Genomic DNA, 144,179 nt, shown 5'->3' with positions numbered 1-144,179 from the left:
GGGCAGGCAGAAGGTGACCACAACAGCGCTTCCACCCAAGAACAACATTGTGACTGGCTAACAGATATGTCCATCTCTCTGGACCCTCCAATGAAGTCAAAGTTCAGGAAGCAGAGGAAAATAGGAAATGTATCTCAGAGCCGACTCACTACCTGCTGAAAAACAAGGTGAATGCAAGATTTGACTTCCTAGAGTTGTTTACAAATGAAGTTCTAGCACAATTCAAGCAAGAGCAGGAAAGAGAGACGGGGGTGAGACCCATTACTCTTGTTGCATGCCCAGTGAACAAGCCATGTTGGGATCTCATTTAACCAAGGTCACAGCGTGCCATGTGCCTATGGCCTCCCATATGGGCTAGGCAGGTGGAGATCTGTTGCTGTTCTCTGGTCTGGGTGGATCTACATTATTCCAAAATTATTTAAAGCAAAATTGAATTGCTGTAGACACAGACAGAGGTCTTACAAAAGAGTATGAAAGGACAAAGTGGCAACACATTTAGTTTAAAGACCTTCATTGGCTTTTATTTATCTAGAACCAGGCAATACCTCATTCTATAACATAGAATCAGTTCTGATGAAATAAGCAGAGGAGCTAGGTGCATTATCTGGGACCTGGGTCAGATGGAGAAGCTGCAATGCATGCATCACAGGTGGTGACTTAAGAAGCTGTGCCACAATGCCGGCCCCTGTGATTTGTTCTTAACATGACAATGCTGAAATTATGATGGAAGCTTAAAGCTCAGTGAGAAAAGTCAAATTTTGTAAGAGTTTAACTTCAGAGTTGTGCCAAGGCTGCATTCATTCTATGTCTGAGACTTAACTGTTGCTGTTCTCTGGTTGGGATGGATCTACATTATTCCGAAATTATTTAAAGCAAAAATTGCATTGCTTTATGTGACACAGTTTCATAGGCTCTAGGATTCCCCCAATCCCTCCCCGTGCCCTCCCCCCATGGGGGAATCCTCCACCTTGTTGCAGTATTATAGTTCAAATTCACTCAAGATTCCTTCATTGCAAGCATATGCCAAGCATAGAGTCCAGCATCTTATTATCCAGATAAATTCTCCCCAAATTCTTGGGGAGACCATCTCTAGTCTGAAGGCAGAGGTGGCAGAATATCCTCTCAACCAATTGAAAGCCCAAGCACAACATCAACAACAATTTACAACATTATGGAATTAATTGACATGGTATAGAGTAACCAATATGTTTTTAAAAATGCAAGTTCTTAACCACATCCTGTGACTACTTCACTGACATTTCAATCTTAGTTTATATACATAACTGGCTGCTATACACCTTAAAATGGCTATGGGGTACTATTCAGCTGTCTCATGTCTATTTTCATTTTGGTATTTAGCAGTTTATAGTGTTTAAGCATAATTTTGCTGAACTTGGCAGATTTTAGGATAGTCTAAACTGGTTTATAACTCTAACAAGGCATATGTCAACAGTTGAGGTGCAGAACAGTTTTAGGAGGGGTGTACAGAGAAATCTTCAATACCCTAATGAGGAATAACTAGTCTTTGTGTCCTACCTAGTAAGGTGTATGTGAATCCATGTTGCCCATTTCCTGTCTGGTTCTAAGCTTTCCTTGTTGTTCTCTGTCTATCCTAATTTTTTTCGTTCGCTTTTTTTTTTTTTTTTGGCGGGGGGCGGGAGGGGGGGAGGTAGGCCCTCTGGAGCGACCCTAATGGTCATTGCAGAGAGGGTGGGTACCGAAAGTTGGAACTAAGTAAGGACCAGAGAAAGCTCCCCTCCCAAGTCCTGAAGGAAGTTTACTATTCTGTTTCTGAGGACCGCTCAGGGCTCCTGGCTGTTGTTCCTTTGACCTTATATCCTGCGAGAAAGGATTTCCACTTCTTCCATCCCACGTGGTAGATCCAAACGGGGGTGGATGTGGCCTCCTTGGCAGTTAGGCTGTAGTCCTTTGTGCCTGTCCTGATAGTCCTTGGTGAGGATCCGGGAGTCTTCAGGATACAAGCCTCCTCCTGAACAGACAGTGGTCTTATAAAGGAGTATGAAAAGATGAAATGACAACACATTTAGTTTAAAGACCTTCATTGGCTTTTATTTATGATTCCAGAACCAGGCAATACTTCATTCTATAAAATAGAATCAGTTCTAATGAAATAAGCAGAGAAGCTTGGTTTTTATAGGCTAAAAAAAAAGTTGAAGGAAGCAGAAAAGAGAACAGGAAGCAGAATAGACATTTCGAAGCGACTTTACTGGCAAAACTTCAAGCAGGTGGAATTTCCTTATCATGCAGACACAATGAACCTATTTGGAGATCAGGCTATTATTTTTCCCTTATGGAGTTCTCATACAGTCAGATAAACAGCCTAGTTTGGGCTTGGTGATATGGAACTGTGCCTGGGTGCCTTCCCCTTCATTTGGTCTTAGTACAAGGACTCAGTTCAAACCAATGTGTTCTTCCACGTGTTATTGAACAGCGACACATAGGAACCATTTGGCAAGGAATAAAAGTCATTTCTCCTTATGCAAGGATTGGAAATTCCTAACTGGCCACCACATCACAGTTTAAATCATCATTGTTAAAAGCTTGTGTATACCCAGGAAATCCCACTCTCCTCAAGCAGCCCTTGCTCAGAAAGGAAACTTTCATGACAAGGAAGGTAAGATCATTTTCAGTTCAGTAAGTGAGGTGGAACACAAAACTTGCTTCTTAAGGTAGGCTGATAACGTCTGGGAAGCTGTTGGTAATGTTTTAAAAACAAATTTGGAAAAGTTAGGGCTGGCAGGCTGCCACAACAAGTTAAGCAATAACCTCTAGTGCTGGCATAATATATGAGAGCCAAATTGAGTTCTAGCTAGTCAACTTCTGATCTAGCTGCTTGCTAAAAAAACATCTGAGAAAATAATAGATGATCCCTGCCACTCACTTGGGAGACCCAGATGTAATTTTTGGCTTCAGCTTGGCTCAAACCCACCCTTTGTAGCCATCTGGGGAGTGAACCAGTTGATGAAAGAACTCTCCATCTCTCCTTCTCTCTCTCTAATTCTACATCTCAAAAAACAAACAAACAAACAAACAAACAAAACAAAACAAAAAAAACCTTCTTTTAAAATTTTGGAAAAATTGGGTCCAGCATTGTCTCATAGCAATTAGGTTCTGCCTGTGATGCTAACAGCCCGTATAGGCACAGGTTTGATTCCCCAGTGTTCTACTTCTGATCCAACTCCCTGCTAATGACCAGAAAAAGAAGCGGACAATGCACCCAAGGCCTTGGGCTCCTATACGTACATGGGAGGCCAAGAAGAAGCTCCTGGCTCCCAGATTTGGATCAGCTCAGCTCTGATGGTACAGCTGCTGTTCAAGGAGTGAACCAATTGATAGAAGACTTCTTGGTCTCTCCCCTTCTTTCTATAAAAATCTGCCCCTTCTCTCAGTGAATGCGCCTTTTGAATAAATCTTTCTTAAACCATCTAGCACTAAGTTTTGTTGTGTTTCCTCTCCAGCATTGCCTATGGCAATTTTACTATGTCATGTAAATTGTATCCTACTTAAAAACTCTGAATCCAAGTACTTTCAATATGGAAAAGTGAAAGGCAGGTGTGACCCAACAGAGGCTAACTGAACCTTGACCCATATGCTGGATCAGGAATTCATATTGAAACTGAGAAATATTGATGAAAATTTTCAGGATTTTTAAAAGGTTTTTAAATATTCTGGCTTTCCCCTTGAGGATCATAGCTCTAAGCTAAAGCCTACCAGATATACATAATCAAATCTGACTGTGTGCAACAGTAAAGGCTTGGGGTGGGCAGGTCCCATCTACAAGAAGCTGCCCTGCCTACCCCAGAAGCACACGGCGCTGTAGTGTCCTATGAAGGACACCGTAGACAAGAACTCAGGTCTCTGTACCTTCCTCTTCCTCCCCTCTCACACACCTTCCTGTTTGCTGTTCCTTCCTCTGCAACTTTGTCTACAAGAAGCCTCTGGTTGAGATCTTTCATTTGCCTTTGTCAAAGGACGAGAGGGTAACCTTGAAGACACTTGTCCCTATCCTTGTTCAACTCCCAGGACCTTTCCAAGACGCCTAGTCCTTCCCCTGAGTGCTCACCCTGGCACCAGGGCTCAGCACATTTTGCTTGTGTCTCCTCAACAGGGAAAGCCTCCCCCCCCCCACCAGAGTGCGCCATTCTCTTTGGGGGGATATTGGGACAGAGAATTGGCACTTTCCCTAGTTTTAGCCTGTTAGTTTTACCGTTTTAGTGACTATAGATTTCAGTCTATAATCTTTGCCTTCCAAATTTAATTCGAATCTTTGCCTTCCAAATTTAATTCGTTGCTCTGACACCTGGCAGCTCAGCTATCTCTCGTATCTCAAAATCAAAGTATTCATTGACAAATTATTATCCTCCGTGAGTCTTCCCTATTTTAGAAAGTGGCTATTTCAGTCTTTTCGTGGCTCACCAAAAAAAAAAAAAAAAAGTTACTCCTGCTTTCACTCACCATATATAACCATTACCTCACCAAATTTGCCAATTTGAACTTAAAAAGTACATCCAGATTCACACAGAAAGTGGAGTGCTGAGAGCCATGTAGCAAGTAGTGCCCCGTGTGTACACAGCCAAAAGAACAGGTCTCCCCATCTACACACCATGAGGAATGCTTTCCTCACTTCTCCCTGCCTCTGCTTCCAAAAAGGCTCCAACAGTCTCTCGTCCCCGCAGCCATGTCTCTAGAGATTTCCCTCTCCCAAAGATTGAACGGCTGAATAATTTTCTGTTTTTGAAAAGATTATTATATTTCAGGTATGCAATCAGCTTCATCGCTACAAGCTTCCTTCAACAGAGGACCCACTCTTGACCCAGAGAAACTCTGGAACAACTTTGAGCAGCTAAATTTTAAGACAATTAATTACACAGTCAGAGATAAGGAAAATCTAAGTATATTTTTTGAACTTCATGGAAACTGGAGCTAAGAAAGGTTTATTTTGATGCAAAAATGTGACAAACATGAATTTTTTTTTCAAAATAAGCCTTTCCCATGGACTTTTTGAGGACCTATAGTAGAAGTCTAATCTTAAACAGAAGCCAAAATGACTGCTGTAAAAAACAGATCATGCCATTTCTCCATCTAAAACCATCAGTGGGTGGCCAGTCTCAGAGTAAAAACACCAAGATCCTATAATCGCTGATACAACCACAGCTGACACAGATTCTGCAGTGTCCCGTGTCCTTGTTCCACAAAGCCTCTGCCATTGACACATGCCAGAGGAGCTGTCTCTTTGGTCTGTTCATTTGTGCTTTGAACTGCTTACAAGACTTGTCTCCAGATGTCTGCTTGAGCGTTCCCTCCTTCCTTTTAACATCCTTCCCTGAGAAGCCTTCCTCAACCACTTTGTAGCATATCGAGAGTCTCCTGCCTCAGCACTAGCTTCCTTCACCATCCATCTGTCTCCCTATTTATCACTTTGGATGTATGCCTCTTTGGACACTTGTGGGTTGCCCTCTCTATCAAATCAATGCTCCAGGAAGGAAAGGACTGATGTCTTTATTGCTGCATCTGCATCCCAAGAACCAAACTTAAAATATAGTAGCCACTCAATAAACACATGTCTGATGAATGAATGGATTGCTCATTCTTTAGCAAGGAAATTGGTATATGTGACAGTTATAATCACTTAATGGGAGAAAAATGAGTACTGGACAGAACTCTGCTTAGGAACTATGTAGCAAACAGCACATAAATAGCCATGGGAATCGGAATCGCTATTAACAACCTTCCATTGGTGAGGCTGTGGAGCAAAATGATAATTTAATGCTATTATAAACTAGTAATTTTTCACATAAAGAAAAAGAATCTCTTCCATAATCACAGACTGTACCCCTAACCTTGGCTAATCATCTTGCAAATGCCCGCGATTAGTCAAAATGTGTAATGCGAAGGGGAGTGCCAGCGGCTCAGGCAGCACCATCCATCACCCACACAGGGGAAATAACTCACATTTCGGATCCTACTAATGGCGGGTCAGCGGCATCAATTTTGTATTTGAAGGGCAATCCAAACCAAATTCCCTAAAAATGCACCCAACGTTGGATAATCACGAGGTGCTAAAAACTAGCATTATCTAGCAAAACAACAGATTTCATATTAAAACAATTTGTAGCCATCGGGAAAGCAACAAAATTAAAAGCATTAAAACAAATCATCCAAGGCAATCTTGCTGGTTATTTTGATAGAACTTCTAAAAGTATAATAATTGAAGGGGCCAGCATTTTATCCAATTATCAGATAAAAATTAATTCTTTGTCTGGAACTTAACTATTTGTTTAAAAAAAAACCCTTCAAAAAAGCCCTCCACTGTGTTAACAGATATTGAAAACAGGGCAAATGCTAAGATGTATGGCCCTGTGTGGGATTACTGTAGCATCAATGATGTGAGGTATCATGTTAACACTAGAAGATGAACAACAAAGACCCCTAAATGTAGTCAGAAAGGCAGAAAATCTAAGTGGCTGAATGTGTCTAAAAATACTGAAGGTGGCAGAAATTCTTTAATTGTTTGGAGCAAGCAAAAATGGATGGACCTACTGTTTAAGGAATAGAATGTGAAAAGGTGAGAGAACACTAAAATATTTCTATTTGACCTCCTTGAAGCTGGAAAGGTTCAATTTGAAAAAGGGAATTAAAGTCCAAGATAGTTGTGGAGATAGTAAAAACGGCACATAGCCACCGTAAGTGAATTTAAGTCTCTAAGACCAAGCAAATGACATCTTCGGAAGCTAAAAGAATTTGCAGATGGAATCTTCGCACTGTGTGGAGGAGAAATAGTGTAGAACTCAGAAAATTGAAGTTAGTGCTATGTAGCTGTTTTTTCTTTAACAGAAAATATATGATTTCTTAAGTACCACAGGAAGACAGCCAGCAGTGGCTTCACTGTGAAAATGGGCTTTCAACCTCGAGAAAAGAATGTAGTGATGCCTATGCACCATGGGTTTCTCAAACATAAGCTCTAAAGTGAGCCTATCTGCGTTGCTATTGGTCTATGTTTGGTTTGTTCTATTTTTAAAAGGAGTCGATTTGACATATACAGTTGCCTGAACTTTGGAGACAGGGGACTGAACGTGGATGTGAGTCTTGGCTGCACCACTTTTCTTCCTAAGCACTTTGGGGCAAGATACATGTCCTCTCCTCACTCCCATCCCCAACCTTGGTCCACTGAGGTTTGCTCCTAAGACTCCTTGCGAGAGTCATTCTGAATCTCCAACGCGCTGACTGGAGCACAGTCTTGCACAATCCCAGACACAAAGTCAATTCGATGTTATGATTTAGTGCAAATCCTCCGTTTCTCTACTATATTCGTAAGGTCTTCCGTGATCACGGGAGAAGGAAAGTGGGCCTTAACACTTGGTCACTAGTTGAAAACTGGGGACCTAGGAGCTATATTCACTGTATTTCAGACTAAGCCAACTTAGTCTTTTTTTCTTCTCTTTTAGAGTCAGCTCATTAGAGGTACAAATGTACTCTGTTTAACTTTTCTGTCAACTAAAAAATTCATTAGAGGGAATTTGTGCCTTGATGTAGTAAGTTAAGCCTCCACCTGCATTGTCAGCATCCCATCTGAACTTCAGTTTGTGCCCCAGTTGCTCCACTTCTAATTTTGCTGTCTGTTAATTCATGTGGAAAAGTGGCAGAGAATGGCACAAGTCCATGAGTCCTTCAACAGCTACCAGCTCACACATACCCTGCCATGGAGGGGGCAAACTATGCCAGATAAGGGTCTTGCATCTGCTGGCAAAACCTGAGCCATGTGAGCCATGTGAGATCTGGGTCTGGAGGTAGGTCTGGTGGGGAACTTGGGAAACTCCCTTGGTGAGCTGTAGCTCCCACTGGTGAGCATGTGACTCAAGCCTGAGTATTGGTCAGGCTCTCCAGGTAGCTCCACCTATTGGCAAGCATGTAGGTTGGTTCTGAAGGGAGCCAGACTGGGCAGGGCCAGCCCAGCCTTAGCTCACTGGAAAGTGCAGAAGCCAGGCTGAAGTGCAAGTCATACTGGGCTAGGCTATCACACCTGCCAGTTTGCAATAGTCAGGGATGGGAGCAGAGAGTTGGGACTTGGGGTGGGTTGGGCCAAGCCAGGCTAAGGCACTTGGTGGCAAAGGCCAAGACAGAAGATGGGCTATGCCAAGCTGGGTCAGAGCAGCCACTGGCACTTGCAAGAGCTATGACTGGGAAAAGGTCTGGTTGGGGACCTAAATGGACACCCCGGCTGGGTTGTAGTTTCCACTTGGAAGCATGAGGGTCAGTATGAGGGCAGTGATTTGGGCTGGACATGGCTGCAATGCTCCTCAGCATGGATGGGGACTGAGTCTGGGAAGCACCAGACTGAGCTCAACTCCAGCATCTACTTGTGCCTATGAGAGTCAGGGTGGGTGTGACATAGCCTGGACTAGGTATAAGAGCTGTGTCAGCGACTTGACCAGGTATGGTTGGGATGTAGCACCCAACAGTAAGAACCAAAATGTCGGCTGGCTGGGCAAGGCCACTGTGGACTAAGTCAGCCTGGTCCAAGGATCAAATGGTGTGAACTAGATCTGCCACTAGGGGAAGATCTGATAGAGGAGCTTGGGTATCTCCTTTGTCAGGACAAAGTCCCTGAAGGTGAGCACAAGAACCAAGATAAGGAGCGCCACAGATCAGGATATTATGTAGACCATGGTAAGGTGCACCACAGATCAGGACCTGCCAGCATACGTGTGGGTCAGGTCTGGAGGAGGGCCAGGCTGGGCCAATTCATGTTATCCGCTGGCAGATTTAAGAACCAGGACAAAGAGCAGGACAAACCAAGTTGGGTGCAGCATTAGCTAGTTAATATCAGGGCCAGGACTAGGATCTGACTGGGCCAGGTTGGGTGGCAGCACTTGCCAGTGCGAGCTAGAACTGGAGGCAGAATGGGCCAGGCAGGCTATAGCAATGGCCAGCATGTGCCAAGGTGAGATGGGTTATGCCAGACTGGATCATAGCAAATGTGAGATCCGAGGTGTCGGGGGCTGGGGGGGAGGAACAAGTCCAGTAGGGGAGTAATGGGGACTCCCGTGCTGGGTCACTGCTCTTGCTGGTGACCATGAGAGCTGGGACTGGAGACAGACCAGGCTGAGCAGGGCTACAACACCTGTTGACATGCATGTGAATGGAGGTTAGGGGGAGAGCCAGGCTGGCCTGACTGTCTGCATCATACCACTGGTGCATGCATGAGCCAGAGTAGGGGCAGGGTGGTTTGACTTTGCCCAACATCATATGGCAAGTGCTGGGACTGGCAGCAAATCCTGTCAAGCTAGATTCCAGAACCACCTGGAGAGTGCGGGATCCTGGGTGGGGAGTGGAAAACTGGGCACATTTATGATGGGCTGTAGCTCCCAATGGTGAGTATGAGAACCAGGACTGGGGCAGGCCTGGCTAAACAAGCGGTGGCACCCGCTGGCATGAGTGAGGGCTGGAGGGTGGGGTCAGTTGAGTTGAGATAGGCTCAAACACCCAATGATGTGTAAAAGCGCTGAATGGGATATTGGACAGAATGTCCCAGTCTACTGCACGTGCTGGCAGACAAAGAACGCAAGGCTGGGGGCCAACCCAGGGCTGGGGCCAACCCATTGGAGGTTCTTGGGGGTCACTCTGACTGAGCTGCAGCTCCCAATGGTTTACATGAGGGCCAAGTATGCGGTGGGCAGGGTTGGGCTAAGTCACAGCATCCATTGGTTTGCATAAGAAATGAGGTTAGAGATAAAGCTGACCTAGGAATTGCAACTATCTCTGTGTGTGTAGGTTTATTTGGGTGACAAAGTGAGCTGGACCCCATACTGGCAGGCCCACATAGAGTCAGGTCTGGGATCACCTCAGATGAGATGTCTTTCAGGGTTTCCCAACTGAACTACTGGACTCAGAACTCGTAAGTACTGGACTGGGAAGAGAGGCGGGACCTGTGATCTGACAGTGAAATTCATGTGTCAAAACTGGGCCTCTTCAGTTGCTGAGGATATTGCAGTGGACAGCAGACCCAGGTGCACACGGAGGATCTGGCAGTCCACTGGAGCCTGCAGAGGACATCTGGTATTACAGCAGAGGAAGGAGAGCAGAACAAATTGGATAACTATCCTAGCGAAGCTTTACAGCAAATTTCTGAATGAATGGAGAGAGACGCTAAGGTGGACTATGTCAGCCAATGGATCTTAGAAATATTTCCTCATCCTTGGATCTGTGAGATCGACAGCATGTCAGGACTACCAAAACCACTTGAACAGAACTCTCAAAACATGTTCCACATTGGGTACCCTGAGATGTCGGGTGGCCGTTCCTCATCTCTGGGCACTAAGGTGTTTGGGAGACTGGGTATGACTTCTCCCATTATCTCCCCACTTCCCTCAGATACAGGAAGAAGAAAATGATCATTCTTTGACCCCTCCCACCCTAACCAACTATGTAAACATTATCAAAAATAAAATTTTAAAAAATACATATATAGGTAAACATGCACATACATGCAGTCATTCAGAGGAACAGAGACTATCATATTGAGACGTGACGATACAATGCTGGATGCATCTGTACTTGCAAATCAGAGATGGAATCTCAAAGAAACCGCTAAATATATTTTGACAATAGGATACTGGATTCTGCCATTCTCCATATCTACAGTTTCAGAATATACTTAAATAGCAGAATGATGGACTTACGGCTGCTTTTTGAAAGACTATGTTATTGTACTAAAATAGGGCAAACCAGGGTAGGCAGGGGGAGAGGTGAGGTGGCAGAGAATCCCAGAACCTTTGGAACTGCATCATAAAATTAATTATAATTAATTCAAAAAGCAATAAGAGTCCATGTAATAAATCAGTATGAGAGTAATAAAGAAGACAACCATGGTTAAGATATGGCAACAAAGAAGCATCTGACCTTATATCTATTCTTGAAATATCCCATGCCAATATTGCTGAGATCATCAAGTACTTCTAAGACCATGGTGATAATACAGTTGCCACCATTGAAAACTGTTTTGCAAGTGTGCAAGAATTTAGCATTTATAGGTTACAGAGGCGTGCATATATAGCAGTTAAGATGCTATGTGGAACACCCACATTCCATGTCAGAGCAATGGGTTCAAAACCTTGCTCCACTTCTGATTCAGCATTCCTTCTGATGCACACCGGTGAAGGCATCAGCTGAGGACTCAGGTACCTGGGTCTCTGCCATCCATGTGAGAGAGCTGGAAAGAGTTCCCGGTGCCTGACTTCAGACTCTCCCGTCTGTGGGAGAATTTGTGAAGTGAACCATTGGGTGGAAGATCTCTCTGTCTCTAGCTCTCTCCTCTTTCTAACTAATTAAGTAAATCAAAAATTGTAAAGTTAAAGGTATCAAAACAAATTAGCCATTTATAAAATTGAAAATCTGAAGCATAACTTGCCTTAATGAACAACAGCTAAAGATGTTGTAGAATCTGGCCCCTGTCATTTCACTAAACATAGTGTGTTGATTAAACAATGCTAAGTATGGTGCTTCCACAAAGTTTTGGTACTGTTTCAGCAGCTGAGCAAAGTCAGAGCTTATTTAGAATCAGAAGTTTAGTTCAAGGTGAATCTTAAAGCATTAGAGGGGTTGATTAGAGTTGTACAAGGATTGATACACTACCCCAGGATTCATGAAAACAGCAAGGCAAGACAAAGTGTCATAGAATGCAAACCATCTGTCCGTGTTTTCACAGAAGAATTCTTGGCTATCTGGGGATGTCACACCAATGAAAAGTAAAATAGTAAAATTATATTAAAATAAAGGGATATAATGGGAGAGTGAAGGGAGTAGGCATTTTTATTCCTTATTATGCAAACTCCGAGCAACAGTTGCTGACTGTAGTTTTCAACCTTCATATTCAAATAGGAAGTTGCCTTTGAATAAACCATAGGAAGCTTACCTATGTAACATGAACAAGATATATATATATATATATATATATATTTACAGTTAATCTGTAAATACATGTTTTCATATAACTTATCTATACTATATGGTGTTTATCAGGGTTGAGGTTAACATGCTAGTAAGGAATTTCTGAACATGCTTCTTTAGTTATCTATGTTCTGCATTCTGGAATTTTTCCATTCTTACTTTTTGTACCTTTTGAGGTGTGGCCCTCCTTGATTCTCAACATCCTTAGTCAAAAGCTTCAAGGAAATTCCAGATTTGGTGGACAACAGCCAGGCTCTGCATCTGCAGTTGCTTAAAGCTCAAATCTTTTGAGTACAGGTGTCTGGTAACACGGAAAGACCTTACCATATCATGGTCATTCCTAGTTATTTTGCAGCAAAAATGGTTGCTCATTTTCCTACATAGCACATCATTTCTGAACTGTGCTCTGGACATTAACACAATTAAGCTTCCTCTTCAAGAGTAGCAAGTAAATTTAGAATTTAGTGCTAGTACTTCTTAGCTATAAGTTCATATTTGTATGTTATATCTCAGGTCAACAGAGGAGGCATTAGGAAGTCCTAAGCTATTCAATATTTTGGTTATTTGAGTATATAAAGGGACAAATAAACAGATTCCAGTACCGCCCCTTTAAAGCATCATATTAACATAGCTTATATTCACACCTACTCAAGGTAAATTTCATGCAATATCTGTTCCAACTACTTGTGAAGCAGAGAACATTCTAACCCTTTCTTAGCCTGTAGTCTTCTCTTCAACTTAGAGAGAGCAGGTCAACTTAGAAGAATGGGTGAAATAGACATATGTCTAATATTTAGAAAGTTCTCATTACTTTCCTCAGCCACTTGTAAGTACCTCCCTGACATCTTTTTTTCCTAGATATAACACAGCACTTTTAGCTTAGTTATTTTGTTGTGCCGGTTTTTTGAAACCCCCAGATAATCATCAAGTCTGAAGTCGGTGCTGAGGCAAAAAGGTGGTTTATTCAGGTTAGCCTAGGTAACCCAGCCATCTCCCCCAGCCCAGCATGGCTGGGCGGGGGAGGGGCAGCCGCAGCCGAGGATGCAAGGATCCACAAGGAGGACAAAAGACGCGCGAGCCAGAAGAGCCAAGGGAAGGCCAAGCCCCCCAGTTCTTATACATTTCAGGCTATTAATTATACAGTCATGACTTAGCAGGCTTCTATTGGTGGGTTTTGAAACAAGCAACTTTCAAAAAGTACAAATTGATAAGCTATTGGGCTGTGAATCTTATCAAACACCAGGTAGGTACCTCCTTCCTGAGGAGTGATCTGCCTACGTGACCTGCCAGGTGTCCTGCCAGGTGTCACGTAGACTATCAGGCCTGAGGTTCACACAGCCCCCAGCCAAGCCATTAAGGCAGAATCACAAAAGGCAGAAAATGCCTAGGTTCTTCAATTTATAGCACAATTTCAACCAGAGCGAAAGGTTTAAAATACTTGTAATTTAATTTGTTAAAGTTTTGCATGATACAGCTCCTTAGGCTTAGAGATTTAGTCTTTCACCTTCTCCTTCCCCCCTGCACCCCACTATCTTTCCCTATACAACAGCTAAAATACTTGTAATTTACTGAGTACTGAAGCCAAGGAGATACTGAAAGTGTTAGGAATCAGAAAAAAGTGATTTGATAAAACTAAATAAACAAGCTTACATTATTCTCTTAGTCTATTTGGTTTACAAACCACCTGACACTGGGTAACCTACAAAGAGTATCAATGTGCTGTTCATACCTAGGGAGACTGTGAAGTTCAAGATCAAGGGAGTAATGGGTTAAGCGTCTGGGAAGGCCACCACCACTTCCACATTGGCATATCGAATGCTGTTTCCTCAAATAACACACACCAAAAGGACAAAGGGGGCTGTGTTTGTTTCCCTTGCCCTTGAAAAGGCACTAATCCATTCATGGGGATCACACTACTCGTGATTTCATGACTTCCAAATTGTTTCACTTGATCACAATACCACAAGGAGGATTAAGTTGCAACACAACTTTTAGATGGAACACATTCAAATGATAGTGCCTAATTAACTTCTACTGAGGACACCTTGCAGAAATGCTGCCCAACGAGTTCCCTTTTAGTCTCACAAATGCCTCAATGAAGACAATGTAGTTTTCTTTTACTTGAAAATATGACCCCACATATGACTGCATTTTTGTGGAGAACAGACAAAGCTTCACAAAGGTACATGAAAATGCCTCTTTCCACCAGACTGAGAGCTGTAGAAGCCCAAAACTGGACAAGTAAGGACTTTGTATTTCTTTGGATCAGTGCTGTGTGCAACATTCCCTAGACCAGACTCTGTCTCCCTCCCCCTCTCTCCTTCTCTCTCTGTAACTCTGTCTTTCCAATAAATGAATCCTTTAAAATAAAAATGTAAGACACTAAAAAGCTTGACTTCTCATTGTCCTCTGTCTCTCTTCTCTATTCCCTTTCCCTCTTCTCGCTTTTCCCCTGCTTGCACGTGAAGACATAGCAAGCAGCAACCATCTGCTGCTCGGAAGAGAATCCCCTCCAGGAGCTCGATTGTCTGGCACCTTGATCTCAAGCCTTCAGAACTGGGAAGAAGGAAAAAAATCAAATGCTGGTGTTTAGTCTACCTAATATATGATGTATTGTTAAAGCAACGTGGGTTGTCCAAAACAGTACCATATTCCCAAAGTCACAGCAAAGTTCTCAAAATGTTTTTCTTTTAGCTGATCATGGGAAGGAATGATTTGTTGACTGCATAAAATAGGAATATGAAGTAACAACTTGATCCCAAATCATCTGAATGAGTTAGATTGATAGGATTGATGTTACTTGTGAGAAATATTGCTAGTTTTCTGGAAGGGAATCATCAGATCATCCTGAGCGAGTAGCAGTGCATGACTTCATTGTGTATATGTTTACCAGATAATCTGCGACAAACACAGTGAGCAAATCACAGAGTTGTGTGCCACGCTGCAACAGACGTTACTCATCCAAGGTAATTTCAGCCAAGGGCACCTGAACATTCAAAATGCATTTCAAAAATTCATATTGATTTTGCTCACTGATACCAAAAGCACTTGTCAGCTTCGACACCCTCTCTAAATGGCTCTAAGTGTGATAATTGCATTTCAAACATCTGCTGCAACCATCACAGCTCTCTGCTAGCTTCTGCAATACGTAGATTGTCAGACATCATCTTTCCAGACAGAAGTCCTGATTCAACCTCAACTTGAGTTGGGAGAATTTGTACTTGGGACCCTTATCTGAGTTGTTACCATTAAGTCTTATCGACCCCAAGCAAATGTCCATGCCTGGATGGTCCTGACTACTAAAATTGCCTTAAGTAAAGAAGTTGGAAGAACTAAACTCCAATATTTGCCAAGGTTTTTTTTTTTTTTAATCTGTAAGGTTTTCTAATTTCAGTTTCAACTACTGGAACTGAATTTGCAGAACATCATATTGAGGGTAGGGAGCTGGTGGGGACAACTCAAGTTAAAAATCTTAACCTGATGGTTCTCCTCTAGAGCAGGGTCAGCCCATCACCCTCCGTTTTTATGAAGCCCACAAGTTTTCATGGCTTTGGCATTTTCAAAAGGGCAGAGAAGAAATTAGAAGGATAACATGAACATTTTATGAAATCATAACTTAAAGCAAAAATTACACATCAATTTTAATGTCCATGAATAAGCCTGATTGAGGCATCATTTCATCCATTCTTCTCCATGTTATCTATCAGCGCCTTCACCATAGTCACTGCAACCAAACCAGGAGAGCTGGCAAAGGCTATCTATTCCTACACACAGAGAGAAAAAATGCTGAGCTCTGCTCTAGCATTCTGGAGACAAAGTAAAACTTCTGTGAAAGTCATCTCCAATACTTGTACTTATTTTTTTCCCAACGAGTAAAAATTTGCTAGAGACTTTGTAAAGGACAAGAGCAGCTATTTATCTTTAAGAGACACAAATGGGCAGAAGTTGGCCCTGATCCAACGATTGATGGATAAGGTGTCATCCATTATGAGTTGATGACAATGGAATCCTAAGCAGCACCTCCTCAGGTGCCATCTGGCAAGGAATTTTTAGCTCTGTCTCTAAGAACCAAGCAGAGACACAAAGAAAATAATCATTCTCCCTTGACTCCTGCTGCAACTGAGGAGGGCTCAGCTAGAATTCCCATCCTTGCTTAGAACTCAGAGGCAATCTTGCTCAGTGCCTGCCACCAAAGACAAAAGATTTTCAGGAGTGGAGGTGAGGGTAGGGGGGATGGTGTAGGTAAATGTAATATGGAGGACACACACTTCTGCATGTTTGTGTCTGTTGTTCCTCTGGGGTTTAAATTGATGCCAACCTTTTTTGGTGTTCCCAAAGGCATTTTAGGAAAGATTAAATTAAATAAGCCTTGATCTTGATAAAAGTTTCTTTAAATCATGCTTGAACTAAAAGACCCCACTAACTCAGTCAACTAAGAAAGTATGTGATCATAGAGGTTATCTTAATTCATTTCTGTAAAGGATATTATTTTTAATAATTCTGGAAGCTGGAAAGCTCAAAATGAATGTATAGACATTTTGCCTGGTCCTTCTTTTTGCATCGTCCCACGGTAGGAGTGAAAGGAGAGGAGAATGTGAGAGCAATAGCAGCTTGCTCTGTAGCAAGCCCACTCCCAAGATGACTAACCCACACCAATAATGACTGTCATTGCCCCAACAGAGCTCTTGCAACCACACCACCTCCAACTAGGCTCCATAGCTACCTGATATGCATACCTCCATCCATCAACATCTATAGTCATGTGTCACAGAATGATATTTTTGATCAACAATGACTGCTCAGTGGTATTCCTAGCAATGGTATAGCCATCACAACATCACAATGCAATGTATCATGTATGTGTTTGGAGTGATGATGATGTAAACAAAACTACTTTTTTACTAACCACATAAACACATAGCACATGGAATGTTATATATTTCCTAATACTGCATAATAACTGTAAGTGATTGCTACTGGTTTCTGTATTTATTATTTTGTATCTATATTATTCTAGAGTATATGCTTTCAACTTGCTAACAGAAAAACATGCTAACTATAAAAAAATATAGGGACTGGTCCTGGTTCAACAAATTAATACTTTACCTGCAAGTACCAACATCCCATAAGGATACCCGTTTGTGTCCTGGCTTCTATACTTCCCTTTCAGCGTCCTGCTTGTAGCCCGGGAAAGCAGTGGAGGATGGTCCAGGGTCTTGGGCCCGTACACCTACATGAAAGACCCAGAGGAGACTTCTAGCTCCCAGCATCAGATCAGCTCAGCTCTGGCTGTTGCAGTCATTTGGTGAGTGAACCAGCAGCTGCAAGATTTTTAATAAAGAAAAAAATCAGTGATAATGATATTTGTTTCTATGGGTGTGTTTATTTTTTTTTTAATGTTTAAACAAGAAATAAAATAAAATCTTTTTTAAATAGCCTATCCCATATAGCCTTGGTGTTCAGTAATCTAAACCATCTGGGTTTGGGTAAATACATTCTATGTTCACACAACAGTAAAATTGCTGAATAAGCAATTTTAAAAAATATATCCCTGTTAAGTGACATGTAACTATATATTATGATATCTATACACGTATATACAGTTCTAAAGATACATTTTGTGATTAAAGTTTGATATTTAAATAATTTAATTATGAAAGATTGGGACTTGACAGGAAATAGCAATAGCTCATAACTTTTAAAAAGCCATTGTCCTCAGCTGAAGGGACTTAAGAAACCTCATCACTGCAATTACATCAGCATGTGCTTCCCCTCGCCATCTAACAACAAATGTATAGAAGACACTGGCCAAGCCTATTTGTTCATTTATTTATCCTTAGCATCAAAAGAGTGCTTTGCACGCATTTGGCTATAAATTATAAAATTCATACATTTATTCAATCAAAGAAAGAAATTCCTAAAATAACACTTAAATTTTAAGACTATGTTAGCATTTCAGGAATTTTGTAAAATGGCAAACAACAGATAGAATGACAATGACTTCAAGTCTGCAATCCAGAAATAGCTTATTTATTATTTTCATTCAAGTCATTTTTGCAGACATAATTCTACCTTTCAGTTTTGCTATAATGAACTATTTTGGAGAAGATCCTTGCTTTAGAGAAAGAGTCTATTTACATTACATATTGCGAAGTTCAAGTCCAAGATTATGTAGCCTCATTGGCTTAGCAACTGGTGAAAGTAATTAGAGGGTGTGCATAGGAAATATTGCATGGCAAGCCAGAAAGCAAAGCCAGCGCAGCCGGATATGACTAAGACTTTTCAAACCAAGCTTCTCATGCAGACCACACTCAGAGTGCCTGCCCCTAAGGATCTACAAACCACCCACTGGGACCCAGCTCTAATCACCATGATTGAATACATTTTCTTCCTTTTTAGTACCATTAACATCCAGAAGGGTTCAGGAGTGAGAGCTTGTTTTAACCATTGCAGTAATACGTTAGGAATCAAACTAGCATAGACGTGCGTCTGTCAACAAGTACCTATTCTCTGTTCCAGGTGGTCTACTTTCAATCCAGGCTAGGCCAATCAGAGCAATTCATTTCCCCAACCTGCCCTCTTTGGGATGTAGGACCCAAGACAGACCAATGTCACCTTTCACTCAGAATACTGCCACATTTATTTTGTTTTGATGTATTTTTTCTGGGATTTTTAGAGTGTGTGGATACTGTAAGGGGAGAGCTGCCAGTGGCTGTCTGATTTGGAGGGGAGTAACAATTATCCGATAGAAAAGCCATCAGAAAGCTGGGGGACAGAGAGAGAGACCTGGAGACAGGGCTTCAGCCTCTGGATCTGGCTTTGCTTGAAGCCAATTCATGTTTAGAGGAACTAGCAAATTCTTTTTGGTGTATCAACTAGTCAGGACCACATGTACCTGTAAGAGTTCCAATTAAGATCGGAGTTTTGACACTATTGCTTCTGTTAAGGTGAACACCTAACTCTGGCCATTTCCATCCGGAGTTCTATTGTAGCGAAGAGTGGTGGGATTTGAATATGCAAAGAAAAAAGTCAGGAATTATTTTCAGGCGACTAAGTGATAACCACGGAGAGACTTACCTTTTTGTAAAGGTGAGTCAGGCTTTGGACAGGGTCCTTGGCAGAATCTCTAGTTCTCCTTAGGATTCTTTATATAGCTCCACTTTAGTTGCTAGAGAGCTTGCACTTAAGGCCTTGCGCTTTATTTAGCAAAGATTAGAGGAGCTAATTAAGTGGATTTAGAATTTAATAGACATGGCTTTTGCAGCCAAACAGGCTTCGAACAGATGAGTAATTTTTCTGGTTGGGACTGGTTATGGAATCAGACTCCTGGGGATTTACCATCTATAATCTTGCAGTGATAACATCACACAGTCAAAATCTTTAAAAGGGTAAGTGCAAGTATGAGAAATTTCAATGCAACTGAACTAGGAGTTAACCTCATGAAGCCTCAACTCATCATATAGGGATTAAGTTATGATTCTTTGCAGATAAGCACAGACAAATTAATGAATGGAGAAATCTCACCCATTTCTTTGTTGATTCCTTCACCTATTCATTCATTCTGGGATAAACTTACGGAGTCTACTGCCTGCTAGGCACCAGGCAGAGCCCTGGGGCTACAAGAAACAGGCTGAGAGCTCTCCTTCGTGCACTGATTACTCAGAAGCAGCTCCGTGTTACCGAACTGAACTTCAACTGTACCATTACTTTACTCTGGAGAATGACGTGTTCTTGCTCGGAAAGGGCTGAGGACGGCTCAAGTAACTAACTGGACGTATATCTGCACGAGTCAGGCGACATGAAGATGAGCATGCTCGTTCCTGAATGTCCAGTGTGATTCCGTCGGTCTGCCGTCCTGCACTGCTAGTAGAATTATTGTCTAAGAATGCTCAAGGGCCTTGTCTTAGAAAGGTTTAGAGATGCAGAGATGAAAGAGGCTGATATGTCTAATTGAAATGTAGTGCTATTATAGATGAAATGTTTATGTACTGTACAGCGATGCACTTTAATTACACAGGATGTCTTCCCTACTGATTTCTTCCATGCAGTATTTCACTTACCTTTCTAATAGCACCAGAATGTAGGCACTGATTTCATTCCTCAATTTGCATTTAGAGAAACAGAGATATTTAATGAGTGGTGTACCTAAATCAGAATGGTATATTGCCAGGTGGATAAGAAAATCTGATTTTAAGTTTATAGAGGGAAAAGGTTACACTGAAAATCCTCCTCAGTGCCGTGTTCAGGATTTTATTTGAACCAAGGATATGATCCTATATGCACTGGTTAACGTGCTTCAGAATTCAATAAATAAGGCTTTTAAAGCCACCTAGACTTTAAGTCGATAAGGAAATCTCAGTTTCTGCATCTGAAATATGAGACGAGATTTCAGATTCAACTAATCTTTAGTAGGCGCCTATATTTGCAACTCATGTTCCAGATACTTCCAATGACATATTAGATTACAAATTAAACTTCACAACAAATGAAAACTAGACACCAGAAACTAGCATGACTTTCCCAAATTAAGCCAACTAAAGATAGAACTGGTCTTTTCCCCCTCTTTTTTCTCTATTTTAGCAGTTTTTGGAGTTAGACCAAAATACATAAGTATATTGGTTTACTTGAACTAAAACAATCCTATCATCCATAACTACTAAAAATATTTGCATAATGAAAGTGGTAATTAACCTATCTAAATTAAATTTTTGGAGGTTGACTAGTTTCTTTAAGTTGTTTTTGAGGAAATTATGCTTGATCGCATTAATAAGTTACCCAGTAATGCCTCTCAGTGACATGAGGACATAAAAATAACCATATTATAGAAGTCCATGTAACACAATGTTCTGTGTACCAACGTGCTGCTTCAGAGCTTAACTTAAAAAATAATAAATTGTAGAGAAAGGCATACCTTCAGACATACCTCCTCATTTTACTTGCCTCAATAAATGGATTTTGGCATATTAGCTGATACTAAGAAGGACATTCTTGCTAGAAATAATAATCTGGGGGACCAGTGTAGTGGCTCTATGGACTAAACCTCTACCTGCAGCACCAGTGTCCTATATGGTCACTGGTTCAAGTACTGGCTGTTCTACTTCCCATTCCAGCTCCCTGCCCATGAACTGGGAAAGCAGTAAAGGATGGCTCAAATCTTCAGACTTCTCTAGCTCCATAAGTGACTCAGAAGGAACTCTTGGCTCCTGGCTTCAGATCAGGTCAGCTCTGGCCATTTTAGCTATTTGGGGAGTGAAGCACCAGATGGAAGATCTTTCTCCCTGTCTCTCTTTCTCTCTGTGTTTCCATAAAAATTAAAAAAAAAAAAGATAGATATTGAGAAAAGATTTGGATAGAAACTTCATGATAGGCAAATTTACTGCCAACTCCATCATAAATACTTTTTAGTTGGCTGATAGTTTTTACTCATTAGAGTTGTTACGTAGGTCTAAAACTAATAACCTTGACAGATAATAAACAAGACAGGTTATGATATATAGAGACTTCAGAAAGTCCATTGATAGCATTTATTATGAAAAAGCTGTACAGGTTTCAAAATTTTTTTGCACCTGAAATACTTTTTTAAGCTGAGATCACCTTGTATTTCAATGCCATGTTTCCACAAACTCAATATGGGTCTTAAATCTATTTTCATTTTATTTGAAAGGCAGAGAGAGGGAGAGCTCAACCCTCTCCAATGCCAGCAGAAGTCAGGGCCAGGCCTGGCCGGGTCAAGGAGCCAGGGACTCCGTCTGGTCTCCCAAATGGGCGGTGAGGACTCACGTGCCATCAGCTGCCTCTCAGGATGCGCACTAGCAGAGAGTTAATTAAAGCTGGTTATCCTGAACTTGAAACTCAGAGCGGATGCAGCTCTCTCAAGTGTTGACTTCATGGCTCCACCACAGCACGCCACCTCCACTTCTGAAGTTCTAGTAATTAGGACATAGATATTTGGGAAATACTGCTGTTTGGGGGAAAGAGCTACATCTGTGATGCAGACTGTTATTCCCAAAAGTTTATTGTTTCATCTTTTGCATAATTTTTTCAGTATTACTGAAGAATGCTTAGTTCAGCTATAGCAAGTAAATGCGGAGAAAGCAAGGATAGATGTTGCTAGGTACAAGGAAAAAAGCACCCATGAAGACAAGGCAGGCATCATGGAGGCACTGCAAGTGTGCTGAACAGATAAAAATGGTTTAACAAATGACAAAACTATCTACCCAATAGAAAAGAACGGAAGCACCAAACAGTCACCATTCTCTAAGTATACATGTGACAAATGGGACTCTTAACATTTATGAGGAATAGAGTTCAACTCGCCAGTTTGGTCCCACATGTGCCTTGTCAAAGAAGCAAAATGGAACTGCTTATCAAGCTGTTGTGCCAATCATAACTGTGATCAGGCACCATCCCCTTCCTCTCTCTAACAGAGCGAGTCTTATCAGATATTACTCCCAGACTTCAAGTCTGAACCTTTGAACTGTAACGTCAGTGAGGAAGTCTGACGTGGCTAAGCAAGAAGAAATACAGAAAAGAGATGGAATGAATAAACTTTTTTTTTTTTTAAATTGGCACTGTGTTAGCACTGTGTGTTCAGATTCTGTGGTCCTTCATAACTGTACCTTATTGCTGTAAGTTAATCCACCACATCTCTCTCTCTTCTCATTGTGTATTTTAACTGACTTATTTTAGTTTTTGAAATAACATCTTTAATCTATATTACACTCAAAGACTTAATGCTCCCCAAATAAAAAGTTTATCAAATAAAAAACTAAAGCCCTCGTTTAGTGGGAATACAGGCAAACAGTATAAATGATAATAAAATGGAAAGATAATCATTTCATGCATGTACAGTAAGTTTTCAAGTAATTGATGATCCTTAAAACTATAGTTGTATGTTGATTCACTTCTCAAGCAACCACAATGATTAGAGCTGTGCCAATCTGAAATCAGGAGCCAGGAGCCTCTTCCAGATCTCCCATGTGGGTGCAGGGTCTCAAGGATTTGGGCTGTCCTTGATTGCTTTCCCAGGCCACAAGTAGGGAGCTGGATGGGCAGCAGGGCCACTGGGATCAGAACTGGCACCTATATGGACTCCTGGCACGGGTAAGACAAAGACTTTAGGCGCTAGGCTACTGTGCCTGGCTCTTTAATCATTGTTTTGACAGTGGCATAAAGCAAAGACTGACAAAACGATAATCGTAGCAATACTAATACAGGAAGTCACTTCTTTTTTTTTTTTAATTACAGCTCCCCATGTAAGGAAGAATATGTAGTCATATGTCTGTGTCTGGTTTACTCAATGTCCTCCAGTTGCATCCCTTTCTGCAATTGGTAAACTGCATTTTTAATAGCTGAATAGTATTCCCTTGCATAGATCCCATTTTCATTATTCATCTCATGGTAGATACCTCAACTGGCTCTTTATTTTGGCTTATTGTGACGAGTGCTTCTGTAAATGTGATGGTACAGATGTCTCTTTGATGCAACATACCCAGAAGTGGGACTGCTGAATTATACATTGTCCATTTCTAGATTTCTAAGAAGTCACTGAAGTTTTTTTCACTGTGGCATCACTAATTTACATTGTCACCAAGTAGACAAACGTTCCTCCTTGTCTACATCCTTGGCAGCATTTGTTACTCTCCGGGTTTGGGGCTTAGGCCATTTTGACAGGGACGAGGTGGTGTACGAGGTGGTGTCCCTTCATGGTTTGGACTTGCATTTCCCTGATGGCTAGTGACGTTGAGCATTGCTTCATGTTATTTGGTGGCCATCTGTTTTTATTACTTTCACAACTGACTACTGAGATCCTTTGCCCACTTCTTCATTGACTGGTAATCTTTTGCTGTTGAGTCTTTCTTAGTTATTGGTATATTCTGGATATTAAAGCTTGGTTGAGTAGGTAGCTAATACATATTTTTTTTCCGATCACCATTGGATATCTCTTCACACTACAGTTGGCTTCCTTTGTTGTGCAGGAGCTTCTGAGTTCCACATAATCCCACTTGCTTTGTTTTCTTCTCATCTGTGCTTTGGGGTCTTGTCCAAAAGGCATCCTCTACACCAAAGCCTTCCAGTGTTTTCTTTGCGTTTTTCTCCAACTTTACAACTCAAGTCTCAAATGTAGGTCTTTGCTCCGTCTTCAACTGATTGCTTTTTAATTTAGTGAGAGGTACACATTAATTTTCATTCTTTTATTTATTTAGATTCATTTTCATTTATTTCAGGAAAGTTTTTTATTTCTGTTTTAATTTCTTCAATGGCCCACTGATCATTCATTAACATGTTGGTTAATTTCTAATAATTTGGGTATATTCTATCGTTCTATTATTCTTTTCATTCATTTCTAGTTTTATTCATTATGATCAGAGAAGATACATGGTATTGTTTTAATATTTTAAAATTTGCTGGGATTTTATTTGTGGCCCAATATATTGTCTATCACAGGAATGTTCCATATGCTGATGAGAAGTGTGTGTGAAATATTCTGTCCATATCTGCTAGGTGCAGGCCCCATAGTACGTTCAGGAGAAATGATCCTTCCTGTGTGTATCCTAGCCCTGTGTGCTAATCTACCATGCATTTTCTCCTTCTTCTCCTAGTGTGTTTTAACTGACATTTTTTTTAAAAGCTATGTGATTTGGCATCTTAATTTGGATCATGAGTTTTCCCTCTCCATAACACCTAGGCTAACCTGCCTGGTTGTATACTTGGAGTCTATATTGCAACAAGGTAACCGCCAACAACATTGCTTATCTGATTTGTTTCATGTTTCTCCCTTATATTTACAACTTATGGCAAGAATACTGCACTGGGGAAAGAATATAGCACTTCAGAAAGGTACCTGGTCAGCTAAACAAAACATTTAACTGCCACACAGGTAAAGTTTCAGGAACAGTCTCCTTGCAGCAAAAAGAAGAGGAATTGACAGTGCGACAGGATCAAATGATACACTTTAAACCCAGTTCCAGTTGAAAATCTCATTCCTGAGATAGTGCAACTTGCCAAAAGTTACACTTTCTCATAAATAGAAGAGCCAGAGGAGGGGCCAGCGCTCTTTAAAGAAGTTATTCCTTTTTGTCCTGCATGCTGACCACATGCATACTGCAACACACAGTGTAGTGACGAAAAATATAACTTTTCACCTGTCACAGCTAACGGATGAACTTTACATATGCAAAAGTAAACAGCAAATGTATGTTCACTAACAGCATTGGTAGAGGTATTCCTGAGCCATTTCAAGGGCCAACTGCTCTTATTTCTTGTTATTAACTTGACCATGATCTTATACCTTTCCATGATTGAGGAATGAACTTAAATCAATAGTTTTTAAATATTCATTCATTTTTATTTGAGAGGTAGATTTACAGAAGGGAGAAGAACAGGAGAGAGTGATCTTCCATCAGCTGGTTTACTCCTCAAATGGATGCAATGTCCAAAGCTGAGCCAATCTGAAGCCAGGAGCCAAGAACTTCTATTAGGTCTCCCACATGGGTTTAGGGGCCTAAGCACTAGGCTATTCTGTGCTGCTTTCCCAGGCCATAGACAAAGTGCTGGATCAAAAGTGGAGCAGTGGGGACTTGAACTGGTGCCTATTCAGATGCCAGTGCTGCAGACAAAGGATTAGCTCGTTAAGCCCCAGCACTGGCTCTGTAGTCAGTCCTTTTAAATTTACTGATTTTAGCTGGGAGTTTGACCCATTGTTGAAAATATTTCATTAGATAAAACTTGTATTAATACAGTTATGGGATTGTGTTAAGAGATATGGAACACAAAAATAAATGCAATTTAAGTTATATGAACGAACAAATGCTTTCAGTTCTTTTTGTGGGCCAGTCATTAGAAAACCATGCAATAATGGTTAAGGCGAGAGCATTCTGTACAGGTACAAAGAAATCCAGAGTGGCAGTATAACACGTAAAGCTGCCACCTGCGATGTTAGCAGTCCATCTGGGCTGCTGTGTTTCTGATGATGGGCTGGGAGAGCAGCACATGACAGCCCAAGTGCTTGGGAGCACCGCCCACGTGGCAGACCTGGAAGGTGTTCCTGGCTTGAGGCTGGCCCACTTGCAGTGCTACTGTGGGAGGAGTTAGACTGGGCAGTAGGCAGTTAGGGCATTCTGGGTCCCCAAGTCATTTTTTTCTCAGTTATAAAGGGGGTATTTTCCCCACCACGTCTTGGATTCACCAGAGCACGTTTCTCCAGAGACAAGTGCATATCTTATCAGGAATGCTTCCCCAACAGACAAGGGCGACGTTAACATATCTATCCCCTCCTGAAGGATCAGCCCCATTCTTTCTCCTGGCCATTGCCAAGGGGGAGGGCTTCCTACCGGCCTCTTTATCATTAGAAAGGGACCAAGGAAGTTGGCCAGTGACACCTTTCTGGCCTTTTTTCTCAAGGCCAGGTACCATGGAAACCAGAAATTTTCTTTGTTTATGGAGAAACATCTTTGAGGGAAACCTTTAAAAGATGCTTTCCCCACCATTGATAGGTGTCTTTTCCACTTTTCCTTCTGCCTCTTTGGCAGGGGGTAAGGGTCCTTTCTATCTCAAAGCCCCCTCCTGTCACTAGGACAGGAGACTCCTTTCTCAACTTTTCTAATAAATCTTGCTTTAAAACTAAACTGTGTCCGCACGAAAATTCTTCTTTCCTGTGAGACAAGAATCGAGGTTGCTGCTGTCCTCAGGGTCAAAAACCCTACAACACCACCTACCATCTGAGGAGTCAACCAGCAGCAAAAGATATATCTTTTTATCAAAAGATATATCGTTTTATATCTCTCCACTCTCTCCAATTTCTAATTATTCATTAATTAAAAAAAGAACCTTTTTTTAAAGGCAGTCCAGAGATCATATATTTGCTGACAACTTTCACCTCAGTGATCTAAGTGGTTTTTATCCTTTCATTTCTTCCACTTATTTTGGCATTTTCATTTTGGTTTTGGGTATATGGTCGCAAAATGCCTGTTTGAGCTTCAGTTATGCCCTTACAGGGCCATGTCTCTCTCCTCTCTCTCTCTCTCTCTCTCTTGCTCCCTTTTTCCTACTTCATGCTTCCTCTTCCCCACGCCCTGCCACTCCATGTACAAGTCTTCTACAATGTTGGAACTGTTCCAGTCTTTGGCATCCAGATTGGCACCCACTCACGCCACATATCTAAGGAAAGCCTGAGTCATGGCTAGAGTGACAAGCAGATGACGTTTTCAGTTTTGTTTAATTCATGTGTGTTTATATATCACATGTGTCTAGTGGTTATCATATTGCGGAGCTTTTGATTCTTATTGGCTAGAACTCGGCCAAACAGCCTCCGGTACTTACAAGGGAGCCTAGGAAAAAGATTGTGGAGCTCTACCGGGAGAACATTCAGGAATGCCTTTTCAGCAGCCGCAAGATAACTCTGTGTCATCAAAAGTGAATAGGACAGAGCATCACAGAGCCGATACTATAGTGGGGTGGCTAACACCAAAACATAAATGAAGGGATAAGAAAAGATGGTGTACTTGATGGCTGCCCAGGGCACTGGAGACTAGGGGCGGGTCTGCCCCGCCCACAGGAGGAGGGGCCACAGGAGCCAGTTACGTCACCTACCTGGCGGGATTCCAGTTGACCAATGGCACACCTGAATGGACATTCCTTGCATAGTTGGGACACAGACAGCCCCTTTGCCCTCCCACGTGTCTAGATGGGTATAAAACTCCCAGACACGTATCTGAGAGGCCCTTTTCGCTTCCCTCTTCCTTCCCCTCTGTGCGAAGGGGGCCCAGGAGCGGATTTTCCAATAAAGCTTCCATCTCAACTCTAAACAACTTGCCGATGTTATTCCACCAGCGGGCGGGCGGTCGGTGGCCATCATCTAACAGTACTCAAGTTGCAACATATTGGGAAGAAGGTCTAAATTCTAGAGTGATATAATAGAGTGCTGGAAAGTGGGAGGGGATTATTAATGAACGGAGCCAGGAAAAATTTCCAAAAGCTGTTAGTCTGGTAGGCTCTAAAGGCAAGTATGTACAAGAAATTATCAATAATATGCATACACATTTATTATATCAGTAAGTGTATTTGCACATATACATACATGTTACCTAAGTATATGAATACACAACGCACACACAGCTGTTGTCGTTTCTCCACTAAGAAGTGAAACAAAGCATGCCGAAGTGTGCCTCCGGTATCTCCTGCAAGGCTGGTATCTCTTGCAAGGCTTACGTAGCACAGCAGGCTTTGCATAGACGCAGTGGAATGTGGTCCATCTACCATTCCATTCTTAAAGCCACAGTTCTGCTGGGCTGTGAGCACAGGCATAAGGTTAACAAGACAAGTCTCAGTTTCTGTAGGCTGTCTTGTTCCAAAGTGGTACAAACTGAGAATTTTGCAAGGACCTATTACTCAAGTGTCCAAGAAGACAGCAACAGAGTAAACAGACCTGTCTCACAAAAAGCAGTCAAATCCACGGCAGCTTAATCTGAGCTCACCTGCAGGCATGATTGAGAAGGGACACACATGCAGTTAGTGTCATCCCCTGGACTTGGCAAGTCCTTGGGAACCCATACTGACACAGAATGATAATCAAAATTTAATGCATTCACAGGACTATGGTGTTGAAAGATACACTTCCTACAGCCTTTTTCAGTTTTAGCCCAGTAGCCTTTATTTTCAAGGATGGCATGGCTGATTTCTGCCATGAATAGCTGAAAATACCCCTCGAGTAAAGGCATTTTCTCTGCATTCCTCTTTGAATTCATGTTACCAGTTGTGGTATCTCCTTTTCTGATGATTTGGTACCTTATACAACTTTTTCAACCAGAGCAAAATAAATTGGTTATAGGCCAATTTTGCATTAGTACTTATGATGACCAAATAAGCACATATGTACTTTGTCTATAAATTTAACTTTAGAAAAATCAACATCAACAAACATAGTAGGTCTTTATGAGGAATGGGGGCTAAACTATCACATATCTATGCAGTTGAGCTTTCCATCGTTGGGGAATACACAGGGGCTGGCATATCTGGAGTCTTACTCTGGGAAAACCACCCTGTAATTACACTATTTCACCCCCCAGGTAAGTATTAATGTTGGGCTTTAAAATATACACATTCCTAAGTTTACCGGTCTAGTCCTGGCTGTATCGATAATAATAAAGGAGTTTGAGTTTGTTATAGTAGGAAGATTTTATCTTGGCAAACAGGTGGTAATAATTGTGGTTATTTGTTAGAAAGGAAAGTTCTTCAAATTCAAGGAAAACGTGGCCAATTTCAGGCATCTTAATATGGACGCATCGGTTTACCTTCTAAGGCTATTTATGAATGTAAGGCAGTTAGTGACAACCGTCCTCTTTTCCTACTCATCATAGTGACCAGACATGCGGTTTAACCCCAATTTGGTAGCCACTTGGCTTTTACATTAAATTCAATTAAAATGAAAACACCATCTTATCCCCTCCCAGCTAAATAGCAACAGCCATCCAGCTACACGTGGCCTCCACACTGGACACCACAGATTCCACAATTTTTCAATGACGAATTATTTTAAATTTTTTTTTTTTTGCAAGGCAGAAAGAGACAACTGTAAACTAGCTCACTCCCCAATATCTGTTTCAGGCTGAAACCAGGAGCTTGGGCCTCCATCTAGCCTGCAAGGTGGGTGGCACAGACCCAAGTACCTGAGCCATCAACTGCCTTCCTTTAGGGTGTATTTCAGCAGGGAGCTGGAGTCTGAAACGAACTGAGACTCAAACTAGGCTGCTGGGTTAGAACAACTCAGCCATCACAGAACGTATAATTTAGGTAGTACTGTCCCATGTTGTGTCCGAAACAGTTGAATCTCAGGAAATCTTGGTCCAATGAAACACTGTTTAAATTGAACCCAACAGCGTCCTGTATATGGAGGAATTTCCGGTGGCATGGATTCCCTGAGACGTGGTATGCATGGGTGTCCTTAAACCCAGGTAAGAAAATTTGCATCTTCCAGGGACTGTTTAGGGTCCTCCTAAAGGGAGGAAAAACTTCCAGATCCAATCCTCATGATGTGTGTCTAGGCTCCAGAATATCGTGACCCCCAAATTCTCAAGCCACTTTAGGCCAGTGCAAATGTCTTAGCGGATGTCTTCTCAGCAGGGGACCTACGTACTAGTACATGCATTCCAGGCCTAAAGCGTGGCTGGACACAACGCCTCTCTCATTCTCAAATGGACTGGGCATAGCAAGCAAAGCGATGGGACTGCCAGTGTGCAAGATCTGACATGGATGTGGATGGAACTCCAGGCTATCCGGGTAATTTGCAGTCAGACCTGGCCTTTAAAGGAGTTAGGAAGACGGATTTCTCAAGAGAGATGAAGACCCATTGTATGAGCTGTGCTTATTCCTTATGCAATTTTAAACATAAAGTAGTTGCACCTGGCTTTGCAAACACAAGGCCATAGTTACCGCTGGCGGAGGCAAGAAGCAGCTCTAGAGAATTCACTTTATTGGAGAGTAGTAACATTTCCCATAGATACCGTGGAAGGCAATTGCCTCGAAGATAGTAGTATTTGAGCTCGGGTTGTTGGCTCCAAGAAGCTCAGTCCTCCTTCTTTCCCTCACCTCACTCCAAACCGCGCCTCATCCCAAACCGGTAGCCCCGACGGGCGCGTCGGGTGGCTTTGTCTGGAGGAGGGCGGCGGCCGCCAAGGGAGACTTGCAGCACGGGAGCGCTCTTGCTGGAGTTTAGAACTTTGTTCCGCTCTCTCCAAGAGTTAGCGTCCTCCCCTGGGTTCCCGAACCACAACCCGTACCCCTACTCCGGGAAGCGCACGGGCTAGAGGGCTGGCCCCTCGCATCCCAGGAGCGCGCCTCCTTCCCGGACCACAGCAGCCGAGGTGGAGGTGGAAGACGAGGAGAGGAGGAGAGGGGGAGGAGGAGGAGGAGGAGGAGGAAGAGGAGCTGGAGAAGGGGCGGGGGAGGCCGGCGGCGGCCGCGGAGGGCGGGGAGGAGCCGCGGCCCGGGCTCGGGGGGAGGTGGCGGCGGCGGAGGAGGCGGTGCTCCTGCCGGGCGGTCGAGCGGCGCTGGGACCCGAGCGGCCGTGACCCCGCGGCTCCCCCGAGGCCGAGCGCGGCCGCAGCGGACAAAGAAGCATGCGGGCGCCGAGGAGGGCCCGTCCTCCGCCCACCAACAGGCTCCGCGCGCCGCCGGGCCCGCGCCGCGTTCCCGCCCGCCCGGGCGCAGGGGCCGCCCGCTAGGCCACCGCGCCTCGGCTCGGCCCTCAGGCCCGGCTCGCAGCATGGAGCTGCCCGGGCGCCGGCGGGGCCGCTCGTCTGCACCGCCGCCGCTGCTGCTGCGCCTGGCGCTGCTCGTCCTGCTGGGAGGAGGCGGCCCCGGCGGCGGCGGCGGTGGCGGCGGCGGTGGCGGGGCCGCGGCGCTGCCCCCGGGCTGCAAGCACGACGGGCGGCCTCGAGGGGCCGGCAGGGCGGCGGGTGCCGCCGAGGGCAAGGTGGTGTGCAGCAGCCTGGAGCTCGCGCAGGTCCTGCCCCCGGACACGCTGCCCAACCGCACGGTCACCTTGTGAGTAGCGCGCGGGGCGCCCGCCCTGCTCCGTCGTCTTCCCCCCCTTTGCCCCACGGAACTTTGCAGAGGGCGGGGAGGGAGGGAGGGAGGGATGGTCCTGCGGGCACCCCGAGCGGCTTTGTGTGAGTGGGAGGTGTAGGCCGGGGTCGGTGCTGGGCGAGTTAGTGAGCTTCGGCTCCCAGCGCCGCTAGTTCGCAAAGTTTTCGGATTCCCGGGCGCGCCCGGCACTGCTCTGCTTGGAGGCGCGGAGCCACGTGGGGATGCAAGTAAACACGGAGTGGCCCGCGTTCGAACGCATTCACGCGGGCCTGGGCTTCCGAGAAAAGCTGGTCCTCGGCTCCGAGTGCCAGCGCCCCTAATCCAGGAGCCCTTGGGTGGGAAAAACGGCGGCCGCTCGACAACTATCCTTCGCCCTTTGTTACCCTGGTTTTACTGCCGCGGAGGAGCGGCTTTTCAGAGTTGCTTTTACTGGCTGAGCAGACGTTGTGTCCGCCTGGGTAGCCCCCTCTGAAGTGGCTCAACAGCCAGAAACTCAAAATTACGGGTTCCTCGAGCCTGCCAATTCTTGACTTTCCGACGGAGGAGGCGATTTCAGTAACTGGCTTCATGCGGGCGTTAGTTGTACAATCTTTTGCTGGCCTCATTCTAGCAGAACGCCTGGCCTCCAAGACCCCGGGTTTTGTTTTCTGAACGATGCTTTGGGTTGGGAGAGTTTAATTCTGAAGTGTTTCCAAGGGATGATTTGTGAAGCTGAAGTTTGAGTCCCCAGGCTCCGTGCCCTGCTCTGTTGTGGTGGCGTGCCGCTTCATAACACTGTGAAAACATGGTGGGATGTCCCGACGACAGGCACCATCTCGGAGAAATTTAGCTCAAATCCAATCGGAGAAGGTGTGAATGAGCAGGGAAGCCTCCCAGATTGTTCACTTTTTCCTTTCCCTGTTTGGAGTTAGGAAAAGTTTCAGTGGGGTACAGTGTGTAGCAAGAGGTCTGAGGATGGATATTGGACTTCTTCAAACATCTTGGTGGTGGCCACAGTGGCATTTATTTATTTTGTGGCCAGATTTTCTGAAGGGAATGCTTTGAGTGAAGTGGACGTCAGTCCCTCCCCTGGAGAAAAGGTCCTTTGTCACTCCAGAAAGCCCAAGTGAGTCATCACTCAGTGACGGTGTCAGCGTGTAGGTTCTGGGTCACGGAGGGGCGCCCGAGTCTGTCACATCGTGTTTTGGTCCAGTTTTGTGAAAATGTCGCCATTTCCAGTTGGCTTTGGCCAACTGCTTGTAAATGGGTTTTGCTCTGCAGACGAAAATAGCAGGTAATATTTCACTGCATTTTTCCTGAGCTGATTACAGTGTAAGTTTGAAATGCCATTGGAATTCAGCTGCTGCTTGCATCTGGAAGCTCTTCAGAGGAAAGCAAGGTATTTGGTGAATGAGAAGTTGTCACTGACTTCAGTATCCCTTCGTGGTGATGCTCTGCATGGCCCAGGTTGAACTGGCAGTGCTTGGGGCCTGGCAGAGCTTGGGCCTGGCCATCGGACACTGTGGAGGCCTGGCCTGTACGAGTCCCACTGTCGGCCGAAGTTTGTGTCCTGGACTCCTGCCCCACAGTTCGGATACATTCTCACCTCTTCCCTTTGCTTTCTCTCCTTAGTTCTTCCTTTAATAGTTTTGGGGAGTGCCTTCCATGAAGTAGTTAGCCTGTAGACTTTGGGGGCTGTGAGGGGTGCTACAAATTGGCACAAATTTGATGTCCTGAAACAGTGAACTTGCTTTTTTACTACAGCACTGAAGACCCAAGTCTTGCAGCAGGTGCCAGCAAGGCCTCGCTGTCTGTGGAACACTGCCGGGCAGTCAGTCCGTTCTTTTTGCTTCTGATGCTCCTTGGCTCACGGTAGCATCACTGCTCTCAGCCTGCTGCCTTCACGTGGCCTTCTTGTGTGTTTTTGTGTCTCAGATCCTCGCCTTTTTCTTCATAAGAACATGCGTTATGAATTTAGGGTTTACCCTAAGTCCAGAATAAGCTAATGTCAAGATCTTTTTTTGTTTTACGATGGATTTATTTATTTGAAAGATAGGGTTACAGAGACAGGGAAAGACAGAGAAATCTTCCATCCACTAGTTCACTCCCCAAATGACTGCCAAGGCTGGACCTGAGCTTATCTGGAGCCAGAGACCAAGAGCCAGGAGTTTCTTCTGGGTCCCCAATCCATGGGCCATCTTCCATTGCTTTCCTAGGCACACAAATAGGAAGCTGGGTCCAAAATGAAGTAGCTGGGACTTGAACCGGTGCTCCTGTTGAATGCAGGCACCAGGTAGGAGGCCAGATTTTTCTCATACTGTTTTTTTTTTTTTTAAGATTTATTTTTATTATTTTTTTATTGGAAAGGCGGATATACAGAGAGGAGAGACAGAGAGGAAGATCTTCCATCTGATGATTCACTCCCCAAGTGAGCGCAACGGCGTTGCTATGCCTATCCGAAGCCAGGAGCCTCTTCTGGGTCTCCCACGCGGGTGCAGGAACCCAAGGCTTTGGGCCATCCTCTGCTGCTTTCCCGGGCCACAGGCAGGGAGCTGGAAGGGAAGCGGGGCTGCTGGGATTAGAACCGGCGCCCATATGGGATCCCGGGCGTTCAAGGTGAGGACCTTAACCACTTGCGCCACCGCGCTGGGCCCTTTTCTCATACTGTTAACCAGACTAAAAACGGTCCAAGAGTTTTGATATGTTTCCCTATATAAATGTCATATTTATTTGCAATCAAAGAGCAGATCATTTGCATATCAACAGTGTCTCAGTTGCAAATCCAGTAAAAGGGATACTTGTATTGTTCAAAAACTTCAGCCCAGTGGGGGTGGGGGAACGGATTTGTAGGAGGAAGCAGACATTTGGAAAGTTAAGAAACTAGTAAATCCTGTAATGGCAGAATTCTTCAATGACTTAGGAAGCCTGACAAGACCAGGCATTGGTGTGGCACAAGGGTTTTTCTTTTCCTGGAGAGGTTAGAGCGTGGTGTGAAGGAGGGGAAAGCCAGGAGGCTACAGGGAGCACACTTGTTGGAATAACGGTGGGATGGTGGCTGGGCCAGCTGAGGTGGCAGACTGTGACGGAGCCATGATGGAGGGCAGCTTGGGGAGCACTGGCCTGTCCATGGCGTTTCACACTCGGTCCAGTTGGCAGAGGCCCACAAGGAGCCGCCCTGGGGCATGGAGGAGCCTGGAACAGATATGAGGCATGATACAACAGCTGCGCAGCCTGGGCAGCAAGGCTGGTAGAAAATGTGGTCTTAGAAGAAGTTGATGATTCAGGGCAGGAGGAGTGTCCCAGGTGAGAGGTGCTGAGAGGTCCAGTACAGGACCAAGGATCTGAGCACTTGGGTGTCCTGTGGGAACAGTGGATGTGCAGAGAAGGGAGGCAGGTCTTCAGGAAGGGTGAGATGGGCAGGGGAAGGGGGTGTGGGAACAGCAGCCATGTAAGGGTGCAGTTCTGAGGGAAGGTACCTCCTGTGGGCGTGTATGTTGGATCTCATCTGAATAGGACTGAAAATCATTCCACGGACATGGAGGAATGGGTGGTCAAGGGAGAGAGTGGATGGGGTGGGACATAGGTGGAAGTTTGGCTTTTCAAAAAATTAGTCATTTTTGTTTACTTGAAAAAAGACAAAAAGAACCTGTGAGAGAGGCAAAATAATTTTCATGGGTGGACCAGCAAGCAGCTGTGGCTTCAATTGCTACCAGGGGAGCTATTGGGTCAGGGCTACTGTTGTTTTGAATCTGGGTCCTCTGTAGCTCTGCTGTGGCTGATTGCCCAGCACCCAGCACAAGTTTGTTTTCCCCTTTCCTTGGATGTTGGATGAATAGTTACGCTGCAGGCCCAGTGTGAGTGTAGTGGGTTCAGAGATGAAATCCTGGCTCAGCATCAGGCACAGCCTCTTGCCTCCCCCATGTTGTGCCTTTCCCCTAGCGATGTGCCTCCCGTGTGGGCTGGCTGGGACTGTGGTCCTTGCCATGAGATCTGAGTGCTGAGTGTTCGGAGTCCCTCTCCATCAGCTTCATGTTGTAGATTCCTCACTCGTGCCTACTGTGTTGATTCCTCGCTTCTGTGCCCTCTCCCAGGGAGCTCTTCCTCTGTGTCCTGTGATGCCACGTGTTGCTCTTGTTGGGCACAGTCCCTTGAAGGGGTAGGGGTGGTGAAACCTCTGTGTGGGGCCTGCAGGGTGGGAGGGTTGGTCATTGTTCTTGACCGACAGGAGTGACATAAAGGTTGTAGTGCATGGTGGCATACGGATCTGTTCAGTCTGTCTGTCATAGTGCATCATTTGTCTATTTAGTTGATGTAGTTTTGCTTGGCATCTCATAGCTGTATTGCTTTCTTTCTTTCTCTCTTTCTTTTAAGATTCATTTAAATCTTAAAAGGGAACGCGGGGAAGAGATACAGAGATTTTCCATTTGCTGGTTCACTTCCCAAGTGGACCATCTTCCTCTGCTTGCCGCGTGCATTAGTAGGGAGCTGGATTGAGACAGGAGCGGCTGGGACTTGAAGTGGCATGTGAATGTCATGGGCAGTGGGGCTTAACCTGTTGTATCTCCACACTCACCTCTTATTTTATTTAAAAAAAATGTTTATTTGAAAGCCAGAGAGACAACAAGAGAGATATCTTCCATCTACAGCTTCACAAATGTCTGCAATTGTCAGGCCTGGGCCAGGTTGAAACCAAGAGCATAGGATGCCATTCTGGTCTCCCACATGGGTGGGTTGGGCCATCCTCTGTTACTGTCTCAGGCCGTCAGCAGGGAGCTGGATCCTAAGGTGAGCAGCTGACTTGATCTGGTGCCCACACGGAGTGTTGGTGTCTCAGGCAGTGGCTTAGCCCGCCGGCCCACAGCTGGCTCATAATCTGTTAGAAGCACGGATACGTATGCATTGAATGATGCAGTTAGCTTTGACTTCCTGGGTCCTGTGTGTGGCAGACCCACCTGTACATAGGGAGGCTGAATTCTGCGGAGTGATGCTCAGGATCACTGCAGGATCTGGGCCCCCTGGGCCCCTGGTCCATGAGAGCATGTCTCTGGGCCTTGCATGATGACACGTATGGCTTGACCCAACCCCTGTGTCCTGTCATTTCTTGTGTACTGGAGCCCTGCAGCAGCAGTGGGAGTCTCTGGGAGAGCTATGGGTGGGCTTGCCCATGGACCAAGTGCAAAAACAAGCGAGCGTAGCCACAGTCCCATCTTCTCGGGAGCCTGTTAACGTGGGTGGAAAGAACAGATGAGAGACAGAAGTAAATCTCTGGCAGGAAGTCAGACACGGACACCAGGTGACACAGGTGAGGCCTCTTAGGTATCATTCTGTGATTCTGTTTTGCATTCAGCCATTTATCCAAGAGCTGGTGATTTTTTTTTTTAAATATAAAGATTTATTTATTTATTTATTTTGGAAAGCAGATATGCAGAGTGAAGGAAAGACAAAGATCTTCCATTCACTGGTTCACTCCCACATGACAATAATGACTGGAACTGAGCTGATCTGAAGCTGGAAGCCAGGAGCTTCTGGGTCTCCCACATGAGTGCAGGGTCCCAGGCCGTCAATGACTGCTGTCTCAGGCCACAACCAAGGATCTGGAAGGAAGTGGGGCATCTGGGACACAAACCAGTGTCCACATGGGATCCTGGTGCATTGAAGGCAAGGATTTCAGCCACTAGGCTGCCTCACTGGGCCCCAAAATGCACATTAAGACAATAAGATAAACTGCATAAAACAATGACATTTATTGTGCATGTTTTCAGAAGTGAGCACCAGTGTGCAAAATGTGAGTTTCCCGCTAGTCCTATTAGCAAGAGCAACTTCATAAAACCCGGAAGAGCAAGAATATTCTTCCTGTCTCGGTAGGGACATAGAAGACGTGGGCTGGTCTGACAGACTCAGTCCAACAGCTCAGGAGCTGTGAGCAGGCCCACGTCTGCCCACAGAGACTGCCAAGCGGCTGGCACTCCACACAGCACCCCTGGGGTGCGCTGCAAAGGGTACAGGAAATAGAACAGAAGCTCTTCGTCGTGGCCTCGGCTCTTCCCACTGACGGGGCCTGCAGACCTTCGGCCCTTCTCGGTGGGCTCCGCCACAGGCTGCACCTGCACCGCCCCTTTCTGCTTAGACGGTTGGCTTCAGACCTTTTTCTTCTTTTTTGATTTCCTCGAGGTGGCCGTGTCCTCACTGCCCGAGGGCTGCGTTGCGCCTGGCACACGCGGCATCCCCGCAGGCATGTGGCCCTGGACAGACGTAGAGTGCGAGGGGCGTGCGGGCGCCCCCTGAGCAGGGTGTGCGTGCAGGGGCTGCTCACCACCATGTATGCAGTCACTGCCCACTTGCTGATTTCTGAGCTGGTATGGCCCTGTGGAGTAATCTGATGTCCAGAGAGCATAGCTGTTTTTTACTGTGTCAGCATTTTTTTTATAAGACAGAAATTGAGATACAGAGTTCTTTGAGTTTTGATAGCTGCCTAGCAAAGGTTCGGCAGAGCTTGCGAGGCGCTGCAGGCAGGTGTACCCCGTAGGTTTTGAAGCCCTGGCTGCATGTATGTTTAGGTTGCACAGTTTCAGTTGCGAGCAAGCGCTTCAGAAGACTCAGCAGTTCTCACCATGCTGCAGTTTTTTTCCCCCTGGACAAAAGTTTGCGAAATTTCCCTGGGCCGTTGAGCTTCAGCGCCACGTGTTGGGGGTGGGGCGCAGTGGGCTCCTTCCGGGAGCTGCTTGGCTGGCTCAGGCCCTGAGCCCAGCACCAAGGTAGAGGCGACTGCTTTCTAACCAGATAAGGCTCTCAGGTCTTTCCCCTCTTTTCAGGGCTTGAAGGGAGGAAATGCAATGTTGAGACGCCCATACAGAGTTCATCCAGAACCCTGCTCCCCTCCTGGCTCCGCCCTCTGACTTGCTGGTCATCCTTTTCCCATTTGTCTGCTGGCTGCAAGCTCAGGTTTCCGTCTGCTTTCCCACATACAGCACGAGGACTGTTCAGAGACCAGCATTTGCTTTTGATATATGCTCTTCTCAGGGCTGTTCTTGATCGCTCCTAGCTTGTTTTTAAAGGACTTGCATTCATTCAGTGGATAAGTGTGCAGGGCCTGCCCTGCTTCTGGTAGTTTCAGATGGATTCAGGCGAATTTTCCTCTCTGGACCAGACATTTGTTTTGGGTTATTCTGCCGTTTCCTTTTGGTCTTCTGGGCTCAGGGGCAATACTTCCTCGTGCCTTCTCTCTGTCATGCTATCCTGCCTCTTTCTGGCTACATGTGACCGTTCAGCTCTTTTTTGATGTGACTTTAACCTGCATCTTTCTTGACTGCTAAGATTACAGAAGATTACAGAGGAATAACTTGTGGCTTTTTAGAAATTTTAATAGGCATTAGGAACCTCTCCAGGAGGATCTGTTTAGAAGAAGATTGGTTTAGGGATGATCTTGCTGAAGGAACTGATGGGACTCTGTATTTATTTGTTTATTTTCATTTTACTGAAGCAGGGGATGAGATGGGGAGAAGGGGAGACCGATCTTCCACCTGCTGTTTCCACAGATGCCTGAAAACAGCCAGATTGTGGCCAGATTAATGCGAGGAGACGGGAGCGCCCTGCTGGTCTCCCGCGTGGTGGACAGGGACCCAAGCACTTGGACCATCGTCTCTGTAGCTTCCCAGAAATCTGGGTCGGAAGTAGGGGCGCAGCTGCCTGCTGGCACATCAGTGTGGAATGAGGGTAGCGCAAGCACAGCTGCCCTCCACCTTTCATACCTCCTTCCCCAAGCCCCCTTTTGGTTCTTTGGCCCTTGTTTCTCTCATACCCATCTCCTGGGCACAAAGCCTTTCTCCAGGCTGTGGTATCTCAGGGCTCCAGTGTGGCGGTTCTTCCCAGGTTCCCATGACATGCCCATGTAGGTGTGGATGTGTCTGTGCCACATACTGCAGGGACAGGAGGGAGGGTGCTCCTCCAGGGGCCTCTGCTTCCAACCTGCTTGAGGAGTTTGCTGTGGAGACTTTCCCGTGGTTGCCAGAAAGCCTGCCCCACAGACCTCACATTCGGATTTCGTTATTCTGGCCCAGGACCTGCGTATTGGTGTGTTTTGGAGCCTACGAGTCAGTCTACTGTCATCTGTAGAATTGCCTGTAGTCCCCAGCTGTCATCTGCTGCAACAAAAAGGAGCATGGTAGCAGGTGGCTGTTGCAAGTGCAGGCAAGTCTCGAATAGATAACAGCTTCGGCACAGGCCCTGGTCCTAGAGCCGCAGGTGACTGCTGGTGGAAGCGAGGGGAGCGATGTGCTGCAGTTGGCTTTCATATTACCTGTGGGGTTAAGGTCAGTACTGTGTTGGAGATGCATTGAGAATTAAATGGAAACACTTGAAAGGGCAGGTTTCTGACAACCATGGCCTTTGTGCTGCTGGCATTTGGGGGCCTGCTGGTTGGCAGGGCTGGAGTAAGCCTCAGAGTTGGCATATCCGCTCCCCAGTGTAACTTAAATTCTTTTTTTATCTTCAAAATATTTTTTCCTGGTAATTGTATTGCATTAATTATGAAATAATAGAGTGGAGAAGCCATCGTAAGAGGTTCAGTTTCTCCTGTGTGTACCTGTATGGAGAATTTTATTGAAACTAGTCTGAACAGTGAACAAAACATGACTTGGTTTTTGTTTTGAGTAGATGAAGAACATTAAGCCATTTTAACTTATCTGTGCCAGATAATTATTATTTCTTTAATATTGTTTATTTGAAAGTATTAGAGAAATGGAAGCAGAGAAGTGGTTCTTCCATTCATTGCTTACCTTTCTTTATGGCTGCAGTGGTGAGCAATGGAGCAGACCTAAGCTAAAAGCCAGGAGTTCCATCTGGGCCTCCCCTGTGGGTGATGGGACCCAGGCACTCTACCCATTCTCTTCCGCTTTTCCCGGGCCGCAAGCAGGGAGCTGGATCAGAAGTGGAGCAGCCAGGACTTCAACAGGTACTCAGAAGGAATGTCAGCATCGTAGTCTGTGGCTTTAATTCTTTATGCCACAACACCCATCCTGACAATAGGTTCATTTGTATGTGGGTGCCTTATTTGTGCATTTCCAGTCTTCCATACAGTCATAACTCACTGTACAATGGGACATACCATTGCTAGTTCCTAGTTAAGTGAACATTCTAGACTGTGTTCGTATTCATGTTGATGGCACTTAGGCCAGTCACTGCCACTGTGGCCTGTTGGGACTGAGATAGTAAACATGAAAGGGAGGCTGCTGGCACTGCAGGGCAGACTGCTTTACAGGAGCTTCTTTTTTTCCACAAGTAGAAGGAAGGAATACTCTAAAGTGATGATTGAAAGTGGAGCAGATAACATAGTTGGTAATATAGTTGCTATTATTGTCAAGTCTTTGACAATAATATATATAAGTTAGGGGCCGGCATATGTCACTGCAGGTTAAGCTTCTGTTTGTGGCAAGCGCCAGAATCCCTTCTCACTGCACTGCTTTAAATGCTGGCTGCTCTGCATCCTCATGCGGCTCCCTGCTCAAGTGTCTGGGCAAGCAATGAAGGAGAGCCCGAGTGCCCCCACCACTAGTGTGGGAGACACAGGTGAAACTTAGGGCTGCTGGCTGCATCCTGGCCCAGCTCTTGGCCATTGCTACAATTGGGGGAGTGAGTCCAGAGTTTGGAAGATTTCATTCTCTCACTCTGCCTTTTCAATAAAATGGTAAATCTTTGGAACATGCCTATTTATGAAGTAGGTGCTATGTGCGTGAACTGCCTGTGGCACTGTAGGTTTGTTGATGTGGTGGCCGTGACCTCAGTGAGCACTGGGCCAGTGTGACAGGTTTTGGTTTTTCAGAGTGTTTTGAGCACAGGCACCAACACAGCATAGAGAGTGATAAGGTTATTTGAAAGATGAGGAGTTCACAGATACCTGTGGACCATGTTCAGGGATGGAGTGGGCCAGGAAGGGAAAGGATGGAGAAGGATTTCTGCCTGCCTTTCCCTGCAACTTCAGGAAGAGAGAGAGAACTGCACCCATGTGGTTTGAGATGGATGCAGTAATATGGTTCAGGTCCCAAGTAGGGGCAAGTACTTCTTCGGGCAGAGTAATTGACAAGTTTAATTGACAAGTAGGCAGGTAGGGTTACATAGGACAAAGAAGGGGTTAGGCTAAGCCTACTGATTAACCACCATGTGACCTGTCATTGAGTTGTTTTGGGGTACATGACTCATTTTTCCAGTTAATACACTTGAGGATGTTAGGGAGACAGATCATCATCTGATGATGTATTTCTGTCATCATTTTCTTGCTCTTTTGGCTGGGACAGTGAGGCAGGACCAGAGATGCCATCCTTGATGCATCCTTAAGTATGGTTGCAGGGCATGGTGGTGAGGCCTTGACAAAGCAACCTGATCCTGGCATGGTAACTTTGTTGCCAGCTGGTGAATCTGAATCGGCTCAAGTATCAGACATTTGTTAATTGCTTTCTCTGCTTGTCAGCCCAGATGACAGACATTCTTGGTTCTTAGTTTAAATAAACAAGTTCTGAGGTTTTTTTTCCCCTTCTCAAATGTTGCCTTCTTAAAGTTCAAATTGCATAATATTTGAGATGTGCCTATTCACAGCCTTCTCCTTGAGTCTTCTGGGTGGGAGGTTGGTAACATTACGTATTCCACACAGAGGCAGCTACATGGCCCATTCATACAGTCTACCACTTAGAATTATAATCTACCCATTCATGATTCTGGGGGTGGTACTGCCATACCATGAGATCTCTTTTTGATAGGATCGCCAGTTCCATATACCCTCGCCCAGTGCAGGAATTGTGCTTGCCAGGTGTGAGATGAGGAATACGTGTGCCCTTCCTGAGGCGTGGGAGAAGGAGATCCCTGAGAAGATACGGAGCCTCAGCCCTCGGCAAGTGCAGGATGTCCTGTGTACCGAGTGTGACCGCTGATAGGACTCCTGCTTGCCTCCTTCAGCTATACCACTTGCTGTCAGAAATTGGATAGTGATGGCCTGCTTGTCGCTGGGATGGAGAGGAGGTAGCGGCTAGTAGGTTCTGTAGGGGAATTAGCCGTTCTTAGAGTTAATTGAAAGAATCTTAAAGCAGGTAGAAGAGTGACTGTAATGTGTGTTCTGTAACACAGGTGTTAAGATTGTTTTTCTTGAAGCCTGCTTGAAGCTAAGTCTAATTAAATTGATTCCAATCAAGATAAGGCTGAAAAAACCTTCTTTGGGCTATTCTTTGACTCTTCTTCTTTTGAAACAAACAAGGAGAAATTGGCTATGGTTATGTTCCATTTAGGGAAGTCTTAGAAACAGAAGTCCTTTCTATTGGACTCTTCATTTTTTCTTAAACCTGCCTTTGTTTGTTTTTTTCTTCCAACCCAAGTGTACATTCCATTTTCCTAGCCATGACTCCATTAGAATTCCAGATAAGGAACTTGGAGTCTGCCCTTGGCCTGTGCAGGCTGGCCCCTGGCTCCTGGTGTTGCCTTGGGTGTGGCAGCTGCTGTTCTATTTCACAGGGATTCATTTACAGGCCTTGTCTCCTGCCTGATCACAGACGGTTGAGGGCCATCGTCGCCTGTGTGTCTCAGGCATCTGGCACAAATGTACTTCGCTGTTCATAGAAAAAGGTTCCCTTGTCCTCGGGATAGTGTTTCTCAAATAGGACCTGGGGGAGGTCCCTGCACTGCTCTTCTGCAGGATGATTCTGTCACAGATAAAACTTGAGGCCCTTCAGAGCACAATATCCAACCTGCAAAGTCAGGGCTGAAACTCCCACTCACCATCTGATAACGGAAATACTTTTTCTCTTACTTGGATTAATTCTCTGTTCATTTCTTGATCCACTTCCTTCCTACTTCTTCAGCATGCCTAGCCATGTCCTTTTGTCCTTTTTTAACAAAGCTTCCGAGTCTCCTTTTGTGGCAGCATGAGAGATCTGGCTCTTACACTTAAGCTTTTTTTTAGCCTGTTCTCTTCATTTGTTCTCCTTTTATTTTTTTATTTCAATCTGTGCGTTTTTGTTTTGACTCTGGGCTCTACCTAGATTATAACTTTTAAAATATGTTCACCACTACGTATTTCTTGTCCTAGTCCTTGAGATTGACACACCACTACTTGAACCCTTCTTTCATCCTCGTGGTTTGTGCTGGGAAGCGCCTAGGAGGAGTGGTTTGCCTGGCTGATCCTTCTCTACCAGGATGGAATGCCAGGCCGGGACCTTTTTTCTCTCCTTTTTTTTTTTTAAACACTGTGATGTTTTTACTTCTTGTCATCTTTTCCCACTTGATGATTATAAAACTATTGAAGTGGGAACTGTTGTTACTGCATGCAGCCAGTGTGGAAGTGGGCCACCTTTTATATGATAGCTCAGGATGGATGCTCAGGGAGAGAGTAGGTGGTGGAAGCTTTCCGTGGGGAGCAGAGTGTAGGGCCCCCCAGCTTGCAGTTGAGGGGTCACAGGCTTTGTCACATGGTTCACTGAGGTGCTTTCTCGTTCTTTAGTTTCCGAGATGGTGTGCTGGTTGGTGAACTATGTGAGTTGTGATGGTTGTCTTCTGTTGTGACTCAGAGCTTATTTTCCAGGCGTGTGTTTAGTTGGGATAGTTCAGTGATCTCAGACCCTGGGCTCATCTTTGTTTTCTTCCAAGACAATGGGATTTCTGAAACCTTTCCTTTTAAACCTTCTGGAGAAGTATGATGGACCTGCTGTTTCTGCTCCTGAGTGAGCAGGTGAGCTTGGGTTTTGTATAGACACTGATCCAGGAGGAAAGATGGATGGGTGGTTGCAGGGGTGGGTCGATTAAAGATATTTACTATAGGAATTTGCTCAGTTCAGGAGATGAGAATCCCCACAGCCTGCACTGTGGAGAATGAGGAAAGCTCCTGGTGTCCTCTGGCTCAAGTCTCGGGGCTGTGGATTGGGACCCGGTGAGGGGGCTGGTGCGACTCGGAGTGACGGAGTGAGGGCTGAGAGCCCTGAGGGCCCGAGCAGGTGCAGCTTCCGGGTGTTTTGTTCTTTGTAGGCCTTGTTCTTCTGTGGTGCCGCTCACGTTGGGGAGAATGCCTTCCTAGCTTCATCAGTCCTAGTCTGGTCTTAGTGTATTTTAATAGACACATGCAGTTTTTTCAATCACCCAGGCATCCTTTAATTCAGGCATCCTTTAGTTTAGTTACATAGAAAATTAACTATCGTAATGTTCTCTGATGTAAGGCCACCTTCATGGAAAATGTAAACAAATAGAAAGGCAGGTGAGCAAGTCTATCCGTATGTTCTAGATGGACTGTGTGATGGAGACTAGCTTTGCAGGAAGTGTTGTTGCAGAAGGTGTCTGCAGTCCGGGATGGAAAGAGGCCTCCCAGGGAAGCCGTGAGAAAGACCCTGACTGTATGATGCTAGGCTTTCCTATCTGTGTCTATACCTGCAATGCCATCACATGCTGAAATAGCAGATTGCTAAACCAGTAACTGTTACCAGAGGATTATAGTGCAGTGATGACATTGGGGAAAATGGGGAAGGAGAAAGGGGTGGGAGACGGAGGGATCCCAAGACTTACAAAACTGTATTGTGGAAAATAATAACAATAAAAATAAAATTAAGAAGCACTGATTCACTGTGTTTTGTTTGGTTCTGAAGGCAGCTCGACTCTCTCTGGAAACTACTAGTTCAGTAATTACCTTCAACGCTGAGAACTGGAGATGTGTGAGGTGTCTGATGTTCTGAGCTTGAGCTGTGAGCGGCCCTCCTGGATTCAAAGGTTCTAATAACTCAGATTTAAATATTGTGTGCACAGTGTTTCACTTACGGCATCGCAGTTGTTAAAACTGACATGGGAAGCTCCTGCTGGGCACATGTTGCAGGTGTGGCATCTGAAGCAAGGCTCTCTAAGCTGGGCTTCTCCGATGTCGTGTTTTGTGGGTCTTAGGGGCTGGCTTCTGTCCCAGACTGTGCTCCAGGTCTGCTACTCTATTGTCATGTCCCCTGAAGGCACAGGTGGCTTCAGGGCCTGCTTTGGCGGTAGGTCGGGGTAGCAAAGCAGACAGGCTTCCAGTGTCGAACCATTCCTTTGTGCGTGTTTATAATATCTCTGTATTTAATTATTTGATAGGCAGAGCTAAAGAGAGAGAGAGAAAGAGAGAGAGAGAGCCTGTCTTCCATCTACTGGTTCACTCCCTCTAATAGCTGCAGCAGTTGGGTCTGGACCAGGTTCAAGGTCGTGAGCTGGGGCTTTACTCAGGCATGCTATCTGTGTGGCAGGGACCCGAGCTCCTGGGCCTCTATCTGCTATTTCCTCGCGTGCGTTAGCAGGGGGCTGGCTTGAAAGCACGTAACCAGGACTCTACCTGCTGCTGTGCAAATATTGTAAGCAGTGGCTTACCTTGCTGCACCACAGTGCTGGCCCTGAACTGTTTCTTTAAAGGTGCGTGGCTGATGGAGAACAGAGGGCCTGAGGGTCCCAGGATTTGTATATACTCCATCCTGTAACTATGTAAGGACAGAATTATACCCCTTCGTGTCACTCAGGGCCAGTCACACATTGGTTGGCTATGTTGTGTTGTTGGTCACTATACAGTTCTTTTTTTTTTTTTTTAAGATTTATTTTTATTGCGCAGTCAGTCAGATATATAGAGAGGAGGAGAGAGAGAGGGGAAGATCTTCTGTCCAATGATTCACTCCCCAAATGACCTCAATGGTCGGAGCTGAGCTGAGCTGAAGCCAGGAGCCAGGAGCTCTTCCAGGTCTCCTACATGGGTACAGGGTCCTAAGGCTCTGGGCCATCCTCGACTGCTTTCCCAGGCTATAAGCAGGGAGATATGGTAAGTGGGGCCATCAGAATTAAAACTGGCATCCAAATGGGATCCTGGTGTGTTCAAGGTGAGAACTTCAGCTGCTAGGCCACCGCGCTGGGCCCATTACACACTCTTGGGATTGAAGCAGGCACAGCTGGCGTTAAGGAATAAGAACGCAATAGGGAAACATAGGTAAATGAAAAAAAAAATTCCTAACACTCTCACTTTCCTTTTTTGGGCAGATTCTGTGTCCATGTCATCCTTACCCTTTCCTGGTAGAGATGGGCAGAAAGGGAGAGACAGAGAAAGCAGGTGGAGGATGAATAGGGACAGGGTGCTGCCTCCGGCGTTGTTACCATACAAAACTGTAATCTAGCAAATTGCAAGAGTTTGGGGCTTAAACGTTTTTTTGAACGAATGAAAGAAGTTTTGAACCCAGTTATCTTTAAGGACTTTTGCTTTAAAACAGTTTTATTTATCGGGAAGACATAGCTGCAGATACATGCGAAAACACACACACCACACACACGCAGAGGGAAAGCACACACAGAGAACTTTCCTGTGCTGCTTCACTCCCCAAATGGGTCATAGAAGCCTGGAGCCGCAGCGGGGTCTCCTGCGTAGGTGTGGGGTCGATGTCTGTTGCTTTGCAGCTTCTGCGCTGGGGGAAGCTGAGCAGGAAGCAGAGCTGGGCTTCCTGTCATGGCACTACAGTGTGATGTGTGGGCTTCCCAGACAGCGTCTCAGCTGCTGGGTCTCCGTGCCCACCCCGAAAGACAGTTCCCACAAGCGGAACCTCCCAGGGTTACGAAGGCTTTTCTTTTCTTTTCTTTTTTTTTTTTTTTTTTTTGAGAGACCACAGAACTTATGGGAACATTTAATGAAGCTGCAGTCGTTTTTTCAAAACAGACTCATTATATTATGAGATTACGTTTTAATGGCAAGTGCTGGAACTGTTTTCTTGGGGGTTGGACCTGCTCCTAATTGGTGTCAGGCCTGTCTGGATCCTGAGCTTCGCTTACCTTTTCTCACCACTCTTAGTGCTAATTGCCCTTCGCTTAACTAGTTGAGGCCTGCCTCTCTCGCCAGCACTAGTGCAGCTGGTGGACTGAACCTGACTCTATAGTGGCTGGTGCACACAAGAGTCACCTCTGAGGTGACCCCAGGCGAGGATTCTGGGGGGAATTTCCCAAGCGGATTGCTGGACTCAAATCCTGGCCACATGGGCAGTCGTGTGTGCTCTGACCGTGGAGTGCATGTGTCAGGACTGGACCTCCTCATTGCCTGTGCAGTGGACAGCATGCCCAGATGTACACGGAGGACATGGTGGCCTGACTCCTGGCCAAGCTTGGCAGCATGTTCCTGGGTCTGTGGATGCACTAAGGTGGACTTGGTCAGCCAAAAGACCTTGGAAAGATGTTCTCAACCCTGGTGCCATGAAGCCCACGACATCTCAGAACTGTCGAAACCACTCAAGTAACGCTTCCGGAACACTCTTCCCATCAGGGTCTCTAAGCAGTCATCAAAATGACTGTCCCCATCTCTGGGTTCTGATGTAGTTTGATAGCAAGGAGTGGCTCCCTTCCTTTCCCCGCCTGTGCATGCAGGAGAAAAAAAATTGAAAAATTTTGTCCCACCGGCCTTTCTCTGTAATCTGATTCTCCCCAGCCTAATCAGAGACCCATATGGAGGGGCATCCCTCTTAACTCTGAAACAATATTCAAAATAAAATAATTTAAGATGAAAAGTACATTTGGATCATAGTTGTCTTAGATGTGGTTCCTGCAGCAGGATCAGAGCTGTGAATGTGAGCTGCCTGAGGGAGGGTACAATGTGGGGACGCGGAGGAACATATGCCAGGGGCCTCGGAAACGGTTCGTGTTTGTTTGGTTTTAGAGGCTTAAGGTCATACATGTCTTGCGTATACTCATATTTAGGATTTGTCACTGAGTGGCCTGGCTGCCCCGCTTCCTGTTCGACCTCTTGCCAATAGAGCTGGGGTGCACCGGGTGATGATTCAAGAGTGTGGGTACCTGCTACCCACATGGGCTGCCTGGGTGGAGTTCACGCTGCTCAAAGTGGACCATTTACCTACCTGTTTGAAAGAACTCAGAGGTTTCTTACTGTTCCCATTGTTTAGTTTCTGTACCTGGTGAGCTCCGGCCTTGTCCAAAGCACTGGCCTCACAGTTCAGTTCTTGTATCCCGCAATGTGCTACGCAAGAATATTCTAATAATGCATCACTCCCAGCATTAGGATCGTTTTGGAACTTGCACTGGGAAAAGTACAGGTGCCTATACTTGTTCATATGATATGAGCTTTTTTTTGGATGAAACAAAATTTTAAATAAGTTTCTACAAAATTTTTGAGGTAGCCTTATCTATTAAGAATGCCTGTGGGGCCCAGTGTGGTGACCTAGCGGCTAAAGTCCTCGTCCTGAAAGCGCCGGGATCTCATATGGGTGCTCATTCTAATCCTGGTGACCCACTTCTCACCCAACTCCCTGCTTGTGGCCTGGCAAAGCAGTCAAGGATGGCCCCAAAGCCTTGGGACCCTGCACCTGCGTGGGAGACCCGGAAGAGCTCCTGGATCCTGAGTTCGGATTGGTGCAGCTTCGGCTGTTGTGGTCACTTGGGGAGTGCATCATTGGACGGAAGAGCTTCCTCTTTGTCTCTCCGCCTCTGTATATTTGACTTTGCAATAAAAATAAAATAAGTCTTTCAAAAAAAAAAGAATGCCCGTGACTGACTTAACAAAATATCTAGGTAATCCATTGGAAGTATGGCCTAGGAGTATGAGGTGAGGTTTACCACGTGTGCCAGATGCTGTAGTTGCTGTTGTGTTAGTTACTTGGCGTACTTCCTTAGGTGGCTCTTTGTTTTGGGAAAGTGATGCCCAGCAGCTTGTTAAATTCCTTGCTGTCACCTCGGCAGTGGTGAAGCCAGGATCTGTCCTTGGAACCTGTGCAGTCAAGGTGATGCTGGACAGCAGGGCCCCCGTGTGGGCCTCTGTGGCTCAGGAGCTTCCTTGGTTTCAACAAGAGATGGCCATCAGTCTTGAGCCAGCCAAGTTGGAGCCAGTGTGGTTTCATTGAACAGAGAGGCCAAAAGCCTATTGGTTTACCCTCTCCTCCATGGGGGTTAGTAAGTGTTTGTTAATCTCTGGGTGGAAAGTGTATCATTGTTGGGAAGGGACATCAATTTCCAAACTTCCCAGAATTGGACATCGACCTTTCTTCTCTATTTGGCTGCTGCACAGCTTGTCATAGCAACTATAAACTGTCATGAAGCAGGGATTTTCAATATGTCGATACTTTGCTGTGAAATTATCTTCTGACGTTGCAAAGCTGTGGCGGTGGGAGGTACTAATGCTTGACATTTGTTTCTTCCAAGTTATACCTAACTTCATCAAGGATCAGCAAAGTACTGCTCTACCTGTGACCACAGATGTGTTAGTAACACTTGAAATAGATTTGATGTAAATGCGATGTTGTCTACCCACCCTGAACCGGAAAAAGAAAATTCTGCTGTTCTCATCAGTTGCCCATTTGTTTAGAAAACAATGATGGCAACGCTTGTTGAAATGGCAACCAAGATTTCATTCAAGCTTGTTGTCCTTGGAGTGCAGGATATTATTGCTCTAGGGGAAGGAGTGCCACGGAGATCGGCAGTGGGTGGGGTCAGTTGCAAAATCATAAAAGAGACCTTAGGAACCGGCCGCTGTCATTACTGGTGTCCCGTGTTGGAGTGCCGATTGGGGTCCCAGCTGCTGGGCTTTGCACTCGTTTCCTGTCCCTGTGCCTCGGATGGTGACTCACGTACTGATGCCCATGTGGGAGACCTGGATGCAGTTCCTTGCTTCTGGTTTACTGTTGGCTCACTAGAGATTTAACTGGGAGATGGACGATCTGTCTCCCTACTCGTCCTGTCCCCTACCTCTCTCTGCCTTCAAATAAATAAGTCGGTCTTAAGTCAATAAATGTCTTCAATCTAAAATACATCTGTCACCAGGGAGCATTTAAATCTCTCTCTTTTTTTAAAAGATTTATTTTTCTTGGAAAGATAGATATACAGAAGGAGATGGTAGAAAGACCTTCTTTGTCCACTGGTTCACTCTCCAGGTGTCTGCAACATCTGGAGCTGAGCCGATCCAAAGTCTGGAGCTCTTGGCGGGTCTCCCACTCACGTGCAGGGTCCCAAGGCTTCGAGCTGTCCTCCACTGCTTTGCCAGGCCACAAGCAGGGAGCTGAATGGAAAGTAGAGCAGCTGGGAATAAGATCTGTGCCCATGTGGGTTCCTGCTGTGTGCATGGCGAGGACTATAGCCACTGTGTGGGTCCTGTTTGCATCTTTTTAAGAAAAAAAAAGCAAGGACTCCAAGGATAGGGAATGTCAGTCAGCTGGCCTAACAGGGTGTTATGGAAGGCAGGCAGGCTGGGGTGATAAACTGGCTGTCACCTGAAGTGCTGGGACTGAGGGATTTTATTTTACACCCAGGGTGGAGAGATTGTTCTCTGCACTGACTTAGCAGAAACTGGGCTGTGGTTGGACAAAGCAGAGTCCATGTCTGAGGCTCCTTCGAGAGAGGATTCAGAATAGCCAGACAGAGGTGTGAATGTGATGAGCTTTGCCAAGCATTGCGAAGAATTATGTGCAGTTATTGTTTTGTCAACAGGGAGCTGTGTGTGGGTGTGCGTTTTCTCTCATTATGTAAGAACCTGCGTCGTATCCTGGGTCGTGCCTGTTGACGGCAACGCCTGGGCTGCTTGGTGCCTGGTGCTTCACAAGGGTTTGTGGGCACCTGCTGAGTTGTAGGTGTGTGCTCTGGTGAATTTGACTGCCTTGTATTTGAACGGTCTGTGATGGCCAGGTGGACTCCGTGCTGCCTGTTCCCAGCTTCCTGGCTGCCAGCAGGAAGGGTTTGACTTAGCCCACACGCTTTTCCAGTTTCTTCCTGGCTGTTTTCACCCACACACCCAGAGGGTCTGCCTCAGCCTGTCTCTGAATGCCTCTCTTCATCTGCTGTCCTGTTCTGTCCAGTCGGGAGGATGGGAGCGCCTTTAGTGTGGAGGACCAGGTTCATGTGATCTGTGAGCAACTCGCTGTGTGACCTGAGGTGTGGAAGTTTGAGCTCGTGAGTGAGTGTGGACTTGGCCATTGCGTGGTGGTAGTGACCTGACAGAAGTTAGATCATTGTCCTTTGCAAGGATTTTGTTCCATTGTCCGTGATTTATGTCAAAGCTCAGGTGTTTTCCTCAATCAATTTTGCTTCTTGCAGGTGTCTAACCTCTGTGTTCAGCTTTTCTCAGCAACACATCCCACTTGGCCGCATGTGATCGGTGTGCCATAGTAGTCCCCGAGGTTTGCTTTGTGTACTTGCAGTCACTCCTGGCACGCAGTAGTTGCACTGATATCTGCCGAATGAACGAGTTACTGTTCCTCAGGATTTCAGCTGACACATCAAAGACTCAGAATCCGAAAGTAGACCCCCAGTAGAAAGCTCTCTGTTGGATCAAAGTGCCAAATAAACTTGCTCTTATTTTTATTGTGTTCATAAATATTATGCATCCAGTTTTCTTTATGCTGCATGCAGACCTTGGAAAATGATCTCCCTTTCCTCATAAATCTAATGTATTCATAAGATAAGATGAACTGTTATTTTTCATTGTTTGGAAGAAGTCTCATTGCATTGAAAACCCCTTAGTTTCTTGTAGGGATCTAAACTCTAATTTCTTTTTCTTTTTTTAAACTTTAATCTCATGTAAACTTAATTTGCTTAATGTTAAAGCAGAAAAATAGGTAATTTCCTTTTTAATTTATGATACTTCCAACTAAGGAATTCAGGCTACTACTAATAAAAAGAAAACAAGCTCGTGTTTGTGTTTGTGAAAGTAGCAAGTGTTGATTAGCATGCCAGGGAACTTGAAAGGTGATTTAATGAACCCCGTGTGGAGTTAATGGTGCCAGTATACCCAGGTGATGCTTGCTGTCCTAATGTAATTACTGTGGCACCTCATAGTCTCCAGCAGCCGTTTGATGATAAATTATGTTGGGACTCCATAATAGTATGTTACCTGTTGGTACTTCGACTTGCCTTCTCATTTTAAATAATTGTTCGCTTGCAGGTACTGAGCTTGAACCTGTGTTGTGCAGTGGTTCAAGAAGGTATGACTGCCTTCTCTGTGCGAACTCTCAGCTGACAAAATCCTTAAACGGGTGTCAAAACTGTCACAAAACACCCATGAATTCTCATGACTGCTTGGAAACAAAGGATAACATTTCTTTATTATGAAATGTAGAAACTTTTTGTGCATACATCCAGAGACCCACCTTTTAGTCAGTGTGCCTGATACCGTAGAAGTTCCTCCAAACTCCTGCTTCAAATGCATTTCCTCTTTTGTTGACTTTTGACTTAGGTATATGTATCTGTTACTGTTTGCTTTGTGGTTTTGTGTATTTGTAATTTTAGCTAATTTTTTGTTGGGTTTTTTTTTTTACAACTTATTTAAATCCAATATGTGTTCCAAGAGCTGCATATAGGTGTAGAAGCAAAATGAGTTTTGAACTTTGAGTATTTTTGTAACCAAGATCGCATTGTGCCCTGCAGTTGTAGCTATTTTGTTGTAGATTTTAGGATCTCTTTCTTGTTTATGATTGAGTAATATTCCACAATGTAAGTATGCCACATATTTGTATCTAGTCATCAGGTGATGGACACGGGTTGATTCTGTATCTTGGTGATTGTGTAGTAAGCTGGTGATTTCATTACCTTGGGATGTGTTTCCAGTAGGGGGATGGCCGGGTCTTACGGTAGATGTATTTTTATTTTTTGGCGGAACCTGTTTTCCACAATGCTTGTACCAGTTTTCATTCTCCAGATATGGGCAATGTTTGGTGACTTTCATCACTGTATTTCTATCATCCTCCATGTAGACTCTTGTTCATTAAATAACAACTCACCATTCTCTCCTTCTAGCCTCCCTGTAACATTGTGTTTTCTGTGGAGGTATTTCCTGTAAGTTCTTTAATCCTTCCATTCCTTTGTGGGTTCCCTTTACCTGCTAGGAATTCCTCTTATTGGCACAAAGTCCAGGTGTCTGCTTGGGAACTAGCCGGCGCACAGATTGAGCGGAATGCTGGCTGCTTCCTGGTCGCCGCGTGCAGTTGCTGGGATCTTAGGAAGTAGCCATGGTATGTGCTTGATCACACGCTTGCATAGTCACAAAAGCCTTGCACTCTCCTTTCGCAGTGGCCTTTGCGATTTACAGATGAAGCTTTTAGTTGCCTAGAGGCTAAAGAATGTGTCCGAAGTTGAGACATGAAATCCAGGTGTTGACATTCAAAGCCAGTTGTTTCGTGTGTGTGGATCTGCCGCGTGTTGTCCTGTTAGTTGCTCAGCAACTACTGGAAGAGGGCAGACTGTGACCCACCACAGAAATTAGGGGGTGTTTAATAAGGTTCCTGGGGCTTGTGCATGGGTGGCTTATGAAGTACTCCCATTTGAACAGGCACTCTTGTGTTTTTCTGTTGAGCGAGGTAGTAGGTGTTTGCAGACTCAAGGGTTTGTATTCCTGCGTGAGGGAGGAGATGGCCTGGGACCCAAGCCCAATCACTCAGTGTCCAGAGGGGATAAGGAGGGAACTGAATCTTCGACTTTTAGGAGATGTCACCTTTGTGGACTCCTGCATACACGTACATATATTGAACCACATCTGCTTAGTTTTTTGCCCATCCTCCCACACTGTTGAGTGCAAAACAGTGTGAGAGCGCGAGCGCCGGGGTAGCAGGGCTGGAGCGGGAGCAGGGTGGTGCGGCCCCAGGAGCTGCAGGGCTCTTGTGGGACAGAGACATCGGACTGATGGCACAGCTGGGCAGCACGAGTGTGCAAAGCCCACAGGGAGCTGGAGTGGCGTGAGCAGAAAGATGGAGTTTCCTAACAGATCCTGGAAGATGCCCAAGAACCACCACAACAGGGAGTGGCAGCAGAAGCGACGGGAGTGTGGGCCAGGATTTGTGAGCCTGGAGCAGCTGCTCCTGTTTGGCTGTCGGAGCCTGCCTCTGAGGGGGTGGAGTGGGCCTGGGCCTCAACTCTATTTATGAAAAATTCATCTATTTGTTTGAAACACAGAGAGGAAGAGACAGAGATCTGCCATTTGCCACTTCAATCCCAAATAACTACAACAGCGTTGGCTGGAGCCAAGAGGCTGGAGCTGCATTCCAGTTCCCCACTTAGGTGGCAGTGAGCCAAGCACTTGGGCCATCTTCTGCTGCTTTCATAGGCCCAGAACCAGGGAGCTGGATTGGAAGTGAAACAGCCAGATGAGATGTTAGCACCGCAAGTAGTAGCCTTACTTGCTGTGCTACGGTGAGAGCTTCTGAACTCTGTGAAGTGGCAGATCTGCTTGGTGACTGTTGCCGGAAGTGAAAGTTATGGGAGTCCCAGGGATTCTTTTGTCTTTATTTCTGCACCTTGACATCAAGGCAGCTTTGCTGTCCATTTACTGTTAATTTCTTATATGCAGAAATTATTTGCAGTGAGCAGTACTTGTCCAGCCAGCCTCCCGTGTGTAAGTGTGAGGAAACAGTCAAGAGGCATCAGACATTTGAGAAAAATACCAGCGGAATGAGATGGCACCAAGTCAGTCCACTGGAATGACATCAGTAGAGGAAAATTCTACTCAGTCTCAAAATGCAGGAGAATGGCAGATCCAAGGGGTAGGAAACATTCATGGGAAGCCACCCTAGAGGTTAAGGGTGTGATTGTAGTTAAGGCTGCCCCGGGGTTCATGGCTGATCTGAAGAACAAAATGAATACAACTCAGGTCTTAGATAATTCGTGGTCACGACAACGGAGCAGAGAATTTATTCTGGATTACGATGGGCATGTAGGAGTGGAGTGAAGCAATGTGAAGGAGAGATGGTGTCCAACGAAGTGACAGCTGGACAAGGAACATTCAAAGTTATTCTCAGTCATGTAACACATTGCGTTCTACGTGGTAGCATTTCACACAAAGCTTTTATTTTTTTTTAAAGTTATTTTTATTGGAAAGGAAAATTTACAGAGAGTAGAGACAAAGATCTTTCATCACTGGTTCACTCCCCAGCTGGTCCCAAGGGCCGGAGCTGAGCCGATCCAAAGCTAGGAGCTTCTTCGAGGTCTCCCATACAGGTGCAGGGTCCCAAGACTTTGAGCCATTGCGTGCTGCTTTCCTAAGCCAAAAGCAGGGAGCTGGATGGGAAGTGGAACAGCTGGGACATGAACTGGCCAGCGCTTGCAGGTGAAGAGTTAGCCAGTTGAGTCACAGAACGTACCCCTCACACAGAGCTTATAATGTGACAGTAATTTCCAACATGAGCATTAAGAGTAAGAGTAATGGATAAGAACCTCTCTATTTTTACCCAGCTTGACCTGATTTTTACTGCTTTTTCAGTTGTTTTTTCTTTCAGTGTGTGAATGCTGAATGTGTTTTGGATAGTTTCAGAATGTATCACCTTCGTTGTAATTGCAGAATTTTCATAAAAATGCTCTTCACTTTTTTTTAAGCACCTCTAGTTGCCGTCACCCAGGATGGCCTCCCATGAAGAATAGCAGAGGCTTAGTTTGCATTTCTTTTCTTTCTTTTTTTTTTTTTAAAGATTTATTTATTTTATTGGAAAGTCAAATGTACAAAGAGGAGGAGAGACAGAGAGGAAAGATCTTCTGTCCGATGATTCACTCCCCAAGTGGCCACAATGGCCGGTTCTGCGCTGATCTGAAGTCAGGAGCCAGGAATTTCTTTCCAGGTCTCCCACGCACGTGCAGGGTCCCAAGGCCTTGGGCTGTCCTCGACTGCCTTCCCAGGCCACAAGCAGAGAGCTAGATGGGAAGTGGAGCTTCCGGAATTAGAACCAGCGCCCATATGGGATCCTTGTGCATTCAAAGTGAGGACCCTAACCACAAAGCCATCGCACCGGGCCCTAGCTTGCATTTCTTACTTGGTTAATGGAATGGGCTTTCTCTGTGTTTAATTGCTCATCACTGGGACTCTAGCTGTTCTTGTCTCTGTAAGTGGCCTGCCAGCTTAGGGGAGATGAGATCTGCGTGAATGATAGTTCCCTGTGACACGTGAATGAGTCCCTCCAGCCACTTGGAAATGTTAACTTCCAAGAGATTGAACATTTCTCTTCCTTTAATTACATTGGCTGTCATATAATATGCAATGTTCTGTTACACAACTTTTTATTTCCATGTCATGTCATAGTGAAACCTTAATGTATAAACATTAAGCTGTAATTAGGGATCCATATTCAACTTAAAGTTCAACCACAGTTTGCACGTATGCCAGCAGTGACAACTACTGATCGTTTCCTAACCTCTTCCTTTCCTGACGTCTGGAAAGTTCTTTTGGTAACAGTTTTAATGTGGCTCTAATTCTAGAAAGATTAAAATGTAGAAAGATTATCTTAGCATCGTTTTCCTATTAAAAGAAGAAAGAAGGGTTGGTGTTGGGGGCATAGTGGATAAAAGCTGCCACCTACAATTGCTAGAATCCATCTAGGCACTGATCTTGGCTGCTCCATTGCTGATCCAGCTTCTGGCTCTTCGCCAGAGAACAGCAGCCAGCGATGGCCCGAGTGCTTGGGTCCTCGCTGCCCACAGGGGAGACTCTGATAAAGGCCATGGCTCTGCTCTTTGGTTTGGCCCAGTCTGGGCCCTTACAGCCATCTGGGGAGTGAACCAGTGAACGGAAGTTCTCTCTTGCTCACACTCTCTCCCCCTGAACTCTGACTTACAAACAAATAAGTCTTTAAAAAAATGGAGAAACCAGAATTATTCTGGCAGTGTTTTTGAATGTGGACCATGGCGAGTTCCCTGCCTTTCCTTGTCTTGCAGTATGTTGGGTTTTGTTGTGGAGGGTCAGACCCATGCCTTGGAGCTCCTGACACGGACCAGGGAGGAAGCATGGTCACGCAGGGTGGTCATTCTCACCCGTTTTCCTCTGTGGGGAAGCAGGGATAGATCGGACAAGAGCTCTGTAATTTACGGGTTTCCTCTTGTCAGCCGAGACGGGGTGACACGTAAATGTCCAGAGTAATTTCATGGAATGAGAAGTGTTGTCAAAACAGGGTGAAGTGGGGGCAAAACATTTTTTGACACACAAGAGCCACCCACAATCAGAGGGTTTTTTCCCCCCACAAAATGATTGGATCAGTGGATGTGTGCAGCCAACGGGAGGACATGGTGGAGAGCCAGGTAATGTTGCTGAGCAGAGTACGTGTCATTGCTCATGCCAAGCCGACTTCAAGTTCAATGTAAGATAAAGTTTGTTTAAACTGGCAGAAGTTTTGAAATGTTTTCACCGCTCTCTTATTCTTACTTGCTAGAAAGAATTAATTTAGGGATTAGCAACAGATTTATCCGGACACAGAAAAGAAGTTGAAGAGAGTGAAACAGGAGGTGGCCAAGCTTTCTCATAAAGGGACGGTTCCTGGTTGCTTTAGATTCTGCCAGCCACTTCCTGCTCCTGCCATCCGGCTCCAAAGCAGATGGGACAGTGTGTGCACGTGTGGGTGTGGCTCATTCAAAGGGTGCTGAGATTTGCATTTCATTTAGTTTTTATATGCCTGAAAATATTATTCTGATTTTCTTTCACCCTTAAAATAATGTAAAGACCTTTTCCATGCTGGGGCTGGCACTGGGATTGCGAAGCCTGAGCCTCTGACTGCGATGCCTGTATCCCTTCTGGGCACTGCTTTGAGTCCTGGCTGCTTGACTTCTAGTCCAGCTTCCTGCTGCTGGCCTGGGAAAACAGTGGAAGATGAGCAGGTGCTCGCCCTGCCACCCACTTGGGAGACCTGGGTGAAGTCTGGCCGCCTCCTGAGTGTTTCAGCCATTTGGGGTGTGAACCAGTGAATCCATGAAGATTGAGCGCTCTGTCTCTTTCCCCCTTGCTTGTTGGCCCTGCCTTTCCAATAAATAAGTGTGTCAAAATATTCTTTAAGGAAAAGCGTTCCTGTGCCACTAGGGCTCCAGCGTGCCTGGGGAGTGCCAGCCCCACAGAGTGGCACGGTGTCAGAAGGGTGCAGTCTCTGGATGCTCAGAGAAAGCATGGGCACACAGGATGCTTAGCAGGTGCAGTGGGCAGACAGAGCTGATTTCTGGAGAAAGGCTAGAAGTGCGAAGGTGGTGGTGCTGAGGCTTGGCTGCCTGGAGGCCCTCTGCAGCGCTGCTGAGATTGGGGGTTGCAGGCTGCTAACTAAGATTAGGATTTTCCACTGGAAGGATGTAGGAGCTGGCATCTCTGAGCGGTCCAGTTCCAGGTTTCATCTTCTGTTTTATCCTGAGAAGAAAATCTTCAGGTTACTGTCCACTTTGGTTGGTAACAGTTGTTTTTTTGTGAGAAAATGAACTATAGCCACTGATAAAATTGCTTTTTTTGGGAAATTTAAAGTTTTTTCCTGAAACTTGGATTGAGTGGCTAGTTGGATTTGGCCAGCCTGTATCCTGGAGCTTTGAACCACACGGGGCACTAGCAGGTTCCGGTTCATTTCTGAGGAGTTAATGGTCCTGGTTTTAGCTTGACGTAGGTGACCCTAGGGGTGCAGTGTGTGTGTGTCAGTTATGGCTAGTGCCTCACCAGGTGCCAGAGCATGCCTGCTCCTCTCCCTGGCCTTGAGAGAGAACAACAGAGCAGGCAGGCATACTTTAGACACAACAAACCTAGCAGTGTCAGGACAGTTTGTGTTACGTGAGCAGACATGTTCAGTCTGTAAGTGCCTGCCTGGATCAACCGAGGAGTACCGAGAGCTTCCCGTCTCCACGGCCTTCCCGTCGGCCTTCCTGTCGGCCTTCCCGTTGAACCTGCCGTCCCAGGAGCCCGTGTGCGTGTCTGGTCTGTCTGGTCCTTACCTCTCACAGACAGTGTGATGAATGATTTTTGTTCTGTGTGTTATAAAAACATATAACATGATAGAATTTGCACTCCACATTTGTGGAAGGTGGAATTATTAAATGCATCATTGTGTTTTGGTGCAAAAAGTTTTTTCCCGTGAAGTCCTTGAAGTGGGCAAGAGAAATTATTGGAATAAGTGTTGTAGGTCCAAATTTTGAGTGGCAGCTTCTCTCTGATGCTACACTTGTTCGCATTTTGCTGCGTATGGTGTCTTGTTTGAGTTGTAACTGGCACTCCTCCTCCGGGTTCTTTCATACGATGATCTGATGCTGTTTACACTTACTGAGCTGTTTCAGGGTCTTACCAGTTTCTCCGCTGAGAATTTCCTTCCTTAACTTCTTAAAACAATATTTTATGTTTAGGCTAGCAGTTTGCTGCTTCTGATAGGAATTATGTGTTCTTCTCATTTTTAAAACAGTGCTTATGGATTTGAAATAGAGTATTTGAAATGTATTGTCTTCAAGTGGCAGGCTTCTTGGCTCCATTCTGGAACATTCTTAGCTATTATAGCTTGGGAATCTGTTTTCTAGTTTTCTTTCTTTTCTCGAGCCTCATCTCCGCTTTCATCTTTGCATGGCCTCCTCTCTGCTGTACTTCTTTTGAGGGTGCATGTCACCAACTGCCATATGCTGTGTCCCCTGGAAGGCCCACTCAGCCGTCGTTGTGTCTGTCAGCAGCCCTTTTCAGGGCACTGTGACATGCACCGAGGATGGTCCAGTCACCGTACAGCTTCCGGGAGCCAGGTCTCTGAATCCTCCCCAGCCTTACAACCTCTTGCCCTAACGCTGCTTGATTGTCTCATTTTGCCAAACAGTTGCTGCAAGAATTATAATCCTCAGATTCAATACTCCTGCAGCATGTCTTAAAATTCATCTCCGAAGAAGCAGGATTGTGTGCGTTCTGCTGGCGAGGGTGTGTGCGGGTGCTGCGGTAGCAGCTTTCAATGATTTATTTCATTCGGGACTTAAACCAGAAGTAGCAGGGGGTTTCTAATGTTCAATTTTTATTTCTGTTGTACAAACTCTTGCTTTTTTAAAAAAAAAAAAAAACAAAACTTCATTAAGTCTTACTCCTTTTTCCCCTTCTGGGGTGATGTGCTGCGGGGGCTTGGGTACCGTGTTAAATGGAAGCTGTGGACGTCACGTTGTTCCTTGTTGTGTTTAAATTTGAGAGACGTGAGCCCAGAACAGCCTTCCTGAACGCTGTCTATAGATCATGTGGTGTTAACATCATTAGTATAGAACAGAAATGGGTACATACACACTTTATGGCCTTGGTCAAGCTTTATATTTTTCATTTATTCATTTCCTAGGAAGTCTGAAATTTCCAAGATGTCAGCAAAAATATTGATTATGAGTGGGTCTTAGGTTTATAACGATGCATGATATTATGTATTTGCTATTTCACAGTCTCGTTTCAAAATTGAGCATAAAAGCTGTCTCCAGAGTAGATTTATTTCTCCTGATCCTGTTTGCTTGCCCAGAATCCCTAAACACATCGTGTAATGTGTAGAGTGAATATATTATCTTGAGGTCGTAAACTATATTTTTAAGGTTACGGTTACAACTTTTTAAGTGTGATGAAATGTCTTGGTTTTTACTCTTCTCAATAAAATCTATCATTTATTGTACCGCAGCCGTTCTGACGTGTAAAATGGCAGTGCTGCTTCTTCTGAGGCATTGGGAACTGCGTGGGTGTAACCCGGCCACCCCTGGGCTGTGTTCCACGGGTGCTTTCCTAATCTGGCTTTCATTCTTCACCCAGAAATGGGGCTGGGGACACAGATGTGCTGTGTTCTTTTGCTGCCTCACTTTGGGCTTAAATAAGTTCTCATCATGAAATTCTTAGTAGTGTGGCTTATGAGGGCAGGGGCAAATGCAGAAAATTAAGTGAAGCTCTCAGGGTTCCTGGTAATCATTGTAGTCTGAAAAAGTAGTCTTTTTGTTAACTCACAAGTGAAGCCAAACTCTGTCTAGGATAGTGATGAGTTTATGGAGTTGTTTTATTTAGTCGTGGTGGGGTCTAATATGCAGTGGTTCAGGCCAGGGTCCCTAATGACCACTGGTTCGACTCCCTGCTCTTTCATGTCTGATCCAGCTCCCTGCTAAGGTGCTTGGAAAAGCATCGCAAGGTGGCCCGAGTGACTGGGTTCCGGCCCCCCACATGGGAGACCTGCATTGTTGTCCAGGCTCCTAGACTCAGCCTGGCCCTGCCCCAACCATTGAGTCTATTTGAGGAGTGAATCAGTGGATGGGACCCACTCTCTTTGTGACTCTGTGTTTGAAACGAAATAAATCTTAAATATACCAGTTACCTAGAGTGATGATGTGTGAGCTTGTCGGTAGTGTCTTTTTCCTTACAATGTACTCAGAGCTATTTACTGCTGATATTTTGTCTTAGGTTTTAAGTGTTACAGGTGTGATGTGAGATCTGACAATGTGCCTGAATAAGTTATTTTTGGTGACTTCTCAAAGAAAGGGAATGAAGCTATCGTCTCAACCATATCACAAATTATGGCCAGTAAAGTTTCTTTTTTTTAGACTCCTCATAGATTTAAGTGTAACAAGCTAAGTGACTTTGTTGAAGCTGTATAGAACTGACCTGTTCTCTCCTGTCATTTTCTTTTTTAGGATTCTGAGTAACAATAAAATATCCGAGTTGAAGAATGGCTCATTTTCTGGGTTAAGTCTCCTAGAAAGATTGTGAGTATTCTTTCATTATCCTCTCTTAATGAAAATTGCATTTTTCTAGCATTTGATTAGTAAAAAAATTGCAGTAAAATTTTTAGAAATAGGTCATTAGAGCACAAATAATGGCCAGATTTGAGATAATTTAGGCTTGGTGGGCATATTATCCTTAGGTAGAGACCGTGCCATGCCAAGCCGATGCCTTCATGCCCTGTCATGGTGTCCTGGTGTGAGTTCTGGCTCCCCTTGTGCCCCCAGCTTCCTGTTCATGTGCTTTCTGGGAGGCAACGAGGTGCTGGCCTGTTGAATGGTCCCTGTCACCCACATAGGAGACCTGCCTGGGGCACTCAGTGCAGAGCCCAGCTCTGACTCATGTGGACATTTGGGGAGTGAACCAGCAGACAGGAGCTCTTTCTGTCTCTCTGCCTTTCAAATCAACAAAATTTATTATGATGTAAAAATTTCGAAATCCATGCAAAACTTTTTGTTAGTGCACATTTTCCCACAGAGTTTTTGGACTCCCTTGGTTCTGCGAAAGGCAGTACTTATATATAATGAATGAATCCGTGAACAGGTTATCCAATAAACTTCCTTCACAATGCGGACTTTGGGCCATGGTTTGCCAAACACTTAGCTAAAGCACAGATGCTGCTTCAAACAGTCTGTATCGTGAAATGTGCCTTATTAAAGCCACATAGAACTTTAGAAACATGACAAACAGCAAACCTCTTGTTAAGCTTTGTTCCATTCAGCTTGTCTGTGACATGTGTACAGTTAGAAGGTAGTGTAGCTTTGCTTGCAGACTAGTGTGTCCCACGGACCAGCTGTGCTTTGCTTTGAAAAATTTGAGGCAGTATTCTAAGTGCTCTTCCAGGATTATGGTTCAAATTTCCTCGTTCCTCATGCATATAGGATAAAAGTTCAGAATCCGTAGGGATACCACACTGAATATTTTTCTGGAAAGTTTTCTTTTTCCTCTTTGCTTTACTGCTTTTCCCGACCTTCCTCCGTGTTTTTTCCTTGGCCACTTCCTGTGCAGGCTCCTTCTGCAGCTAATGCCCCTCACCCTGCCTGCTTAGCACTGATTGTCATGGAAGCACATACTCTCTAGCCCTCTTCAGCCTTTTCCACATGCCCTGCTTGTTTTCATTTAGACCAGGTGGCTTTAGGTGGAATTACATACAAGTGTCTGTGCGGATACACAGCTGTCATCCTTATTAACAGGTGGATATATGTACTTGGTATACATACTTAGCAAACACAAGCGCATAGATAACTATGTAGAAGTGTGTTAGGGGGCCAGTGCAATGGCTTAACCTAATAATCCTTCATTACGAACCTCTGGCGTTCCCATAGGGGTGCTGGTCCCTGTGCTGGCTGCTGTACTTTTCCCTGCTTGTGGCCTGGGAAAGCAGTGGGGGTTTATCAGGTTCTTGGGAAATTGCACCTGGATGGGAGACCTGGGAGAAGCTTCTGGCTTTTGGCTTCAGATTGGCTCAGCTTGGGTCATTGTGGCCATATGGGGAGAGAACCAGCTGATAGAAGATCTTTCTCCCTCTTTCTCCTTCTCTGTAAATGTGCCATTCCAATGAAAATAAATACTTTTTTTCCCCCCCCCAAAAAGCAGTGCTTTTGGCACACCTGTATTAAATGTTGCATTACTTTGCTTTTCTTTCCATTCATGTATCCTTGTCTTATCCCACCCTATCTGTACGCGTCAGAGGATGCTGACTACAGCCTCAGATCCAGGCCCAACAACTTGGTACATGTTCCATGGGCGCTTAGCCAGGAGTGGCCATTTGACTTGGTATGATTGAGTCCAGATGCTCCTGGGACTTTAGGAAAAAGAATCTCCTGAATGTCCCTGGGAAGAGGGTTGTGCCTCTGACAGAGAAGGCTTCTTGCCACCAGCTGGGGCCAGAGCCCACTCCGAAGGCACAGGGGCTGCCCAGGAGGATGTAGCCTGATTGCCCCGAGGCTGTTGGGGTTGTGTGCCATTTTCTGTAGCACATTGGCATGCACTTGGCAGCTACTTGGTTAATCATTGGAGAAATCAGCCTGGTCTTCTCTTTCTACAAGGAACAGTGGCAGTACTTCTGGGTTGTCATTGGAACCTGGTGCGTTTGGGAACATTTTGCTTTTGGTCGCCAGGCTTGTTGTTATGCATGTAAACCACACAAAGTATAGGTTGTAAGGCTTGGTGTGAGTTTCTACCCTTCTTAATTTGTTTTTACATTTTGTTCATCTTTGACCTTATTTTTCAGCCATTTGTTGATGATAATCTGTTTACATGGTAGAAACAAATTGGGTTGTGGGAATTCTACCCAAGAGCATCATCCACCAGTCAGTCCCAGTGTTGGCAATTGAAACTTGGCTAGTTAGTGGCTCCTGGAAATGAGCACATGGCAACTGAGCAGCTTGGAAATGGGATGGCACAGTCTAGGGTGCTTGCTCACCCCGAGGTCAGTGCTTTACAGCTGTGTCCTTGACAGCAGAGCATAGCGAGGGCGGGGCAGGCAAGTGGGGAGGACAGGAGGAGCTGGTTGGATTGAACTGCAGATGTGTCTCGGACAGTGAGGAAGTCTGCAGAGCATGGCATTGTTGGCATTTATTTTAGAGGCAGAGAGAGAGAACAAGAGAGAGAACTCCTTTGTCCTGGATTAGTTCTCAATACCTGCAGCAGTAGCTGGGAGTCTGAAGTTAGGGACCAGGAACTCAGTGCAGGCATCTCCTACGGGTGAGAGAGAACACAGCTACTTGAGCCTTCCCTCCTCATTGCTGTCCAGTGTCCGCATTGGGGGAAGCTGGAGTCAGCAGTAGGGCTGCAACTCGAGCCCAGTCAGTGATGTGGGGTGAGGGCGTGTTCACCAGAGCCAAACACCTGCTCCTCCTCGCCCGCACTCTGCAGTTCATTGGGATGAAGAAACTTTGTAGGAGGGTCCTTTTCCTTTTTTCCCTTCCTCCACTCCTCTTCGTTCCCCTACTGTCTGCTCTATTAATTGTTGCATATAATAATAAAATACCACCTGAGGCACACTCCCACAAACTGTCTAGAAACCTTTTTCTTTAGATTTTATTTTTATAAGAGTTTTTGCACATTTTCTTTAATTTAGGAGCTTGGATTTGGGGTTGTTAGCTTTCGGATAAACTGCTTAAACCCCGTGGCACCCTGGAAATGAGCTCCCTACATGTGGTTCACGTTTCTACTGATTGGTTTCTTTGAAAGTTTTTACAGTGCATAACAGATGTGGATTTATTGTATCATGTTAATTAAAGCAATAAAAAGGTAATTGGCTTAATTTCAAAACTTGGCACAAATATTGTCTCAGTTATTAATATGTCTTACCTTATAGCTAATTAAAAATTTTTTAAGCTTATTTATTTGAGAGGCAGACAATGAGAGGAGAGAGAAAGAGATAGAGAAAAGACTTGTGTTCACTGATTGACTTCTGAATGCCTTTAACAGGAAAGGTCAGGGCTGGTCTGACCCTGCATCCTGGGGCTGGGAACTCAGGTCCAGCTTGCTCACGGGAGTGGCAGGGACCCAGGAGCTTCTGCCATCAATCTTGTTTCCCAGAGTTTCAGTTCCCAGGAAGCCAGAATCAGGAGCCTGTGCCAAACACAGATACTCTGATATCAGACATGGGCAAACGAATCATTGCCTTAACTGCTGGCCCACGAGCCTGTTTGCCACAATTTCATGCCCACAATATTCTGGTCTGAGATTAGTTGATAGCTGATGGCATACGTGATGATGAGCACACAGTAAGCAGGTTGATAACACGTTTGAAGTACTATGGATACAGAAGCTATATAACAGGATATGAATATTGAGTGTGCCAGTACTTGACAAAATGAAAAAAAAGCCAACATTTAAACACGAAAGCACAAGAGATGCAGCATAAGGTGAAAACTTATGGGCTACCATGTCAGGTAGAAGATAATTTAAAACTTAACAATGTTTAGAGACCAGTGCCCTTGTCTGGACCAGAGGTTGCTGGAATCTGTGTGGGTCGGAATGGCCTGGGGCCTATGAAAGCCCAGGCTGCGGACTTTCCCATGGATGCTGAGCTTGGAATATGTGGCTTCATTTGCCCCATTTTATTTGCAAGAGATAGATCTTGCATCTGCTGGTTCACTCCCTATATGCCTGCAACAGCTCAGGCTGGAAGGGAACTAGCCACTCCCTCCATCCAGATCTCCCCAGTAAGAACTTGACAACATTGCGTCTTCCTCCTTGTATGGTTACAGGAGGCTGGACTTGCATGTGGAGCCAGGGTTTGGACCAAAACTCCCCAGCAAGGGATGTGGGCGTCCAGGGCAAGCATCGGCAGCACTGTGCCAAATGCTCAGGCTCCCCAGTTGCAGCCACTTAGTTGAGTGTGCCAGGTGCGATCAAGAACTGGAGGGAGTGATGTGTTAGGACCTTAGATACAGATTGGAGCCTAAAGACTTGACTTCAGCTTGCATGTAGCAGTGTTGTTCTCTAAGAGAGTCTAGTGTAGGGGCCGGGTGCGGTAGCCTAGTGGCTTAAGCCCTGCCTTGCATATGCTGGAATCCCATATGGGCACTGGTTTGTATCCCAGCAAACCTGCTTCCCATCCAGCTCCCTGCTTGTGGCCTGGGAAAGCAGTTGAGGACGGCCCAAAGCCTTGGGACCCTGCACCTGCATGGGAGACCTGGAAGAGGCTCCTGGCTTCTCATTGGCTCAGCTCTGGCCATTGTGGCTGCTTGTGGAGTGAATCAATGGGTGGAAGATCTTTCTCTCTGTATATCTGACTTTGCAATAAAAATAAAATGAATGTTTTAAAAAAAGGAAAGTCTAGTGTAGGAGAGTGCAGTGTGGATGTTGCTCAGGCATCAGCGGATCCCTTCATTCAACAGTAGGTATGGGTTATTGCTGGCAATGGGCGTTTCGCAGTAGGAGGAAGCATGTGTTACAGTAGAGAGGTGGAGAAAGTAGTCAGTGAAGTAACTGAAGAACACCTGGAAGGGAGACGGTGGTCAGTGTGATGGAGAGCAAACTGCAGTGGGGTTTGTAGGGGCACATGGTCTGGCAGTGTGAACTGTGTGCAGGGAACTGACCCTGGCGGCTCAACAGGTAACTGGAGAAGAGGGTGGGGAGACCCTGCTGACATTTCCACCAAAGGGCCTTTCGTTTGTTGTGGACATCCGTGTTCCGTAGCCTGGATGCGCTAAGCCTGCTGAAACCGCTACCCTCTCCGACAGCTGATATGCTGTGTTATTGGAGCAAATCCACGTTGGCACTGAAATAAGCTTAATTTTATTTTCTGTACACATAATTTAAGTGCGCTTGTATATTATTATTATTAAAAAGCAGGATTATGCAAAAATTATTCTTCAAGTTTCCCTCTGAATTTTTTTCTAATTCTTAGATTATTCCTACAGTTGAGAAGGAATTATTTTTGTCTTTTTTTTTTAAAAAATTGCTTCATTTTTTAAATTATATTTTTGACAATCTTTACATAGTTAATTAGGGTAAAAAGGTTCATGGGTTATAGGAAAGTGGATAAGACTATTATTTCCATATGGTTTCCTTCATGTATCTGAGGTAAAGGGGGATATTGAGGGAGAAGGCCCACCCAGTCTCCCACCGAACCCAGGTCCCAGATGTGGGGCGTGCTCTGAGATACTTGCTCAAATGGTTTTGATAGTTCACCAGTTATGAATCGCTGCCAATCTCGCCACTCCAAGCATGATGAGGTCGTTGAAGAATCCACTGGTTGACATAGTCCATCATAGAGTCTCTGTTTGCCCAATATTTTGCTGCCAACATATAGCTGAGGTGGTTGATTGACTTGTTCTGTCTTCTGTCCTTTCTTGGTTCCCTCTGACTTTTTAAAATGTGCTGTAAAAGGCAGTTTTGGAAGCTAAGTTTTACGCAGCTGTTACACATGCAGTCTTACTCCAGCTGCGTTTATCTGTACTCCCTCCCCTCTCTTCTTTCCTCCCTTTCTTCCATCCTCCCTTCCCTGTCCCTCCTCATGTTGCAGTGGTATCATTGCTGTGTTACATGTTTATTATTGCAATTTTGTGGCCTGCTCTTCGTGCAGACCTGCCTCTTGACTGGTCCTGCCTTCGGCTTTGGCCTTGTGCTGCAGATTCCACCCCGTCGACAGTGTGTCCTGAGCAGTGCGAGCTGAGGACAGCCTGGCTCGGGCCTTTGCAGACACACTGTCTACCTCCTGGGAGAGTCGCTGAGCTGTTCTGGGACCCCAGGTCATACCCGAGGCTCAGGTGGAAGACAGAGAGCTGTATCCCGAGGATGGCGACTTCAGGAGGCAAAGGGAGTGGCCACAGAGACTTCCCTGCTCCTGGGTGCCTTGCCGGACCTAGAATTTCTTCATTGACGGACCTGCCACCGACTCTTCCTGTTGAATCAGTACAGCCCTAATGTAAATGGGTTTACTCCCCGCCGCCCATATTAGGAGATTGCATGCCCCTGTGTCCTCCCCTATTCTAGGTCCCTCCTCCCCCTTCCCGGCCGACCCCCCCTCCCCCCCCCCTCTACCAGGGAACTCATGGTTAAAAAAAAAAACACGCCCCCACCTTGAGTGCCCCTCCGTGTTCCAGGTTTGAATCCTGCTCGATTCTCACGTTGTTTGATGATGTATAACCGGTGTCAGATGTACACATACATCCTGGAGCCGACAATTGAGGGGGAAAATGGGATTAATCATGACTATTTGAATACTTTCAGGCATGGTGCCGGAAGGTTTTTAATGAGGGCTCGCCGCGTCCGGTCCCAGTATATAGTTATAGGAAACGTAACTATCCCCTGATCCCGATTCTAGGAAACCCCCCTCCCATGCTGGATGTCAGCCCCCCGCGCCCCTCGTTTCACCCCCCCGTATACCCGGTATCATGATAGGCATTGAGTGGTAGTTTGTAGTCATCACATGCGCATATGGTAATCATTGGTACACATAACATTAGTATGTTGGGTACTGATGCTGAGATTATCAGTTCCCAGTTGGAGACAACCCAGTGTTAATCCATTGGACACGCCCCGCCGATTATTACCGCGCTTGTTCCCCCCGGTATTGAAATTGAAAGTGGGGTACTGAATGTTGGGTGCCTCGCTTGCACTGTTTGCGTCGACTCGCTCTCGCGCGCGCGCTGGAGTTGTGTAAAGCAAAGAAAAAAAATGGGTTGAGTTTTCTGCCAGAAACATTTTGTGTAGTTGTGAATGTGGGGATTGGAGCCAGACGCGTAACTGGGGTGGGCGCATGGTGGTCCGGCCCCGGGAATGGGATACGTTGTCACGTGCGAACCGCCCGCTGCATGGATTCTAGTCTTTAATACACTGGGGTTAGTGGCCCCCCCACCCCACCCCCCCCCCCCCTGTCGGTGGTGTACATAGCATGGTTAAGCCACATTGCCCGCCGCGACCATCGCCCGCCCAGCATCACACTTCCCCCCCCCTCATCCCGCACTCTGGCCCCCCCCGGCCTAGAGTATCTGGTTTGCCCTGTTCCAGTGCCCACATGCCATCCTCACGGAATCTACCCGCGCCACAAAAAGCGCCTACGAAAGCAGTGGAGTTGGCCCAGGTTGGGCGTTTGCTCTGCGTCCACATTGGAGACTCTGATAATGCGCCTGGCTCCTTGGCTATTTCCACTGGCAAGGACCCAAGTCCTTACGCCCGGTGCCTTTTCCTATAAGTAGTTCTATAATAAAAGTTGATGTCACAGTGCCTAGCAGGCTTGGCCTAGGTTTCTGTCCTCTTAAACACCTGCTAAGGTCTGAGTGTGTCCCCTGAAGTTCCTGTGCTGGAGTCTCCGCCTGCGGTTTAGCAGTGCTGAGAGTCACGGGAGTGCTGTCATCAAGAACGTGTCGGTGTTGTTACGGGGTGCGGGGGGTGCGATTAGTTCTCGCTGGAGTGGACTCTGTTTCCTGCACCCTCCCTCCATTCTGCCCAGGCCCCTGTCGCTTCCCCTCACTGTCCTGTGCCAGCCTGTGTGCTCTGAACCTTCCGCCTTCCACCATGGGATGACACAGCCATCAGGCCCTTTCCGGAGGCAGGTCCTTGATGCCAGGTTTCCAGCTTCTGGAAGTGTAAGTGATGTCTCTATGCCCTTTATCAGTGTCCCAGTCGCAGGTCCTCTGACACTGCCCATCCACCTGCTGCTGTGCGTGGAAAGGCCTGCACTGAGCAGAGCTGCCTCTGGTCTGGCATAGTGGTTTCTCCTTGAAGACAGTATGGCAGGGAAGGCAGGGGTGCTGGTATTCACAGGTGTTTTTCTTAAGGAAGAGCTGAGACTAAATTAATCCAAGGGCTCAAGAATGAGAAAGAGGCAGGAAGGTAAGAGAACCAGGTAGGGTGAGGATGTGGGCAGGTGAGATGGAGGTGTGTGAGGACAGGGGAACCCATGAGTAAAAGGGCGGGGGAGTCAGGGGAAAAATCCTTTCTAGAAGGTTCTGGAAATGTGACTGTTAGAGTGGGAGCGTGTGGGGTAGGGGCAGCTCTTGGTGCAGGGTGGGACGTGAGAGTTGGAATGGGGCAGCTGGGGAAGCCGTCTGTGGTCTGGCTGTGAGCTACCAGACTTTGGACTTTGTTCGAGAAGCATGGAGATTTGGGAGTGTTTAACCGGCGTGGAGACATGATTAGGTTTATGCTGAGGCAACTGCTGTAAATGGAGAAGCACTTGGAAAAGCGAGGCGCTGTGTAACCTGGGCCTTGATGAGGGAATGGCTGAAACGCCGTGGCGAGGCTGGATCTACCATGTGGAATTGTTCCTTGTGTCAAACACACGGGGGAGATGAAAGCAGACGTTGTGCAGCCGAACGCTTTGATGTCACCCTGGCCAGCGCTTGGGCATGTGTCCTGCGAGTCTCCCTGTGGCTGTCGGGGAAAATCTGGCCAGGAAGGAATGTCAAGGATTGGATCGTTTCTCACTTTTCCTTCCGCTGGAAGCAGTACCAGCTCTGTGGGTGATTGTGAGGCCCTGACAGATGTGTGGCCGCCTCTGCCTCACAGCATTTGATGATGTGAATTAGAGCTGGACTTCAGGCCTGGCTGAACCAGGGGCTCACCTTTCATTCTCTTTTTCCATTCTGTTGGCTTCATCAGAAAGACTCTTTTTGCCCCTGTGGTCGAGGGGCCACCTGCAGCTCCAGGCTTAGGTCCTGAGCTGTGTTCCCATCAGGGGAGATGGCTGTTATTCACCACCCCTGCCCTGCCAGCATCTTGGGCCGAATCAGCCAGCATCGTGTGAATGATGCCACTGACCCCGGCCCAGTGTTTCTGAGACCCTGTTCAAGGTTGAGCAGGTGTCACACCCGCAGGGATGGTGTGGGAACCTGGACGGCACTGGCAGGTCGGGATGCCTTCCCTCTGCATCAAGTGGAGGCTGCCAGCACCACGCAAGCCCCCTCAGAAAGTGCGCAGAGCAAGTGTACGCTGCATGCTTGCTGACCACGGTTACTCTTGTTATTGTCACATTACGGAGTTGCTCAGCGTTGGTGTCCTTTCCTACGCCTTTCCTTCCCACTCTCTGCCTTCGGAAACAAGTGGGTGACAGTGTCTCGTTATGTGACCGCACTCGGTGGGTGACACCAGTTGGTCTGGGTGCTGGCAGGCTCCTGCTGCCTTGCCGATAGCTTCTCCTGCGTTTCTCCAGGTAGGTCTGCTCAGTTGATTTGTGCAGAGGCAACCCAGAAGCACTTGTGTTTGTGAGAACAGCAGGTGTTAGGATGCCCACATGTCCTGTTGGAAAGTGCCTGGGTTTAACGCCGATCTCTGGCCTCAAGCTTCCTGCTAATGCAGGCGCTGGGAGGTAGCAGGCTCTAGGGGTCGCATCCCTGCCACCCACGTGGAAGATCTGGATGGAATCCCTGGCCGCCGACTTCGGCCTCAACTCTGCCCCGGCGCTGCTGATGTTTACGAACTTTTAGAAAGTGAGCCAGTGGATAGGAACTGTTTAAATCTCTGCCTCTTAAAACAAAAAATTGAAAGCAAGCAAATGTGTGATCCTGTAGTGAGTGGTTCTCGCTGGTCAGGAGCACAACTCAGACTGCCGGGAAACTGGACTTGTTCCCCTCCCTCTTGAAGCCAGGGCTCTTTCACTTCCTTCCTGTCCTTGTGGTCTCAGCAGGTGCCTGAGAGCAAGCCCAGACAGAAGAGCTGCAGGTGCAGGGTGAGCGCTCTCAGGACTGCTGGGCTCCCAGCAGCTACCTGGGAAGGAGCTGAGCCTCATGGCCTCCACGCAGGGGGCTTGCTCAATGCACACTTACCCTTCTTCTGTTGAAACCGCTCCCGTTTGTACTTACAGTGAGGAAGAACACGGAACAGCCAGCTGCAAGTCCCAAGCGCTTGGGATTATTACGTTTGCTTGAACATTGGCTAAGACGTTTTATTCCCCCAACTGTATTTTGTAAAGCTCTAAGGTTTTTTTTTTCTCCTTTAGATATTTTCAGTTACTTTATTTACAAAGTGTCTTAACTGACTGGGTGCAGAACCCAGCAGTTACAGTGTGTCTAGCAAAGAGGAGAAAAGAAATGTTTCTTTTTGTGGAATGTAATATTAATCTGAATTCTGGTCAATGAAGTATTAATAGACTGCATATATGTGTGTGTATATAATATATATAACTATATATAGTTATACATGTATATATAGTTATTTATATGCACATACATATGCATATAAATATACACATACCCCATTCTGTAGTTTTTTGGTGTGCCATATTGATTGTTTCCTTTGCTGTGCAGAAGCTGCCTTAGTGATGTGAACGGCCCATTTGTCTATTTCTGCTTTTGTTTCCTGTGTGTTCAGGTCTGATCCGGAAAATTTTTGCCCATTCCATATCCTAAAGTGTTCTCTCTCTGTTTTCTGTCTTGCTTGGTTCTTCTGTTTTGAGTTGGCTCTTGTACATAATCAAGGACAGGGGTCCAGTTTCATTGTTCCGTGTGAGGTTTCCCAGTTCTTCCAGCCCTGTTTTTGAAAGGGCCGCTCTCTTTTCCCATGGCCATTTCTGAGCAACTTTGTCACAGATCCATTGACTGAAGATGTGGGTTTGCTTCCAGGGTCTCTTAAATGCTAGTCATGTGTGGGTTTGTTTGTATACCAATACCATATTGTTTTAATTACTGTAGCTTTGTGATAAAATTTTAAGGTCAGGTAGTATATTGCTTCCTGCTATGCTTTTTTGTTTCTTATAATTGCTTTGGCTCTTTGGTTTTTTTGTTGTGATTCTAAAAAAAATTTGATAGTTTTTGTTTTAAAGATGTGTGAGATTTTTGGTAGAGTGCATTGAATCTGTGAATCACTCTGGGCAGCATACACATTGAGATGATCTCTCTTCCCATGAACACGAGCTGTTTTTGCATTCTGTGTGTTCTCTTCAGCCTCTTTTGTCAGTGGTTTGTAGTTCTCGTTGTGGAGATCTTTCACATTTTTTGGTATTTATTGGTGATGCATTGCTTCCTTCATTTATTGTTCATACAATGCACTTTCAGCATAGAGCAGTGCTTCTGATTATTACTAATCTGATTATATTGATGTGTGTATACTGCCAATGTGCTTGTTCTCACAGTTTCTTGTTGGGGTTATTGGAATTTTCCGTATGTAAGATCCTGCCATCTGCAAACTGCAGCGGTTTGACTTCCCTCTTCCCGGTGTGGACAGCCTTTGCTTCTTCTTGCTTGCTTTAGTGGTCGAAGTGGGCAGCCTGCTAGCAACTTACAGAGAGAAGGCGGTCGGCTCCTCTGTTAGTGCAGTGTTAGCTGTTGGCGTGTGGCACATGGACTCATTTGTTCAGGAAGTGTTCTTGACAATCTGATCTGGCTGTGTCACCGATTGGAAATTAGCCACAGTATCAATAACACTTCCTGAATGTTGTGCCCATGGTCAGCATGCCACCACCCAGAGCTGAAGCCAGCCACAGTAGATTGGTGACCTTTCCAGCAAACCAATTGAGAAACCAGCGCCAGGGTTGCAGTTTTTGTTTCGTGGTGGTGAGGGTAAGCCATTTGAGCAGAACCTGCTCTCTCCGGCCTGTGGAGTGGTTCCTTTTCATGAGCTGGTGGGACAGTGAAGTGGAGCGTGCCTCCCTGATGGGTGGGAAGGGAACACTGCAGATGGATGGCTTTGGAGGCCTTCCCTGAGGCATGGCAGAAGGCCGCAGGGTGCTCTGGGAGCTGAGTGTAACATGCAGCTTGGGGATATTCTCAAAGCAATGTAGAGTGTGTTGGGGGTGTGGCTGGGTCCTTATCTTGGGGAGTGGTGACTGCTGGTCCCCGGGATACACAGAACCTTGTTCTGGTGTTAACTGGAGGATTGGTGGTGCACAAAGGCCTTGCACAGCTCAGGGGAGTGACCGAGGAACCCTGGAGGCCCTGGCCATTCTGGGCCTATTGGTCTTGTCTGCATCACTGCGTGGTTTCCCAACTTGTGTGTGCATCCCTGGGTGGGACGAGCAGTGAACAGCAGTACCAATGGAATCTCAAATGTGACTGCAAGCAAGCAGCGATGCTGCTGTGATTGGGTCAGAACTTGGAGAAGTTTCTCCTTGTTCTGATGTCAGGCCTCCCACAAGAAGGTCAGAAATTGGGTGTCTGTGGGCAGGGTATAATGAGACCTTCCTGACAGACACAATGTTAGTGGTTGGAGTAGCTGGAAAGTGTCTGACCTTAAGCTCCCTGAGGAGGTCTAGCAAGCACTGGTCCCCAGCATGTAACAGTTTCCAGCTGAGCCAAGGTATTGGGAGGACAGTGGCAGCCTGGGCCAGGGCTGGATGGGTTGGTTCTGCTGCTCACTGCTGCCCCCTACCTGTCACAGTCTGGCATGGACATGCCAAGTGTGTTTGAAAACAATAATTGTGGCTGCTGTGAGATGCAGCGTGTTATGGGGCTTGTTTACCTTTGCTTTGAGTTACACATTATGATTTATCATGGATTTATGATATGTCCTCATAGTACAGAAGACATAAAAGTAGAAGCCCAGGGTGGGGGGAATATGAAAAAGCAAACGACTTGAATTTTGGAGTGCAAACTTTTAAAGATGGTCTTTTTTAAAAAAGACTTATTTTATTTTTATTGGAAAGGTGGATATACAGAGAGAAGAGACAGAGAGGAAGATCTTCCCTCCCCAGGTGGCTGCAATGGCTGGAGCTGAGCCAATCTAAAGCCAGGAGCCTCTTCCGGGTCTCCCACGTGGTACAGGGTCCCAAGGCTTTGGGCCATCCTCGACTGCTTTCCCAGGCCACAGGCAGGGAGCTGGATGGGAAGCGGGGCCGCCGGGATTAGAACCGGCACCCATATGGGATCCCAGGCATGCAAGGCGAGGACCTTAACCACTGCGCCATCGTGCTGGGCCCTGAAGATGGTCTTAAAAAAATCTGTTGAATGGTGTTAGTCACAAAGATAATTACTGATTTGGTTTTGATATCAGACTACAGCATCCTGGGGAGGAAATGAGAGGGATCGTGTCCATGGTTGGAATCGGATGACATTAGCACGCATCTCGTCTTTTCTGACATGTGTCTGATACTCATGTTAACCAAAACGGAGGGGTTTTGAATAAGCCGTGGATTCAGGCTCTGCCATTTGTGCCCAGGGTGGACTTGGTTTGGCTTAGCTGTCTTGCTTCAGTTCTTCCCTTTATTATGGTTCCTGCTTGTTCTGCGTATCAGGTAAGTGAAGTGTGCCCCAGCATTTGTGTCCCTGTTGATGTGTGAACAATTCTTATTTTTAACAGGGACCTCCGAAACAATCTTATCAGTAGCATAGACCCGGGTGCCTTCTGGGGACTGTCTTCCCTGAAACGGCTGTAAGTATTTGCATCGCCTGCTGGGAGTCCGAACTGCTCCTTTGATAAGTTGCTCTTCGCGTAGCATGAAAGTAGAGTGGATGTGTCATTCTGTTGAGTGGCTCACACTGGTCAGGTCTCTGAAAGAACAGAGTGTTTGATATCATTAGCTACGTGCTTATTTGCATAGTTGTTGCTTTGTTTGGTTGTAGATGTTTGTGTCCCTTTTATTGTGTGATGCTGGCACTCTCTTAGGTTTACCAGTGCACTCTGTGGCTGGCTGTGACTCCACTGAAACTGCTGGTTGTAAATGCTGTGTAACATGGGGCATCTGTCCGATAATGACTTAACATTGCAGTTTGCATGTACGGTATACAAACCTGTATGTTTGTATGTGTGTGTATGTGTCTGTGTACGATGGTGAGAATGATGATTGTGTTAAAACCAAGATTGAATTTATTACCAGTAAAGCTAAGCGAATTCCTCAGCCCCGGGAGGTGCTCCTGTCCCGGGCCTACTCCTGAGCAGTACCCCTCCGCTGTGGCCCTGACGCTGGTCCTGTCTGCACGCGCTGGCATTGGTGCTCTGGGCCACTGGCCGTTGCCGGGCTCTGACCTCTCTGGAAGATTGCAAAAACAGTGTCATGGAAGGACCCATCTCTTGTAAAAGAAGGTAGAGAGATGAGGTTGGACTGAGATCAGGAATTTCAGGTTTCTCCGGCACAGTAGGAGGACCCTGTAGTCTTGAGTATGGGGTTGCCATGGTGAGGTTTGTGTTTCTCAAGGCAATAAGGAGAAGCTGCAGGAATGCAGACACCAGGGACACAAATGCAGACAGACATCATGGTCAGGCCACAGTACCATGGTTGTTTCCTTTTTTCTTACAGTCATCCTTGAAGCTGGTCCTTAGCTCCTTTTCCTCACTTTACAAGGAGAAACATCACGTTTACTTATTTAAGCTTTGTTATTACTTTCTCCCTCCTGCCAGGTGCCTGTGGCCTCTTGGGAGTGTCTGGTCTAAGAGCTTTGGCCGCAGACCTCGGGTCGGTCTGTCTTGTAGACTTGGGCTTACTTCTTCACTGGAACTTCTGTGCTGGGATCACTTGGTGCCCAGGCCTCCAAGCGTGAGAGTCATCTCCAGTGGGCGGCACAGATGCACGTGCTGGACCTAGCTTTAGCAGAATCTGTGAGGCCAAAAAGGGGGACCTTGGGTGCAGCCATTCCTCCTGCTAACTTGGAGCATGTCTGAATGTTTCCCTGCAGTGTTGTTTTTCTGGAGGAGTGCGACTCCCTACTGCCAGAGAGGGCCACTCTTTATTCCTTCCTTCTCATCTGCACTCACAACTGTTAGATTAATAATAATTGCCCTATTCTGAAGTAGAGGTTGAAGGTGATCTGAGTTTTAATAATAATAGAACACTTACATGAGGGTGTCCTAAGGATTGTTTGGAATGTCATGGGTTCCCCGTCAGGTTCTTTGTTCTTCTCAGTAAATAATTTCCCAAGTACTGCTCTCCAATAATAAACCAAGTTCTTGTTCGGTAACATGCAGTTGCTACTACTGTACCAGACATTGCCTTAGCATTTTTTCATTGCATTACACATTAAATAGTCTCTGGTGTTTTTGCCTAGGGAGGTAATTGCCATTTATAATGTTCTTCCCACTAGAAAACGTTCTGAATTCCAAAGAGCCGACTTGTAATTGAACTTGCAGCACATAGCTCGCGAGCTGAAAGGGCCCTGCGTGCACCCTGCGCATGCACCCTGCGAGGGCTGTGAAGAGACTCGGCAGCAGTAATGTTTGCTCACAGAGACAGACCCTCTGTCTGCTGGAGCCTTAAATCATTCATGCCAATTGCGCATCTTGCCTAACAGCGCCACGGAAAACGTGTCGTCAGGACCCCGTGTTTGTGCCTTTGGTTTTATAGGTAATTTGAATCAGGAAGATGAAGTGGTGTTCTGATGGATAAACTAGCAGAAGTAGGTGAAACCTAGACAGATTCAGTCTCTCTTTTGCTTTATCAACAAGTTCAAACTGATTTTAATCCAAAAGAAAGCCCATTATCAATACTTCAGTACCATTTTAAGTAGATATAGCTATAATGAAATTGTTTCCCAAAGAATTATTGGCAGTTACACCACTTAAAGCTCAAAATTGAGACAGGATAATGAATAAAGCTCAGAAATGCTTGTTTAAGCAACACTTCGCAAGATGATGCCTAATTTTCTTAAATGGTAAAACTCAGAGATAAAATGAAAATCAGCTGAAATGAAAAAGAAAGTCTCATATGATTAAATTGTTAGTGTAATATCCCAGAAGCCGGAGCTGGGAGCCCGAGCCGGGAGCAGAAGTGGTGGTAGGGACTCTCATTGCTTGAGATTCTTCTGTGCGGAGGTGCTGGGGAGAGGAAGAGGGGTGGACCTGCGAGACCCTGAATAGCAGGGTGACGTAGAGTGGCTATTGAGCTAAGGGATGTTTGAATTGAGTAGGTACTAGATTCCACAGCTATGTCCTTGCAGTTTGTAAGCAGACTAATACATTTTCCAGCCATTGACAAATTTGTAGTTTGGATTCTAACAGTCTGACTTTGAAAATGAATGGCTTCCACTGTTTTTTTTTTTTTTTTAAAGAGTCATTCAATGTGTGACTCAAAGAGGTATGCTCTTCTTAACAGGCCCTAGTGTTCCATAGCCCACGGGGCAGCTAACTTACACAAGGATGTATTTTGTGTTGCACAAAGAACTGAGCCGAGGGCAGGTGGACAAGTATTGTTTATCTTAATCATACATTAAAAAAATAAAGTCAAATAAAAAGCCAGCCAGTGAAGCAGGGTGGGTGGAGAGGGGTTCTGAAGTTGCAGAAAACTCAATCAAAGTGGGTTTTTTTTGAAGGTTTGGATTAGAGGTTTCTAATTCTTTCAAATTCAAAGTGTGATGAATTATTCAAAATGTAACAAATAAAAATGGAGATTCAGTGTTGTAGAATTTTCTGGCATGGGGTTTACCGAGTCCAGTGATAACAGCAATGAAAGACATGGCTTGCATTTCAAAGTTTCAGAACTTGTGAGTTTTTATCTCCTAACAACCTTTAAACCTGTGGAGGCCTCTGATTAAAAAATAAAATTACATTTGTTGTGCTTGATGTAAAGCAAAATAAGTGAAGGTGGAACAAAATATTAATTCACAATTCTTCATCTGTTGAAAAAAAGGCCGTAGATCGAGGGGAAGAACTATTTACAAAGCAGCATTTCCTAGGAAGTAGACATCAGAAATGAATGGGAACAAAATTGGGCCACTTCTTGGGTGATGGTTAAGTAATTCAGCTTGGAGACTAAGCGATCTATAAAAGCCAACCCAGTTGTTTTACTCAGTATTTTAGGAATGGGGTTAGAAATGTTGAAATTTCAAATGTTCTCGAGGAATTAAAGTTTCTTTCTTCAGGGAATTTGCCCTTTCCCAGGCGTGTGATCCTTGCTGGCCAAGGTGGGCCTCTGTTCTCCAGCCTACTGAGCTGTGTGGCCACCCGAGGAACTGGCTCGCAGACACGGCCATAGGCGTCATCCTGCCAGCTGGGCCTGGAGGAGTATGGAGGAGTCACGCGTGAGAAGTCGAGGCGTTGTCATGAGGCCACGTTCACTGTGCCACAACTGCGGGAAGCAGGATCCTTTTCTGTCCCCACGCTGTGCGTGTGTCACCTGCCTCAGGCCGATGCCTCAGAGAGGCCGGAAGCAGAGACGCTGTGTGTGGTTCCTGTGAGCGGATTTCTAGTGTGGGGTGTATGACGGCTTCGTTAACTAACCAAGGCAACTGGTTGATACTTTCCCTCTCCTCCTCCTCAGGGACCTGACAAACAACCGCATTGGCTGTCTGAACGCAGACATATTCCGAGGACTCACCAATCTGGTCAGGCTGTAAGTGCACCTTCTGTTTTCGGTTTTGTCCTGGCTCACGTCTGTCTGTTGTGGGTATCTGGGGAGTGAAGCAGTGTCACTTTTTCTCTGCCTTTAGCAAAATGTAAAAGTAAAAAAAAAAACCAAACATATCGCAAGTTGAGTTCAGTAGACCTAGCGGTCTGTGCCTTATTGCATTGTAATCCACACCAGTGATGTGCAGGGAGTGATAAGTTCCGGTCTAGGGATTGTTCTCTCAATAGTGAGTTTTAAATGATCTGAGTCCTGACACAGATCTCTCTGTCACTTCAAAACCTACAAGAAAATACACGTGGGAGCGTTGGGTCCATTCCACATGTATTTGTGAACACAGATGCTAGCTTTAATATTAAAGCAATTTCTGTAGGGGTTTTACAGCATCGACTGGCTGGCAGTCATCCGAGCAGTGTGATATCCAGGAAGTACAATACAGTTCACAGATCCCTTCCCTTCAGGGCTTGGGGGTTTCAGATTTTGGAATACTGGTGTGCGCAGAAGGAGATATCTTGAGGATGGGAACCAAATCCAGATGCAGGATTTGTTTCTGCTTCATATATACCTATTGTACATGGCAGTCCTTTTAATGATGTTTTGGCACGAAGTGAAGCTTCTTGGATTGAAATGTTTAGGATATGGGGACATTTTGAATTTCAGTTGTTTGGATTGGTGTTGTTCTGGCTACAGACCTCATCACACACGTACACACAAGATGTTTCATGCAGCAGAAAACACGCTTGTGCTGGCAGGTGTAATTGAAGCTTCATCGCTTTGGGGGCATTTCTTGGAGGAGGTAAAATGTGAGCCAATGGTTCAGATGATTTGCCGGTGTTTGGATCAGAAGGGAGAAGAAGCTGGACCAGCTCTGCGTGGAGGTGGAGCCGAGAGTCAGGCAAAGACCAGAGGAGTGGGAGTGAACCGAGAGTCAGGCAAAGACCAGAGGAGTGGGAGTGAAGCGAGCACGTAATCAGGCCTCTGGCCAGGCGACGTGGGCTGCGCTGCCCGCGGGGCAGGTCTTCATCAATCACGTGGGATCAGTAGACCCTCAGAGGGGCTGTGATAATTAATTACAGTTGAACTTAATTGTGGTTGTCTGCACAATCCAAGTATGGAAGAATTTTTGATAAATGAGCAGATAATTTTTAAAAATTTATTTAGAATAAATTCTGTTTGAGAATCATTAGAAACAAGGCTGATTCTTCACAATAGAGGGTTGGGGTGTATCTGTTTCTGTTGGAGTGTGTGAAAAGCAGACAGAAGTTTAGAACAAAGCCAGAACTGGAAGCTACGGAAGCATATTTGTGCAAAGTTGACATCGGCTCATATTTTAGAGATGAGTAACCTGGGAATAGGGTTTGGCGTGGGATGCTGGAACTAGGGCAGACGCTCTAGTAACCGCAAGGGCTGTCTGTTCCTGGTACTTCCAAGTATGTTCTTTTTGGTTCATTCACCTTGACTTTGACACAGCAGCTTGGTCAGGTCAGTTTTCTGTTGCTGCAGTGCCATATCCAAGACCAGGCAATTTATACAGGAAGGGTTTATCTTGGCTTGTGATTGTAGAGGCTGGGAAGTCCAGGATTAGGAGGTTGTCTCGAGAGAAACTTGTGTTACTTCCAAGCATATTGGAACAAGAGAAGGGGAAGAGGGAAGCGGGGACTAGACCATTCTCCCCAGGAGAGAGCCTGACTGCTTGCTGAGGGCCTGCCTCCGTCCCAGCAGAGGGCGCCCTCCCCACACAGCCACGTGGGCGCTCAGCATTCTGGGAGTTCCAGGGGAGGCATAGTGCATCCTGCCCATGGCAGAACCTACTGATCTACTGAGGAGGGGAAGGAACTTAAAATCAGCTTCTCCACTGTGGATGTTTGCAGAAAAGACTCATGGTCTCACAGTTTATAAGTAAAAAATTAATTAGCTATGAAGCTCTTCTCATGATGTGCAATTAATAAAATCAGTTCTATTTTAACTCATTTTTAGCTTGATTGCAAATGCTTTTTATTGTAGTACTTTCAATATATCTTGAAATTTTTGCTTTTTTAGTTTTGAAGATTTTTTGAAATTGGCAAAATTAGAAAATTTTAGCTTTTTTTTTTGCATAGGAATAGCTTCCACTGAAAAAGAGACTGAAATCTGATTTCATTGGGTTTAGTTGTGAATTTCTACTTTTGACCTCAGGACCTGACCCATGGCTAAGTGGGTTTTACGCAAAAAAGTGTTTGATGCAGGACTTATGATTTACATAAGCTGTTGTTTTATTTCTTTCCTTTTATCCACCCCCTAAAAATCAAATGTTGCATGCTCTACAAAATGGGTGTCTATTACATTTTTACTAATTAATTCCTGCCTGTTGGGTCATAGTCATATTGAATCCAAGGGAATCATTACATGACGTACAAGTAAAAGGACCAGACTTGTTGCGTTGAGACTTGATTGATATCATCATGTAACCCATGGGATGGAAGATATTTAAAATGGATTGTATGGCTGTCTTAGATTCTCAGGGATCCAGTAAGGCATGATGGTTACTCTAACTCAGTTTTTAACAGTTCTCATGTTAATATGCACATGCAAAGACAACAGCGGTAGATTTTTTGTGACTTTTAACTGCAGGAGTCTTTGGCACACACAGCAGTATACTTGGCTTATCTTTTCAAGATCTGTTTTTGTCCTCGTATGGTCATTTGGGTTGAGAGAGGTGACAGATCGAGAGCTGCCGATCTGGAAGCATGGGGAAAATGTTCTGTCTGGGCTGCTCCTGCTCTCGGATCGCTGAGCTCTGCCAGCCGGGTCATTGCTGGTTGCAGAAACTGGTAGCAGTTTGTATTTCAGAAGTGGAGAACAGCATATTCTTAATCCTGCAGGATAGTCTGGTAAGTCATGGGGCTTGTCCTACGTCTTAGCTTAGTCATTAGCACCCTTAAAGCTTCCTCGCACCCCAAAGAGAAGCCCCACAACAGAAGTCAGCCCGGAGTGGATCCTTGTAGGAGCTCTTTCCCCCGCTGGCCCTTCAGGGCGACTCTTGGGGTCTCCCTGGACCCGCAGACCGTGTGTGGACTTGGCCCCTTAGCCAAGGCAGATGGACTTCGCGGCCCCTCGGGCCCTGGTGAGACCTTGGCAGATAATGTGCAGCATTCTCACTCAGACTCCTCATCATTTTGAAACAAGTCTTGACTTTGGACAGTTCAGGTTAAAATTGAGATAAACATGTAAGAGGCCTTTCTCCAAATGTGCCAGAGGTCTCTGCGAACGTGGGAAGTTGTAAAATGGATGCATTCTGTGTATTGGTCTTTGTTTTCCTGTGGTAACACCCCTGACCACGCCCTGCAGTGTGCCGGTCCTCCTGAACTCCGCCTGCTCTCCTCCTGCTGCTGTAGAAGTGGATGGCCGACTGTAGAAACAACACGGTGCTTCGGCCCTTCACTTAGGAGTCAGGCAGTCAGAAAACCAAAAGCATTCCTTTTAAAAAATGAATTGTGATCATTGAAGACCTTATATCCTTAATATTTCTCTATGAAATATATCTGAACAATATTTATAGCTTCCCTTATAGGTACTTTGCCTATACAAAAGATTCTGCATATATTAAAGTTTTTATGAAGAAACTTATAAAAAATTATGGACTCTATAGAGCAATAAAGCCACGCACAGGTGAAGGAAGAGATGTATTCGTCTCCATCACATGTCATTATTCTGAGACAGCCTGTATGGATTCCCCAAGTGTGTCTCCTTTATAAGCAGCTGGGGAATGTATTTAACTGTAGTCATGGAAAGCTACCCAGTACAACAACATTTACATTGTATTGGGTGTGACAGGATTACCTTTGGAAGGGTGTGCATAATAAAATAGAAACACTGTATCATTTTATGTGAGGGGTTAGAGCATCCTCATGTTTGGCCATCTGCTGTGGTCAGGATGTCCTGGAGCCAATCCTCCAGGAGTGTGTATGCAGACCATACAGCATAGGACAGCACTTTCAGGAGTGGAAAGGTGTTTGTTCACCAAGTTAAGCAAACATTCACGAGACAATAAGTAAAAATAGGAAGGGGTGGAGGTAGGGTAGGGTGGATTCGAGATATAGGAATAGTGGCTTTGCTGTTGCTGAGAGAGAGAGCGAGCTAGTACTTAAGGCTGGAGTGTGATTCCAGCATTTTAGTATATGTAATATATGTGTCATTTGTGTGGCCCTCAGACTCGAGCACATTTGGTTGGTATTCTGCCAGGTGTGCAGGCCCGGCAGTCTCTTCTAGCATGGGGGGAGAACTGGGATTTACTGGGAGGATGGCACACTCCTTACCGGTGTGGTTTCTTCCCTTCTGATTTTCCACGGAAGTATCTCATAATACACGTAAGAATAACGTTCATGTTAAGCGGCAATTTTTTGCTCATATTTACATCCTAATTTGTAGGAAAAAATTTTCTTTTTACAACTCAGAAACATTGAAGAAAAACCAGTGCAAGCTCATCTTACGAGGAATGTGCGTGCATTGTGGCCCTGTTTTAACACTGACACCCAAAGCCAGTCTTGAGTTAGTGGCATGCTCCAACCTTGTCTTCCCAGCTTGTTTTTTTATGGTTCCAGTAGTTGCATAATGATACAATTACAATGATAATTGTATAGCTTCATAGCTATTGGATAGCTTCGTAGCAATGCAGTTGCTCATTTTAAGTGTAGCTAACTCTTTCAAAGATAAATGGCAGGGTATCTGATTGCTGTGTCCTTTTTAAAACCCATTTTGATACCCATTCTCATAGGTTAACCAAGAAAAGGGCATCTCTCTTTCATTATTGTTTTGATTTGCAAATATGTTGGTTTTGTGTGTGTGTGTGTGTGTGTGTGTGTGTGTGTGTCAGTGTCAGGTTCATAGGCAATTCTCCTATGAGGTTTAGAAGGTTTTTTTTTTTTTAAATTAAAAGAACAAAAGGGGGCAGAGGGTGACTGTGAAACATTTATTAACATGGTGATACGCCACTGAAGATCCTTTTATACTGATTGGAAAAGGGCTGATGATTCTGTGCGCATGAGTCATCCCACCCAGGATGTACAGGTGGCTGCAGGTGCAGCAAACACAGCTAACCTCCCAGCTTGTTTTCTGTCCTTTTCTTACTGATGTCCATCTACCCATCATCGCTACCTCCCACACTTGAAGGGTTCAGAACCCAAAGGGGAGATTTCCTGCCTCCCCTCCGCTGGGCTGCAACCCCAGAAGAAGTCAAGTTTTGCGTTGGTTGCTGCGTGCTGCCATTTTCCTGCTAGTCTCAGCCTTAGAAGCCTCCTGCAAGGGCTGGGATGTGTCCTGAACAAACTGTGTGGTCAGGCCCCTCCTATCTCCCAGCATGAGAGCAGCAGCCAGAGGCCCTCCTCTGCCTGGAGGAGATGGGAAGGAATCCTGTCACTTGTAGCAGGGAGTCTTCTGTCTTTGATTCATGCAAAATACTGCGAGATTTAGCTTGCTTATGAAAGGCTTCCCACACAAGGGGAAAACAGAGAGGACAAGATTAAGGTTGCATTATGGCCTCTTTCTTCTTTTAAACCCCACACTCCTTCCATTCTGTTCATGCTTTTCACTCCGTTACAGTGTGCTGCCACCACCAAGCGTTGGCATCCTCTGCTTTCTCTTATTTGAGAAGTTCTAATTTCCTACTGGTTCTTTAGTTTTTAAAGTGTTCACCGAGTGAGCACCTGACAGTAACTCTAGTGGAATTCAGTAAGGTAACTTTTAGGTTTACCTGGCAGTCTAGTCCAGCTGTATTTTAAATTTTCATTCATTTGTTTGAGAGACAGACATCTGCAATGTTCAGGGCTGTGTCACTCTGAACTCACACACGCCAGAACCTCAGCTCAGGTCTGCCATTTGTATGGCAGGGGCTCGTCTGCTTGAGCCATCACTGCTGCCTTTCTGCATTTGTGAGCAGGAAGTTGGAGTGAAGAATGGAGTCAGGACTCAGTTCCAGGCATGCTGATACGATATTCAGTATCCCAACCTAAGTCTTAACTGGTTATGTTCCATTATCCTTTATGTAGGATTCCTAAAACTGAGCAACAAACACATCGGTTATGGTAGTCTTAAAACAAATATGTCACTGAAATATTTGTCACATTAAGATTTGGGACTTTTAAAATTAGGCTGCAAATTGGGCAACCTGGAACCCTGCTTATTCCATGGAAGCCTTTGGAAATCACTCTTCACCTGCTGTTCATCCTCTCAGCAGGCATCTCTCTAACAGGTCTGCAGACCCTTCCCCAGGCAATCTGCAGCCCCTGCACCGCGTGTCAGAGGAACATGCCTGGGGTTTGGCGGTATGTCCTAGCAACTGTGCTGACACACCGGTATCATTAACACAGTTTTGGCATTAATCAGTCCCAGAATGGATTCCAGCTGTTGGTTGTTTCTTTCCCAGATGTGTTATCAGTTGTCTAGGTGCAAGGCAGCCTAGGCAGTCGTCTATAGCTGGGGGACAGTATTTTTTAAAAGTGACTTTTTTTTCCCATTTTCCAGAAACCTTTCAGGAAATTTGTTTTCTTCGTTATCTCAAGGAACTTTCGATTATCTTGGCTCATTGCGGTCTCTGTAAGTACGAGTTATTGTTGGTATTTTGATGAACAGATTTGTTAAGGACATTCGCTGCATGGTTGTGAATCTGTGAAAGTTTGAATCTTGCTTGAGAGATCGCTCTCACACTGGAAAACATCGAATAAATCTTAATAGCACGTTTTTATACCAAGCAGTCCTTTCCTCCTTAGAATGTTATGTCACTCTAATCTATATTTAGAATAAATAGATTGGTAATTGTTTCTGTTGTGCTTTGTTTTCAAATCAGAAAGTGTTGGTGTTTGACTAATTAAATCCCCAAAGGATAAAATGTCCCTCCTGATGAGAAATTCATAGTTAATAATATTCTAGACATCTGAGATTTAGTTTTATCCTGTAATCCCTGCTTCAAACTGAATCCCAGGCTTCAAATGATATTTCTAGGGATGTTTATTGCAAATGCCTTCTGTTTCATGCAATGGTTTTCAAGTCTTCATTGTATGTAGCTGAGGGGATTGAGTGTCCCCCTTTTTGCAGGGAAGCCCCCTCTGCCTGATGCCTGCTCCCTCCCCGCCCTGCCTTCCTCTGCACCTGTCAGTTTCCTCTGCTCTAGTCTAAGAGCTCATGCACATGAGCTCACGGCGTCCCATTCCATCTCTGTTTTTAGTGGGTGCTGTTAGGGAATTACAGATGCTGCTGCATGGCGGTCACTCAGGCATTTTACAGTTTTCCCCTTTGCTGTTCACCATCTTATCCTTTTCCCCTCTTTGCCTCTCCTGTGCCCTCCCCTCTGCTGGCATTGCACTGATGTACTGTTAGAAACATGTACAATATGCTCACTCTTGGCATTCTGCTGATTTCTTTCTATAGAACCTACTATATCCTTTTTTGGTTCTATTTATATTTTGCTCCATTTTTATAGTATCTCCCATGTGGACCTGTGCAGTGTCTTGAATTTATTTTTATGAGCTGCACTTGCTGAGATGTGTTGAAATATGAATAGTCAGTACTTAAAGCAACAAAGGATGGAAGAAATTATTGTGTGTATATCTAATCTCTGTACATCTTTGTTTGTCTCTTGTGTCCAAGAGCCAAATTATAAAACTTTCTGCCACAACTAAAATGAATTTTTATTTCCTTGCCTAATAAATGATACTCTTTGTCCTTTTGATTTGTTGATTTGTCTATTTCCTTTAAATTTGTGAGTGTTTACAGTGTCATTGGATGCAGAGGAGAAAGATGTCAGGACATTGCCCTCTAGTCATATATATAGAACAGTCCAGTATTGGTGTTTTCTCATTGTCCAAATCAACAAAGTATTTGCTGTTATTTGGCCCTGGACCATATCCATGAAGCGGACAAGCTAGGGAAGACTTAAACATTCTTTGTCAAGCTGTGTGCTTCTTGTTGATGAAGGATGGGAGCTTTGTGTTCTGGAATCCCGGGATAAGGAACTTTTTACACCGGGGAGGGGCTTCTGACAAATAGTTTTTATTTCTATACCGACTTGGAAAACTGAGTGCCAGTGTCACAGGGGAAACAGGGCTGGGGGCCAGCACTCTGTAAGACAAGTTACTGGAAAGGAGACCGTCAGGGTGGGGTGGACAGTGTTGTGCTTGCCTTCAAAAGGGGCAGCGAATACAAGCAAATGGGCCATTGAATTGTATTCACTCTAGTCTCTAACGTGTGTGTGTTTGTTAACAGAGAGTTTCAGACTGAGTATCTTTTGTGTGATTGTAACATACTGTGGATGCACCGCTGGGTAAAGGAGAGGAACATCACTGTGCGGGACACCAGGTGTGTTTATCCTAAGGCCCTGCAGGCCCAGCCAGTCACAGGTGTGAGACAGGAGCTGTTGACATGCGGTAAGGATGAAAACAACGCGGAGAAAGTATTTGCCGGATTGTGACTTGTTACTGTGCTTTTCTTGGCAAGCTGCAACGATCTGATGGAACTGAGTGGAGATGCAGTCATTAATCTTAGTGGATTTGATAATATTTAGTTTATCCTAATAATAAAGCCAGGTGGATGAAAAAAAAAAAGCCTTGTTGTTTCTGTTGGTCTTGAAGATAGCTGTTTTTAGGTTCTGAACAGCTTTCTTGATGAAATTCAGTTTCTGGCAGGTGAAGAGAAAGGGGAGTGTACTTCCTAAGTGTCTGTTACAGCTAGGATCCTGGGACAACATTCAGATCTCTGTCCTGGCTCAGGGCATGCGTTATGCAGGGAAGCTAGACTTGAAGGGGAATAGCTGGGCTTGAACCCGCACTCCAGTGTGGAATGTGAACCTCCTGAGCAGTGACTTCCAACTGGCTGTGCCTGCCATATCAACATCGTTACTGTTTCAATGATAAAATCTGCTCTTTAAGAGAAAATAAAAGAGTTGTGGACTGCAACATGGAGTTCCATAAAGAGCAAATAAAAAAGGGCCATGTTTACATTCTTAGCACTCAAAGATAACTAATAGGCCATTGTGTATTATCTTCAGCATCTTCTTTCCTGTTTTAACAAAAAATATTGCTGCACAACTAACGTTGGAATAATGTAAACTTATGCACACCAATCTATTGTGTACATGTAGCCATAATTTAACAGCTTATTAGTAATGCAGAATTACCTTGTTATAATTCTTCCATAAAGTTGTGATTAATTTATTTGTGTGTATTTTATTGTATTTGCTGTTATTCTTTAGAATATTCTACTAAAACAGTTGTGTGTTAGACAAATGAACTAAATGTTTTAAAAGTTTTAATGACATTTGTGGAGCTTTTTTACATATATGGTGAAAATTTTTCCCTTTAATTTTTTAACTGGAAGGAAAAATGTCATCATTTATTTAAGATTTCAGGGTCCTGCATGATAGCCGAGTGGCTAAATCCTTGCCTTGCATGCGCTGGCTTATGTCCTGGATGCTTCACTTCCCATCCAGCTCCCTGCATGGTGCCTGGGAAAGCAACAGAGGATGGTCCGAAAGCCTTGGGACTTGTACTGGCTTGGAGACCCGGAAGAAGCTCCTGGCTCCTGACTTTGGATTGTCTCAGCTCCAGCTATTGTGGCTACTTGGAGAGTGAACTAGTGGACAAAAGATATTTCTCTCTGTAAATCTGGCTTTCCAATTAAAAAAAATATATAAATAAATAAATAGAAAGATCTTACTCAGAATTAGTATCAGAGAGAGAGTGCATGAGATTGTGTTTTGTTGGTTAGTTCACTTCCCATAGGAGCTGGGGCTGGGCTTGGCTGCACTGAACTCAGGAGCAGTGAGCCTCATCCCGGTCTCCCACAGATGCAGGGGCTCCAGCACTGGGGCCATCTTTTGCTGCTTTCCCAGGCATGTTAGTAGGGACTTGGATCAGAGGTAGAACAGCCCTTGTGGGTTGACAGCATCACCAATTGTGGCTTAATCTGTTAATCTGTAGGACTAAATTTTATGTCTACACATTAGATTTACAACCAGATGCCAGTGTTTGAATTTAAAGGAGTAAAGTCTCCAAAATGTATTTTAAGTTTGTAAATATCTCTGTGGCCATCTGACAGCTTTATTAAACCATGATAAAGGAATAGCTTGGAAGATCTGTGCTGAGTGTGATGTGGTTCGGCTCCACTCATACCTGTTTGTGAAGTTCTCTGGTTGCCTTGTTGGTGCTGGCATGAGAATACTGGGTTCTCTGAAGGATTTATTTTTCTCTCCTTGTAATTTCACTTAGAGTTTCTGTAGCTTTGATGTAGTCTGCAGGGTGGAATACGGCGTTGTGTTTGCTGGTGGACTCTGTTTTCCCTTGCAGATCCTCCCCTGGAGCTGCCCTCTTTCTATATGAGTCCGTCGCATCGGCAGGTCGTGTTTGAAGGAGACAGCCTTCCCTTCCAGTGCATGGCTTCCTACATTGACCAGGACATGCAGGTGCTGTGGTACCAGGATGGGCGGATAGTGGAAACGGATGAATCTCAAGGCATCTTTGTTGAGAAGAACATGATCCACAACTGCTCCTTGATTGCAAGGTGGGCTTTCTTAGGTGTAGACTTGTTTCTGAGCATTCCCTTTGTCCTTCAGGAGTTGTCATGCCTAGCTGCAATGTGAGTTAATAGTTTTAAATAAAGATAATTGAAATGTAACTATTTATTTTAAAGTCAATTTATTTAGCTGGAAGGTGAATTAATGTTTTATTTATTTAAAAATGCAGGCAATTCATATTTCTTTTAGTCATCATTCTCAAACAGTTGAGGAAGGAAAATCATGTATGAAAAGAAAATACTAAAGAAAAGGAAGAAGTTAAGTTGGTAAATCTGAACTATAAGCTTCTTAGTTGTTTTAGTAATGAAAAATTTAACTCAAATGATCTTGTTAAAATAAAAACAAAAATAAAAAAGGTAACATTTATATGATAGTATCACTCTCCAACTATTTTTGCAAAATATTTGCCTGTAGACACTGAATTTCCTTGTCCTTTCTTAAGTCCATTCTTCTCCAGTCATCACATTGCTAAGAAGCTGAGGGCTCTCTGAACTGATGTTGCCTTTTGGAAGTTTCTCATTTCAGAATTACTGCATATTTATTAAGATGGCTGCTTTCATTTGTGTCTTCTGATGTTTAGAGTAGGCAATTTTAAATCTTTGCTTGCTAAGTCCAGCTTCTGGGTCAAGTTGGAGGTCATCTGTGCTGAGTCCTTTTTTTTTGAATGTGGTCTGCATGTTTGCTTTTGTTAATTTTTATTCATTTGTGTATTGACATTGAACTTTAACTTGGACATTCTGATGATCTGCTGGAAAGTTGGGGAAGTATGTTGTATGGGCCAAGGCCAACTCACTGGAACCATTAACTAAGAATAACTAATTCCATTTCAGATGGATTTATAAATACTTACATAGTATCCTTTGTGATGCTTCTCAGCCAATAAAGTCTAAAATGTTTACTGTCTGGTCCTTGAAGAACACTTTTGCTGACCCCTGACTCTAAATTGGCTTCTAGTCCTTGAAAGAGAACTGATCCGTATTTCTTCAGGTTGGATACCGTGGCTGAACTCAAAGTCATAGCTGGATTCTCTGTTCGATGACCGTTGAAATCACAGTGTCTTCCCTCCCTGTATGGTTCCTGGGTCAGTAAGAGACCTTTCAGCTAGGCTTCTCCTACCTCTTTCTTCCAGGTTTTCAAAACTTTTCGTAGGTAAAAGCTGTCAGAAATCTTTTCTGTATTCCTCTGTGCCAGTCCTTCCGTTCTGCTGATAGTTCTGCTGTAGTTTCTACCTGCTTTTATTCACTTTTCACATGGTCAAACAATTGCACTTTGTAATTTTCCCATACTTTGTTAATTGTGGGAAGGATGGTTTATATGAGCTCCTTGGCCATTACTGGAAACAGATTCCCTCAATAATGGATAAAACTATTATAGTCAGCATAACTTTTCATACTGACTGCACTGTGATGATATTCCAATTGCATATATATGTATTTCAAGATTCACCAGATTGAACACTATAAAGTGTCAGAGACCAGCTCCTGCTGACTGAGAGCTTGCTAAAGATGCATGGATCAGGGAGATGATAAGAAGAAGAGATAAGGCAGGGACCACTATGGCTTGATGCTCATAATGGACAACTCAGAAAAGTTGCCTTCTTTATAGACAAATCATCACAAGCTTTTGCACAATATTCAATTGTTTCATTTTTACTTCATGGTTAAGAGAATACAAAAAACAATCCTAAGGAAAATATTTTCAACAAAACATTACTCATTGAAACCAGCAGTCACCTGGCTAAAGCCAGGAACTCCACAGTTGACAGCGCATGTGGTTACATAGTGACAAGTGGTTTACTTATACTCAAAATCAATTTTTACTAAACACAAACTATCTAATATTGCTTGAAATATTAAGAGTACAGAATTAAAAGATCATAAATGAAAGGATTTTATAAAAGCATATAACATAGATTCTTTGCTAAATCTTATGATCAATCATGCATTAATTACCATCACCTTCACATAGTGCTGATTCAATTGTTTTTTGTCCTTTTGTTAAAGGGCAGTGAAAGGGATCAAGGCAATTCAGCCAATCTACAAACAGAGGGCTTTTACAAGAAACTTTCTTTTATCTTTATAAACTGTTTTCTTTCCCTAAATATAAGTGCCAATATAAGATAGAGATTTTAAATCATTTTGAGGGGGTTCACATTTGTTTCCCTTTAGAAGATGCCCGATACACTTTTGCTTTCTGTGGTGAGAAACGAAAATGTATCATATCACGTGTTGTAACAGTTCGAGGTACATGGTAAACAAACTCTTTGTACCTCCATGATTACCATCTGTTCCAAGATATTATCAAGCCATTTCTTAAGGAAAACATTAATTATGTTAGGGCAAACTTCAGGACAAAAGTGGGCACATAACAAAATATTTGGAAACATTGTGGGCTCAGTTGTACTATTGTATACTTTTAGCTGTGTGTCATAGCCTTACGTTACTATAGGTGTTTTTATCATGACATGATTGATCGATTTGAGGTGTCATATCAGTTACAGGAATCACTTTACATTAGAAAAACAGCAACACCACCTTCAGGAGAATTCTATGAAACATCAGAGAGGTGACTGAGTGTCCATACAATGTGGTGAGGCAGCAATGAGGTGACCAGAGACATTCTGCTGGGCCTTGCCTGCAGCCAGAAACTCCTCGCAGCCTTGCTAACTGAGGAGCAGTGCTCATGACACACCCATGGCATCTGACCCAACTGCACGGCTCCCCACAATAAAGTTTATGTTAGAAAGAAAATAGTTGACATATAGCATCCAAGCTTTAAAACAATTTGATTATTTTGAGAATTCTTAAGCTGTGTAACTATAAAGTAAGTAGATTTATATGTCTATTTCTGCAGTTCTAACTTAAGCTGTTCTAAATTCTTGCAGTATAAAAAACTTACTTCTAAGGCTCACAAGTTAGCTTAGTGTTTTTTTGGGTTGAGACATTTAAGTTGAGTGAAAATTGTTCATGTAAGACTCAGAAGTCCTTTAAGCAGAGTTTGCCTTAGGATAGTCAAAAAATTGTAAAGGATGAAAGCAAATCATCTTTGGCTTGGGTAATGTGACATGCTGATTGACTGGTTTTTGGTATTCTCATGTCATTGATGTTTCATCAGTAAGTGCCACTGGTTGCAGTTTTCTCACAGGTGAAGTTGAAATGACTTCTTTTTCCTTTGGACTTCAAGCTGTTACCTTGCAGACTCCTGGAAATTTGATTCTAGTGTTTACTTGTAGAGAACTGAAGATCTTGTAGAATTTGTACCAAGAAGGTGCTTGTGGAATGCAGCGGGAATGTGATTCTCAGCTGGAAAACCACAGTACCTCAGGGCACTAAGTGGATATTGCAAGGGATGTGTTTCAGTCAGCATGTGGTGGAGACCATGTAGCGACCAGAGCCAGTAGGTCATAGCTTGTATGTGTCAGGTTGTGCTTGCTGCATCACCTTTGTGGGTGTCTGACCTCAAGAAGTGAGGTTTGGGCCTTTACTGTGATCCCAAGCAAGTACTCTGTGGTATTCTCTGGAAAGGGAAATGATGGCGTCTTCCTTTGACCTCAGTCTGAAGTTTGAAAATTGTCTAAGTATCCAACAAGGCACCCACATCCCTTTAGGAAGCAGTTGTTATTCACGAGTAAAATTAAAATTTGTTTCAAATGTGTAGATCTTATTTCAAATGCTTTTCAAGTTACTAAGGATAAGGATACCCAGTTTTGGGATTTTATTTAATAATCAGAATGGCATAAAGGTGATTTTTTTTTTTTTTGGATTAGGATCATCATGGAAAAATTGAAGACTCTGTAACTGAGACATTTGAGAACTCTGGATTAAGAGAGGCTTTTCAATGCCAAAATGTTATAATCTTTTTTTGCTAGTTCAGTAGAACCACATACAGTAGAGTCCATGATAGATTTTCAGCTTATTTAATGTCAAGCTCTTGTTTTTCCTTTGGTCATTTCATTTTGAAAGTCATGACTGTGGTGTATTAATGTATTTTTCTAGCTTATTTAGGAAAGATAATACACATTTCCTGCCATGGTGCAGGATGCATCAAAGCTGCTGGCTTGATTGGGTCCTCTTCCGTGGCCATAATGATTTAAGACACTGAACAAATGTGTGTTAACTTGAAGACATACTTGTGTAAATTAATTTGGATGAAACATGCTTTATATCTAATTATTTCTTATCATTTATGTCTACATAACTGCAAAGCATAGTGGGTCATGGGGAGATATAAAAGTTAATTGAAGGTTCTGACATTTGTTCCTTAATTAATAGATTGTCTGCTCAAGAATTATGACTTCATCTTGAATGGGAAATTTACTGTCAGTAACTTAGAAATATAGCTATTTCATAAATTAAAATATGCCTTTCAGTAGAGAACTATTTTTGCGATAGCACGACTTATTTCCATTATAATCACTTTCACATGGTATTTTGCTCTAATTTTTTTCTTTATTATGTACTTCTTCCTGCTCTTCTTGTATTGTCATGACTGAATATGTTTTCTTAGAACTTGTAGGCAGGTGACTATGACTTGGGAACTTAGCTTTGGCTAAAGGATGCACCATGAAGTTTCTGCCTTGAGTACTTCCTGTACCCTGTCTAGAAGGAGAATTGTCATTTGTTATGTTCCCTTACACCTCACTTGTACTTGCTGTGTTCTTTTCATTGAAGTGGGAGGGAATGGTCAGTGTTACTCATTTCTGTGTAGTGATTACTTGGCCCACAGTGGATGTTCATGGATTATTTGCTGATTGAGTGATTCAGGCCTGTACGTGGTAGTTGCCTTTTAGCCTAATCATATTTTCTCTCTCTTAAAATCTTTCTTCATGCAGTGCCCTAACCATTTCTAATATTCAGGCTGGATCTACTGGAAATTGGGGCTGTCATGTCCAGACCAAGCGTGGCAACAATACAAGAACTGTGGATATCGTGGTATTGGAAAGCTCTGCACAGTACTGTCCTCCGGAGAGGGTGGTCAACAATAAAGGCGACTTCAGGTCAGCACTGTGTGAAGATTCACTGAGAAATACTGTGGTTTCTCCAAAGTTTAAACTCTGTGAGAGCTGCTAACTGCTACCTTAAACTCTGTGTACTATCATTTCCTTTAACGCGTCTTTAATGTTGTTATTTACTTAGTGTTCTTTATGGTCAGAGATTTTAATGACTTTATAGTTGATATAAAAAAAGAATATATTGCTGCTTTGAACAATAAATATTGTTTCATCCCTGGTTTGCATCATCTCTGAAGATACTTCGGCTAATTACTAGCTGCAGCTCCAGTGTTTTTATTATTATTGTTTTAAAGATTTGTTTGTTTATTTGAAAGTTATACGTAAAGAAACAGGGATAGAGAGAGATCTCCATCTACTGGTTCACTTTCCTTGTGGCCACCGCAGCTGGGATGAGGCCAGGCCCTCAGCAGGGAGCTGGAGATCCGTTCGGGTTTCCCACGTGGTTGTCACGGCCCAAGCAGCTGGGCGCCTTAGCTGCTTTGCTCAGGCTGTTAGCTGGGTTAGAGGTGACTTGGCTAGGAAAGGAATTAGCATTCATATAGGATGCTGTTGTCACAGGTGGTAGTTTGACCTTCTACACCACAGTGATGGCTCCCTAACTCTAGTCTTTTAGTGAGGAAATTCTTTGGGATTGATTTTTCAAATTCAAGGTGGATCAGTAATAACATCCGTAGCAAAGGTAACTTCTTCATTACTTTTTCTTGTCTTGTTTTGTTTTGACATTTTTAAAAATAAAATATTCCTGACATAAGCATATGGAAACAGCATTGCCTATATATGTATGTATTTATGCTTGTTAAAATTAATCTGTAGTATTTATGTCACATACTTTAAGGTGAAATACATAAAATTTGAATCAACATCTCTTTCAAGCCTATTATGTTTTTGGTTTATGCTAGATTTTATTTAACTCATAGTTTTTGAGTGGTTTTCATTGTTAAAATTAGAAGAAAAATTGAAATACTCAGCTAGTGAATGAATTATTTATCCTTTGACACTCCTTCAGCTATTATGTACTTAAACTCTCACTGCATTAATAAGGTTTAGTTTCGTGTTGCTTGATCTATTACGCAGTTTTTAGTAATCAGTTCTATTTTAGGATGACTGATACTGTAATGTAGTACTCCCTGTATTATGTGTGAACTGCGGCTTACATTAAATGTGTTTCATTTACTTCCCAGTTTGGGAGAAGCAGGGCTTCGGTAGCAGCGTCTTTTCCCCACTTAGTGTTGAGGGTTCATGGCAGTGGAGCTGTGTAGTCACTGTGGTTGGGATAAGCCAAGGTCAGAGATTGGCAGGGACACGTAGGGCTCAGCATGGGGTTATACTCACAGCTAAGACACATTGCTTCCATGCCCATAGAATCCACTGCTCTGCCAGAGCAAAAAGGCAGCGGCCTTTTTTTTTTTTTTTTTTTAAGATTTAGTTAAAAAAATTTTTTTATTTGAAAAAATGACAACTACTAAGGAAAGCAGGAAGAGAGAGAGAGAGAATATGAATCTTTTATCCACTGGTTTATTCCCCAAATGGCTGCAACGGTCAGGGCTGAGCCAGTCTGAAGCCAGGAGCCAGAACCCTCCTCTGTGTCTTCCATGTGGGTGCAAGCACCTAAGGAGTTGGGCCATCCTCTGATGTTCTCCCAGGCCATAACTCGGGGACCTGAATTGGAAGTAGAGCAGCTGGGACTCAAACTGGCTTCTGTGTGGAATGCTGGTGCTGTGGGCCGAGGAGTAGCATGCCGTGCCCTTGCCGGCCCCACTCAGTGACTTTAGAATGTTTAGAATGCTGTTAGAATTTTAGCTCGTGGGAGACTCAGCTCCTAGCATGTTTACTAGGAGATGATCATGGAGTCCTTGTGCTTGGCATGCCCCAAAAGGGAAGCACATTGTATCTGCTGTCCTGTCAGCCCTAGCACAGTGAACCCCAAAATGCCCGTTAACTCCCCTTGCATGCACCTGCTATGTCAGGTTCCCGAGCATGACTTGGAGGGTCTGATTTGCAAGCAGGTCTTTCTAGAGACAGCAGTCTGGGACTTCCTGTGGTAACATCTTTATTCCCATGTACGAGCTACTCCTCTGAAAGGTCCAGTTCTATTCAGGTTGGGCAAGATTCTAACTTCCTGTAGGTTACAGTTGTAGAATCCAATAATGACAAAAGTAATTAAAAAGAAACACAAACCATTTGTCATTTTGTTAGGTACAAGTCGATTTTCCTATCTATAACAATATTTAGATGCTTTCAGAATTTTATTCTACAAAAATATTTCACTCTTTTTGGTGTTGAAGTGTGCTCAGCCAAGGACTGACGTAGTGCCATGAGGCCAGCCTTCACACATGGTGCCTGCAGCCCTCATGGGAGTGCCACTTCAAGTCCAGGCTGCTCTGTTTCTGACTAGTCCTGCTAATGCACTTGGAGAGACATTGATGATGGCCCAGATGCTAGGGCTGCTGCCGCCATGTGGGAGAAGAGGGTGGTCTCTGGTTCTTAGCTTTGGTCTGCATAACCCTGTGATTGTTGTATTTGAGAGCTAGATTGTGCACAGACGCATATAGCTTTCTAGAAAGGGAAGCTAACCTGAAAAAAGGTTAGTCCAAGTTAATGTAAAAATATTTTGGCTCTTATTCTTAGAAAGTGGTTTTGCATATTCTTTCTTCTTGACCTTCTTTGTGATTGTTCTCGAGTCGTCCTGATAATCCTTCTACTCTGTTTGCCTATCCTGTAGCTGTTCTAACTCGTCCTGTCTCCATCTCCCCAGGTGGCCTCGAACACTCGCGGGCATCACCGCGTATCTGCAGTGCACTCGGAACACCCATGGCAGTGGGATCTACCCTGGAAGCCCACAGGATGAGAGAAAGGCCTGGCGCAGATGCGATCGGGGTGGCTTTTGGGCAGAGGATGACTATTCTCGCTGCCAGTATGCAAATGATGTTACAAGAGTTCTTTATATGTTTAACCAGGTAACTAGAAATCAAATGCTTAGGAGAGTCACTTACGAGTGGGAGGAGTTTTGGCCTGGTGGTTAAGATGTTGTGTAGAATACCTGCATAATACCTGGATGTTATATGGGAGTGCCTGGATTTGAGTGCTGGCTCCATTCCCCATTCTAGCTTCCTGCTATAGTGTTGGCTCCAGCAAGTGGGTCGCTGGCACTTGTATGAGAGACCTTGCCTAACTTTACTGCAGCTGGCTTCATCCTGGTGCAGTGCCAAGGGGTTCCAGCATTTTTTTTTTTTTTAAAGATTTATTTTTATTTATTTTTTTTATTGGAAAGGCGGATATACAGAGAGGAGAGACAGAGAGGAAGATCTTCCGTCCGATGATTCACTCCCCAAGTGAGCGCAACGGGCCGATACTATGCCGATCCGAAGCCAGGAGCCTCTTCTGGGTCTCCCACGCGGGTGCAGGGTCCCAAAGCTTTTGGGCCGTCCTCTGCTGCTTTCCCAGGCCACAGGCAGGGAGCTGGAAGGGAAGCGGGGCTGCCGGGATTAGAACCGGCGCCCATATGGGATCCCGGGCGTGCAAGGCGAGGACCTTTAACCACTTGCGCCACCGTGCCGGGCCCAAGGGTTCCAGCATTTTTAGAGTGGACCAGGAGATGGGAGTTCTGTCTCCCTCTCTGTGTCTCTGCCTCTGGAATAAACAAATGGAAAAATCCCCATTATGCAAGATATTTATGTGATAAGCCATTGAAGTGCAAATTTGAAATGATTGGGAACAGAAGCCTTTAAATGTAGGACTCTCAGATTTTGGAATGTTTGTGTAGATGTTATTATTGGGCATTCTAGATCCACAAATCCAAAATTGTGAATGTTCTGAAATTTAAATCTTTTTGACTGTTTTATCTTCCAGAAATAGACTCAGAATTTGGAGCTTTTGGATGTTGGAGTTTGGCATTGGGAATTTTCAGCCTGTATGAGGATATGATGTTTCTATTTGATTTGTCTGTTTCAGGGCTCATGTCTTAGCTGGTGCTTAAGGCTTCCTGTGTTATTTTTTCGGGAAAAGGTGGTGGGAGTGGGATTTTTCATTTGAATGGAAAGAGTGAAGAAAAAGGAGAGAGAGAGAGATCTTACACATGCTGTTCACACCTCCAAATGGCCACAACCAAAGCCAGGAGCCTTGATTGAGTCTCCTACCTGGACTTTGGCACACAGGTTCTTGGGCCATCTTAGATTGCTTTTCCCAAGTGCTTTAGCAGGAGGCTGAATGAAGCCGAGCAGCTGGGCACTCAAACCAGGGATCAGAGTGGATGCTGAGGACTAAGGTGGCAGCCTGTCCCACTGCACCTTTGCCATCCTTCTTCATTTGTAGCCGCAGCCTGAACTTGTGTGTGAGAACTGTTCTCATCTGTGTCCACTAGGCAGAATGCCAGGCAGCCAGCCAGTCTGCATGGACACCACCTCTTGGGTTTCTTTATTAACCTCTGTGTCAAAGTGACAGCTTAGAATACTTGCATTACCTCTGCGTGCTTCAGGATTTTTGCATCTCTGTCAACCCTGACCAGCACAAGCATTTGGAAGGTGGTTTCATGTTATTGTCTGTTGTGTCTCAGAGCCTACTGTACCTTTTGTGTAGTAGTAGTCCAGTCAAGTAGACTGGTGCTAAGTCAGTGTTTAAGTTAATAAACAAATATCAGAGATTGCTGGCAGTGCAAGACAAGAAAGATCAGTGCTAATACAAGGCCCATAGTCTTGACAGTGGGAGTTCCAAGGGCGCATCGATTTCCCTCAGCTGGAATGCTGGGGAAAGACTTGACTAAGCAGCCGGGACTGAGTGAGGCGTGTGTGGAATTTGTATAAATGGAGATGGAGGCGTGGTGCAGCCTGTTGACTTGTGGTGCTTCCTGCATTGTTATGTTTCATCCCTGTCCCCCTGGTTCATTTCCCTTCATGCTTTGTTTCAGTTTCCTCAAGATGGGAAAACATTTAGGAAAAATCACAATAAATGCATAATCAGGAGTTTGAAGTCATCGCAATGTTTGGACATGCAAAGTTAAAATGTCAGAATTTTGTGGATCATTTTGCTGAATGCTTTCTTTCCCCCTTCTGGCTTTTCTGTAGATGCCCCTTAATCTCTCAAATGCCGTGGCGACGGCTCGCCAGCTGCTTGCGTACACCGTGGAGGCAGCCAACTTCTCCGACAAGATGGATGTGATATTCGTGGCTGAAATGATCGAAAAATTTGGACGATTTACCAAAGAGGAAAAATCAAAAGAGGTATTTTTCAAAGTTCAGGTTTGTAGCATACAGTGTCAACCAGTGGTGATGGGGCAGATGGAAGCTGTACTGTTTGAAGCTGGTTTACGTGGGCCACTTTTGAAAGTTACACACTTTTGAGCTGGTCAGCTGTGCCTGGGCAGTTTTTTGCTGTGGCCATGAGAGTGACCTGTATGAAGTTGGCAGTGGAAGTGAACAGTCAGTTCTCGGACGTGAAGGTACCGTGATGAGCAGAGCCATAGGCCTGGGACTTGGCCTGTCCTCATGGCCTTGTGTCCTTTTTGATGTCACCCAGGTTTTATGGCAGTTTGCCTAAATGCTTTTGTAGTTAATGGAGAAGTAAGAGGCTGGTGAGGAACTTTAATGTTCCAAATAATTGGAAATGCAAGTTGGTGACTATATTTAACAAGGCCACATTCAAGCTACAATATGCTTGTCCTAGTAACCCAAAGGGGATAAAAAGAAACAGCACTGACCCTTTTTAGAATGTAGGAGCTGCAACTAAACAGTGTTTTTCCTAGTTGTTAGGAGCCCAAATGAACGTGTTTGCCTAAGAATTTTGAGCTATGTGAGACCATGATGAATTCTGTTTCTTCTGTGATTCAGATACTTACGCAGCAATGAATTTTGGTGGAAGAAGGAACCATAGCAAATGATAAACTGAATGCCAGCAGAAATTAACTGGTTTGTCCTGAGTTAGCAAGGCTAAAGCCAGAGCTCAGGCAGCCTTCTTGGCGTTACTGCAGGGGAGTGTCATTGTGTGGTGTCACACTGACCTGGCCTATGCTGCCCTGGCTTCCACTGCTCGGGGAAACTCACTGGGCTAAGCAACATCTGTAGCTTATGTAGAATATCTCAGGTTCTTCAAGATTGCTGCCAGATAAATAAAATACTTAGCTTCCCTAATTCATTTAAAGAAGAATTTTTAAGTTTTTTTTTTTCCTCTAGAGTGTCTCTTAGTGTTGTAGTTTGGTAAAATGTCTTGGAATTGTCTGAATGCACCTCGGGCACTGGATGTGGCAGGGGCAGTCACGAAAGGCAGGAAAAAGAGTTGTGTGTTGGTGGGCTCAGGCACGTGGGCCACCTGACAGTGAGAGCTCATCTCAGTGTTACTTGAGCTTCACAGACCATGACTTTCTGGCTGCTGATTGTGACCCTGGTCCACAGTCCACTTCCCAGCTCTGGGAGAAGCCCTTCAGATTCTGGCTCTGTGAGTGGTTGCTCATCACAGGATAGGGGGCTTGTATAATTAGTGGCTGTTTCTGGAAGGAGGATGTTTCCAGCTAGGAAAATAAGTGTCATGGTGTTTGGAATGTAAGCATTGAGAAGATCTGGCCGGGTCACGATGCCCGTTTCTTCCTGTGCTGCTCTAGTTTGCTGTGGGAAACTTGCTGAGCTCTTCCCCGCGTGTGAAGAGCAGTGCGGTGCCTGGGGCAGTGCCCTGGTTTGCCAGGTGTGAGCAGTGATGTCTGTAGGTGGAAGCACTCCCCTCCAGCGAGGCCTGCAAGCAGACACGTGTGCATGCTCCCTTCCTTGATTTTCAAAGCCAGTGACGTTTGCCTTGTGTGTCTTGCAAAACTCAATGTATGAAAGCGAGGAGATACAAATGAAATCATTTTGCAAAGCAGTTACAATTATAGGGCTGTGACATTTAACTTCTTTACAATTCCAAAAGCCAAGAAATCCTTTTAAAAAAAAAAAACTCAAATGCTTTTGTTACTTTTCTAAAACATCTTTTGAAGGAGTTTGGCGTTGCCTTCATATACAGTGGCCAAACAATGACCATCTCTGGAAAGAAGAAACAGAACCCTCCTGAGGATAACGAGGTGCACGTCCTGGTGGAGGGAGAACATTTGGGACTGAGTGATGAAGGTGTAAATCTAATAGTGCGTTGCTGCCTGTGGTGCCAGGGATCACAACCTGTGCCTTGACTCCACTGTTTGTTACTGTAGTGAAAATACATCATGAGGTTGAAGGGCTTCACTTTTTCTTCTGTTAAATTCCAGAGACAGACGCACAGACATGGCGAGCTCTTGTCTGCAGTCACGCCCCATGTGTCTGACCTTCCCAGACAGCACCTTGGAGTCTGTCCTAGATGTTTATCAAATGTGAGCTTGCCCCAGCCTCACTTGAAGGGTGTGTCAGTCACAGCTCGCTGCTCAGCATCCACTTGCTCCTAGTGCAGGACTGTGTAGGCCTGAGATAGAGTGTGAAATTTGCATTTCTAGGCTTTTCCAGGAGATGCTGGACAATGTGTCCAGTATAGTTGTCCAGAACGGCTGCCTCTCATCATTTCTTATCTTTGTATTCAAGGAATTTTTTTTTTCTTTACCTTAGCTTAGCTCTTAGAAATTCGGAAGTTTGGAGATAGGGGGAGGGATACAGATAAATTAGATTCCCAGTGGTTCATTTCTCACCTGCAGTCAGTGACCCAGAGCTGAGCTGAAGATAAAGCTAGGAGGCAGGGTCACTATCCCAGTCTCCCATGCAGGTGGTAGATCCCTACACACTGCCTTGTATGATCTGTGCTAGGAAGAAATAAGTCAGGCACTGCAGCTAGACATCGAACCTAAGCACAAGGATGTACGGTGTGGACGTTTATCTGTTACCGTAAACGCCGACCCTTTGTTTAGCTTTTTAAGGACCTCTTACTGCAAAAGAATCATTATATACAAAATGCTAAGAGACGATCATAAAACCTTGTTTAACTTAGACTCAACATCGACGGTATTGATACCAAGTTTGAACAACATGCCAATTTTTGGATATCTCCTTGTCTCATTGGCTATTCCAGGGCTTCCTGCCCTGCCCAAACACAACTGAATTTCCTCCTTTCTTAGTTAATAGAGTCTGATATTCCTTGTATTTAAAAATACAGGGTGTAGGAGAAGCATAGATTGGTTAGCTTTTCTCACGGTGCATGATCGCTCAGCTGATATCTCTACCACATGTATGAGACGACTCTTGGTTATTTTTTCCTTCCTAATTTATCATTAATTTACCTTTGAGTGTGTTTACTGGATTCCAGGTCCCATTTTATGGGTGAGCAGACTGACTCTCAGAGTTGCAAACTGATCTGTTGCAGTGATGTCTGCTGTCTAAGTGTTTAAGATTTTACCTATACACTTGAAAGATTGAATGATGGACAGGGAGAGACAGAGAGAGAGAGAGAGAGAGAGAGAGAGAGAAAGGAAGAACCTCCTTCTATTGGTTCACATCTGAAGTTCCCCTAACAACTAGGGGAACCTAGCTAGACATCAAAGCTAGAAACCAGGAACTCCATCTGGGTGTCCCATGCTGTTGTCAGTTACCCAAGCACTGGGGCCATCCTCTATGACTTCCCGTGCATGTTGAAAGGAAGCTGGATTAGAGACGGGTGAGGCTGATCCTAGCCCCTCTGATAGGGCATGCAGAGGGTGTCTCACGTGGCGGCTTAATGTGCTGAGCAGCAGTGTTGGGTGCTAGGAGTGTTTCACTCCAGGGCACATAAATGTTCTCCCTTCAGATTTAAGCGCCAGACTTCCATATTGAAATTAACTATCATCAAATTTACTGTGTATATAATTTTGTTTAATATGATGACATTAGAAATTCATTAAGTCTATGACTGATTTGACCTAATTTTGATCAAAATTCCAAACGACGTGTATTAAGAATAGGAAATGCTGTGTTTCTCACAACCGATGACATTGAGCACTGTCACCATTGTGAAGGTGATGTTTTTGTTTTCTCCCATTTGTCTTTGACAAAGTACATTCGCAGGTGCTTTTTGTCGGTTTAGTGTGACAGGTGCAGAAGCAGGTGCCTCATTCCTTCTGACCCTTTTGTGGCTGCAGTGGCCTTCAGGGAATGAGGCCAAGGAGAACGCTGGGCTTTCTAATGCCGGTTGCACTTTTAAACTGTCTTTGTGGGTCAGATATCAGGAACACCTTTTTAATCCGATGTAATTTTTCAGGCATGGTTATCCCCTTGTGTCCTTTCTTGCTACCCTGACAGATTCAGAACTACTTCCGTAACCAAGCAGGAGCATATAGCATTTTATGATTATCGGCTCTAGGGGATGTTTTGCCAACAAATCCCTCTCCTCAGTTCTTAGCCATTTGACGGCAAGTAATGAGAAAAACTGCTTATTCTTCGCTAAGGCAGTCATTCTTGTTAGCTCTGTCTTCTTAGAGCTGTTTCTTTTCTTAACGATTGTTAACACCAGTTACATTCTTTCCTGGCATTATCTCGTGGAGCCAGAATAGCAGCTTTTTGGTCATGTAATTATCAGACTTTTTTTTTTTTTTAAAGAAAAGATGCCATGTCTAGTAAGTCTTATGTCAGATCCTCCTAAAGTGCATGTGTTTAAACTTTTGAAAAAAAAAAAAGTTAAAGAACAAGGTTAGTTGAAGTTGTACTGGTCTGTAAACACCTTATATATTTCAGTGGGAATCTGGGATGGAATCAAGACTGTGTATTCATATTTTCAGTTTTGTAGCTAGTGGGAATTTCACTTCTGGTGGAGTGCCTGTTTCTCTTAGGTGGCTTGCATAAAACTGAGAAACAATAAGGATTAACAGGTAAAAGAGAGTTATTCTGGCCACTGGTCTGTTGAGTAGATCTGTTGAGTAGACGGTTGGGCAGATGCCGTAATTGCTGTGGCAGGAGTCGCCCACAGGCCTTGTGACTCCAGGAATAAGGTTTCCAGTAGAATGATGTTCGGCCCCAACCAGTGTGTTAGCAGGAAAATGTCCACGATGCACACATGCCCACAAAAGCAGTCAGCATCTACAGAGCTTGTTTGTAAACTCTTCTTGATTTTCTTTATTGCTGATGATGTTAGTATTTCAGATTTGAAGGAAAAAACTTGTTGGCAATGTATGTATGAGTCCGTTAAAATAGGGTATGTAGACTGTGTTTCGTTACTCTTTGGTGATGGTCTCCCAGCCGACTTCCTTCACAGCAGTTACCACAATCTAAGCAGCCTTGTTAAAATAGATTCTCTTGCTTCTTCTGTGTTTTCTTCATTATGTTAAAAACTTGAAGTTTCTTTTTTTTTTTTTTTTTTATTGGAAAGGCGGATATACAGAGAGGAGAGACAGAGAGGAAGATCTTCCATCCGATGATTCACTCCCCAAGTGAGCGCAACGGGTCGATACTATGCCGATCCGAAGCCAGGAGCCTCTTCTGGGTCTCCCACGCTGGCGCAGGTTCCCAAAGCTTTGGGCCATCCTCGACTGCTTTCCCAGGCCACAGGCAGGGAGCTGGAAGGGAAGCGGGGCTGCCGGGATTAGAACCGGCGCCCATATGGGATCCCGGGCGTGCAAGGCGAGGACCTTAACCACTGCGCCACCGCGCCGGGCCCAAAACTTGAAGTTTCTTACACTGCCATATCTCCGTTGCTTAAAACACTGTCTGGTTCACATTAAGCCTCAATTACTATTGAGCCAGTGTATGCTGTCAATGAGTAATAATAAAAAATGTAAATGTAAAACCAAACATTTGTAAATTATAAGTAAACGAACCATGATGGCATTGGCTCCTGCATTAGGTTTACTGGTGGGTAAAAATGTCCCTGAGACATTGTGACTCTCTCCCTTCACATGTTTGCATTGACAGTGAAAGAAGTAATTGTGATGTTGCTGTGGCAAGGACAGCACAGTCAGGAATTTTTAAAATTGGATTAGGGTACAAGATTGCTTTGCAAAGGGGAAGAGGCAAATTTTATTGAGTGTGTGCATTGGTTCTGTTTATATAGGAACACAGTCACTTGCCACTTGCTCTAGACCTCGGCTTTCAAGAGAGGTGTTTTGGGAATTGAAAATTTTTAAAGAACTCGAGTAGCAAGTCTCTGCACATTTAGTACCTGCCGTGTATGAGGCAGGGACCTTATGATGGTTTTAGGAGCCTTGTATTTATGGAGATTTCTTTGCACGCAGTTTAGTAGTGATTCTGCAAATCGAGGCCATACAGGAACAGAGAGAAGCTGTGTCTAGTGTCTGGCCCAGGTAGTGGTGGTCTTCAGCTGTGCAGTTGTATCACTGTGTGTTTTAGGGTTAGGATGGGAGGGGATTTCAGCAGGCCTGCCTTCTTTGTAGAGTGACCCCTGCATGGACTTAGCTGAACTTTTTCCAGGCCTCTCTTAGCCCTTTTAATTCCGCATTCTGTAAAGTATACTGGATGCCAGACAGGATGGAGGTTCTCTGCTGGGATCTTCCTGTCTGATCAAAACATATCTGTGGGGCCAGCCTCTGCTCTCTGGCGTGGCTGGGGCCTCCCGCCTTTGATGCTTGCTTGTTGGTTAGAGGACTAGTCGCTGTATAAATCCTCTGATCCCTCCTCTGGAATGTTTTTTGTTCTTTGTGCCACAGATCTCCCCTGTGAACTTTTTCTTCCATACAAACCGTTTGGACACCAATGTGTCTGCTTAGCCTGGGACATTCCATTGGATTTCTCTGAGCTGGGATATGCAAGTCACATTAAAACAAGAGTTCAGTTTGACTAGAATTGCCCGACAGGTGTTTTCATCTATATTTTACAAAGTGAGCTAATGAACAAGTGAAAGCATCAGTGGAAAAGTGGGTGCCTCTTAGGTGCCATTTGTGTCATGGCACTGGACCTTAACATGGGCATGGGCTCAGGGTGGAGGGAACAAGCACTCCAGCTGACATAGAGGAGACCACACGTACAAAGTGACGGAGCTGTGAGGTTGCCCAGCACGAATGGGAGGCCAGCGGTACTGGGACACACATAGGATTTTGACTATGACAGGAGACCAAAGAGATGTATTTTTAATAATCGTAGAGTTTGATTTCAAAAGCAGTGTTTATCAGTGCTTTTCCAGACCACAGAGATCTTTGTATTCTGGTCTGATGTGACACCTTTTCCTGCTGCTTCGGTTAGTCTAATTGCCTTTTCTGTTCCTTAATTTGTGCTGTCACTGGGCAGCCTTTTCACAAGTGATGAGGCGGCTACTCAGGAACACTGTTGTGAGTTAAATACTATGAATTAGATAAAATTGTCTTAGTTGAAGGTGGCATTTATGTCTGAAGATGCTTAAACGAGAATCCTGTTGGGGATTCATGTGATAATTTAGACTGAAGGCCGATTTCATTGTTTCTCTAGGATTTGGGTTCTGTAAAACAGCACATGTCGGTTTTAACAATCTTTGTCTTTTCTCCCGCTAGCTAGGTGACGTGATGGTTGACATCGCAAGCAACATCATGTTGGCTGATGAGCGTGTCCTGTGGCTGGCACAGAGGGAAGCTAAAGCCTGCAGCAGAATTGTTCAGTGTCTGCAGCGCATCGCCACATACCGGCTGGCCAATGGGGCTCATGTTTATTCAACAGTGAGTGTCACATTATCATACGCATCTCAGGAAAAAAAAACTCATTTAAAGCAACTGTAATCCAAATGAGTTAGGTTTCTTTCCTGTGGTGGGATGGATATGTTCTGTTACTGCTGACGAGCACTGGATGGCTTTCTTCAAAACATTGGAAAAGTTTTTCGATTTTGGGTGCTGTTTTCTTGGTAACTTGAAAGTGCTTTCTTACTGCGTGGAGTGGTTATCAGCCACCTCACCCTCTGAAATGCCCTCTGTGAGAGCAGTGAGGGTGCTGGGGTACTGTCCTGCTTGCACATATGGCCCATCCGAGCTAATGTTCCGCCTTGGGCCCTCAGGAATGCTCTGAGACTGCTTGGCTTTCTGCCTGGGCTTTAGTCTCTGAGGAGATCAGCGATGCCCACTTGTGCCTGCAGAGCTACTGGCAATTTCAGTCTGTCCCACTCATGGGATTATGAGTTATTCATGTATAATAATCATCCAATCAGCTAGTTTTCAATTTTGCTGATGGTGAATTGGATTATTCATGTCTTCGTGTACTATTTAATTTTTCCTCTAAAAATGCAGCCGGTTTGCAAATACTGTGTTATTCTATTACTAATATTATCTGACAGTTGTTTTTGTGTTCAAATTATTTGAAGTGGTACAGGTGGAATAAAGTATTCTCTGCTTGCACCTTTGCATTTATACAGCTCATGACTTTTTTTTCCCGTTGACTTTGAACTTTTTTTTTTTGTTAGACCATGTTTTATTGTTTGTTTTGATTTTTAGCGTTGCTTTCCTGAATAATAAATAAAATGAAAGCCTAGATGACTGCTGCTTTTCCTCATAGATGGAAATTATGTGGCTGTGTTTGTCATTTTCATGGTGGTCCTTGGTTCTGTCTGGCTGCTCTGACCTTTTTAAAATCTCATCCTTGAGTCTTACTTATTATGTGTGCAGCTGGAGAAATTCTTTAAATAATGGGATCAAATTCTATGTATTTCCTGTATTACAGTTTTAAGTATATTATGATGCTTCCACCCTCTCTCCTCCTTCCTTTCTTATTTCCTTTTAAGTTTTACAATGACATACCTTCAATTTAGTTTGTAATCACCAGTCTAACCCTCTGATGTTATGGACATGGGCTATAACAATAGTTGTGAAACAGATGATTCTGGGACCTCCAGGGTGTAAGGAAGCTCATAGTGAGTGTTCACATGCCACTTGAAAGAAGTTACACATCTACCTCCTTAAAGGTGGAGCAGCTTCAGAGAAATGAATCCCTGAGTGTTGGGCCTGATTATTTCTTCTTAGGATCCCTTTTGTTGGTGCATTGGTTGGAGCAAGTTAGATTCATCTTAGAACTCTCGGATCCCGTGTCAGAATGCCAGGGTTCCTGTCATGGCTCTGCTTCTGGTTGTAGCTTCCTGCTGATTAGCATCCTGGCCATTCAAGTGATAGCTGCCTAGGCACCGAATGACGGCCCAAGTGTTTTGAAGCCCTTCCACCATGGGGACATCCAGATAGAACCCGTTACCTGGTTGACCATGGCGAGATCCAGATAGAGCTCGTTACCTGGTTGGCCTGGCCCAGGCCTGGCTGTTGTCCTTATCTGGGGAGTCCACCAGTAAATGAAAGAACTCTGCTTTTCAGATAAATAAAAAATTTAAAAGTAAGATTCTATAAAATATTAGGATATACATTATTTCTAAATAAAATCTAAATGCCAAGACTTCAGAGAGTATACTATCTGAGGTAAAAGTGGGTGCACAGATTTCTTAATCTAAGAAAGTTTAGGAACTGCTAATTGCATTCTAATGGTATATAAGGGTTCTTGAAAGCAGTAGGAAAATGGGATTAAAAGATTTTGGGTGCAGAAATTTTTGGAATCTATGGGTATTTGTAGGAGGGCCTTTATGTCAATTGCAGCAAATGCCCATCATGAGAAATCTATTTGTTGATTTCAGAATAGTTACCATCAAGTTAAGCCTAGATTTCATTTTCCTTAAACTCTTTAGAATACCCTCATGTATGGTAGTTGCCACATTCTATTTTACTTTATATATTCAAAAAAAAATATTGTCTCATCTCCCTAGTACATTTTAATCATCTTACACCAGAGATCCCATGGTTTTTTTTAAAACATAAAGAGGACACTGTCATCGTCTGGTACTGAGAAGGGTGACCTCCCTATATGGTTGTGCATGGTCTGTCCTCCTTCAGCATCTGATGGTTTAGAGCCAGCCCTGCCGCCTTCCTGAGTGTGGTGCACCAGCTCCGCAGTGCTTGTGCCCTCTTGGGCAGGGTCTGCCACTTGAAAGAATTGCAGCCCTCTCCACGTGTGTCCCGGAGACCAAGTATTTCACATTTGAGTTGATCTCTTAGCTCAGCGGGTATCATCTTTTGTCGTGATTTTTCAGAACCAATTTGCTCCTTAAAATCTGTTCATTTCTTGCTCTTTGAACCTTGCATACTACTCCTCCCTCCTTTTCCAGGAGAGGCAGGAAAGAAAAAGAGGAAATACAAAGCTTTGGAGTGAGTATCAGGTTTTTATTCATGGCCTTAGTGTAGGGAGTTAGCTTTGCCTCCTAGAAAAGGGAAAAGAGATACGGCCTGAGGTTGAACAAGGTTACCTTTTAAGTGTGTTTCCCAAAACCTTATAGTTCCTTTTCATTATTCCTGTAAGATGATTATTATAGTGAGGCCTGGGAATTGGTGAGAATATGTTGTTATAATGCAAAAAATATAATACAAAAATTGTTATAATACAAAATTTCTACATTTAGCTTAAAGTATCCTGTAAAGTGCTTTCCAAATTTTGTTCTTATTTGTCTGAACAATAGAGACGCGTACAGACATAGAAAACTCCTCTTTGTTGGCTTACTGCTAAAATGCTTGCAGTGGCTGGGCAGAGCCAGGATTGGAAGTGGGACCCAGGAACTGAGCCTAGGTCTCCTACACAGGTAGCAGGAACTGAATGACTTAGAAAACTACCCATGGCTGCTAGAGTCTATTAGAAGGAAGCTGGAGTCAGGAACTGGAGTTGGGTGTTTGAATCTAGGTACCGCAGGATAAGAGGTACGCATCTTACCTGTTGAGCTAAATGCCTGCCCTCCTGCCCGCCCCCAACTTATTTTCACTTGATGTCTGATTTATACCTGATCTTGCTTACTTTGTGCCTTGTTCCTTTTCTTGGCTCTGCCCATTCTCTGTACTGTGTATTTATTTAAGAGTTTGGGTTTTCTGATTTGGCTTACATGTGCAGTATCTTGTGTTTGGAAAGTCTTTTCTCCTGATATTATGAATCTTTTGTAATTGCTGTTTGGTTAACTTTTGAAGTACTCACCCAATATTGCTCTGGAAGCCTATGTCATCAAGGCTGCTGGCTTCACGGGGGTGACCTGCACCGTGTTCCAGAAAGTGGCCTCCTCGGACCGCACAGGACTGTCGGATTATGGCAGGCGAGATCCCGATGGAAACCTGGACAAGCAGCTGAGCTTTAAGTGCAATGTGTCAAATACATTTTCCAGCCTCGCCCTGAAGGTGCGTTGCATTCTCTTGCCATTTAAGACTGTTTACAGTGCAATTAGAATGCCTGAAATGTTTTGCTTTGCAGAATAACTTTGTTGATAGTGTTTTTTGAGGAAGGAGAATGCAGAATTTTACTGGGAATTTGCTGTTGTTTTAAAGAAAGTTCACACCAAGGGAGCGCCCATTTGGGACTTTAATGCACCTTGCATGTTTCTTACCTGGGGATTATCGTTCTCTAGCCCCCAAAGGCCAAATATTACATTCTAGGATGGTGTGGTATAAGTTAATGTTGCAGATTAATAGGCTTTCCCTGACCCAAATGTTTGTTTTGTTCCTGATTTTAAGATAAGAAACTGTTTTCACTAGTCTGAGTTTGTGGTAGAGCCCTTGGCACTGTACCAGCTACACCTGGTAAAGTCTGCTCTGTGTTTAATTAGGGTATACCAAACTTTGTAAATGTGTGATATATTATTCACAAATCTGTGTTTCATGAGAACAAGAATGATGAAAGTTTCATTTTTTTTTAAGATTTAGCTATTTTCGGAAAAGTCAGATTTACAGAAGGAAGGAGAGACAGAGAAAAATTCTATATCCGCTGATTCGCTCCCCATGTGGCCGCAGTGGCCAGAACTGAGCCAACCTGAAGCCAGGAGCTAGGAGCCTCTTCCAGATCTTCCACATGGGAGCAGGTTGCCAAAGCTTTGGGCTAGCCTATATTGTGCTCCCAGGCCACAAGCAGGGAGCTGGAATGGAAGTGGAGCAGCTGGGATATGAACCGGCGCCCATATGGGACCCTAGCACGTGCACAGCAAATGCTTTAGGCACTAGGCTTTCACGCTGGGCCTCGTTTTCTTTTCTTTTCTTTTTTTTTAAATGTTGGAGGTGCAGTTATGTTTCAGTAAAACTCATCGAAGCAAGCAGCAGAGGCACAGCTCCTGCACCCTTATGGACTATTAATTTCATAGTCCTTTCTGTGCTTTTGGCTTGTTGCAGAATGAAATGCAAACAGCAGTTGAGTCGTTTCTAATGGTTCGGTAATATCGTGGTCACACAGGTGCCAGCTGTGCTGATACCTTGCTGACAATAAATATGGAATCAATGAGTGATGAAACTAATGTGTTTTGTCATACTTTACCCTGATGACCTGCATAAAATGAGCCAATTTGATGAATTTAGGTATATCGCAACTGACAGGGACAGTCTAAACTAGGTGAGAATGCCTGATAATGAGATAGATATTTGCTACCATATATTCAGAGGAAATCTGGCAGGTTGTCCATTATGGTTGGCCTATGGGAGTGGTGCTTACCTGTACCCAACCATGGCGCTGCTCTACTCTGGTCAAGTTTCATGTTTGTGCATCTTGCTGTTACAAACAAACCTCAAAAGACATAGAGAGGCCCGTGAGAGAAAGGCTTGTGCTTTAGGAGTGCTTAAAATTGATGAACTCTTCTGTCTTAGATGATCACAGTAGGTAGAAAGGGATTAAAAATGATGAAGCCCTGTGCTTCATCAGTTTCACAGCCTCCCCCTCTGGGTAAGGCGAGCGTCTGCCTGCTGAAGTCGAAAGCTTTAGAGGAACACTTGCAGATTTGTCAACTTCATGCTGTTCTACCCTTTTGAGAACATCGTGAGGCCGGAGAGCAAGAACACGTGGAACTATCATTCATGTTTCATAGCTGGATATGAGTAAAGTGAGTGAGAATAGAACACATCTTTCCCGACTCAGAATTAGTTAAAAAAAACTTTTTTTAATGTAAGCACCACAAACTATTCCTTTAGCACCTTAGTGGAACTTTCTTTACATTCTAACCTTGATACTAGAGCATGCACCCCTTATCTTTGAATCTCTTACTGCTGTACCAGCTAGTCAGCCTGAGCACCGTGTAACTGATGACACTGTTCTTGAACAGGGATGCAGGACAGCAGGGGATGTTAGGCCCCCGCGAGTCTGCTCTTCGTGAGCTGTAAATGTCCCACTTGATTTACTTCTTGAGTCTTGTGTCTTTCCTCTGTAGTCTCATCACAACCATGTATGGCCACCTGTCCTGTATCGCTCCAGCCATGGCAACTTCCTATTTCGTCTGTCTCTAGAATTATACTGAGGTATCCATCCTCCTCACACATGTCTGCCAGCATGTGGTGGGGTTACCATGCCAGTCTGGGAACCTGCTGAACACCTCACTACCACTTTGCAAGTGTCTGTTCTGCTAGGAAGGCTCGGCTGGGCCTTCTGTTAGAAATGTCATGCTTGTACGGCTTTGTACAAGTTAGCAACTGAGGTCAGTGCCTACGAGGGTTGCAGTGGGGTGGGCGTGGGCGTGGGCGTGGGGGGTAGAGAGAGAGAACACCCCTAGGGGCCTATTGTGGCAATCTCTGGTTGTCAGGGCTCACACTGGGAGCTTTATCTCCATATTGAGCCAAGTGCACGTGGACCTTGTCCATGTCCTGATGGAAACAATACGTGCTCTATGTCCAGAAACACCTGTCAGGTGGCTTTGTGCTTTGGCATCACTGTCATTTGCCACGTCTCGACCTTCCTTCTCTGACTTACTCTCCAGTGACAATCCCCTTGGTGCCTTTCCAACCACCTGGTCGCTCTTAGGTTGAATTGGCACTGCTTCTTGGGCTTGAAATCCCAGCTCATTCCCTGCCCAGCCCAGCTGCTTGAGTAAACCTGGCAGAAATCACCTCCATGAAACCCTTCCTGACACTGTCCTGTCAGTCCTCCCTCCCTCTCGTTACTTTTACATCTCCCATTCAGTTTCTCTTCAAGTTCTATTCATCTCTGTTTTTGTGAAAGATTTGTTTGAAAGAATCACCAGGAAAGAGGGAATGTCAGAGAGAACTTGCATCCACTGGTTCGCTCTCGCATTGGCAGGGGCTGGGCCAGGTGGACGTCTGGAGCCAGGAACCGAGTCGGCTGCCTGCATGCACAAGGCTCAAGTGCTTGGACCATCTGCCGCTGCCTTGCTACATGCAGTCTCAGCGAGCTGGCTGAAACGTGGAGGAGCCGGTGCTCTAACTGCAGTTCCTACTACATGCCACAGTTGCTGAAGTCACAGGCTTCTGCTTAACGTGCTGTGCCAGTTGTTGCCTCCTGTCTGTCTTTGTGCGCCCAGTCTATTCTTAACTATTTGAAATCCTGCTTCTCTGCTGTAACACCCCGCACAGACTCTGCCTGTTTGTCCTCATCTGGCAGAATTCATCCTTGTGGGTGAATCCCCCGAGTGCTTTTGTTCATTCTTCAGAATAGTTCTAAGGCATTAGAATATACATTTCAATAGTTTGTGGTGGGAAGCCTAGGATATAGTTACCTAACAGTATGATCTCCATGCAGCCAGACAGCTTCAGTTCATATTACATGCTGTTGCATGGGACAGGTGTGCTAAGTCTCACTCACGGGACAAGTGTGGAAACATGGGCAAGGGTCTTCTCAGAATTTCAGTTTCTGGTCTGTAACCTGGGACTCATGTGATGGTACCCCAGGTGTTGTTGAAAAGCTTAAATGAAGTGGATGTGTTGACATTCACAGCACATGTTAGTTCTTATTCCTCTTGTTTCATTGCTTCTGTGTCCCTCTTTAGGCGTGAATTCCTGATGAAGGTTAGGGACCACACCCTCTGCTGTTCTTTGTCCTCAAACTGCGCAGCGCTGAGAAACTGAACAGTCTGAATGCTGTGGAGCGGAATTAGCATTCCAACTTAATTAGCAAAGACAGTCATTTAAAAAAATTAATTATAAAGGCAAATGTAATCCCTGTTAATCTTCAGCAGTGAGATAATCAAAAGGTGGTATAGTTAATAACTAATTATACAAAGGAAAATAATTGGACTATCTTCTAATATCTGTTTAAAAGCAAGCCAGGAGGCAGTTAAGTTTCATGGAGAAAGCACTATTTTATTGTTCTGAATTAAATGCCTTTTTGACTAATTCTGGTTTTTGAAGTGTTAGAACTTCATAGACTTCAACAAATTAAGATTTCTGAAAATTAAAATTTTTAATTACATAGTGGATGAAGTCCCAATTCATTCATACAGTGAGTTGTTAAAAGCTAGTGGAATAATTGAGTTAACATCCATTCTACCACTTAGACTGTTTTCTTCGTAGCTTCATGCCGTTATAAATAGTGAAACAGGCAAGAATTTAGCAAGTCCGACAGTAAGAGCTTTGTGAATGTTCACGTGTGCTCATACATCACCAGTATTTAGCACTAACTGAAACCGAGTTGAGGTTCTGGATTAAGTCCCTTACTGTCAGGCCCTTGCTCTCCTCCAGGCTGCAGGTGTCAGTCTCCCTGCTGCTCTCATGGCAGTAGAACCCCACCCACGGGTCCACGCCTTCGGTGCTTGGGACGGTCGTGATCTCATTTGGTCCTCCCTGCTGTTTGTTAGAAAGGATGTGAGCCGTGTTGGGTAGTTGAGAAGCAGCTGGGAAGGCTGGCACCTGAGGCCTGCCTCTCACTCAGTGCTCTGTGTCCTTTCTCTACATTACACCTGCTGCTTCAGCACTGAATATTCTCAAAGCCACAGATGCTCATTTCTGAAAGCCTCTTAAGAGAGACTTCTCCAATGTATTAGCTGTGATTTTCTGTGCTTTTATCTGTTTCCATTGCTCAAGAATTTGGAAATATATGTATGTTGCAATGAATTATCAGCTCTGTGTTCCTGCCCTTAGATCAGGTGAAAAAGGTATAACCATGATACATGTAATCAGATTAAGTAGGTCTCCTTCAGTGGTCTGTTTTCGTTGGCTGTGTCATCTTTCCATAAATAGTACACAGCATTTCCCGTCCAGAAACCATTGCTGCATCCGTTGTTGAACTGGGGTTGCTTTGCCCCGGATCTCCAGGGTTTCCTTTCCTCATTCAAGGGAACCAATGGTTAATAATTAAGTGATATTAGGACATTACAGTAGTTTTTTTTTTGAACTTTTTTGTTGTTGTTGATTTAGTTTTTATTTTGTAAAGATTTCTTTATATTTATTTGAAAGGCACAGTTATGGAGATTTTTCATCTGTTGGTTTGCTCCCTTAAGGGTTTCAGTGATCATGACTAGGGCAGACACAGTCCAGGGACCAGGAGCTTCTTCCATGTGGTACGGGTACAAGCACTTGGGCCTTCAGCTGCTGCTTTTCCAAGGTTCAGTAGCAGGGAATGGGATCGGGAGTGGAATAGCTGGGACTCAAACCAACGCCCCTACGGATGCCTGCGTCATGGGCAGCGGCTCTGGCTGCTGTGGCGTAGCATTGGCTCGGTGATAGTCCTGGTTGGACTTGAGCAGGCGCTTTAAGAGCCTTAAGCAGCAACAGGCGTGTGGACGAAGCGCCTGTCACACGGTGATCCGTGGGCTTCGGTGCTGTGTTTAGCTTGGTGTTCCAAGTTGCATGTTGAAGGGAAGACCCTTCTTTATTTTTAGAAAATATAGATATTTCCCTCTTTAGCTTTTAGAAAACGTTAGGTAAGATTTTTATTTGAGTGATCAAAATTATTCTTACTATACCTTTCCAGAGAGCCATGTTTTTTCCCCCCTAGGAATTTTCTTCTCATAATACATATTTTAATGAATTTTATATAGTACTTAAGGTTTAGTAAATGCCTCATTTTTTCACACTTTATCAGAATCTTGAACTTCTGATGAATTGATGTTTATACTTTTCCTCTTTGCATGCCTCATTTTGTATTTAAGAGAAATTTATATGCTGAAAAGAAACTTAGATTAGCAAATGAGCATATAATAAACTTTGTTTCTAAATCGAGTTATATTTATATGTGAGAACAGCAGAAACCTTATAAGGCATTTGCTTAAGCAAAAATATTTCTGCTAAATGTTTTCTTGGCACCTTCAATTTACGAGAAATATTTAAAGTTCTAAAATATATTCATCCAGCAGATATTTATGGGTGTCCCATGTGTTCCAGCATTGTGCTAAACCCAATAGCTGAATAGTTCTAAAGTCAGTCATTTACTAAAATTGAGGGGTTTTGTTGTTGTTATTGTGGTTGTTTGATTAAAAAAATTTAGATTTACTTTCACAGCCCGCAGTTTTTGTGAAATGCTGGTGCTGGGAAGTATTGACATGTAGGGATAACTGAATGCAGTTAATATAGATAAGCGAGTGCAGTTGTCTGCATCCAATACTTCGCTAGGTAGAGCAGATCCCAGGATTAGCTTCAAGAAACAGGTGTCCGGAGAAGAAGGTGCACAGAGATGCAAATGCAGAAATGCTGAGGAGGTGTGTTGTCCAGACAAACACTACGCTAAGAACTGTGCTCTGAAAAGGTTTTCTACTAGTCTCCTACCTATCTCATTCTGACCGATTCTTTCCATTTCCAAAACTTAAAAGTCAAATTGGATGAATTCAAGAAGTTGGCAGACAAGAGCATAGTAGAATGTTACAGGCCAATGCCTGTGCAGTGCACACAGTGGCATAAAAGAACAGAGAAGGGCCTGGAACGGTGGCCTCGTGGCTAAAGTCCTAGCCTTGAACGTGTTGGGATCCCAAATGAGCACTGGTTCTAATCTTGGCAGCCCCGCTTCCCATCCAGCTCCCTGCCTATGGCCTGGGAAAATCAGTCCAGTATGGCCCAAAGCTTTGGGAGCATGCACCCACGTGGGAGACCTGGAGGAACTCCTGGCTTCAGATCGGCGCAGCTCAGGCCATAGCAGTCATTGGAGAATGAATCATTGGATGGATGATCTTCCTCTCTGTCTCTCCTCCTCTCTATATATCTGACTTTGCAATAAAAGTAAACAAATCTTAAAAAAGAAGAGAGAAGAACTCAAAGCTTAATAAGCTCAGTGTGGCTGGATTGTTACTTGTGGTTGAGGAATGTCTGGACACAAATGTGAGAGGTAGATTCTAGTCCAGTTACTGCAGATCTCGGACGTAGAGGCTGAATTTGCGCAGTGCAAAACCAGGTGTTACTTAAACTGGCGTAACATGATCAGATTAGCTTCTCAAAGAGAAATTCTCTCGGCAGTGTGAAGATTGGATTTAAATGTAGGAGATTGGTGGCCAAGAGAATGATTTTATAATACATTGTTAACGTGAGATATAAGTTTTAAAAATAGTTGTTTGACTCCCTAGTGTGTAGTTTTTGATTGAATATTGAATGATTTATGATTTAAAAGTTCCAGTAAATAAATGTGACAACCATTCAGTGACCAGTCAGCATTTTCATCTGTTCTTATTAATGTTTTTTTTCTCCACGTGTGGTTTGAAGCCTTCAGGAAGCTTTGGCTAAAGTGTTTGCCCACTGTAAATCTCGGTTGTATTTGTATAAGTTGGCTCTGTGAGTCCGTCTGACATTCCCTTGAAGTTTCATAAAGCCTGAAGAAGTTAGCCTCACGGTCATCGCTGCATTCATCCTCTTTGGTTTATCATTGTGAACTTGATGGCACGAGCGATTACTGAGATTCTGACTCGTGGAGTGCCGTCTCCTTCAGCAGTGTCTGCCGTGGAAAATGTACTGCTATGCGAAACGTTTCCTTGTTTGCTTCTTTAACTCTTTGAAGTGCAATTTGCATTTCCCTTGATTTTATGCTTCTTTTGATCTGTGTGCAGACATTTAACTGTTCAATGATTTTAGCTGTTAAAGTTTGTAAAAAAAAAACATGTTCAGCATAGAATTAAAGAGCTTGCATCACTCTGAGCCATTGTTAACGGGGTGTGTGTGTGTGTGTTGTTGTGTTTGCTTTCAGAACACCGTGGTGGAAGCCTCTATCCAGCTCCCTGCTTCGCTTTTCTCACCAAAACAGAAAAGGGAAGTCCGACCGATGGATGACTCGCTCTATAAGCTGCAGCTCATCGCGTTCCGCAACGGGAAGCTTTTTCCTGCCACTGGGAATTCGACAAATCTGGCTGATGATGGGAAACGGCGTTCAGTGGTTACCCCTGTGATCCTCACCAAAATAGGTGTGTGTGTGGCCTCTGGTACCCTGCAGTCAGTGGCCACTGTGGCTTTGCAGCCCACTGTTCCCCAAAACGCTGATTTCTATGCATTTTGATTTCAATGAGTCACTGGTGGAAAAAGATCCTGTCGAGTACTCATTAGTGCGTAAGTTGACATTTAAGTGTCTGTAAAGTTTGTTTCAGAAATGTTTTTATTTCCTGTTTGCTCCAGATGGTGTGAATGTAGATACCCACCACATCCCTGTTAATGTGACCCTGCGTCGAATTGCGCACGGAGCAGATGCTGTTGCCGCCCAGTGGGATTTTGATTTGCTGAATGGGCAAGGAGGCTGGAAGTCAGACGGGTGTCATATCCTGTACTCGGATGAGAACATCACCAGCATTCAGTGCTACTCCCTTAGCAACTACGCGGTTCTCATGGTACGGCCGTTGTTCGCTAAGTGTACAAACACTGAGTATTCCCGTTTTTCCCTATGCACAGCAAAGCTTGTTCTTTTTAATTCTGTTAGAAGTAATGTTTGCTATGATCCTGGTTTTCCAGTGAAGTTGTGGTACTACTCAGCGACATGTAGGGACTGCTTTTGGGATAGGGATTTTTAGTAAACCCGATAAGGGAATAAGTCCAGCACATTATTTTGAGTGTATAAAAGTTGCTGCAATTTTGGGTTTCTGCCGTCTCCTCTTTTCAGTGAGAAAAGTGACTCATTTGCCCAAGGTACACAGTGAGTGGTGAAGGCGCTTCTCTCCCCCTTGGCTGTCTGATGCCTTTTCCTGCCCCATGTTGTAATTATCTGAAGCTCTTTGTAAGCTCAGAATCGATGGAGGTAATTTCAGTTTTGTCACTTCAAGTGTTAGTGTTGATACAAACAATGTCTTTTCAGTCCGTATGCCAGTCAGTGTAATTCCGTTTTATTTACCGATGCTAATATCCATCAAATTTTCTGGGTAAAATAACTAGGTACTAATGTAAAGAAACAGATCCATTTAGTATCTTATTACTCAAATGGATCTGATTTCCAAGCAGATAACTATGAAATTGTTGTAGGTATTACTATGATTATTATAATATAGGTATCAGTGTAATTACTATAAAGCATAGTAGACTATTTTGGAGTTGTAATGATGAATTTAAAAGACATTTCCCAGAAGGGACCTGAAGACAGCATAAAGGTAAGGGTTTTACGTGTAGGGTTTTATTTCTGCTTACAGCTTTGAATCTGCTGTTTTCCCTCAGAGCACAAAGCAACACTTGCTGTTTAAAATGACCCTGACTAAGCCTGCATTCTAATGAATTTCTCTTAACTTTTTCCTGATTTTCTTTGCGCCTCGGCTTGTTGTATTTCACCGGTGTACACAGTCAGGTGGACAGAGAAGTGAGTGGATCATTTAGCAAGGCCTACGTGGTATCATCGTAGGCATGTTGCACAGCTGGAAGCATTAAACTTGAACTTGCCTCCTGCTCAACTGACCTGGGCACAGTCTATCTTAGTTACATACGGGTCATTCTTCCCAACCTGATGTCGCTTGTTTTCCGTTCTCTTCAGCAGTGGGAGGTATTAGATTCCTGTAAGATCATGTTTTACCATTTTGAGGGTGATTTTCAAAGCATAAAGCATACATTAATACATGAGATACTTTCTCTGTAAAAGTGTTTTCTCATTTAAGTTTTGAGTATGTAGTAACCTGAAACTGTGAGGTTCTGCAGGGGAAATAATGGAGAATACAGCATTGTCTTTAATTTATATGGTGGTTACCTAGAGAAATTTGGGTAAAATAAATGATTCATGACACATAAGGTCAGTTATCAGCTTCACTGTGATGGTGCACCTTGCGAAACTTCTATTTTCATTTAATACTAGTTTAAAGCATCTATTTTTGAACTTCCGAGCTGTTCTACTAAACTATTTAAATTAGTATAATCCCTTTCTAGAAGGAATAAGCTATTCTTTTATCTTTCAGACTTTTAATCTTTTTAAAAATGTAATACACATTTCTTTAAAATACAGGACCAGGATATTTTTTCTGTGAACGTTTCCTTTCCCTCTTCTTAGATGTGACTTTGCCACCTAGGGGCGGCAATGTGAAGTGCATCTGAATTTGACAAAATTATAATGCAGTGTATGGGAGTTAGTAGATACTTACAGATAAAGGCAAAGTTAATGACATTATACAGGCCCAAATAATTAAAACTAGGTCTAAGGGAGAAGAAATACCTCAAAAACTGGAATTCAGTATCTTTTCCTTTTACTAAACCTTTTAAATATATTTATTTATTTGAAAGTTAGAGTTTCAGAGAGATCAAGGCAGAGAGGAAAAGCTCTTCCATTCTTTAGCTCGCTTCCCAAATAGTCACAGCAGCCTCCGCTGAGTCAGGCACAAGTTAGGAGCTAGGAAGCAGGGTCTCTCATGTGGGTGGCAGGTGCCCAGGCGTTTGGGCCATCTTCTGATGCTTTCCCGGGTCGTAACAGGGAGCTGGATACAAAGTGGAACAGCTGGCATACAAACTGGCATCTATGTGGGATGCAAGGACTGCAGGTGGCTTCTAACCTACTGTACTTATCACTGGCCCCTACTTGTTTTAGATAATAAAGTCTTATTTTTCTTGAATTACATCACCCTGTGTTTTCTTATGTAATAAGCTGCAGTTCCCGTTTGAAATCGAGAAATCATCTCGTGATCTTGTTTTTAAGAATCTTCTATTAAAAGCATTAACTATTAAGGCTTTATTAAAAGATTTGTAATGGATAACTTAATTGGTTCAGAGTACATCCTGCTATATTTAGTGATATCTAAAGTCTCAGTGGGAACCAGTCAAAACAGTTAAGTGAAAATCGTATTTACTTGAAACATATGATCAAAAACAGTTTGGGATGAAGATTCATAGAAAGATAAAAAAAAACACAGCCTAATCAGAAAACGCAATAATGATTAGGTCCAATTAGTGATTCTTGGGATTTTAATCAGTAAAGGTAGATAATTTGTATCACATGAGCCCCCTTTGTTATTCCTTACCTAGAAGCAGGAAACTGGAGAGCATTGAATGTGTTTTGCTCCCCCTAGTGATACTTTTAAATTTGTGAAAGCATGTTGTTGGATGAGAGTAAACTTCAGTTTCCTTTACTGTGAGTGACCACAAGTGCCACCCATGGTTCTGTTGAAGTACTTCTGAGTAGATGCCACATTGACTGGATCCTGGACCAGTACAGTTAGTTTCTTATTGAGATATTTTCATGTGTTTGCATCAGAATGTTCAGTCATGTTTTACCTGAGAGTTTGTTTTCTGAATCATGTTTGTTGCATCAAGTGCTGCACCTGAAAGATGGCGTTGATGCTGATACAGGTGAGGGAAGAGTCTCCTGCTAATCTGTGTTAGGTAAAGTGTGGCGGGTACTCCCTGTGCATCTACATGCTTGCACCTCACAGCCGTCTCATGGGATGCAGTGCTGTTTATCGTCATTCTGGCCAGGTGACAGGTGGGGAGAATGAGGCAGAGAAGTGATGTTCCATGCTCACAAAGTTAAGCTTGAATTGGGAACTTAATCCCGAGTGGAGCAGCTGTGGTTGGAGCTGGTACCCGTTGAGGATATCCGTGTCATATGCAGGGGCTCAGTGCTCTATGCCGTGGTGCCGACGCCTGAAGTAACTGCTATCAATAGTGTTTGTTATTCAATATCAAGAAGACCACATTTTAGAAATGCTTTCCATTTATTCGCATCTTCAACAATGATCATTTTTGTAGATATTTGCACACTTTCATTATTATAATTTTCTCTTCATTGGTGCACCTAACTGCTTTGAAAAGTTTATTTTTCACTGGGTAGCTTAACTTTAACCTTAATCTTGGTTCCATAGAAAGCGTTGACTAAGGTTTCATTGGGTCGGGACTTTTGGCTGTGCAAGAGTCAGGACCAACACCTGTCTAATGTTATTTATCTCTGGGTCACAAATATGAGTGACAGATGCACTGCTTTTCCAGGGTGCCCTAATGCCATGCTTAGTGATGTACCTGGCTCGCCATTACAAAGCCTCTGTTTGTTTACCACTATAATTGAAAAGAATTCGCTTTTCATTTTAGTTCTTTAACTTGATTACCGTCTTGATGCCCCAGGCTTCTGTGTGGTCTTAAATTACATTTTTCTTTTGTGTTGCCCGACCTAGTCAGGTGTAGTGGCTGTATTTTATCTTATTATTTTTTTTTAAGACAGCAGAGCCAAGCATGGTTTTAAATTTTTTTCATGGTCCTAATTTTCATGATCAGTAAGTACTTGCAAAGGAGCCAGGATTTGCGTCTTGATCCACAAAGCCCAGAATGTTTGTTTTCTGCCCTTTCTTTGCTAACTCTCACATCTGTCTCGCCTGTTGTGACAGGTCCCTTGGAATTGTAAGGGTTGCCATCCTCCGTTGGAACACGTAGTTTCTTTTTCATTCTCTGTCAAGTGTATTTGTACTGCTTTATTTTGAAAAGATTTGTTTATTTGATTTGAAAACTAGAATGACAGGGAGAAACAGAGAGAAAGCCACACTGAGACAGCTCGGTCTTCCATTAGTTGTTTCACTCCCCAAATGGCTGCAGCCTTAGCAGGCAAGATTGACACCAGCAGCTAGGCACCCCTTAGATGTCTCTCACATGGGGATATGGGGCCCCAGTACTTGGGCCACCTGCTAAACTCCAGGTACATTTGCTGGTTTAGAACCCGTGCTTCGCTATGGGATGTCGGCATCCCAGGTGGCAGTTGCACAATTGCAGCTCTTACGTTTGACTCTTTTTTAAAAAAAAAAAAAATCTTTGTTTTAACTTTTAATTGATACATAATCATTGCACAGATTTAAGGGTGCAGCATGACAATTCAGTGTGTACTTGACTTGAAAAAAATACCGATTTCTTTTAATCTTTATATACAGTCTGTTTTCAGAATGTAATGGCGTCTTGGCTGGTGTTTTATTAGCTAATATCCCGCTGATGTTTTGTTTCCCTGCCAAAGACCGTGGGAAGCAGTTTTATGTGCCTCTCTTCTGCCCCTCCTCGCATCTTGCAGGATGATTGGTGGGGTCTTCTTTTATGGCGAGGTAACTGCCCCAAATCATGTAGCTTGCAAGTGGCACCATGTTACGGAATATTTCTTACAGGACTCCAAAGCTGGGAACACGTGAAAGAGATCTCCAGGCTCAATCCTACATATTGCAAGTTTACCCTCAAAAATATTCTCCACCAAAGTAACAGCTTTTCATTGAAGTGTTTTTATTAGTGTCTCACCAGTTTTCATTGCCCAAAATTGAGTTTTGCTGCTCCTGTTCTGAAATTTAACAGATTGTTACTACATTGAGGCTGCAACGCATCAGCTGGAAGTGTAGCCATCATGCAAAGACAGATTGCTCGGAATTGGTCACATTGGCTGTCACTATGTTCTCCCTTTTGTGTGCTTGCTTTGCTCCCTGGCCCGGGACCCTGCTTTCCTGGTCCTGCAAACTTTGTGCTTAACACTATGCTTGACTGTAGTGGGCACCCTGCTAATATTAGTGAAGCGAGAAGTTCAAGTGTGAAGTTCATCTTTGTGTAGTGGGGCATCCTGTTGGACTTTGGGTTCCCCTGTTTTGTCTCCAGCTTTCCTTTTGTTATTAACCATGTATCTTTTTTTCATGAGATAGACTGGTTAAAGTCTCCTGATGCAATCTATAATTGTATGTGGTCAGATTCTGATTCTTCCCAGAACAATTCCTTCCCAGCTCCCTTGCAGCCATCTTCTGTGCTGTGTTTTTGCTAGGCCCTTTTGTTTTTTTCCATCTAGCTGTTCTGATTGCAGATATTTTCTTGAGCTTCCGTCCAGTCCTCTGTCTACTATGAATTCCTCCCCACAGTCAGTCATCATTAATAAGAGTCAGTGCAGCAAGAGATTGACTCCCATAGCCTCAGTTGGCTAGCATGGTGAGTGTGGCTCCTTTATGAGAACAGTAGCTTTAAACTTTAAGTTGGCCATCTGCACTTCCCCCAAGACATGGCTGCACTCTGGTTAGGATCCTAGAGTGGGTAGCCAAGCTCCTTTGGATTTTAGTTCACACAGCGCCTAACTTCACTGTGTCTCATTTTTTTCATGAGAGTTTATAACATTATTGTGTGTAAAGTGCTGGATACAGGAAAAACCTGATGATTGCCAATGCTGTGTAAATGACTTGCTATTACTGTTTATTGATTTTTGAGCTCTTCTGGCTGTGCATCTCTGCCCCATAACCATGCTACACTTACTAACATTGAGCTTGGTGATCTGGCACTGTGCCTTCTGACTTCTCCTCCTCGTGGCTGGGAATCTCAGTGTCTCCTTGGTCTTAAGTAGTTTGATACGTTCACATTTGTGGAAGAAGGAGCTGCACTTGACTGTCGGTGGTCGGGCTTGGAGTTGCTGTTCTCTCAGTCATGCCCTCTCAGGTGGCTGGCATGCAGTGACACAAAGGATAACATCAGTAGTTGCTCCTTGAGTCAGCCACGTGTGGGCAGCTGTTCCCTCTCCATGATCCTCCAGGCAGAATGGATATTGAAACTGAGAAAGCAGATTGTCCAGTTTGGAGCAACAGTGTGCTCTAAATGGTTAACGCAGTTGAAGTTAGAAAGGCAGATTAGCTTATAAGGGAAATAGCACGAGATATCAGTCCCTAAAGAAAGGGGAGAGCTAGGAGGGCCAGCGTTGTTGGTTAGCGCAGTGCCTTAGTTACCTATGGAGATGTCAACAGTGAAATGTCCAGAATGGTGCTGCTAGAGTGATTCTTCCTGTTTCCCTTTAGGATTTGACAGGCTCTGAACTTTATACCCAAGTGGCCAGCCTCCTGCATCCTGTGGTTTACACGACTGCTGTCATTCTCCTCTTATGTCTTCTGGTGGTCATCGTCAGCTACATATACCATCACAGGTAAGAAGTCCAATTTGGTAAATCTGTGTACTGTGATTTGGAGGCTGGGAGCTTAGTTCACCTTTAATTAACGTAATCTCATTGTGAAGATGAGCACTGTAGAATGCATACAAACTTGATTCAGTTCCTGCCATCAGAGGCATGAATAATTAGTGCATGTGATGGTGAATTCATCTCCTGTGGCCTTCAGTCAGTTTGCTGTCTGTGTCTGGAAACTCAAAGCTGAGGGGAGGTGGTCCCGGGAACAGAAAACTGTATGGGAAGATTCGCTACTGGAAATGTGTGTAGGTTTGAAACTATGCCAATGGTTTTATGACTGTTTTTGCCTATTGTGATGTTCTTAATTTACAGGTGACATTTTTAAGAAAACATGTGGCATTTAAGTATGGGGTATAGTTTTACTAATTGATGGCAAACCTATGGAAACTTTATTTTATGGTAGGAATAAAGAACTAAAAGAATTTGCTAAGCAAAATTGACTTTACCAAAGGTTTTGCTTGAATGTATTTTCCTGTTTAAGCCAGGAGACTTGTGACATTTCTTGACATTTAGTTAAGAAACAAAAGCAGGTTTTGATACAAAGGAAGAGTCCAGTGTTCCCTGGGAAAAGCTGGGAAGAAACTCACTGGACATGTAGACCAGGTTGCCCTAGTAAGTCAAGAAAAACACCCACTGGTACTTGCAAATTGGTACAGGTAGCCAGGCAGGCAGTGGAATATAAGACACTGCAGGTGACCAAGTCCACATGGATCTGATGTGGAGAACGTGCATAAACTTGCCTTGGTTCATAAAGTAGTCTTTTTGAATATAATTTTTTTATAAGAAGCTATTGTGTTAGGTGCAGGCCAGTGGTGCAATGGGGAACGCATCTGACTACGGATCAGAAGATTCAAGAAGCTATTATGTTGCGCATAATTCCTCAAGTCCTACATGTGATTATATGTTTGTTAAATAAAATGTTTAAATAGAAACTTAAATTTATTTAAATTTGGCTTTTTGCGCAGGTGGAATTGGCTTGTAAGTGGACATGTTAGTGCCTTACCCCGAATGCACCAGGTCGAGTGTTAATCCTCACTTTGTCCTCCTCCCTCTTTGACAGTTTGATCAGGATCAGCCTCAAGAGCTGGCACATGCTCGTGAACTTGTGCTTTCATGTCTTCCTGACCTGTGTAGTCTTTGTGGGAGGAATAACTCAAACCAGAAATGCCAGCGTCTGCCAAGCAGTAAGTCAAACTTTAAAGACTGAAAAAGAATGATATTGCAAAATAATTTCTGATGTTTCATTAGCTGTAACAGTGACATAGTTAATTGGTATATTTTATGTCATTTCATCACTGAACGTGTAACTCGGACAACTTGCCTTTTTTCATTGTGAAGTCAGTGTATCTGATATGTCTACTGCAGTACCTAATATGTAACTTTATAATTTTATAAAATTCTGACCTTTATTAAAACTGATATTTTCAGATAGTAAAATGTTAAAATTAGTTCATTCACCAGTAAAAACAATAGAAACTAGAGCAGATTTTGGTGTAATGTAAAAATAGGAAGCTCATCAGGTTTGGTAAGTATGAGGAATTACATTACACTCAACTCTTTTTTCTAAATAAATAATTGTGTATTATTGGAATATAAGTATGAAAAACTGAAACTTCAAGATAGGAATATGAAATAGGTGAAATTGCTGCAACTATTTGTATGTTGTTTTCCCTATGCCTGATAGCATAACTGGATGCGGTAATTAGGAATCGGACTCCCTGAGTTTGGGTTTCGGTTCTGCCGTTTACTAGATCTTTCTGTGGGAGGTTTTGTTGTGGATTGAGTGCTTTAAATAAAAGTGGCAGTGGAAGATGGCAGTGTTAGCCTTCTTTGACTAGCTTACTTAATTCAGCGTGGTATCACAGAATTTTATAAGCTTTTCATTTTATGGCTGGAAAGTATTCTATTTCCTGTATACAGTGTGTTGACTTACTCCCCTGCCATAGACACACAGATTGTTCCTGCCTCTTGGCTGTTGTCCACGGCACCGCAGTGAACGAGAGTGCAGGTGTCTCTTTGTGATCATGGTTTCAACATGTCATCCGTTTGTGACTTAGTTTTCTTGCCTGTATAGTGGGAACCATGACTGACAGATCAGGTGGTTGTTAATATTTTAAAATAGTAATTTACACATCCATAAAAGTCATTGGACATATTGCCAAAGGCACATATAATGCAAAGGTTTGCTGCTAGTAATGTGCACAAATGCATATGTTTTATCTAATATCAAAGACTGCCAAGTATCTAGGATAAGCAAAGATGTTTCTGCAACAGGTAAAATTACATGTGAATAAGAGCTAAAGAAGTGGAAAGGTAGACTGCTTTCAAGGATGGAAAGAGTTAATAGCAGACGCTGGGAAGTTCTTTTTAAAGTAATCTTTAAATGGAAAGAGAACTAATTTGAAGATTTTTTTTTTCAATATATATGAGAGTAAAGGGTCAAGGGGAAGATATTTGCAAAAGAGAGGAGCCCAGCAGCAGGAAGGTTGTCTTACTTGGCAGCAGGGCTGAGGAGGCTGTGCAAAGGCGCCTGGGCTGCACTCACTACTGGGGTCCATGCAGTCACTGCCCAGCACAGCAAAGAGGGTGCAGAGGCAGAGCCACAGTGAGCTGTGGTGCGTGCTGGCATGCAGCGGCCAGGGCGTGTTACCACGAAGAGACAGAGCTGGGGAAAAGACACTCAGAGAAAGCTTAAAATGCATCTGTATCCTATGCTGTGTTAAAAAAAAAAAAAAAGAGTCAACTTAGGTTGAATTAAGACTTAAAAAGCTGAAAACTTCTTAGTGGAAAACGTCATGGTGCTTGAGACAAGAGATTTGAGACAGTGCAAGGCAGTCATTAGGAAAGAGGCACGCTTCACTGAAATATCGAGTAAAAAACAAATTCTAAATGGAAAGAAGCTATGCTTGCAGCCATGTGCAGGCAATTGATACTTGTACAGAGAAATGGAATTAAAAGATGAACCCACTTCAGTACAAAGGTGTTTTAGAATCCACATAGTTGTTTTTCATAATTTTTATGAACTTCTTAGAGGTCTCGTATTCATGGTTTCCGAAGTTTTTGCACGAAAATGTCTCTTTTATTGCTATTTTGCCATGAGCTTTGTGAAATTTTCTCATACTCCTGACGGAGCACTAAAATGAAAGCTTATCGCTGACCATCGTCTGGGAGAAGACCAAAGACAGTACTGGCGAGGTATCTGCGGGTGCACAAACATTCTTCATAGAGTGAAGCCCCAGGGCCTACAGTGCTCAGAGAATCAGCACCATAAGTGGTCACACAGCTACCCAGGAGAAAAATCAAAATCCATTGCTGTCTTTTGCCTTTATGAGAGCAAAATATAAATAAGCGCAGCAGTTTCAAAATACATGAACTCATGTTGCCTCTAACATTATTGGCAGAAAGGTAACTGGGAAACTTTACCTGCGTCACTTCCACGCTCTGGGGTCCAGACATTATAACTTCTGGGGTGATAAGTATAACCCTGCCTGTGTGCATCTGTATGTTTCCATGGACATAAATATTCATAGCTCCATAGACAGCATCAAAAATCTTGGAAACAACCCAAATACCCATCTTGCAGAGAGGGAATGAGTAAACTGTGCTGTTATACAGTAGTCGGAAGTAATGAGTTATGGCAAGCCAGAACAATATATATGGGTCGGGTGAGAAAAGCTGAATTTCATAAATTCTTGTGTATATATATATATATATATATATAATATGAGATTTGTTTATTTTATTGGAAAATCAGATATACAGAGGGGAGAATGGAGAGAGAAAGATCTTCCATCTGCTGATTCACTCCTCAGTGACCGCAACAACCAGAGCTGATCTGATCTGAAGCCAGGAGCTTCTTTCCGGATCTCCCATGCAGATTATAGGGTCCCAAGGCTTTGGGCTGTCCTCAACTGCTTTCCCAGGCCACAAGCAGGGAGTGGGATGGGAAGTGGGGCAGCCGAGTCATGAACCGGTACCCAAAAGGGATCCCGGCGTGAGCAAGGCAAGGACTTTAGTTGTTAGGCAACCACTTTAGGCCCCTAAGATAAAGATAAAAATAAAATAAACAGTACTTTTTTGTATTTAAAAAAGTCACCATTTACTAGACCCAACACAAGGGTATGAAAAGAGGGAAGAAGAAGGTCGCAGAATTGAACAGAATGAAGTCTGAGACAAAAATCAGAAATACATAAATGCTGGTCTTTAAATTTTTCCGTTTCACATGCAAGTATATAAGTGGATCATTTATCCTTTAGAAAACTGGGGGGAAAAAAGCAGACTTGTTTGGCTGAAATGAAAGCAAAAACTAAACTAAAATTTCCCCACAAACCAAAATCCATGGAGAATTCCCATTTCTGTTCAGATACCTGTCTACTGACCACAGAGTGAGAATCTTCTACTCAGTGGGTACAGAGCACCCAAGGGTGGCCAGCCCCCAGTGTCTCTGGATCACAGTCCATGGGAAGTTAGGGTGAATCCTGGGGGCATGGGCAGTCTGTCCAGTCACTTACTGGCCACTTGGCAAACATCAGACTGTGCTCTCACCAACCCCCATGGTTCCACAGAACTGTCTGGAACTGCTAGTGCTGGGTATGCAGTGGGAAGAGCCCATGAAACACAGAGAACCAAATGTGACTGCAAGGGTTACAAATCCAGGGCCAAGGAGAGAGGCAGAAGAAAGGGCCCTGTTGGGAGCTGGAATGGAAAGAGCAAGGCTGACGACCTTGTGTTTTATGAAAGTAGGTAGGTGGGGTGAAGCCCCAGAACAGGGATATTAGGCAATAGGGTATGTATGGTTAGATACAGGTTAACCTCGAGGTCTTGATGGTAGCGTCTCAGACACTTCCAATGTTATTAAAAGTAATTCATTAAATAAATGAAGCAAGCTGTTTTCCATTCAGTCTTAGATATGTCGTGAATGTCAGAGGGACTCTTATTTTTTTCAATATCTATTTTCTTATTTGAAGATTGGAGTTATGTGGGGGGACGGGGGAGGGGGGAGATACCAAGATCTGTTGATTCATACCTGTAGTGGCTGTAAAGCCAGGGCCGGGGCAAGCTGAAGAAAGGAACCAGGAGCTTCTTACAAGTCCAATGCAGAGTAAACTGGCCAAACACTTGGGTCATCTTGCCCTGCTTTTCCCAGGCTGTTAGGGAGCTGCATGGGAAATGGGGCAGCCAGGACATAGACCACATCCTGGATGCCAGTGTTGTAGGCAGTGATTTTGTTTGCTATGCCACAATGCCAATCCATTAATTTCCCCCTCCCTTTAAAGTTATTCCTTTAAAAAGCAGAGAGATGGCAAGGGAAGGACTTTCTATCTACTGATTCGCTTCCCAAATACTTGCACCAGTCAGGACTGAGCCAGGTTAAAGCCAAGAACCTAGGATTCTATCCTGGTCTCCTACATGAGTGCCAGGGACCCAGGTTCCTGGGCCATCAACTGCTGTCTCAAGGTGTGCATCTGTAGGAAGCTGGGATCAGAAGAGGAGATGATATTGGAGCCCAGACACTTCCCCATGCCTGCTCAGCAAGCGTAGACACTGCAAATGGCATCTTAAGTTCTTCACTAAGTACCCACTTCTGGTTGATGTTCAAAAGAAACTACATGTTCCCATTCGTCGAATGAGTCCAGATGGTCTCCAAGGGCTGTTTGGAAGCTGTTGTGCAATGCCCACAGAAAAGGTTAGAGTTCAGGCAGGGGTTTCTCTACTTAGGCAGAGATTGTGGGCAGTCCTTAGTGAATTGCTTCAATCGCTTTTGTGTTTACTGCCAGTGTTAGCCACTCAGGATCCATCTAGAAGGTTCAGCCATTCTGGGTTCATAGATCCAATGAAAGACTTGGAGTTAGATGACCCAACAGTCTGGAGAAGAGCAGACCAGAGTGGACTCAGTAATGGCTATCCAGCGTTACTAGGAGTGGGGCATTGTTGATGAGAATACCCTTCGGCATTGTGGTATATTTGTGTTTGGGGCCAATATTAAACATTAGAAAACAAACTTCTGTTTGGAGTCTACAATAAGTCCGAAAATGCACCTTCTTCAGTGGCTCCCACTTACTTTCTGCAGGGTCTCTGTTTTAGGATTCTCTGTCTCACCTCCTGCTATTTCTGATGCTTATGATGCCCTGTAATATCTACAGAACCTTACAATTTGCTGTTGATTGTCTCTGGCTTCTGATCTCTCCCTGCACAGGCATTCTAGGGGTTCTGACAGTTGGATTCATCTGTTTTTATCCAACACAGGGTCTGGACAGAGTAGGTGCTCAGCCAGCACTGGGTAGACAAACAGGAGCCTCTGTTTGCAAACAGCAGATCCCTCCAACCTGAAGCCTCCCTGAGCGAATAGTCTATTAGGACAGTTGTTGGAATACAGGGAGAGTTGTTGTAGTCCAGTTTGATGTAAAAGCATCCATTGGTTGAACCCCTTCCTTTATTTTTATGATTTTCTCTGCTGCTTTTATGAAAGACAAGCATTATTCTTATAATTCTGACCCTGGCATTACTTGCCTCACTTTGTCATTATAATGCTTAATTCAGCTAGGACATAGCCAAATGGAGGTTGATGGAATGAAAAGAAAAGGACTGGTTTAGGATTCCAGGGACTAACAGGTAGCCTGGTATTCCACATCTGCTTGAGCAGCCTGCATTAGTCACTTCACCTCGGAGGCTCCATGTCTGTAAATTAGTGGACTGGGCTAGTCAATGAAAGAATCAGTGAGTTTGTTCTGTCCGCAAAACTGAGCCCTGCTGTGTATGCATGCTTTCCCGTTTGCAGTTTTGTATCTATACTTCATAGCATTTGGTTTTTCTTAAAAGAAAAACTTTATTTTATTTGAAAGGGAGAGAGAGCTGGTTCCTTCTACTGGTTCATTCTAAAGATTTCAAAAATAGCTAAGACTGGGTCAGATTGAAGTTAGGAGCCTGGAATTCAATCCAGTTTCCACATGTGGGTAGCAAGGACTCAAATACTGGATCCAATATCAACCTTCTTCTGTTGTGTGCATTGTCAGAAAGCTGGATTAGAAGAAGAGCCAGAACTCAAAACCAGGCACTCATACTGGATGAAGATGCCCCAACAAGTAGCATTTTAACTGCCATGCCAAATACCTGTTTCTGTTTTGTTATTATAATTATTTGAATTTTAGAGCTCAAGTTTGGTGCCAACAGAATGGTTGGGTCTAAGGTAGTATTGATTGGGTTGGTCAGGAAGCCCCAGCCAGGAACTTTGTGCTGCTGCTGCTCAGCCAGTTCAGCATGCTGTTGCTTTGGTGTTTCATTCTCCTTTACAGGAGAACTAAGCAGCTGTGTGGTAATTCACAGGGGCCAGCAACTCGGGCTTGGTAGAGATCTGTATTCTGATTTGGCCATATTCTGTGGCCAAATCATTCTTCAGTCATTGGTTTTCTGGTCCTTGGTCTCCTTGGCTGTGCTTTAGTTACCAGGATGCTCTGTTGCTAGGTGACTCATTCCATAAAACAGAGGTGGCTGCATTTCTGTCTCCTCCTGGACGGAGGCTGTATTTAATGGCATGTGGACAGCACTGGGGAACTACTTGCCAACTGCTGCAAATGTGTTACCTTCATTTTGATTCTAATCCTAGAAGGTGCTTTTGTTTCTTCCTATAGTTTGTAAATACATAAACTGAGCCATAAATTTGAGCAACTTTACCATGAACACTGGGGATGTTAGGTGGCTGGAGTTGGGTTCAAATGCAGATATCGATTCAGAATGTCCCTCTGCTGCCATTAGTGTGCTTCCCTGTTCACTAGAAGACAGCATGCAATGGTAGAAAATGGCAAGGAACTTTGCAACCACCAGGCTTGCTGCTGACCACGTAACGTCTGATGGGTGATATTTCCCTTGTCAGCCTCAGTTTCTGTGCCTGGATCTCAGTAACCCTGACGGACTGGCAATATGAAGATGTTGAAGGAAAATCACATACAGGAAAATGTTTTTGCACATGTAGGAGCTCATTAGTGGAAACTGTTACTATTTTAATATTTCTGTGTTGATACATGACTGCCTTTATCGCCCCAAACAGTTTTATGTCTGTTAGCAGTTAGTTAGCAAGTTGCTCAAGTGGCCTGTGTGAGTAATAATCTGTTGAATTTAATGAACTGTGTCTAGGTCCTTTGGGTAGATTATCTACTTCCCCCCTGATGAGAAAACTTTCCCATGATTCTCTTTGGGTCTTTTGGGAGAAGGTTACCAGTGAGGCTGTGTCTCACATGAAACGCCAGGGTCAGATGGAGTGAAGGATCCGGCTCAGCCTTGCCTGCTGGACACCCTTTCTCATTCTGGTGGGATATTTAGTGACTCACTGTGATTGTTTGCAGATGTCCTCCTGATCCTCAAATCTCTCAGTTGGTAATAACCTTTTAACTGTTTGGAACGCTTCAATACCCCTGAGAGTGCACGCTCCTGTGGATACTATGGGATGGCGTAGAAAGCACTTCAGAGCCTGAAGACTGATTTTGGCCTTTGGAAACCCCTATGTTGGAAATATGCTAAACTGCATTGTGTTTACTTACATATTTTCAAATTGTCCCGTTCTTTTGATCCCCGTGTCAGAGAAGACTGCAGCAGTAGGTAGTATCGTGTTGCCATCTGAAGTTGCTCTCAACTGTCTTGAATTTCTTGCCTTCTGTATACCATGTGGTATTTGCTGTGCATTCAGAAATCCCAAAGGGTTATTTTATGCCCTGTATTCCACTTCTGTCCATAAATTTGACTCGCACAGTGCAGTCAGCGAAACTACCATTTGGTCAAGCTTGATCAACCCTCCCAGCCTCTCCACAAGTCATTGTCCAAGTTACCCAGGATGGTGACTATCTTGGCCTCTCCACAGTCATTTCCCAGTTTACCCAGGGTGGTGGCTGTTTTGGTTTTTGCACCATGCAAAAATAGGACTTGGACCTTTTTTAAAAAAGATTTATTTTAACTTGAAAGGCAAAGTTATAAAGAGCAGGGGAGACAGAGAGGTCTTCCAATCCCTGGTTCACTCCCCAAATGGCCACAGTGGCCAGAGCTGAGGCTATCCAAAGCTGGGAGCCAGGAGCCTCCTCTGCATTTCCCACATGGGTGCAGGGTACCAAGGACTTGGGCCATGCTCCACTGCTTTCCCAGTTCATTGGCAGGGAGTTATATTGGACATGGGACAACTGGGACACAAATACCAGCACCACAGGTACAGAATTAGCTCACTACGCCATGGTGCCAGCCCCTGAAGTCAGGCTTTCTCTCACTAGCCTTAAACACAGATTGATTCTTGTTAACTCTGTATTGCACAAGTTCTTGCATTGACCTAGATATGACAAGTGTCAGTTTGATGTGCTTCAGATTTGAGAGCCAACATTTAGAGTGGTTTTTGTTTTCTTAGAAATTTCCTTAACTGTCATAGTTGTGTAGGAAGGAACAGTTATAAAGGTGTAAGTAATTATGATACTCTAATGATACACATATCTTAAAGAGCTTATTTCTTTTGAGAGTTACAGAGAGAGAAGAGAAAGACAGAAACTTTTCATCTGCTAGTTCACTTCCCTTGTGGCTTCAAAAACCAAGGCTAGGCTATGTCAGAGCCAGGCGCTGGGACCAGCATGAAGGTCTGCTGGCTGGGTGAGCCCTGGTTCTTGGGCCAGCTTCTACCTTTCCTAGGTATTTAGCAGCAAGATGGATTGAAAGTGTAGCAGTCAGGACTCAACCTGGTGCTTATGTGGGAGGCTAGTGACACAGGCAACGGCTTTACCTCCTGTTCCTCATCAGCAGCCACTGCTTTTCCTAAATTTCTAATCTTCCTTCTGCACTGTCCTGCCCCCTTCTAGAATTTCATCCTCAGCTGTAGTTGCTTCAGGCAGGTCCAATGATAAGTATTGTCTTTGCATCATCTCTCAGGAGAGAATATTAATTAGTGTAGTTATTTACATAAATTCTCATCACACTGTGTTGAGCACTCACTTACCCAAGTATTGAGCATTCAGTTTCTATTGCCTTTTGATAATCTGCCCACTGGGAGGAGTGTTCAGAAAGTTCGTGGAAAATGCAAGTTATGAAAAATGTATGCCTGGATTTCAAAAAGACTCTTTTGCCCTGAAATAAACCTCTCTCACTTCCCTTTCTCCATGAAGTTCATGAAGGACCCTCATGCTACATTGAGTAAACTTAATTTCAGAGAAGGCATATTATTTCCTCAAAGCTATACTCCAGTTACAATCAGCAGTTTTATTGATTACTTATTGTATACCAAACAATGCATTAAATGAATTTTGTAGGCCATCTTATTTAACCTCATACACTTTAACATTATTGTCAATCCAAGGAAGCAAGCCAGTGTTTGAGATGTTTGTTACTAAGATCACATGGCAGGTAAGAGAAACACCAGTTTTAAAAGCAAGTAGAATTTCTGACACTCGGGCCCACACTCCTCACAATGTGGCATTGCTCCCTTGTTACTGTAGCATGTGAAAGCTGCAAACCGGAGCCCGGTTCTCATAGGGTCTGGCTTATACACTGCTAGTATTTGTTTTCAGGGAATGAAATCATCCATTGAAGAGACGCCTGCACCCCCTTGTTTATTGCAGCACTATTAACAGTAGCCAAGCAGGAGAAACCACCTAAGGGTCCAAGTGTCCATCCACTGCTGAATGAACAAAATCTGGTACAGTGGAATGTTACTCAGCCATGAAAATGATGAGTGCTTATCATTTCAGCATCCGGATGGAACTAGGAGTTATTGTTTTAATGTAGAATTAGCCAAGCAAAGTGTCACATGATTTCTTACATATTGAGAATCTGAAAAGTTTGATTTTACAAAGTTTAGAGATAGAGGCTTTGAAAGGGAGAAGGAAGGGAAAAACGGGGTGAGATTTATTCTTGGATGCTGAGTTCTTGGTACCTAAATTGACTAAGGACCTTCAGTGTTATGCTTAGTAGAGGAATTTTAGGTCACGATGATAAACTGTGTGTTGCTCAATAAACAACAAGAAAGCTAGAAGCAAGAATTTTTTGGAATGTTTTCACCATAAAATTAACATTGGAAATTTCAGGAGATAAATGTATTAAACCTGACTGTGCATTATACAATGTGTGCCTATATCAGAACAGTAAGTGATACCCGAAATGTATGTGCAATTGTATGTGTCAGTTTAAAGTAAGCAGCCAAAACAGAACTCTGCTTTCTTGCTCTGAAAATGTTCTCTGTGGACTGTGGCTTCCACCATGTAATTCCTCTCACCTTTTGTGTCCTTCCTTAAAATGGGAGTAAGAAGCTGAACAGTATAACTTTGCATGTCTGAAATACGTCCCTTTGGTTTCTAAGAGCTGGTTGTGTGGTGTGTTAAGAATCAGTGTGAGTGGGGGCCCGGCGCGGTGGCGCAAGTGGTTAAAGGTCCTCGCCTTGCACGCCCGGGATCCCATATGGGCGCCGGTTCTATCCCGGCAGCACCGCTTCCCTTCCAGCTCCCTGCCTGTGGCCTGGGAAAGCAGTCGAGGACGGCCCAAAGCCTTGGGACCCTGCACCCGCGTGGGAGACCCGGAAGAGGCTCCTGGCTTCGGATCGGCATAGTATCGGCCCGTTGCGCTCACTTGGGGAGTGAATCATCGGATGGAAGATCTTCCTCTCTGTCTCTCCTCTCTGTATATCCGCCTTTCCAATGAAAAAATAATAAAAATAAATCTTTAAAAAAAAAAAAAAGAATCAGTGTGAGTGTACATACTGCTCTCCGCCATTCTTTGAAGAGACATATCTTCTGCCTCAGTCTCCTTGAGTGCTTTGATTCATTAACAGGCGGAAGAGTTAATCATCACGCCCCACCTTGTATGTTATTAGAATACATACTGCTTTTGAGTGAACTTGGCAACCTTTTTGCAAAGTCTTGGAACCCTCTTTTTCCTTGGAGTTTATATCTATTTTTGTTCTTCCTCGTAGGTTGGGATAGTTCTTCACTATTCCACCCTGGCCACAGTGCTTTGGGTCGGGGTGACAGCTCGAAATATCTATAAGCAAGTTACTAGAAAAGCAAAGAGATGCCAGGACCCTGATGAACCACCGCCTCCACCAAGGCCAATGCTCAGGTAGGTCATTGCTGTAACATCTTGAATGTAGTTGTCATCAAATGTAAGTGTTTTTTTAAGTGCATTTTGGGAACTATAAGAATGGACATAGAAAACGGGCACCCTGGTTTGAGCTGCAGGTCACGTTCCCTCCCATCATTTGCCCTTGGCTGTTGTGTTATTGGTTCTCCACCTCTAAAGCAGGGGAGAGTGCACCTCATGGAGTTGTCACAAGGAATGAATGTGTTACTGTGAACATCACTTAAATGTTTCTGGCCACTAAAGAGGTGCAAAGAAAATTTTAACTGTCATTGCTTTAGGTCATGTGTTAGAGATTTCCATCCACTCAAGCATGTATCCATTTGATTATTTCCTACAAAAAAAGCATTGTTGAGTTGGAGTCACATCTTCTCTACTGCCGGAGTCCAGCTCCAGCTGAGTTCGGAGCTCGGGAAGGGTGGTGCGTGAAGTAGGCGTAGAAAGAAGAGACGGACCACTACAATTCCAACATCATTGTGGACCCCGCGAGAAAGCTGTCCGCTTTATTTATACAGAAGCAGTACACAGTCTTTTTTAGGGCATTTTGACATGGCTTCAAGGGGGGCACAATTTACAACTGCTTGAGAGGCGAGTGAGGGAGGACCCCACATTCTCTGCTTATCTCGGCTTGCCAGCCCCTACTTACTTCCCTCAAGTCTGGGTCCCATCCTTGGCGCTGCCTGTGACAACCAGACCCCTACCTTGAATTATGCATGGAAAAAAGGCTGAGACCTTGGTTTGTGGGGATTAGGGTATTGGCACCAAAGGTCATTAGGTCTGCAGGCCCACACAGTTTGCTAACTAAGCAAGAGTTACAACGACGGAAGGAACTGCAATTAGCAATGAGCCATGTTTACTCCATTTAGGTTTCTGCTCTACAATGGGCAAGTAAATGTTTCCAAAGATAACTCTACAGATAGTTTCACCTTAAGACAGGACATTATCCATTCTGATGTTGCAGCTAACATTTTCTCAGTAGACGACACATCTTATTCAGTAATACATTCCTACTACAATTCTTATTCTATAACTTATCCATCACTTAATGAGAGAAATACATTAAAAGAGAAGAAATATAAAAATCTAAGACAAAAGTTTCAAACAATAATCAAAAGTATACATGAAGTTAGTAAAGTCACCCTATATTTCCTCTAATTAAAAAATTATGAAGGCAGCCAAAGCAACTACATTTACTATGTTCTAAAGAGTTGAGAGTTGCAAGGACAGGCTAACCTTTAAGGTCACAGTAGGTATATTTTGCCATAGCAGGATAGCCTTTAGGGTCACAGTAACTATACTTTGCCATAGCAGGATGGCCTTTTGGGGTCACAGTAATTATAACAGGATAACCTTTAGGGTCCCAGTAACAGGATAGCTATATTTTTTGTCATAGCAATTTCAACCCATACTCCCATCACTTCCATTAGTTTGTGAAACTCTTATCAGGCCATTTCCCAGAAAGCATGCTAAATATTTGGGCCAGATCTCAGAGCAATGGTTAGGCACACAATAAGGTGTCTGGAAACAGCATGGGCTTAATTGTACTCCTATGCGTAGTTAAAGGCCCACTCACCAAGTCATTATCAGTAACATTAACTTTTAAGCTCATGTTGGTTGTAAAAGCCATCTTACAGGGGCAAACTATGCCTAATAGATTGCAGAATTCTTAGTGGGGTGGTTGAGTGTCCATGCAAACAGGGGGTGAGACTGCGTCAAGGTGGTCAGAGAGAAATCCGCCGGGCCCTGCCAAACAGCTGTAAGCTCCCCCAGGCCCTGCCAAGCAGGGGAGCTGTTCTCTTCACACCTTCGTGTCATCCATACCTACTGCACAGACCCCAGCACTCTACCTGTTGTAACAAAAATTGTATGGGTATATTAGTTTACTGCAAGAATACAGAGCTAGCAATGTTGTTTGTCTGTTGATTTCCTCGGACTGGCACAGGATTGCCTGGCCCTTGGCATGTATACTGTGTAGGGGAAGGACTGATGAAGGCCTAGTGTTAGGGTTTCAGGGATTATGAATTCAAGTGCTATTAACTTGGGAGGGATGCTGAGCTCTTAGGAAATGCTGAGGCACTGTCCTGGACCTTGCTTTGTGTTGCTGCAAGTGGTGGGATTGCAGGCCAAATAGAGGGACAAGCGGAGGGCACTGAGAAGTCGACAGCATCTAGGAGGTGTGGTGCAGAGAATCCAGAATTCAGGTTGGAAGCCGATCTGGGGGCTTTGTGAGCACATTAAAATGTGAGTGCCTCCAAAGGCTTAACTAAGAGAGTAACCTGACACGGTGTCCCGTTAGAAGGAAGGCCAGGGCAATAGGATGCGACGGAAGGAATTCTCCAGGAGAGTCAGCAGTCCTGTGGTAACTGAAGCCAGATGGCTGACATGGGGAGGAGGGATGGAAACACAGTTTTTTCCAGGATCCAAGTCCAGGTTGAATGTGCAGTAGGAAGAAAAGTTTGCAGATAGCTGCAGCTTTCTCCATATAGCTGGGATGCTTCTGTAGATAAAACTTTGTCGATTTAGAAAACACTACAGAGAAAACCCACATGGCTGAGGAAGGCAATGGGCTTCTTCACTCTAAAGCTGCTGGATCAAGATGCCATCCTGATTTTACTATCTCTCAGCTGGAGTCAGAAACACGGGGCTGCAATAAGCAGGCTTGGCTGAACATTGCCTGTTAACTAATAAGTCAGGCACCCTGACTTTAGACTGGAGTTTCTATTGTAATGGGCTGACTTTCCAGTTTGGTGGCATCTTAAAAAGGCATTTGCTCCTAAAAAGGAATTCAGTTCTAGCCAGCTGTTCTTACTCAGTGGCTCGGCTTTACTGTGCAAGTCCACAGGGTGGCAGAAGCAGACCAGCTTTCTTCAGCTTGGAAACTTGGAAACTTGGAAACTTCACAGAAGACAAAGCAAAAAGCAAGTTATTGCTAAAAATAAAAACATGCAGCCTGTGAGAGATAATTCTCCATGTGTTTTTGAAATAAAAATAATCGTCTTCCCAGGTTTGAATTCAAGAGATTAGTATGTGATAACTCTGGAACAGAACATGCCAAGGCAAACATTGATTTCTGTTATTCCTCCTAGGTTTTACCTGATTGGTGGTGGCATCCCCATCATAGTTTGTGGCATAACAGCAGCAGCTAACATCAAGAATTATGGCAGTCGACCAAATGCGCCCTAGTGAGTACTGTGCATTTTCTGTGCACCCGGCCCTGTTGATCCACTCTAGGTGGTCGTGGTTGTGGGAATCATCTAGATGCTTAGTGTCTGAACTTGCGCGCTGTGTTCTTTCCTAGCTGCTGGATGGCGTGGGAGCCTTCCTTGGGAGCCTTCTATGGACCGGCCAGCTTCATCACCTTCGTAAACTGTATGTACTTTCTGAGCATATTTATTCAGTTGAAGAGGCATCCTGAGCGCAAATACGAGCTTAAGGAGCCCGCCGAGGAGCAGCAGAGACTGGCGGCCAATGAGAATGGTGAAGTAAATCATCAGGACGCTATGTCGCTGTCTCTGATCTCTACCTCGGCGCTAGAGAATGAGCATAGCTTCCATTCTCAGCTTCTGGGGGTCAGCCTCACTCTGCTCTTGTACGTCGCTTTGTGGATGTTCGGGGCCTTGGCCGTGTCTCTGTATTACCCTTTGGATTTGGTTTTCAGCTTCTTCTTTGGAGCCACCTGTTTAAGCTTCAGTGCGTTCATTATGGTTCACCATTGTGTGAACAGGGAGGACGTGAGACTCGCGTGGGTCATGACGTGCTGCCCAGGACGCAGCTCCTACTCGGTACAAGTCAATGTGCAGCCCCCCAGCACCAGTGGGCCCCACGGAGAGGTACCGAAATGCATCAACAGCAGTGCAGAGTCTTCGTGCACGAACAAAAGTGCATCGAGCTTCAAAAATTCCTCCCAGGGCTGCAAATTAACCAACCTGCAGGCTGCTGCAGCGCAGTGCCATACCAATCCTTTGCCTTTGAACTCCACGCCTCAACTTGATAATAGTCTCACAGAACATTCGATGGACAATGATATTAAAATGCACGTGGCACCTGTAGATGTTCAGTTTCGAACAAACGCGCACCCTGGCCGCCACCATAAGAACCGAAGTAAGGGACACCGGGCCAGCCGCCTTACGGTGCTGCGAGAGTATGCCTATGATGTGCCAACGAGTGTGGAGGGCAGTGTGCAGAACGGCTTGCCTAGAAGTCGCACAGGCAACAGCGAAGGGCATGCAAGGAGCCGAAGAGCATATCTAGCCTACCGAGAGAGACAGTACAACCCACCCCAACCAGACAGCAGTGACGCGGGCAGCACGCTTCCCAAAAGTGGCAGGAATTTTGAGAAGCCTATTTCAACGAGTAGCAAAAAAGATGCATTGAGGAAACCCACTGGAGTTGAACTAGAAAGTCAACAGAAGTCCTATGGCCTCAACTTGGCCATTCAGAATGGACCAACGAAAAACAGTGGACAGGATGGGCCCTCCCATGGAGCTGACAGTTCAGGCAATGTCAGGACTGGGTTGTGGAAACATGAGACTACTGTGTGAGTGCTGCTGGCTTCTGGCTCAGACTCTGATGGTCACATTCCTGTAAGCTATGGAGATTTGAAAGTAAACGGTTTACAGCCACCTTAGGATTCTAGTCCATTTTGAATCTTCTTCCACATTTTGGATTTCATTTGTTTTGTATCCCCCAACTTGTAGCCTTGTGTTCTTTTTCGGTAGGAAATTTGCAGAAAACCTTTCAAAGACTTGTTTTAGTTATCAAAGCACCAGTAGGACGTTTTGAGACTGAAATGTAATTGCTGGGAATCTGTGATAGCTTCTTATCATTTCAGGTTTGTATTTAATAAAATAAATAGGTGTTGCTCATTGTCTCTTTTGTGTTTTTGTATTTTACAAGATAAGCATTTATTCCTGTTTTAATGAAGTTTATGCATTGAAATATTTTAATGATTGTGCCTAAGCAAGTTAGCAACTGCATTACGTTGTTCATGCTGCTGACATGGCACCGTGGAAGCACTTTTTAAAATGTTTGTGAATCATGGAGTTAAAAGGTAAGTTAATTTTAATGTGAACATTTTTGAAATTAGTGCATAGTTTTCCTGTTTTCTGTGTTAATTTTCCAACAAGGTGTGGAAGACCTCTTATAAGACAAAGTGATAATTGGATTGATATATTTTATAAATATAATTTTAAATAGTACAGGATTTTGAAAAGTTGTCACAGAGTATTTTTCAAAATGGAAATGCCTGAAAGTCTTTTCTGAATTGTATACTTTCCCCTTTCACCATGTTTGTGAGTTTTCACTAGGATTTTATAGGAGTTTTATTTTCTTACTCATCCTTTTTGGTGTATGTGGAGGGGTAGTCTGGGCAAAATGAGCTCTTTGTTTGCCAACAGAAGGCAGATTAAGAGCTGCCATGTTTATTCATTCTGGGTTGCACCAGTTTTGCTGCTTTGCTGGCTTTCATCTTGGTCGTTATGTCTTTGTTAAAGTACTGAGCTCTAAATTGTATTGCTAAGGTAAAAGCGGATCTGATCGTGGTGTCGGCACTGGTCAGCCATGTACCACCTTCCTGTCTCTCCTCGGCCCTGTCTCTCACAGGCGTCCCCTGTTTCTGGTCTTCTTTGCAAGGTAACACTTGAAAAATTGGCACGGCTTATATTAATTTCGAGCAGAGCTAAAAGCCCGAATCAAATCAGGTTCAAAAGTACATATTCAAGATGTGCTAAAAGAGGCACAGTTTAGCTTGATAAACTTCAAGTCCTGAGGGATTAACGGCTGATTTACACAGAGCTGGTCTTAGATCCATGCTAAAATGTTGAGAGGGCGTGTTCACTTCTCATTAGGGTACTGCAATAGAGATGGCTACTTGGCTTTACAACAATAAAACAGAGCTCTCTTGAAGCCATTTTTAAGGTAGCAGGTATATGCAGTTTGGGTAGTGGAAATGTGGTAACCAATGGCTAGATTGGCTAGTTGTGCATTTAATACACTTCCCACTCCAACACTTTCTGGAAAACGATGCA

General features: G+C 44.3%; 1 protein-coding gene across 1 annotated transcript; it reads left to right on the top strand.

Annotated features, from left to right (window-relative positions):
- The first annotated feature begins 31,228 nt into the window (after positions 1-31,228).
- On the top strand, positions 31,229-143,008 carry ADGRA3 (adhesion G protein-coupled receptor A3). Its single transcript, XM_040965906.1, has 19 exons — positions 31,229-31,509; positions 61,855-61,926; positions 75,635-75,706; positions 79,524-79,595; positions 86,106-86,177; positions 87,843-88,003; positions 89,921-90,134; positions 94,979-95,143; positions 97,914-98,115; positions 100,219-100,374; positions 107,544-107,705; positions 111,021-111,224; positions 118,915-119,128; positions 119,337-119,545; positions 125,900-126,024; positions 127,124-127,247; positions 137,990-138,135; positions 141,240-141,335; positions 141,452-143,008. Exons 1-19 carry the CDS (start codon positions 31,229-31,231, stop codon positions 142,692-142,694), a joined length of 3,990 nt encoding a protein of 1,329 aa, XP_040821840.1. The 3' UTR covers positions 142,695-143,008.
- Positions 143,009-144,179: the final 1,171 nt, after the last annotated feature.

Source organism: Ochotona curzoniae, unplaced genomic scaffold (assembly GCF_017591425.1).
Source record: "Ochotona curzoniae isolate NIBS_2020 unplaced genomic scaffold, NIBS_Ocur_1.0 scaffold_4505, whole genome shotgun sequence".
NCBI lineage: Eukaryota > Metazoa > Chordata > Mammalia > Lagomorpha > Ochotonidae > Ochotona > Ochotona curzoniae.
Note: the sequence above shows the minus strand (reverse complement) of the source record. Positions and strands in the feature narration are given on the sequence as shown.

What these genes read in the sequence shown, in the direction of transcription:
- ADGRA3 (XM_040965906.1), top strand. Translation starts at nt 31,229, where the DNA reads ATGGAGCTGCCCGGGCGCCGGCGGGGCCGCTCGTCTGCACCGCCGCCG. An exon ending in CTTGGCTCATTGCGGTCTCT is followed by an intron (nt 86,178 to 87,842) that starts GTAAGTACGAGT and finishes GTTTGTTAACAG; the next exon opens with AGAGTTTCAGACTGAGTATC. An exon ending in ATGCCAGCGTCTGCCAAGCA is followed by an intron (nt 127,248 to 137,989) that starts GTAAGTCAAACT and finishes TCTTCCTCGTAG; the next exon opens with GTTGGGATAGTTCTTCACTA.